At 39.1% G+C, this 125759-nt stretch overlaps 3 protein-coding genes and 1 long non-coding RNA gene across 6 annotated transcripts; 2 read left to right on the top strand and 2 right to left on the bottom strand.

The window, feature by feature from the left end:
• Positions 1-14803: 14803 nt before the first annotated feature.
• CTNNAL1 (catenin alpha like 1) lies at positions 14804-74314 on the top strand. The gene is made up of 19 exons (XM_027740755.2): positions 14804-15018; positions 35918-36107; positions 41532-41719; positions 46540-46659; positions 48856-48945; positions 49269-49439; positions 50427-50627; positions 52521-52607; positions 56052-56210; positions 57748-57840; positions 58189-58339; positions 64304-64341; positions 67559-67609; positions 67701-67855; positions 68576-68624; positions 69434-69490; positions 69626-69745; positions 72556-72639; positions 72750-74314. Exons 1-19 carry the CDS (start codon positions 14893-14895, stop codon positions 72909-72911), a joined length of 2292 nt encoding a protein of 763 aa, XP_027596556.1. The 5' UTR covers positions 14804-14892; the 3' UTR covers positions 72912-74314.
• ABITRAM (actin binding transcription modulator) lies at positions 73971-77859 on the bottom strand. The gene is made up of 6 exons (XM_027740768.2): positions 77789-77859; positions 77658-77709; positions 75281-75410; positions 74473-74549; positions 74332-74401; positions 73971-74264 (listed from the first exon to the last, which is right to left on the bottom strand). Exons 1-6 carry the CDS (start codon positions 77850-77852, stop codon positions 74136-74138), a joined length of 522 nt encoding a protein of 173 aa, XP_027596569.1. The 5' UTR covers positions 77853-77859; the 3' UTR covers positions 73971-74135.
• A 250-nt stretch (positions 77860-78109) lies between these two features.
• SLC39A6 (solute carrier family 39 member 6) lies at positions 78110-99041 on the bottom strand. Its single transcript, XM_027740822.2, has 10 exons — positions 98990-99041; positions 96829-97646; positions 95463-95643; positions 95119-95288; positions 93890-94102; positions 92616-92685; positions 90927-91304; positions 85938-86018; positions 83308-83498; positions 78110-82553 (listed from the first exon to the last, which is right to left on the bottom strand). The coding sequence occupies exons 2-10, from the start codon at positions 97615-97617 to the stop codon at positions 82401-82403; spliced, it is 2226 nt and encodes a 741-aa protein (XP_027596623.2). The 5' UTR covers positions 97618-97646; positions 98990-99041; the 3' UTR covers positions 78110-82400.
• An 80-nt stretch (positions 99042-99121) lies between these two features.
• Positions 99122-108735, top strand: LOC113998279. 3 transcript variants are annotated; one of them, XR_005565894.1, is made up of 3 exons: positions 99122-99851; positions 100412-100513; positions 103107-108735. It is a non-coding gene; the product is annotated as an uncharacterized LOC113998279 (long non-coding RNA). The 3 variants fall into 3 exon arrangements; XR_003544407.2 differs by having other exon boundaries at positions 99124-100513; positions 103107-103495; positions 104834-108735; XR_003544406.2 differs by having other exon boundaries at positions 99123-100513.
• The last annotated feature ends 17024 nt before the right edge of the window (positions 108736-125759 follow it).

The following is a 125759-nucleotide window of genomic DNA, read 5'->3' as shown; positions in this document are numbered from 1 at the left end:
CTGCTAGCTTCACTTAAGCAGTATATTATAATATCTTAAGAGATTTGCATAAGTAGTGGAGCGTACTGTAGAGAAGCTTAGAAACGCTTTCTGGTAGGAATGGAGTAGAAGCAAATAAATGGTCTGCAAGGAATATACAGCCAAATTGATTCTGGGTAGAGTGGATGGTGAGATGACACCAGATAAAAATACAATCTACCAATGACTCAGCTTCTACTTGAGCAGCTTCCTAACTATCCAGAATGCTATCGGTCCAAAAACCACGAGCTATCACATATGTATTAGCAAAAACACATAGTGAGTCTCAAGGTTAGAGCAGAGGACAGAAGAACCCAGGCATCTGTTTCTGGCTTAGCTACAGATTTGCTGTGGAAGTCCAACTAAATGTAACTCTTTATGTTCCCTTAACTCAGTTTGCAAACTAGAGAAAGAAAAAATATCTAGTTATGTTGTAAAATAAGTCTTGTCTTTAAGGAGTTAAAGGAGAAGCTAATATGTCAAAGTTGGTCCTAAATCACTAACTCTTTTTGCTGTAGCTACTAGTAAATTCCTCCTAGTAAGAAATGCCAAAACGAATTTAAAGTTCAGTCTCTCCTGGAAGTCTCTTGCTTTTGAGAAGGAGGGGAAAGGAAAGGCACCAGCCACATAAAGGCGTTCACTGTAGAACTGCAAATGAGCCTGCACAGTGTTTTATCCTTCACCAGTCCTCTTTGTCTCCTTCTCTTCTGACTGCATTCTTGGAACATCTTGTACATGAATTTATAAGACTATTTGTTTTATTGCCACATTTTTAACTGCACAGACCACATTGCAGCCTGAGAAATACATTTGAAAGGAATGGCAAACTGTGTTATTTCTGGTTAACAGTTCTAGCTAAAACAAAAAACTATGTGTTTTGCTCACATTAGATTTTAAAAAAATATACTTTGGCAGAATCAGGACATGAAAGGTAACTGAAAAGTTGAACTGTGTAAACACTGAAATGCTATCAGGCAAAGTTTAACTAGAAAAATGGGATGCAGTATCAACTATAAGTACTCATGAGCTTTACATATTAAAAATGTACAAAAAACACTTTGCTTTTCTGATATAAGCAGTTTTTGTAACTTGATAATTACAAGCTAACATAGTGTACCTGTTGATAAACAGAATTAAAATAATTCAGAAATAATTAGAACGTGATTAATGTTTTCATTAAAACCAAGCTGGAAGTCGTTAAGTTGTGACTGCAAGAGAGTGCATGTGGGAATTTACCCTGGGTGTAAATAGCCTTTTGCAGGTAAGATCCCTTCAGGTCTCTCAGTTCAGAAGGCAGCAGCACTGCTCATCTGCTAAAAGTGATGGATGTTCTGTTTACCTGATTACCAGAGCAAGGGCAGGGGATGGAAGTGCCACAGACACTGGTCCTCCAGCAATCTTTTTGCACCAGCTAGTATTTCAGATAGAATGGGTAAATTTCATTTCATGGAAAAAGTGACAGATGTCAGCAAGCTAATCTAACTACAGAGATTTCACCAGCAGGCTTTTGGTTACTGTGGAGTGCATTATTGGATAACAGGATCCACAAACTATATGGTAAATAATAAAGAAATTATCAAAATGTTATCATTAAATGATGACAAAATAGAGTCTGCTTGTTTCAATCATTCAAATTCCCTTGAGATAAATGACATAGAAAATGATTACAGAGAAAATATAGAAAATAATTACAGGGAAGTAATACAGGTTAGACACATTAGTTGATGAAAGAAAACAAGTTAAGAGGTTTTTAGAAATACATTTAGGAAAAATGAATAGGGAAGGCAAGCTTAGACGCTGCAGGCTTATACTTTACGATGTAAAGACATATTTCTTTAACAACATCATTCCAATCCCTAACCAGAAAAGTCTGTAGGATTGTCATTTTTTTCATGAGAGGATATGAAATCTGTTGAAAATATTATGGAATATATTTTTCCCATAAATATTTAAATTCATTTGATGAATCAATTTTATGCATTATTTTCTACACTCATTCATTTGAATGGTACCATCTGTGATATGTTTCAGTCTCACTGTGAGATATTTGTTGAAAATAATTCTGAATTTACTTTGGAAAATTTTCACTGTAGTAATCTGATAAAAGCTCTATATTCAACCAAGGAAAAGAAATTACTAGGGAATCTATAACCACTGATGTTAGCCTAATTTTTGGCTTTCAAATAACAAAGAATATAAGAAATTAAAGAAAATGTTCTGTAGTATTTTCCAGTAAAGCCTACACTGAAAAAAACCGAAAGAAATTATATTCATTGCATAAAGCTGTTAAAAATCATATGATAGGCTGCCAGAAAACAAGACTAATGCTCTTTATAGTCTTCACTGAGACATCACAGCTGTCTGGGCCATATTAGTGATGCACAATTAGAGGCTGCTGCAAAAAGACCCTTCCAGTTTTATGTAATTGCTCATCCAGGTTTTCCTTACTTTGACTCATATATAGCTCCTGAGCCTTTCAGATGCAAAGGCATTTTCAGGAACTACCAGCTTTGTGACTTAGTATTAGATATTGTAGCTTAATCCAGTAGCCCTTTATTTTGTTGAACTAAGATGTGTTACATACCTATGAACATTAAGTTTCATATTCCTAGAGTATCTGAGAACTTAGTTTGTTATAGGAGTCCAGATTCCTGTTCAAATCTCAGATTTAGTGATCCACAGCTTTCTCCAAATATTTAGGTATTAGTTCAGAAATGGTGATAGCTGAAGGTTCCTTGCACTGTTATAGTAGAGCAACAGGTTCCGTTTATATTCGACTTACAGCTTAGCAAAATGTGTTAGAGAAATTGTTCTAAAAAGAAAGCTGTGTCTAATAAGCCTGCATAGCCTGCCTGCCTTGCTTGTCCTCTGTGCTTTAGTGCTGTGGAACAGAGGAGGCTCAGCTATCTCTATTTGCCAAAAGGCTTAGATTTTAAATGTGCCTCTGAAAACACTGAACACTTCCATGAAATAATATTAAATTTGGCTGAAGTATGCCTTCTCAGATTGAATGGCTATGATTAACTGGTTAGTGTTTAACAGCTGCGTGGTTGAAAAAGTATGAATTGAAATGTCCATGTTGGATCATACTGGTCGTTTTTATATGCAAGCCTATAGGAACCTAAACTGCATGACTTAGCACAAAGAGAGGCAGCTATTAACAATAAGAGTTTGACCTCAGACAAAAGAATTGAAAGGAGTGGGCTAAACTTAGCCTTTTTATCCTTGTTTATAGTTCCTGGCATTGTCTTCTACCAAGGCTGAACTTAATAAAGTCTTACTTTCCAACCTAAAAAACTCTTCTAAATTACCCTTTAATTAACAGTTTCAAACTTTTGTCTATCATCCACTGGAAAGGGATAAAAGTGTACACAGCAACATGTCTCAACTAGAAATCATTGAAACACCTACTCTGCTAAACTATGCATATCCTATTATTTTTTTTAGAGTAGTATGAGGTCCTGTGGGACAATAATACCATTTGTTACTTTTTCTAACCTAGAGTGCTCTCAAAGGCTGGGATCTATAGAAAGTAAAAGCCAGAGTATTGAATATGCCAATTCTCCCAGCAGCCTCACATAAATAATCCAGAGAAGAAAACACTAATTATGGTTGGATCAGCTTTCAATACATTCTTAGGATCAAAAAAAAATCTCTTCAAAAAAAAATCCCCAGAAAACCTGTAACCAATTCTTCTGAAGCAAAATAGCCAAGGGAGGAGAAGAAGAAGATAGTGCTGCCTTATTGGGAGCAAATCTACTTCCACTCTCTTGGAGATTGCCATTGACCTTCGACTAGAGGAGTCTGGATCTCTGAAAAGCAGAGGCATAACTAATAATATGCTTCATTAGAAGGTGAGTTCATCATTAGAAGGTGAATTCAACTACTGGGGTATTTGATGATGAGCACTGTTCAGGGTGACATAAACAGAGAGCAGGGAAGGGTTTCCTCTCTCTCCTCTTCCCCTCCCCGCTCTCCCACTTCCAATTTGCATCCATTCCATTAGACAGGAAATAAATGTAAAAAGAGCTGAATAAATAGTGATAGAATAAATAGTGATAAAATGTCTCTCACTATCAACTCTAGAAGGACAGGACAGAGTCATGATGACTATAAATATTGTAAGGTTCAATAGATGCATGTTCCCTGTGCCTAATTCCTTCTAGCAATTTTTCCACATTAGCCTGCCAAAAATTGAGACCATCCATAGTGCTGAACAGAGGACAAGGAAGAAAAGTTATCAGGTGGTAGCACGCAAGAATACAGCCACCCCTCATGAACAGAACTTGGGCTATAGTAAGTGGGGATTCACAGAAGTGCCCTTTATTGACCTGTGCCCAACCCAGTGAACTCAGGAGATGACAGCTGACTTCCACAGGAACAGTTTCAGGTCAATATCTGAAGGGTTTTGACTCTTCCAAAGAATTTCCTTCAGTGGAATCCTAATGGGAGAAGTATAAGGTACCAAACCAGTTTGTTGGGTTTTATTCTTCCTGGCTAGAGGATTGCAAACAAGTACTACAGAATCAACTATAAGCACGTCTGCTGTATTCAAATGAGGAATATGACAAACTAGTGATTCTAATCTTATGAATGTTTTGCTCCAGAAAAATTGCTGAAAAAAATATCCTAAGGGATTACAAACTCAGGATGTAAATGAAGAGAATGTTAACTGGAAAGGAGTAGTGATAAGAGATATAAAAGTAACAGTCTAATTCAAACTGCATGGCTATAGTACAATTTCATCACGCACATTAAGTCTATTGGGATCAGCCTATATACACAAAATCCCCATCTGAAGACAGATCCCCATCTGAACTTTCTCTGAAACTCATATTTAATATGTGACTTCTTTTTAAGGAACTTTTAAGAGGAAGAACTAAATAATGCATGATTTAGGAGTCAAAAGTATTAATTCACAGTTTCCATTATGAAGGTTTGGGGCGGAAATGTCTTAAAGCATCCTCAGATATCGAAAAGAACATTAGGAGGGAAGAAAGAAACGTAAGTTTAAATCCTTAAGTAGACATAAGTGGACCCTTTGTTTGGGATGAATGGTAAACCTGCAGGAACATTGCTAAACATGATATGAGCTGCTCTAGATCACACTTTTTAGTCCTATTTTGAAATAAAAAGAACAGTAAATCGTAAGTACATTAGTAAAATGTTAAGACTGGAAATTTCCTATTAAATATATTTTTTTTTCCTAAATTTAGGTAAGAATTAATTGTGGGGAACACAGCAGTTCCTGTTTTGTATCTGGATGAAGACAAAGCCTGACTGAGACTTCTTAAAAGAAAGACACTACCTTGAAATACCCATAGCTAAACACACAAATGGGAAGTGGGAATTTAGTTTAAAGACTGTGATCTGAAGCTGACTGAGTAGGGATTTTAATCAGGTTATGTATGCTACACATGTCACCTGGACACCAGGTTTCACTAATCTACGTGGATTTTCACTTTCTGACTTGTTTCTGCTGTACCTACTTTTTAAAAAATGTGATTTTTAATCATCTATCTTTCAAAGTCAAGGAGAAGCTCTGCTAGAGCTAAAAGAATATTACCATTTGTTGTATCCCCTCGACACCTTGATCATAACTCTTGAGAAGGACAGAGAGGTAGATAAAATACAGTTGTTCCACGGTTTCTGCTGAAAGGGCTGAGATTCCCTACTCAATGCATATCAGTATTTGAGCATGACAGGCAGAGTGCAGAGCAATTCCATCAGGATGTAATTATTGATTACATATTACTCTGTGATATTTTAAGTTTCAAAAAATACACTGTTTTAAATAGAGTGATATTTTTCTAATTATGTTGCCTGGTAAGATACATAGTGTTGTAAGAAATCAAAATGGGTACAGATATAGGTATAGACACTAAATGAAGTCCCGAGAATCCTGAAGCAACTTGCAGGCTAAATAGCTGACATGAATCCTGGAACTCTGAAAACACAAATTGTCTCCTATTGATTGGTTTGTTTTCTCTCCAGAGAAGCAGAACTTTTGCCATCCTTTATGGCAGAATCAAAGAAACATTTGATTAGGAAACTATTTTCTCCTTATACAAAGTAGACAATTAGATTTCGTATTCTGATTGCTAGAATAGACCAACTGTGAAATGAGAAAGCTTGGACTTTTAAGTGCCTTCCACCTGTGATCTGCAAATTTATTCCTATTAGAGGAACATACACAGTGTCCCAAGCACACCTGAACATGCAGTCCTCATCTGGCACCACACCAATGTACATCAGTGGAAGAATTGCCAGGTCAGGACTACTGTTAGTAAGTACAGCAAAAAAACATTCTGTCAATGTGCTCCTTAACCCCAACAACTCATTTTGCTTTCAAAACTTTTGCCTGTTAGGGCCTATCTACATTATGACGTTTTCCAAAAATGTCTGATATTGCAATCTGTACTGGTAATTCAGTACAAATATCACGTTCTAAGAAATGCTTTTAGTACTTTGAACATGACTGAAAAAGAGAGGGTTCTAAATTTTCAGTTATTTACGTTATGCTTTCTGGAACTTTTAATATTTAGTATAAACTCACTGAATGTGCTTATTTCAAAAGTGCTTGTGCTCCCTTGGCAATAGCTTGCCGCTTCCCCTTCCATTTCAGCTGCACTTACAATTTTCTGCTCTAATTCTGATACTTCAGCATGTACTTTCCTGCTGCCAGAAACAGAATTGAATCCTACCAGCTGCCTGTAAGAGGTTAGCAACAACACACCGTCTATTTTTTAACATTAGAAGTATTTTGTTGTAATGTATATTAGTAACGTCTTTGTTAGGCTTAAGTTAGTTTGTTAACCGAGAAGCGTGTTTTAAAAAGAACATATACTGAAACAAAGTGGGTTTTAGTACCCTGTTAATAAGTAATTTTAAGTAATACCATGAACATAAGTTTAGAAGCTCTTTTTTTTCTTTAAACAGATCCAGGTTAATTTAACAATGTCACATGGGTAAAATTCCTTAACAAGTGTACGTGGTTCGGAGGTCTGGAAGGTATGAAAGACGCAGTGTCTTTAAGTATCCCCCATTTTTTTCCTTTAAGGAGGTGAAAAGAAAACCATGAGGAAAACAGAGCAACTGGGATAACTGATACCCAGTAAAGTGTATTCTTAGACATTGTAAAGACTTATGCATGTGAATCATCTAAGTAGAACCCATGTGCATTAGCATCTGTGTAATTTTTCCCTACTATCTCATTAGCAGCACAAAATGCAGACCAATGGGACTTTGATAGCCAGCCAGCTCATGCATGTTGCAATTACCCTTCCTCTCATATAATTACCATACTTTCCGCACATATCTGTGCAAACTAACAGAGTATCTGTGGTTTTAAATCATTAATATCTATAAACAATATCTCTAAAAATAACACACACTTTTCAAGGAACGTGGTATTTATTGCATGACTAAATTAGCAAATGCACATTTGAAAAGAAAATAGCTTCTAATCTAAGTATTCATTTGCTGATGAATTAAAATCACTAAGTTATTCAGCACAATTCAAAATGAAAAAGCTGACATATCATTTATTGCAAAGGCCACAGCTATAAAAGGAACGTCATTGTTTCCCTTTTTGCTGGTCTCACACATTCTTTTTGATCTTGATTATTTGTCACCCTGTTAGGGACTTCTTATGGTAATGAAATCCTTTTGTCGGTGATGTAACCAGAGCCTTTTGCTGCATTTTCCCTTCCTACATAAGTTACAATTGCAGTTATAAACACTGTGGAGATTTCTTCTGAATCACACAATTGCAGATTGTTCGAAGGAAACACACGTTCTTGGCTGTTGCTAGGTGGCAAATGCTCTTAAAGATTTTGCAGGCTAGAGATTTCTTCAAACCTTTAATCCTCCATATTTATTTTAAACCCATAGGAACAGTTAAAAAGCCCCAGAAAATACCACTCAGTGCTAGGATGATAGCAGGTTTGAAAGAGGTAAAAGATTTGGCATCAAAAGCTTATTCCCAATCCTAACTACAGGTCAGTTTAAGACTTTCATGAGGGATGATTATCGTGTACCTGCTTATTTCAAGGCTGCTTATGACTTCTAAAACTAGTGTGCTAGCTCCTGTTTAGAACAAGGTCCTAGATGTAATGAATGAGCCTCAGACATAGTTCTTTGAAAAATATATATGCATGAAAGAAAAACTTCATGGACTGCAAGACAAAAATCCCAAATTTTTACTTAGCATCTAGGAACTGATCATCTAGGTGATTTTGCCTGAAATGTTACAGCAGCACTGAGTTTTGAAGAGTATAGTAATGCATTGATAAATCTATAGAGTGTTAGTCTGAAAAGGGTCCTGTACTCTCCTATTCCTAGGGTATGATTTTATAAAACTGCACATGAATTCCTACCTACAGTTTAAGTTGAAACTGTATTTTTCAGATGTCGTTTTGAAATAAGGCCAAGTTCACAGCTGAAGCTAAACTGATGAGACTTTTTACCTCCAAAAGTTGTCACACCAATGTGGGTGTTAGACTCCAGTCCATGTATCAGTAATATGTATTAAAGGACAGCACAAGGAAATTCTAAATAAAGGAAAAAAATACCAGGCTTGACTACAGAGCAGCCTCAGGTTCTCCCGCAATACGTTATACCTGTCCAACAATCACAAGTCCCTGTCTGTCACAGAAGCAAAGAATTATTTAAGTTCGATAAGACCTCTAAGATCATTGAGTCCCACTTGTCCCACACAAGACTTGGTGAAGGTAATTCCTGCAGCTGGAGAACACCAAAACCTCTGACTAGCACAGTACTTGCTTCCTGTTACATGTTTCCCTTGCAGCTGGGCCCTTATTCTCCTATCACTTGCTGTGCTCTCCTTCAGCCTGTCCTATTCTCATTTATTCCTACTCCTTACATTTGACCCCTATTCTAGGCTCTCAAAAAAACCAGTCCCACTCAATGTATGTAGAGGTGTCAGAAAATTTACTTGGTAGTCAACAAATAAATCCTTCAAAACATATAAAAATAAGTTTTCACAAATTTATTCTTCAGGTAAATTTAGAAATACTGTTACAGAAAGTACAGAAGGCATTTCTTTGACTGTCCCATCTCATTTACATACATGTCATTAAATTTCACCTTTGTGGCCAGCCTAGATCTCAGCAAAACAATGATAAGAATTATGCAGCTTTGATAAATGCCTTTTTTGCCCTAACCTCACTTCTTCTGTTTTATTTTCTTTTAATTCAGGATAACAAAATTTCTTCTGAAAAAAATAAAAGAACAACACATTCTAAGACAAACACCTGCTGGAGAAAACACCAAAGTTTTGAAACTTAGCATATGTATATACAGCCAAAAACATGGGTCTTCCAATGGACAGTCTTGTGCGACTCCAGCAGCATCCATTATATATTATCCAGTATACATCTTTCCTTGCCAAAAACTCTCATCATTAAAAAAGCAAAGCCTTACAGGATTGCAACTTGTTCCCTTGCTCTTCCCTACCTCAGACACACATCTACTACAACTGTAGATGGTTTGGGTAGGAAACATCAGTGAAAAGGTAGGATATTTTCTTCAGACCCTGACTTTAATGATCTTTAATTTTGATAGGTTGACTCGAGCTTCTGTGTTCTTTGCATTCAGTATGTCACAGGAAACATATGTTTTATGGCTCGATGTATTCTCAAAAACTGCTACTCATTACAGAAGTCTCTTGATGGTGCTGGGACTGATGAAGTGTACTGAGTCCTTAAGTTTCTTGGAGAACTAGCATGGGTAACTCAATTCATAAGTGGTCTCTAAAAGAGGCAGTCAAGCCATGATGGGCTATCAGTATCTGACCATCCAAACAAGGTTTCTCATTTTCCACAGTAATAGGGAATAGAAGTGGTTTAGAGGTGTACCACATTTGGTAGCATGGCCAAACAGCTGTTACTTGCTGAAGATTTTAACAGCTACCACTTCATAAACAAAAAGGGAGCCATTGCTTGAATCACTCTCTGGCTGCATGGGCACACAGGCATTCTGGATAAACAGTCAGAATAAAAACAGACACTAGTAGGACTTGTAGTCCTTCAGATATGTCTATACATTACTTTTATATCCCCTCTTCTTCATAGTTTCTGTAATAATTACTGTAATCCCACTGTGAAACTAGTAAATTCATAAAAATGGCAAAAAAATATAGTCAGTGTACAGTCACATAAAATGCTCTCCATGTAAAAAAAAGTAATGTAGTCTTTGTAAAGTATTTTACTATATGGCATGAAGTAAACATAAAAGATTGATTGGCTTTATAAAGAAGTGTAATGTATTTTGGAGTTAATAACTACTAATAATCAGGATTAGACATTTCACGCAACGCTTGCCTACCATCTTTTGACTTTTGCCAAAAGCCTAAAATTTTTAGCCGTCTTTAAAATTACTAATTTCACAAGTTGCCTGCAAAACATCCCCACTGAAACAAAAAGAAGTATGACTTTGTCAAGTTTTAGAGGAAACTAGAAGTAATCAAGGGAAAAGCTTAAAGTGGATTTGTAAATTTCATCTGGAAAGATGATTGATGCACTTTCCCCTCCCACACTGCTATAACTTTAATCTTACCTGGAGGAAAGAGAAAGAAAGCAATCTGACACTTAGCTCACTCAGCTCTGCTTTCCAGACTGCAGCTTGGAGATAAGGAAGCAATGGAGGCACCGCTTCCTCTCACCCTTGGATATCTGGGATGCTCTCTATGGGAGGATAAAGAGCAATTACTCCTTGGAATTCAACCTCAAAGTTTTATTAATGTAGCTAATTCCTATGTCTTATCTCATTCATTATTAACATGTGTGGAAAAGTGCTCATTATCAACATTTACTGAAAAGCCCTCTGATCCCATCAGCTGGCCTTTATCAGTATTTCCTTGTTCTCCCTGCAGTTTGCGCTTCCTAGACCAACTGCTCCTTGTGGACAGAAACTGTTAGGCTCCTCTTCAAAGTTCACAAGTTCAATCCTGTCTTGACTGGCTAAATGGCATCTGCTTTCCTGTATAGGCCTCAACAGCACATACAGAACAACTATAAAACCTGTTTCCTAAGGAAGGTTTCTTCATGTGAAAAAGGTTTCTGTTCTCACCACTGACCTTATTCTGGTCAAAATGACCGGATTAGCAAAAGCATAATATAAACTGTTAAAGCATGACCCATCTTGTTTTGCTTTAAACAGATCAGGTAGCACACACGTCTTAGCTAGAAGGTAAGAGCAGGTGCCAGCTACTCCATCAAACTGAGGCTGACAGCCTTTTCAAACAAGCCATGGCACAGGTAGTATAAGATTCGCTCAGTACACCCATTAGTACATTTCATATAATTCCCATCAAAGCTAAGAGGCGAGCATCCATGGTCAGAGGCCTAGCTACACATAAAGGTTCAAAACAACCATCCTTCTCAGGAGCACTGTCATTGTCAGGGTGTGGGGGTCATCACTTTAGTCTGAGAACTTTGGCAGAGCACCGTTCTGGGTAGTAATGTTATCTCCTATAAAAGGTGCTTCAGATAGGAACAATAAAGATGAAGAGCTAGATGAGGGGAAAATGGTTTACTTTGTGTGTGAGAACCTGCCACCAGTCACAGAACCCAAGCTTGTGGGGGATCGTAGGCAGAGCAACAGGTGTCACCCCCTTGAGTGAAGTTTGGAAATACAAGGAGGGACAATATAACACCTTGATAATGCTATGAGGATACGAATCCCTTCCTTCTCCTTGAGCGCTGGCAAATCATGAAGTTAGAAATATAGTCCATTAGGCATTACTCTTGTCCTCTATCTTAATACTTCAAATGCTTTTCAGATTCGAAGCAGAGTTAAACAATGCTAACTCAAGTGGTACCTCGAGACTGCCATGGCCAGTGGGTGGTCCTCACATCGTACAGGCATGAGGGATGTTCTTTCTGGGGTGATGGGCTATTGCTTTCCTGAATCCATCACATGGGCTGAAGATGATTGTATGCAAAATAGTCTAGTGCTGTGCATTGCAGTGTGCTCCCTCAGAGGTATGTGTTGGCATGCCAAAGGTGTGGTTGCAATCTATCACTCTGCCTCATTCAAATTGTCTTAACATAATTAAAAAGCACAATTAAGCTCCAGGCTATGATGTTTGAAGATCTCCTCAAGGTGTCTTCAAAGACATTAGTCTGCAGTATGCTAGAGCTTTTCAATCGTGTTATATTAAAAACATCACAACATGCATTCTGTTTGCCTAGCACAGGATTTCAGAAGCAGAGCATGTGGTTTCCATGTTTAAACTGGAAGCATGTTAGGAAGAGAAGTGGGAGAACTAGACAGTGTTGTCTCTAGTACCACCCACTAATGCTGCTTCTCTCATGAAAACAAAATGGAAGCAGCAAAAGAGCGTGGTAGATTGGGACCAAGACTTCTGTCTGCAGAAAGGTATTGCAAAGTTCCTACTGTTTGTCCAATAAGTGTAGGAAATTATTTTTAAACTATTTTTGCCAGTATCTTTTATAGTAAACTTGTCTTCTTTTTCAAAGAGAAGCTACAATCTTTAAAATTAATCATTAACCTCTGCTACTAACTCGGTTTTCAATCAGAAAACATCATCCCTGGGACGTCTGATCTGTTATTGTGTTGAAGATGATAGGCAGCTGTCTTTGAAATTAAGTGACACAAACTGTCAAATTATAAACCACGTGTGCATCCAAGTGTGCATGTGCTTCTAGTTAATTTCTGATGTGAATTGTAGATTTGTATCTGTAGATGTTGATGACATAGTTAATCTGTATTACAGCAATATTCATAAAATAGTCAATGAGTGGGAAAAACAGGGGGAAGAGGGCAAAGGAATGCACTTCTGTCTGGTATTACTGACACTTTGTCTGGTGGATGCTTCACCTCATATGATCCAGAAGTCTCCAGTACCAGTTCACAGTCCTGCGGAGGCTGCAACCACACCTGCCCTCAGTACTCTACTAAAAGGTAAAAGAAAACAACAATTGTTGGCAAGGCTTAGAATCTGGGTATTGAGAGGAAAAACAAATTACCTGAAAAAGAATGAAAGATGTTGCATGAAAATGAAAAGTTTAGGAGAAAAAAAAAAAAAGAAATCTCAACTGTGCTTTAAACCCCTTTGGTCAAGCAAGGCTAGCATTAATTTCAAGTCTACATCATCATTCAGATGTTTTTGTGCCATGGTAGGTTTAAGCCTTCAGTTCTCTCCTGTAACACTTGATGTTATATAAGATGTCATTTTAGAAAATATGAGACCATGTTGGAAATCAATTTCCTGAAGAGCTAGGAATAGGGTCATATTGTTATCTAGGGTTATACTTGCAGCTCAGGCAATTTTCTTTTTTAATAAATATGGATAACTCCATAGGACTCCAAACGACAACAAATATTGTCCTTTATCTTATGTCTGTGTTTCAAAATTGTGGAAAAGATGCTTTGTGCAAAATGGGTCAGAAATCTTTCTGAAGACACAAAATGATACAAAGTCCTTGATCGAAGACATAAAAAAGCCAAAGACACCGCTACAGAGTTGTATTGTGCGAGAGCTTGAGCAGTCAAATACAAGTTCTCAGTTCTGACCAGGAAACTAAGTAGCTAAGTTAAAGTGATTTACTGTCCCAGACCCTACACAGGGCTTGCTCTCTCATACACAGCACTGCATCGAGTGACCCGAGTGTTGGGCTGGATCTGCTTCACACCTCGGTGGTTTGGATCACAGCCAGAAGAGCTCCATTCCCTTTCCACAATTTTGTGCAGACAAGCCTGTAGAAGAGCCAGCCATACCAAATACATACAGCCAAATTAGACCTGAAAGCATCCAGGTCCTGCTACTTTTCAAATACAGGGTACTAAGTAACGTAAAGTGAGTTTAGCCCATGCCAAACCAGAACAACAACAAAAATCCCCCAACTCGCAACACAAACCAAACCATTTTTATTCCTTTGAATTACTTTTGCCGCCTTCTTGCTAGATCGATCATAGGTGCTCTGCTTTAGCACCAGGGCTGGGCAAAGCCGGATGCCCACGACAGCTATTCTCTGAGAGCAGTCCGTGTGCCAGGTATGGAATACAAATCACTCAAAGCCAGGAGAAGCCTTTTGCCCCCTCGCCCTAAAGGCTGCTAAGAAAAGCTGATGGCGTTTAGTTCGAGACACCCATCAGGGCCCCTTCCCCCATGCTATAAAGTACGCGAACCGTGACTGCAGCCCTCCTCAGAAAGAGAGCGGCTCCCCGGCTGCCTCTCCCTGGCCCCCACACCGGCGCCCCTCACTTCCCGACCGGGACCACCCTTCCCGGGGTTCGCGCCAGCCGGAGCCGCTGCAGCCCCGCTGCTGCCCCGGTGACCGGATCGGACTCCTGCCTCCTTGGGGCCATCAGAGCCCCTCAGCCACTGCCTGGTCCGCTTTCCCCACTCGGGCACAGATCCTCTGCCTGCACCCGCCAGCCTGCCTCGGGCGAGATCGGCGGGGAAACCCCCGCTGGCAGCCGTGGTGGCGGGACGACTCCCAGCTTCCCCTCCTCCGCCGGCTGCGGGGTGGGGCGGGGGGCTACGGGCGCGGGAAAGGAGGGGCACGAGAGTAGGCGGCAAACACCGGGATCCGGCTCCGCGGAGGGGGGGAAGCGCAGAAGCGCGAGCTGCCTCTTTAAATCCATCCCGTCCCGGGGGGCGGGGAAGGGGCCGCCAAGGGCGGGGAAGGGGGGGCTGGTTGGTTGAGCGCGCGCGCGCGGCTTCGCCCGGCGCCCCGGCGTTCGGGCAGGGAACGGGAGAGGGGGCGGTGGCGGCCGCGGGGGCGGAGCGGCGCGGAGGGAAGCGGAGCGGAGCGCCGGGAGAAGGGTCGGCCGTGCGGGAGCGTGCGTGGCGGCGGCGGGGGGTCCCGGCCCGGCTCCCCCGCTATGGCCACGTCCCCGTGCAGCAGCAGCGGCGTCTCCTCGTCGTCCTCGTCGGGACTGGGCGCGGACGCGGGGCTGGAGATCCGCACGCGCTCCGTGGAGCAGACGCTGGTGCCGCTGGTGTCGCAGGTAGGAATGCTGCCGCGAGACACCTGCACCCCCCATCCCCCGCCCCGCAGCCCTCGAGAGGCGGGCGGCAGCGCTGGCTCCCGCCGGGAGGCTCTGACCGCCTCCCGCCGCCCGCTCGGGACGGGGCTCGGCCGCCGCCGCCGAAGTTTGCGCGCTCGAGTTGCGGCGCTCCGGAGCTCCCTCTGTCCGGCCGCGCGGGCGGGGGTGGCTGCCCCGAGCCGCTCCCCCTTCCTCCCCCCCTCCCTTCTTCCCGTCCCGGGGTCCCGCCGGCCGGCGGCGGCTGGCCGAGCGGGGGCCGTGAGGGTGATGCCGCTCGCTCGTCCGTCCCCAGACAGACTCCGAAGTTCCCCGCAAGGTCGCGGGGAGCGTTGCGTAACGCCGGGCGCTGCGGTGCCGCCGGCGGGGCGAGCCCCGGGATGCCGCGATGGGTGGCGGGCGGAGGGACTGCCCCGCCGCTCGGGTGCTCCCGGCTTCCCGAGCCTCCCTCCTGGCGGCTGTCCGCGTGGGAGCGCGCTCCTTTCCTCGGAGCTTGGCGCTGGCGAGAGCGCTCGTCTTCCAGGGGCTTTGGCGGAGCTTTGTGTTTTCGCGGTCTGGCTTGAGCGTTGCATGGATTGGAGCTCTAACCGCGTCGCAGGGTAGTGTCCGATTTTATGAAGTTCAGTAATACGCAGACTGTGTCTGGGTGACCTTTTAACGTCTCCCTCACAGTGCTAAATGACCTTAAAATAAAATAAAAATCGATCTGCTAAGTAATTGTGTGCCTGCCACTTCGGCGTTGGTAGGGTTTTTGTTGGGTTTTTTAGTTACAAAGTCGGTGTTTGGCAATATTTAGTTACAAAATTGGCGTTTGACATACCCCATAAAATTTTCTTCCTTGAAAAATAATCTATGAAAGCAGCACAGTGTTTACTGTATGGAGTTTTTGTGCTTTGGGCACTGATCATTAAAGTTAGCTAGTAAAAACCTATCTGTACAAAATCTTTAGGCAGTATGTAACAGATATACAAAAATAACTAGTCCTGGTGAGGTCGAGTTGTGTTTATACCATCATAACCGATCTGGAAACAAATGTGATAAGCCTTGTTTTGCATTTGTACAGCTGGGCTGCTGGAAGGGTTTGTGATTGGTGATTGTGTTTCTGTACTTATCATGGTAACGTGTATTTATTTTTCTGTTTGGAGAAATCAGTCAGTTCTGCAAAGCCCGAACCACTTGTTCCAAGGCAAAGTAAAGTTAAATAAATTTCCTAGTCCTGAAACAACTGAGGTAAAATATGGAGACCTCTTTTAGGAAGCTTAAGAGCAATCAGAAACACATGCAATTGCAAAAGCTGAATGTAGTTGCAAATGTTAAATTCTTACTTTTAACAGATTTAAATGAGGATGTGCACGTTCTTATTTCTCTGGAATACTCTTTAATAACAATGTTTTTACTTCTCTGTGGGTTTGTTGGACATGTAATATGTCATGTGTAATTTTTCATTGACCACAAAACCTGTGACAGCATCTTCCAGAAGGAATAAGCAGCTTTCACTTCCTCTATATGCAGGGTAAGGTGTCTGAGCATTTGTGAACACTCAAAGCTTACTCTTTTGCTGCTAAAGGATTCCAGACAAGCTTGTTCCCTTGAAGCGTGAGCACTGAGCTCTGTTCAGATCCAGGCTGAAGTTGCTGATGGTGTCAGCAGTAGCTCTCTACACTTGACTCCTAAAATGCCCCACTTACTGTAGTGGCTAATCAGTTCTGTCTGTACTGTTTCATTTAGGTTGTTCAGTAGAGATCTCACTGGCTGGCTTTGTTTGGGAATTTATGCAGAATGGTGTTTATACAGTACTTGGTCTCAGAATTTGTTTTTAGATTCTGCATAAGCTGTGTATGGCAGTAACCTTCAGGACTTTGTTTTTTTGCTTGTGGAAATACACTTGCAAAGGGCTTTTTTCTTGCTGTGAAGTCAACTTTACAGTTTACCATTTTGTTAAAAGCTGAGAAGTGTGATACTTGTATACTACTGAAAAAAAACAGTCAGAACCCTGCTACTGCTTTTCACTACTTTAAGCAAAGAGGAAACAAAAGGTGCTCTGTCTGACAAACTCACTTTCAATCTTTCATGAGGAGCTAAATCTTTTCTTTAAGGAAAAAAAGGCTGCATTGATTGTTATTAAATTCATGTGCTGTACGGTACATCGTCCTGATTTTAATGTTGCAAACATGTGTTTGACTGCTTGTTCTTAGTCAGCAAACGTGAGGGTTGTTTTGTTTGATTTTTTTTTTTTTTCTTCTTATAGACTATGTTGTAACAGAGTATATTTGCTACCAGCAGTGGTATAAGATTCCTATTTTTTCACTGGGAGAAATTACCCTTGGAGTCTATTCAGACCCTGATGCAGCCTATTTCTAGAAGTGCCACAAATGACAAAAGAAGATGATAGATTTAAGCTGCAGTATTAAGCATATGTGCTAATACTTCTTCACTGTATACATGGCTGTACTGTGAAAAGAATCATTGTACACTATTTTGCAAAGCATGTGGCATGCAGTTCAGAAAATGGGGCTTCTGGGGTCAAACACCACTATTTTCTTTAAAATAAGTAGAATTTTCTTCTTCCGGATAGGTGTCTTTAGTTCAGTGTTCCATGCATAAATAGTATGGCATTCTTCAAAAATCTAGACATTTCCTTCACTGCTGCTACCCATTTCCAGTCTAATTATTTTGGATTTTATTTTTTTTAATGGAAAGTTTTTGGCAACACGAGTCAGGAAGGGTGTTTGAAGTGGTCAGTGCTGACTCATTTAATAACAAGTCATTTAAGCAGTTGAGGAAAGGCAAAGGTGGGGGAAAAGCACTTTCCAGGATGTGGTTCCACCAGTGACTTCCGCAGCTGCCATTAAGTACCTGGGTGCTGGTCTAGCAGCAGTTGGGTATTTTCACAGGTATAGGAATTTGTCTGTCTAGATCTGTTCTAAGGAAGCCTTCTGAGAAACTGCAGAATAGGATCTTGTCAACCTTTACAATGAGGTGCTTGGGGAAAGGAGGGAAGCTTTGAGCTCTTGTCTGTCTGGAGAAGAGAAGGCTCTGGACAGACTTGTAGCAGCCTTTCAGTACCTAAAAGGGACCTACAAGAAAGCTAGAGAGAGACTTATTACAAAGGCATGAAGTGATAGGACATAGGGGAATGGCTTTAAGCTGAAAGAAGATATGTTTAGATTAGATATTGGGAAGAAATTCTTCTCTATGAGGGTGGTGGGACAGTGAAACAGGTTGCCCAGAGAAGCTGTGGATGCCCCATCCCTGGAAGTGTCCAAGGCCAGATTGGGTGGGGCTCTGAGCACCCTGGTCTAGTGGAAAGTGTCCCTGCCCTTGGCAGGGTCTGAGTGGAACTAGATGATTTTTAAGATTGCTTCTGTCCCGAATCATTCTATGCTTCTGTATTCCCAAAGGAGGACAGTTTTCACAGTTGAAGGTGAACTATCCTCCAGCATCCAGAGGGCAGACCTCTGTGATTACAACTAGTTGCTCAACCTTCAGAAATCCCTTTTTGTCATAGGCACTTTGGAGAATGATTGTGTGCCTGTATATTACTGAACATGTTTTTCCAATTTTCTTGGTATAGGATATACTGTCAGAGGTTTTGGAATTGACTTGATCTATATAGTCAAAAATAAAAGTTTTTAAGCTTTTCTTTATTTTAACTGCAAAAAGCCCATGATACCAAAGCTTCTGAATTTTGTTGTTTTCAGTCATAGATTCTACATAAGTTAACAGTGGTACATGCCTTGAGTTGGATAAAACAAACCTGTTCTTTGGTGTTGTTTCCTTGCTTTCTCTGAAGCTAGCTAAAATAATTCCTATTTCAGTAAATGTTATATACCATTACATAATATTCTGTCAGTATTCTGTTTTTCAATAAGTTTCTGGAGTTAATTATTAGAGCCCAAAGAAGAACCAACAGCTGATGTTTTTCTACTGTTGTAAAAAGCTCACTGACGCAGTTTTCAGACTGAAGATATGACTGTAGAATAGCCATTGTACATCAAGCTAGAGGTCTGTATATAATCTGTGACCTTTTCTCTGTTTTTTTCTGATCAATTATCAGGGACTGATATGGGGGACAGTACTGTTTAACATCTTTTTTAATGGTCTGAATGTTGGGGTGATGGGCCAGCATGTTCAACAGTTATGTGAACTCCTCCACAGTGAGTTGGAGAGTGTCTGATACTGTAGAGAACAGGGCCGCTAGACAGAGGGACAAGCTGGAAAGATGATCTGACAGGAAGTTTGCTTATCTCTCCTCCCTCTTTATGATTATATGTAATAATCCATGTTGCAGTGCACGTTTCTATGTAAGTCCATTGGTCATCTCCCTCTGTTAAAGTGTGCAGTCATTTATTTTCTCTTATCCTTCATCTTCTCATCATACTGTCTCTTAATAAGTAAAATACTCATACAAAAGGGCTTCTATTTCTTCCATAGACTTGCTTAGTGTCCTTTGAAATAGTATGCACTTTATTTCCTAGTTTTCTTTCAGCAGAGTGCCTTCTTATCCATGTGATCTGTGATGTCTACAGAGAAATCTGGTTGTTTTGTGAGGCAGCAATTCCTTTAACAAACACTATGTTGAGTCTTTGTCAATATGTCATAATTATGCAGGTCTCTGCTACTTCTTCCTAACTTTTTGTACTGATTTTCCATGTACAAGCGTTGGGCAACCTTCATACCTCAACTGTCGATCTAGTTTTAGGCAGGAGATTGCATGAGGAAGTTGATATAATTCGTTGTATCTTTTAGCCCCTTGAAATCTTAGTGAATAACATCTAATGTTGTCAAGTTGTTCCAGTTCATTTTATCTAACACTTTTATAGCCTGTTCTGCAGTCACTTTGATTACACAGATTCTCTGAGTACATCACATAGGTACATTCTGGAGTAGGGATCACTTTGCTTTCTTTTGTAGTTTAGCACAATTATGAAGAGCTGCTTTGCTCTCTTCTTATTTTCTTTCAAAGGAATAGAACAAAACTGTGGTAAGGAAGTAACTGAGTACATCAGGGTTATAACGTCTGAAGAAATGGACTGTAATAGCTGGTACTTCCTCAGCAAATTTGCTGACGACACAAAGCTGGGAGGAGTGGCTGATACCCCAGAGGGCTGTGCAGCCCTTCAGAAGGACCTCGACAGGACGGAGAGATGGGCAAAGAGGAACCTTCTGAAATTCAGCAAAGGCAAATGCAGGGTCCTGTACCTGGGGGGAAATAACCTCGTACAGGCTGGGGGCTGACCTGCAGGAAAGCAGCTCTGCGGAGGAGGATCTGGGGGTCCTGGTGGACAACAAGCTGTCCATGAGCCAGCAGTGTGCCCTAGGGGCCAAGAAGGCCAGTGGCACTTCAGTCCTGGGGTGGACTAGGAAGAGCATTGCCAGCAGGTTGAAGGAGGTGATCCTGCCCCTCCTACTCAGCCCTAGTGAGGCCACATCTGGAGTGCTGTGTCCAGTTCTGGGCTCCTCAGGACAAGAGAGACATGGGACTCCTGGAGCAGGTGCAGTGGAGGGCAATAAAGATGATTATGGGACTGAAGTATCCCTCCTACAAGGACAGGCTGAGGGAACTGGGCCTGTTCAGCCTTGAGAAGAGATTGCTGAGAGGGGACCTCATCAATGTATATAAGTATGTGAGAGGAGGGTGCCAAGAGAACAGAACCAGGCTCTTATCAATGGTGCCAAGCAACAGGAAAAAAGGCAACAAGCAGAAACTGATGCACAGGAAGTTCCACCTGAATATGAGGAGTAACTTCTTTATTCTGTGGGTAGAACAGGTTGCCCAGAGAGGTTGTGGAGTCCTCTACACTGGAAATATTCAAGGACTGACAACCCAATTCCGTGCAGTGTGATCTAGGATGACCCTGCTTTAGCAGGGTGGTTGGACCAGATGACCCACTGTTGTCCCTCTCAGCCTGACCCTTCTGTGATTCTGAGGTGACGGGAAACTACTAGGTTGCTCATGTTGTAACCCAGTTGCAGCAGAACTCTGAACAGCAACTCACACTGAGATTTTCAGTATACCTGTAGACGTGGACCTTAGTATGCTTCCTTGCTGAAGAATATTTCCTCTGGATGTATTCAAGGAGCTTCACCAGGCTTATTTTGTTTGGGTTGTATATATGTGGCGCTCTTCTAAATCATCATGGCTAGGCTTTGCAAATGAAGATTTGTGAAGGACTCTACCGACATTTGCTACAAGCGCGCTGGTGGCTAAAGAGGCCAATGCGAGATAGACAAGTCCAGTTGCAAAAGGCACAGCAGAAGGACTCCTTGGATGGTATCAGCAGGACACGATTCTTTCTTCATTGTCTTTTCTCCTCGAGAGTGATCCTGCGTGCGTTCTCAAAAGAAGCAGCAGCGTTAAAGATGATGTGTCTCCAGGCCTTCCGATTGGAAACGAGAGTAGACCAGTTATGATGATCAGTATGGCCAAGGCTGAGGTGTTGTTTCAGGGAGTCCTTGTATCTTCTCTTTGGGGCTCCTCTCATGTGGCAGCCAGTGGCAAGTTCACCATAAAGCACAATCTTAGGGAGGTGGTAGTCCTCTGTCCTGGAGACGTGTCCTGCCCAATGCAGCTGAGTTCTCAGCAACATGGCCTCAATACTTGTGACTGCTGCTTGTTCTAGAACAGACGTATTAGTCACATAATCTGACCAGTGGATGTTTAGGATTGTACGGAGGCAGCGTTGATGGAAGCGTTCTAAGAGTTGCAGGTGGTGGCGGTAGATGACCCATGATTCGGATCCATATAAAAGAGTAGACAGCACAATGGCTTTGTAAACACTGATCTTTGTACTTTTCTTCAAGTGTTTATTTTGCCAAACTCTTTTATGGAGTCTTCCGAAAGCTCTATATGCCTTTGCTAACCTGTTGTCTATCTCTCCATCGATCTTACTGTCCGAGGAGATGATGCTACCTAGGTAATTAAACTACTGGACTGATTTGAGCTCTGATTTGTCAGTGGTGATATGGGGATGATGGAAGACTTCCTGAGGTGCAGGTTGATAGAAGACTTCTGTCTTCTTTAAGCTGACTTCCAACCCAAAAAGCTCAGCAACCTCAGCAAAGCAGGATGTTAAACGCTGCAGAGCTACTTCTGTGTGGGCGATGAGGGCGTCATCGTCAGCATAAAGCAGCTCCCAGACAAGATGACTTAAGGTCTTAGTGTGGGCCTTCAGTCGCCTTAGGTTAAATAGGCTTCCATTGGTACAGTATCGAAAGTCATCATGGCTAGGCTTCGCGAACGAAGATTTGGGAAGTATCGAAAGTAGATACCATCTTTTCATCAAGGTCTGCCGTGGCCCTTTTCTAAGCAGAAGCATCTTCTAAATAGAAGCATCTCATACACTCTGGGCAACATTCATAAAACTAAGAAATATGCATAGTTTCCTCCCTTCCTGAACTTCAGCTTTCAGTCCAAGCTCAGATCCATTTCAACTTATTTGCATTTCCCATGCAGCAGATGCACTGACAGATTTGTTCTAGCAAGTCCCTTGGCTGCCTTGTTTCACTGGGAATTTTTTTGGTACTTCTAGGTCTTTCCCTTTCATATGTCTAAGGTGCTAAAGGGTTTTTACATTGCTGGCTGTTGCTGCTCCAGTATGGTGCCAGGGCTTGTGCTTGCCCCTTATGGCTCTTTTTGGTGGATGGGAAAATCCTTTTTTGGAAAAAGTCAGGTGATCCATATTTGTCTTAAACTCATTGCTTTTCTCAGTGCATCTGAGGGAAAAATAAATCTGAGCACACTCCTTTTAAAATGCTTCTTGGGACCTAGTGTTTGCTTTTTGTTACTTAAAAAAACCTGGTAAGTTGCAAGCTTTGAGAAGTTACCCCCTTTTCCAGAATTTTCTCCCTTGCGAGTTAATTTGGTACTCCCTTTAGACTTGAAACTTGGCACTACTGTTGAGTAATAAAATTATGAATTGTGGTGTAGAAGCTTGCGTTACAAAGTGACGCAAACCTCCTGCTAAACTCTTCTTAGTTTACATCTGTACTGCGGGGAAACTGCTGTGAATGCAGAGTCCTACGTTCTGAGTGCCGTGAGTCTGGAAGCATATGGTATGCTGCCTGGGAACAGAGTTGCACCTCGTTACTTTCAATTAGTCACTAACTCACTGCCCCTTTCCCCGTGGTTCCATAGGTATTGTGGGTTAAGTTGTGATTTCTGTTTTGTGTTAAGCATCTTCCACTCCATACAAGTTCTTTTTCTGGCAGCAGCTCAGCTGTTACTCAGCCTACAGCCTACACTTGGTGCTCTGTGCCCCTAAAGGAGTCTAATTTTTCTGCATAAATCGAAGAGAAAGAATTAATCTTAGGAGATTGTCATCTGGATATCAAAAGGGTGATTATTTCAGTAAAAGTATCAATTGTATTTCTTGGCTGATGTGATCACAGTTTTCCTTTTACTGAGATTACTTTTTAATTGACAGCTTTTAGTCATTGGAGCTAGGTCGTTATGAAAAGTGAAAGAGAAATAGAGGGTCATTTGCAATACTGTGGAGGCCAGGAGTACCATAGAATAGACTAAAGAGGTAAATTAAAATATTGTTACAATTTTGTTACAATAATAATTATTGATATTACTATCACTAATGATATTTTGCTTTACAAAGAAAATTGCACTTGAACATTTTACCACATGAGCAACAGCACTATCATGAAACAGCTGTAGTTTCAGGCTTCTTTTTCCATGAACCCTTGGATACTGAAATTGGCTTTAAGCTTGGCTACTGCTTTATAATGTTCTATACCTTAGTCTTTGATGTGATAAATGAGTCAGACTGGTGTTTCAAGTAGCTGAAGGAAGATGCTTTTTACTGACATAACTGAAAATCTTTTTCAATGGAATTTTATCTTTCATATTTTTGAGATCTGATTAATGACTTTTCTACAGATTAAACAAATTTTTGTAGTTCTCCATTAGAATGACTATTAAATCAAAACTGCCTCTCTGTGATCCTGCACAAGAAGAATTAGAGCAGCTTTCTTGCTGTTCAGCATTGTTAACAGATGGTTTTAGATAGATTAGGTAGGGAAATCCCCAAAGGATGATTTATGAATTAATGATTGCAAACAACTCTGATTATAGTTCAGTAAAACTGCTGTGTGGTACTATGAGCCTATAGCTTTCTGCATGGATTTATTTTACGTTTCTTAATTCATTGACAAAGTATAACCCTTGCTAGCTAGAACCTTAAGTTCTATTTTTTACTCATTGAGTTATATTACATTCCATTAATAACCTTGTTTAAAGCTAATGATGTCAATGTGTAGTGATATAGATTCTAGTGCCAACTTATTACTAATTAATCTACTTTAGATACTGAATCGGATTTTTTTTTTGGCTTTATGCATAAAATGAATTCTCAAATGGTAAGATAACTCCTAAACATCAGTTACAGCAGTAATGTAAGGGCAAATCCTAAAGTTCTTTCAGATGTATATGGAAAAATAAAAAAATTATGCTGTTGCTTTTGTTTTAGAGAAACATGTTTGTATTAAGCAGAATAAGTGTAACCATTTAGAACCACGCAAATCCTGTATTTTCAAATAGCAGTAGAGCAAAATTGTTCTGTAGCAACATAATCTTGTAAACATGGGGTTTGTGATGGTATTTTTGTTTGTTTGTTTATTCACAGGTGTGAAAATGGTTTAGAAGTAGAAGGGTAATGCTGTCCAATGTTGCAAGTGCTTAACATGTAGGAGTTAGACTGGTGTATGGAGTGCTTCCTTTTAGTTATCAAAGATTTTGCATTGTATCTCTGTGTTACATTTAAGTGTTCTTAAGTTTTCCAGCTGAATGAGTTTTTGTTGTCCTTGAGCTCTTCAACGAAGCAATCAAAAGAACATAAAGGCACTTTAACGTAAATAATAGTTCCTGGATTATATGAACGTTTTGTTTTGCACTCCTGTAGGTGGATAGCAGTTGGATTTGCATAGCCTTTTCCATAGCAGGCTGTAGTTCTTTATTAATCTCTAGAGCAAGTATGTGCTTTTCAAAATGGAATACCAGGTGTTGCTCTGAATGGAAGTGGTATGCCAAAATGCTGCTAAGGAAGCCTTCTCTGAAAAAGGCTGTAGGAACCCTCCTGGCTGGCAACATTCAGTGCAAGATGGATTGAATGGCTGGTATTCATGCCAGGGAAGCTGCCTGTTTATGGAACTAAGAGCAACTTTTGCTGCATATTCAGGAGCCGATCCTCTTTTGAAAAGAAAGAATTCTCAATTGCTGGTATTAATGTGTTGTCCCTGCTACATTCTTTATTACAATGTCTGAATTTTTAGTTCCCCAACAATGTCTTTTTTTGGAAAGAGCAACTCAGAGCATTGTTTGCACAAGTAGTAGACAGTTAGGTACATTAACAAAGGCAAGTTAGGGAGAAAAGCCACAATTAACATTTGCCAGTCTCTAGTTTTGAGGTTACCTGATCGTGTAAGTAAATTGAGTTATTTCTCAGACTGGCATCTCTCTGGTGCTGAAAACATGTCTGCATTTGTTTTGACCACATTTGAAAGCACACTTTAAACAATGAACTTTCCTCTGAGTTGGGTTTTCTTAGACTTGATCAAGCACAGGAATTCTACATGTGGAATGAAAAAGGGTAATAGCTTTGTTTATGAAATCTACCCTTTTAGGTAAGAAGTTAGTGAACTGGAGGGCAACAGGAGGGGAGGAAAAGGTACTGCCTTGTGCGCCTCAAAACCCAATTATTTGGTCATTTAGCTTATGTTCACGTTTTCTAGTGACCTAGTGGTGCATTTCAGCAAACTTCAAGACAGCAGATGAGTTAGCCAATTTTACTTCTGCGTGCATTTTATGATAGATAAACACATATTTTCTCATGTTCCATGTACTTGTTGATGGGTGTATCATATAATCAGAAGAGGCTAAATTGGACTTCCAATTTGAAAAACTGTTTTTACCAACTCGTGTCAAGTTGCCCAAAGGTGCAAATTTTGGTACAAATTTCAGTCTGTGAAATTCCGTACATCTGTATAAAAAGAGAAGAAAGCTTGATCTTGAATTATCTGAAAATTAAGATCTTTATCGTGGTCACTAATTTCTGGAGACATCCCCCCTCTTTGTAGGGGAAGATAGGGCAGTAGTTCTCTGACTTGCAAGGCACGTGGCAATAAGAGTAAACAAGGTAGCTTTGATCAGTGGTCAAGCCTCACTGAACATTTTCCAGTAATCATTTTCTTCTCTTCCATATGTGGAAAAAAGAGGGGAGGATAGCAGCAGTCCACATCAGTTTTTGTGTACTTTTCTGCTTCACCTCTGCAGATCAGTGGGGATCCCTGATTTTAAGGAGCCTGTGAAAAGTGAACATTTAGAAGAAAGCACATTTCTCCTCTTCAATAGCGTTACTTCAGTAACATTGCTAAATTAATTCAGTCTTCCACATAATATCTAAGAATCCATAGGCTGAAAGAATAGTGAGAGCTGTGTTCATTCCTTTTTTTTGTTCTTGTTTTTTATTTCTCCAAAGTTCCTTTTCAAAAAAAACTTGCAAAAAGAAAGAATTGGAAATAATTTAATCCCACTGAAGAAAAAGAATTCCTGAAGTTTCCAGTTTTCATTGCTTTGACAAAAGAACACCCCAAAAAACCCAAAGCAAACCAAAACCCAACCCGAACAAAACAAACAAATAAACAAACAAAACCCCAGACCAACAAGAAAAATCCCACAAAAAAAACCAAACCAAAGAGATCACGCAAATCCCCAAACCCAAAATAACCGTCACTCAAGGAAATAAATTGCTGTCATCAAAATACTACACCTCATCTGAACAAGTTCATCTGTATCACATTTTGGATAATCATTTTCTCAGTGGTGCAGTTTGGATCTTGAAATTTAAAAGGCCCTTGGTTTTCTAGGAATGCAGTCAGCACAAAGAAAGGGTATTCACTACTATAGTACAGTCTTGCTGTGAGTTGAATCCTTTCTTTTGATCTCTTAAAAATTCCAAGAATGTCTAACAAGTACATAGTGATGGTACTAATAGTCTGAGGCGTGTATTTCAATTTGACGTTGTGTACTCTTGTCACTCCTGATGAACTTTACAAAGAGTGGGTTTTGAAGGAGATGAAGAGGACTGTTTTCACGCTTTCCAGATAATATTTCCATTTGTTGAAGCTATTGTGCTTGTGAGAAGTACATAATTAAATGGTGTTTTAAAATTAAATGTACAATTTGCAGTTAACCAAAAATTCTGGTTACAGCTGCACTATGGCTAGTGTCGCATTTGCTTGTTTCATTCTCACAATTGTCTCTAGAGAAGTAGGTAAGTTGTACTATCAGATATAAAATACTAGGTCAGGGATACCAGATACCAGATCTGATTTGGTAGGGCTGCTCTTGAGTTGCTTGACAGCTTCTACTTGTCACTGCAGGTCCTAGATTGTTCCCTCACCCTTTCAGAGGTGGCTTACCAGCTTGTTAGACACAACATGTGAAAGTTAGCCTGAGGCTCCACTAAGTGTGTCAGCATTTGCCCACAGATAAGTGAACCAGCTTACAGGTTGTTGAAGTTGTTTATTTAATTTGCTTCCCTGAAGGTTTTTGTGAAAGATGTGTATAAAACCAATGAGAAGGTACTTCTAAAGAGCCTTCGGGTAAAGGTGCAACTACAATAGTCTCAATGCAACAATAACAGTACTCAGCAGTCCTGGACATGGAGCATATTTGTACTGCCCTTCTAGACATCAGTGCATAGGCAGTATGAGGAAAACACATTAGCTGGATCACACCACTTGTTGGGAGCTGCTTTTTTACACAAGGGTTGACTCAGGGTCCTGAATGATGTGTTGAGGACTTTGTGACTTGTGCAAGAAGAGTTTGGTTGACCCTTTGAATAATGATGCATTCAGTTGTCCATAAAGCAGTGGCAGCTGTCTCAAATAATGTTTTCAGGATGAATACAATATGGGTTCTTACAGTTAACCAGTGCATTAGTAATTAATGCAGTTGAATTCTATTTTGTTTAGTCTTTTCCAACCTTCAAAAACTTTCAAAATTGAGTTTCTACAAAGTTTATTTTTGCAATTTTTCTACATAATGAAATATGAGTAGAGAGATAAGGCTTTCCAATTCTAAAAACTCAAACATTAGCCAAACTTCTAAAACATATTTTATTGCTTGAAATAATGGAAATCTTAAGCATTTTCTACTATGCCTGGACAGGCATCTAATCTTAACAGACTTCTGATTTCTAGGACAAGTAAGCAGGTAGTTCTTGTTCACTTCTTGAGATCCCTGAGGCTCATCTTGTGATGAGAAGTCTGTGTGACAGTTCTGCTTGTAGCCCTTATGGACAGGATGTCAAATGCCAGCTGCTGCTTCTCTGCTCTCTCTCACGCATGGCTGTATTCTGTAGCAGGTGTGGGTGTTGGAACAACATGTGCTGCTCTCTGGCTAATGAGTCTGAAGACCTGATTGTCCGTAAGTAGTACGCAAAGCTAATGACAGACAGTACTTAAAATTTAATAGTAGGAGTTCAAACTCAAGATGAACTAATGAAAGTGCAGACTGCATGGGAAAGGCCTTTTTGACCAAGATTTTTCTATGTCCTATCAAATGCAACCAAATTTACTGTACAACACTCTTCTATTGTAGAAGCTACCTGAAAAGAGGTCGTAGCAAGGAGAGCGTCAGTCTCTTCTCCTGGGCAAGTAGTGACAGGACAAGAGGACATTGTCCTAAACTGTGCCAGGAGAGGTTAGGTTGGACATTAGGAATAGTTTCTTCACAGAAAGAGTGATTAGATGCTGGAATGGGCTGCCCAGGGAGGTGGTGGGATCACCATCCCTAGAGGTGTTTAAGTAAAGACTGGACATGGCGGTGTTCAGTCATAGGTTGGAGTCAATGATCTCAGATGTCTTTTTCAATCTAATCGATTCTGTGATTCTTCCGACATATGTAGTGCTATTGCATTTTCTTAGCAAAGGCTTTCCATTCTCAGTATTACATTTTTTTTTCAGAAAGGAATTTTCTACCATTATGAAGTTAATAGAAGATAGAAAGCAGAGAATACACAAAATTAAATAGGAGCTGTTACTCTGAGGCTGTTAATCCTTATTGCATAGAGATAGTGTCTTGATTTTCTTTCTAGCAGGAAAGCTGATTAATATGAGTGTATGGGGTTTTTGTGACAAGGTTCTGATGACAGGGGATGCTACAGGGATGGCTTCTCCAAGGAGCTGCCAGAACCTTCCTCTACGACTGACGGAGAAAATGCCAGCTGGCTCCAGGATGGACCTGCCACTGACCAAGGCCCAGCCCATCAGCAATGGTAGTATTGTGTCTGTGATGACATACTTAAGAAGGGGAAAAAATGTTGTACAGAAGTTGTTGCGGCCAGATAAGGGAGGAGCGAGAATATGTGAGTCAAACAGCTCCGCAGACACCAAGCTCAGCAAAGAAGTCAGGGGGAATAGGTGGTCGAGGTGTTGGAGCAGAGATTCCCCTGCAGCCCGTGGTGAAGACCATGGTGAGGCAGCTGTGCCCCTGCAGCCCGTGGAGGACCTCACGCTGGAGCAGGTGGATGTCCAAGGGAGGATATGGAGAAAGGAGCAGGTTCAATGGCATGACACCACCGAGTACCTATGCTGGAGCAGTCTGTTCCTGAAGGACTGCACCAGTGAGAGGGATCCATGCTGGAACAGTTTGTGAAGAACTGTAGCCTTCTGTGTAGGGAAGGACTCATGTTGGAGAAGTTCATGGAGGACTGTCTCCTGTGGGAGAGACCCCACACTGGAGCAGGGGAAGGAGACCTCTTTTTGAGGAGGAAGCAGCAACAGAAACAACTTTGATGAACTGACCACAACCTGCATTCCCCATCTCCTTGCACTGCTGGGGGAGAGTGGATAGAGAACTGGGAATGAAGTTAAGCCTGGGAAGGAGGGAGGGGTGGGGGGAAGGTGTTGTTAATATTTGTTTTACTTCTCATTATCCTGTTCTGATTTGATTGGTAATAAATTCAATTAATATCCCCAAGTGGAGGCTGTTTTTTGCCCATGAGGGTAACTGGTGAGCGATCTCTTCCTGTCCTTGCCTCAGCCTACAAGCCTTTTGTTTTATTTTCTCTCCCCTGTGCAGCTGAGGAGGGGAGTGATAAAGTGGCTTTGGTGGACACCTGGCAGTCACGCAAGGTCAACTCACCACATAAGAGGTAGTAACAAATACTACTCTTTAGAGTCTAAATCATCCTGTGTACAATGCAGGTACTTCCCTAGGGAGGGAGATGGACAGGGTAACTTCCAATGCAACTTCTTAGTTTAACTCTTATGTTTGTAACAGTGACTGTGAAATAGCTACATTTCCTCTGGTTTTATTTATAGATCTCTATAAATACTTCCTGAAACCCAGTCTCTTAAGTATCACTTAATTCTGTCATGCAAGACTTAATTACACTGACAATAAATAGACATTAGAATATTTTTAGCTAAGCGTACTGCCATGATGTTTCCTGTGCATGAAGCATATAACAACTTCAGTGTCAGTATCTAAAGGCCCTCAAAGAGATCTGAAAACAGCTCCTCAAAAACTGCCACAACTGAGCTGGTTTCCTTAACTATGAAATATATTGTGATACATTATGACTGTATGTGTTAGTTTTGGTAAAGTACTTGGGAAAAGGCCATTATTTTTCTGTGGCTTCTCGTGAAAAGTGACAAAAGATTGTAACTACCAGTTTCTTGAGACTGCGCACTCCTTAAACTGATTGTCTGAAATCTCAGATAAGCGTTCCATGGCAGCGGCGTAAGAGCTCACATTAAACAGAGGCTGAGTACCATCGAAAGGACTGTTTCCTTTCTAAGACCTGATCAGTAAATCCTTAAGTAAACAGCATGTAACATATTACTCTTGTTCAAAGAGACTTGCAGGTAATCTTTTCAGTGGTTAGCTCCTGTCCAAATACCACAGATGTTGGTCACTGGGTAATACATGATCAGAATACAACAGATTAAATATTTGGGAGGTGCTAAGCTTTAAAGGAGGGCTTAGATAATGTTCTGGGACTTGAAGTGGTTTCCTTAACTGAAAAAAAAATGAAAGAAACACGGCAATAACAGTTCTGGTCTGGTTGCAGCTGGATGGGCTGCTGGGGAAAAGCAATTCCTGGTAATCTGAAATATCTTGAATACTGCAGTATTTTACTAGTTCAGTTTTTTATAGGTTCTTAGGGTTTCTTTGGAGAAAGATGATTGTTGGGGACAAAGTTCCTTGTTAGGTTTCTTGTGGGTCTTTGCTTTTCTCCATTTAACCTGTCTAATTTATCCTTGTTTTAAATGTTTAAAAGCCAGGAGCAAAAACGTTGTCTATTCTTTATTGTAGAACCCTAGATTATTTGCCTTTTAATGCTCATTGCTGTGTTTGTGTCCTGAGGCAAGTAGTATTGTGTGCCTCTTCCCAACAGCCCTTCAGTTTCACTGCCTAGGGATTTTTTTTTTTACCATGGTCTGAACTGCTAAATAATCTTTGTGCTGCTTATTAGCATCTCAGGTTCCTTCAGTTTGTCACTTAACATGCTAGTGAAATTCCTCTCCTTGCTCAGTTAAGATCTTGTTTGTTAGCTTTTTAACTGATTGATAATTACCTGCTTGATTAAGTCTTGAAAAGAATCTGAAACTGCTATTGCCTCTGCTTTTCCAAAACTTTATTTGAAATGGAGGACATAGCTAGAAATACACCTGTCACTCTTAACACTTCATGATAGAAAGAGTAAGATATTTCTCAGAATTACACATTCTCCTTGTTTGCATAGCAATGTTTTCTGCAGGTGGCAGGTTATGAGAAGCCCATCTGTGTCTGAACAGCTTTACTTGTGCCTTTGACGTTCTTAAGCATTTTACATTTGGTTTATGTCTAACTCATGTTTCTAGAACCAAGACCAGCCCTTTTTGCTTTAGCTGATCTATATTTTATATCTTTCTCTATCTCTTTCTTTCATCATGACCTACCTACTCCTATTTCAGGGCTGTTTGTTATTTTTTTATAGCACACATCCTATGTAAATCTAATATCAGTACAGGTTGCATTTGCTACATAATGTTGATGACATCTGAAAAAGGTGTTACTTGAAGCTGTTTGTTATGTTTCAAGCTTCTTGACAAACCTCTGTTTTAGTTTTTTCGCAATGGTTGTTTTTAACTGGCAATCCATAGTTTTTGACTTTTCTGAAAAAAAAAAAAGATAGTTACTATAGTGGCCCTAAGTTAGCCAGTCTGAGAAGAAATTATATTATCCATCTAAAAATTCATTATTCCAGGAGGTATTTGCAAAGCCTCTGCTGCTGTGTACAACTATAGGCATCCAAGCTGGGTTTAATTTGCATATACAAGCTACTCCAGTGAGTGTCTAAAGTAGGTCATAGAATCACAGAATAATTTGGGTTAAAAGGGACCTTTCAAGACTATCTAGTTCCACGCCCCCAGCCATGGGTGGGAATACCTTCCACTAGATTGCGTTGCTCAAAGCCTCATCAAAGCCCCAGGTTGTTCAAAGCACCTAGCCTTGAACTCTTACGATGGTGGGGTGTCCACAAGTCAGGGAATCTGTTTCAGTGCCTCACAACTTTTCTGGTAAAAAATTTCCTCTTCAAGTCCAATCTAAAACCACCCTCTTTTAATTTAAAACCATTGACCTTTCTACTGTCACTACAGGCCTTGGTAAAAAGTCTTTCTTCATCTTTATTCTAAGCCTCCTTTATATATTGAAAGGCCACTATAAGATCTCCCTGGACCCTTCTCCAGGCTGAATGACCCCAGCTTACTCAGCCTGTCTTCATAGGAGAGGTGTTCCATCCCCCTCATCATCTTCCTTGCCCTCCCCTGGACTTGCTTCAGCAGGTCCAGCTCCTTCTTATGTTGGGGGTCTCAGAGCTGGATGCAGCACTCCAGGTGAGGTCTCACCAGAGTGAAGGAGAGGGGGAGCATCACCTCCCTTGAGCTGCAGGCCACACATTTTTTGATGCAGCCCAGAATGCAGTTGGCTCTTGGGCTGCGAGCAGATGTTGTCAGCTCACATCCAGTTTTTCAAGCACCAGTACCCCAAGTCATTTTCTGCTGGGCTGTTCTCAATCCATTCATCTTCCAGCCTGCATTGATACTGGGGATTGTCCCGGGCCCAGTGCAGGACCATACATTTGGTCTTGCTGAACTTTGAGATTGACATGACACTGGTGAGGGAGCTGTCAAAACAGCTCCTGATTCTTGCTTAACCTATGGGAAGATGGGGGGAGGGGGGGGGAGGGGGGATGGGTTTGGGTTTTTTTCTGCAAAACTTATGATGCCCTCTGAAGAGAGTGCTAAAGAAAGGATAGAAATGTAAAAGGCACTCATGTTTTTGAAAGTGTTTTGTAGGATTTTAATAAAGCCTTTTAAGCTGTGACATCTTCATGATTTTTATTATTTGCATACCTCTACAGTAACATAGGAATTAAAATAAATGCCCTTGGTGATTTTTAAGAGACAGTGGTATTCCTTTCACTCTTCAGTGTGATTTGCATACGCATTTTTTTTCAGGGTCATGCAGAACATATTTAAACTTTTACTGGTGTGAAATGCTGTGGGAGGTAAACTTGCAACCAGTATGTAAACTTGCAGTTTGTCTTAGGCCAGTGTTATTTTATATACACTTATGAGAAGTCATTAACTGTATGAATGTAATATTAACCCAGTGTTGGGTTGCTGTTTGCTTAAAAAGCAGTTGAGGAAAGAAAGTTGTGACCTTCTATCAAATTGGTCTTCCTCAACGTTTGGACTAATGCTCTCAGTAGGCTTGCTGGCCGTGCCTAATCAAGAATCCACCAGCTGGGATTGTTAGATTTTTGGGTATTTGTTAATTTGGTATACCTGAAGCATCTACAATGCAAGAATTCAGGAGAGCTGCATAGTGCAGCTGGTTACACCATCAATTTCATATTGATCTGAATTCCCACTGAAGTGGTGGTAATTGTGTGTTTTGAGGAATGTCATTCCTCCTCTAAAATGAATCTGAATTATTTGCTCAGTAAATAATAGTAAAAGTAATAAGACTGTTTTCATCATAAGAAGATGTTTGCACTGGAAGGGCATCTGGGGTTCATAGGCTTTGGGGTTGAAGCTTGGTGACTTCTTACAGGGGAACTCTTACACAGGCAGATTTGTTGTATGAATTATAGTAAGTGGCCTTCCTTTAGACCTTGTGGCTTATGTACAAGTTGGAAAAATAGAGCATATATAAGAATATATAAGAAGGCAGTGGACAGACTAAGCATTTCTGTACTGATGTTTTGTACCAGGACAAAATGTCTTCCATTCTCATAGCAGTTCTTCCTTAGGACAGCACTGTTCTTCCCCCCCCCCCCCCCCTCCTTCAGTGTGCAAAGAACTCTATGAAGTATTGACATTTTCCATTGCAAAGAGTTTAATACTGGACACTTGGCTAAACGAACTCCTGGCATTCAAAACTAGCCTCAGAAAGGTATTGAAAACCACCATTTTTTTTCCCCCAGAAAGGCAACTCAGTAACATCTGAAGGGTAAGCGCTGGGCATTGATCACATCATGAAGCAGAACAGTTCCTACATTGCTTCCTACTATGTCCTTGGACCTCATGTGAGCATTACAGGTACAGCTTGTACGCTCTTGTCCAACCATAGGCTTGACTAGTAGGAGAATGTATGAGTGAATGATGGTTTATATTTTTTTGAGGAATGGCAAAGACACTTGTGATTAAGCTGATATAGCTGAGGTGTTCAGACAGTTAAGTAATTCATGTATTTCTGAGATTCTCTCAGCAGAGACATCCTTGAGCGCCTGGGAATGTGGCTTACAGTAGAGTTCTGTGGGCATTTTAAAATCACACTGCTGCTGAAAGGAGCACTTCTGCCCGTCTTTCTCCAGTCTATACCTTTTACCTTTTGCCACTAGAAGTATTTGTAGAGCTATGCACTGAACTGGACTGGAAACCTGATTATGGGAAAAACTAAATTAACAAGCATCACCTTCTCCACAACTCAGGTTTAACTCACATCAGATAAATTAATTGCAACCATGACAGTGGGAGGCAAAGACAGGCAGGACTATCCTTGTTGGGCCTTTATGGTGATTTAGGATGTTTGAAACTACAGCATTTAACTTCAGTCCTGCTTCTCATAAGAAAACAGTTGTCATACCAAAAACGTAAAGCTCACGTTTGTAATGTAGTTTATAGTTACTTATTTCTGAGTGGCAGGATTGCATACTGTTCTCACATTTACTTAATGCCTTGGTTGAGAATCTGTTTCTGCATTCATGCCTTTCTCCTCGGTGAGGGGAAAGGATCTCTTTGTTTGTTTCCTTAAGTTTGGTGTTTTGGACAAATCTTCAGTCTCCTGCAGCCAGTGAACAGCTGATCTCTGGTCTGTGTGATCCAAGAGGGAATGTATAGCATGATGTAGTGGACAGAAAAGCTAAGACAGGAGTTCAGAATAGGAATGTCCTTGCAAATTGTTTTACTGATAACTTGCATCTAAATGGCAACCTTTTTCTAAATTCTAGAAGCATGTGCAATTGAGTTTAAGTTACGAGTATACAGTGGATACTTTAATGGGGGAAGGGCTGTGTCTGTAGTGTGAAAGGCTGTTCAGATGCGAGGGAGCTTATTTTAATACTGCAAACGGGAGGGAAAAAAGTAAAAATTCTTCTGTTCATTTGAATTAAACTGAGATCACAGCAGATGAGCAACCTTTTTTTTTTATTCTCTGAGAAGTTAAATGATACCTTATGACTCAACACTAAATGTTATTACTGAAGTATGGTAAAAACCTATTACGGAGTTCAGTTCAAAACTTGCCTTTAATGCTGAAGTTAAAATGTTCTAATAAATAACTTCTTGTTTGCAGATAACTACTCTTATTAATCATAAGGATAAACCAAAGCGTTCAGACAAGACTCTGCAAGCAATTCAGCGAGTGGGCCAAGCAGTTAACCTGGCAGTTGGAAGATTTGTTACAGTGGGTGAAGCCATAGCCAACGAAAACCATGAATTGAAAGAGGAAATGAGTGTTGCTTGCATTGAGGCAAGGAGAGCAGGTATGTAGTTACTCATGAAATTGTACTTGTGCCATTTTTGGCACACTATTTTTAGTGTCAGGAATAACGTAAGAACTTTACTATTTGATTGCTTAACCATCTTCAGCTGGTTCATTCAAGGCCTGATCTGTTACCTGATTTTTTCACTTACTTAAATTACAGTCATCTTATGAACAGAGAATGGAATTGTATGTTGGCTCTGATTTTTATAGGATCATTTACCACAAGGAATTATCTGACTGCTCTTTGTTTTATGATGTTATTAAAGACAAAGAACAGAGTGTTGAGAATACAACTTTATTGCTACCAAGCTAAAACAGTGGAGTATCTAAAATTGGGTGTTATGCTATTGAGGTCACTGCATTCTAAATCTGAATGTCTGAATGAAGGTCAGTGTCAACCCATATTTCATCAGGATTCAGTAAGATGACTCACATCAGTCATCTGATGACTCCTCTCAGTAGAATGAAAATCATATTGTGTTTGCCTTTTTGCTGGATTCAAGTTTTGTTGCAAAGTTGCTGTGTGTGTGAATTGAATGTGAAGTATGGATAACTGAGTTGCCTGCTGTCACCCTCCTCCTCACAGAAGCCTCTGTCTAGGCAAATAGGGGATAACATAAGAGAATGTCAGTGTCATGCTAGAAACTACTATCCTAGATATTAAGTACTATTCCTTGCATGATATTTCAGTGGCTCTCAGTAAATGCATATCCTTAGATCTACAGTGCAGCCTTCAAGATGACTTCTAGTAGAATGTTCCTTTTGTTGTAAGTGGGGTGAGGTTTTGGTTTTTCTTTCAAATACCTTTGGATCATAGGAAATTCTGTTTGAAGCTTTCCCAGTTTGAGCAGGTGGATGTAGCTACAAGTGTGATAGACTTCCTGCTTGCTGTGGCTTCAGGGAGACAATCTTGAGCTTCTGGATGTGGAGGCAAATAAATGACCCTTCAATGCTAATGTCTCTGACTCCAGAAAGGAGCACTACTCTACTCCAAGACAGGAGTTACTGTCCTTAAAACCATTCTGTTAAGTTAAATAGTGGACTTGTGGGTGGGTGTTTGGTTTTTATCTTTTAAATAACCTCAGAATTCTGAAAAACCTGTCTTTTGCTGTCCTAACTGGTGTATTTCTTGCTGATTCACTGTACTGGCCTCAAACTTTGGGGATGCAGGTCATACTATTATTTGTGATTAAAAGAAAAAAAAAGCTTGGAAGTTAGGCATGGTACTGTAAGAAATCCTCTGAAAATCCCTGAACAATGAATCACAATGTCTAGAAACATGCTGGTGATGGATGATTGTTCTTGTGATTTGAAGGACTATTCTGGATAAACTTTAGACTGAAAATTCCTAGTCGCTCCAGTAAATTTGGCTGCGAACAGAAATGTCCTAATTTAAAAACATTCCAGTTGTTATGTGAAGCATGTGTTTTCTCTTCAGAGATCCAAGTAAAATGCTGACAAGCCAAAATTGCCAAAGTTCACATTCATAATCTCAGCTGCTAGAAGAGCAGTGAAGTCTGAATTTGTTTCTTGACTTGCCATTTATGCTGTGGCCAAGTGTTTTTTCTTCCTATCAGTGTATCCAGGAGGATCTCAGAATCTAAAAATAGTCTGCAGTATTTTACCTCAGCAAAAGGCTATAGTTTTTTACACGGTAAGTTTTATTTCCTGTTGTGCAGTAATGTGCCTCAGTCTAGGGGAGTGAAGATATGGATTGTTTACATTTCTCTCAAGCCTCACATTTACCTTGGCATGGGCCAGTTTTTCTCTGTGAGCTATGCATTTTAGAGCTAACTGAAGACTTAAATGGGAAATTCAATATAGCAAACACGTTTTCTTCTGTTTGGTTTTTTTTTTTTGATGGTTTTTTTTTGTGCCAGTATTATCTCTGTGGGCTGCTCAGTGTTTCCAAGCAAATAAAAAAAAATTTCCTGGACAATTATAGCCAAGAATATTGACATGTATAAAAGAGTCCTATGTTCTGGAGGCATAGGTAGCAGAAAGCCCTTGCTGTTTAGGGCAGAGTGTGTTGTAAGCTTTTCATTATTCTTTATAGCTGTTAAATTAGATTGTGCCTCGGAAATAAAAGGGACATTTTGTTAGGCATAGAAGATAGATTTCAACACTAAAGGATTTAGAACATTAAGCATCTCAGTTGCTAAGAAAAGTAGGGAGTCTTTAAATCAATTGCATATCCTGCAGAGGCTTTGAAGGATGACAGATGTTGTATCTGCCTGTTGTGAAGGGTATAATCAGTGATCTGAAGTGTTTCAGACTTGTTATGACTATTTCCTTGTAATAAACCTTGTAATTTGATTGACTCAAAATAGAATCATAAAACACTGCAGAGGGTCATGTAGCAGATTTTGCCTAACATTAGTCTTGCACTGTGTCAGTGTTAACAATGACAGTATAGCAGTGGAACGTAACTCAAAAGAAGCGCATTTTAGATGCCCATCTGTGATTTTTATCTTTTTTTTTTTTTTCCCTCTAAAACTAGGAAAGACTGTTAATTTAAAAGAGAAAGCACATGTCAGGAATAAGTTAGTGTCATAACATTTCCGGTATTCTCTGCCAGTTGACTACATTGCCCTAGAGGAAGACATGGAGTAAAATGAAAGCAATAAATAGCTCTCTATTTTTGCCTTGTCTTTTAGTACAGAGAGGACTAAATTAAGAAGACTGAAAAATGACAATTTAAGATGAATAAATTGAATCACGGAATAACTGAGGTTGTAAGGGACATTTTAGCTTCAAGAATGGAGATCTATCCTCCACAGTATCAGACACTGCCCCATTTTGGTATTGTTCACACGCTTGTTGAACATGCTAGCCCATCATCCTGGGAACAGTTTTGATGTCTCATATCAGTCCCAGAGAGGTACCATTGAAAATTGACTGCCCATTGGACTTTGTACCAGTTGTCACCATCCCTAAACCCAACAGTTAGGTTCATTCTCTACCCACCATTTTGTATCTTATGATGAAGTTATAAGGACATTATGGGAGATCATGTCAGAGGCCTTGCTGAAGTTGAGATGCACAGCATTCATAGCTTTCCTTTTTTAAAATTGGTGCCATCTCATCATAGAAGGCATTCGGATCAATAAGGGACTATTCACCCTTGCAGGTCTGTGCTGTCTCTTCCTGATTGCCTTTTTCTGCTTCATGTGGTAATGGCTTCCAGTATTATTTTAGTAATAATCCTGGAGGCTGATGTGAGGCTGACTAGCCCATAATTGCCTGAATTTTTCTTGTTACCCTTCTTGCATGTGGATGTGGCAGTTGTCTTTCTGTCATTGGAAATCTCTCACAATTGTCACAATCTTTCAGTCACAATAGGAGAATTACAGGGACAGTGAACTGCTTCTTTAACGTGCTCAGGTGTGTTTTATGGACTTGTTTATACCCAGATGTCTTCCCTAACTCAGTCTCTTTACCGTAACAGATTTTGCTCCTCATGGCTTACTCCCAAGGTTTAATTCATGTTCCTGTAGTTGCAATCTACAGGCAGAGGAGGAAGCCTTTGTTCTATTATCAGAAGTCTCGAATTTCTGGGGCTGTGTGGAGCTTTTGACAGGCAGATGTTGCAGGTCTTTCACGTTCTCTAAGTTTTTGTATGAGTAAATGCTTCACCTATGACTTGATTCATCTTCAAGAAGATGAATCCCACAGCATAAGAAACAGGATAATAATGTTGTGCATCCTTTCTTGGTTACCAAAAGAACTTTGCGTCTATTTTAATTGTTCTCTGTATGTTTCTACACCATTTTGTGTTGTCTCATATATTTTGAGGTCAAAGGAAGAGATTGGGATTAATTAGCTGACAAAGGTGAGAAAGCAGACATTGGCATGAACCAAAATGAATTGGACTGTGGAGAAGGCAATGGCCAGTGTGTTTTGCTGTTAAATGGTCTCATTACCTGACTGGAGATTCATCCTACAGATTCACTGTTAGTGCATCTGGTTGCCCTTGCTGTTAGAATAGTAGCTCTACTTTTATGATTCTTCTTGCTTATTTTTAGGCCCTTCAGCTGGGGAACTCACCATCTCAGACTGTACTCTGTTTATCATATTTGCATGCTTACACTAGAGTGACCCTCTGATTATTCGGAGCATGCCTTTTATGACCTGGCCTGGTCCTGGCAAAAGTCCTGGAAGTTCCTTGCCATAATGGAATACCTATTTAGGCAACTTAAGAAGCCAAAGGATTACAATTACCAGAGGAGAGAAATCTATACATGAACGCTAATGCAGTCTGAAGCCCTATGGTTTGAAGGACTGTCAGGTCTTGTCATGTAGTGTTTGTGTGTGATATTTGTGGAGTACCAGAATAATGAAAACCCTCCGGTTTTTCATATGGGAGCAGTGGCTTTATCAGGCTTTTGGAGTATTTTGTCTGCTTAGGTGAATTACCTGAGGTTTTAAAGATGAGTCTTAGGGAACTTGATCAAATCTTCTAGATTTTATATTCAAGGATGATCTATAGGTCAGTTGTAGGTTGATCATCTTGTCTTACATGCTAACTAAAAGCATGTCTCAGAGCTTGCCTGAGTTCAGTCTCCCAGCAGTCTTTCTGTGATAATGGAATAGGAAACTGCCCTGTCTTTTCTCTATTGCACTATTATCTAGTGTACTCCAGAAGATTTAATTGGATAGGATCTGTGATTTTCCTCAAATAAGCGGATCCACTGGCTGCACTGGATGCAGAATTTTTGACTGCATAAGAAATAAAAGTGGTCAGTTAAGCCTATTTAACTACTATCTATTTAACTAAATGCAAATTGAAAAAGAAGATAATGATGAACTGAAAATCAGTGCTTTATTGCCTTTTTTTTGTCTCCTCTGTCTGTCAGCATACTGTTAAGTGTCTCCCCTTAGAATAAAAAGTGCAGTAGTCTCACTATAATGCTTCAGTCTTATAAAGTTACTGGAATCTCTTTTATTATTCGTGCCTGAAGACTTCTAAAGGAATAGGAAATCTATAAATTACAGGAATGCTAACTGTAATTTGGAAAGTGGAGAGGAATTTGTAGTTCTTCCTTGCTGCATCCCACTGTTTCAGTGGGTTGATGCTGCAAGTGTGGACACTGATTTGACTTTTGCTGCTAAAAACATATCTCTCATTAATGTTTTCTTCCTCCACACTACTCAACTCCACCCCTCACTCAAATATCTGTAGACTGTAAGAAAATTGGTGTATGTTACAGATGGAAGAATAAGGTAGTACTGAGTAGTAGTCTAAATTTAAATATGGAGAGGGTGCCACCAACAGTCAATAAAAGGAAGTGAAGTGAAATAAAAAAGAGTTGTGGGTAGCTCTGAAGTTGTTTCATCCCTCAAAGGTAAAAGTTAAGAATGCTTAATGGCCCAGTATCTGTTTTCTGAGTATGAAAAGTTAACTTACTTTTTTTTCTTCTAGGTGAAACAATTGCACAGCTTACAGATGTGGCAAGCTTGGATCATCCAGAATCTGATAGCCACATAACAATCTTTACAGACAAAACGGGTGTGGTAAAAGCTGCAAGATTGTTACTTTCTTCTGTCACAAAGGTGCTGGTGTTAGCAGACAGAATTGTTATAAAGCAAATTATAACTTCCAGAAACAAGGTATTTGTAGCTCCTTTCCTATTTTGTTTAACTGATACCTGCAGTCAGTGCAAAAGAGTGGTGGTAAATGAAGTGGTATTTTCATTATATCTCTAGGGGAAGTCTAAAATAAAAAGGTAAAAATTAATGTCTTGCACATGTTTATCCACAAGGTATCTGAAAGGAGGTCGCTGTAAGTCAGTAGTATTAAAATAACAATTTTCAATGACTCTGCATTTTATGTGACCCATATTTATTGCTCTATTGACTTAGTATGCTGTAGAAGATGCTGTATTACTGCTTATATAACTTCAGCTTTACTTCTACATAAAAGTGTGTGTCTGTAAAATGGTCAATAAAAGCTTCTCCTTGCTAATGACAGGATGTTTGTACTGTCAGGATCAAGACAAAGAGAGCATTATGGATGTGTCTAAGCAAAAAGCTGTGAGGAATGCATATGAAATTCTGTGCTAGAGATGTGAGGCTTACAGATTAAAAGGTTTTTACGCAGTTTAACTTAGGTCTTGAAACTTAGCATGAATCTACTTAGTTGGTTTAAATAATGTATGAAGGCCCATTTAACCTCAAATATAATCCATTTCGTGCAGTGCAGACTTCACTGTCTTGCCTGTAGGATATTCTTCCATTTCTTTTTCTCCACAATGTGCTAAAACAAAAATAGAAAACGCTCATGTTTGAAAAATGAGAACCTCATAAGGCCTGGGGTTTTCCATTAATTTGGAATTCATAATCCAGAGCAGTGCCCCTCTTTCCTCTTTTGACTCCTCATGATGTCGCTATACTTCTGTCCCAATTTGCTTTGCAGATGTGCTGGACTCTATTTTGCAGCTCCTAGGTCCAAGACACTTAGTTGAGTCCAGGATTCAAAACCAACAAAAATAACCTGCTCCTGATTTGCTGTCTTTGTGCTGTTTTCATCTCCCAGTGGTTGGTTAAGGTGGCGGCATTTTCATCAGTATCAGTTTGATGAAGTTACTTGCAGCTTTGGTCTTTTCTTGCCCTGGAGACCAGAATGGTGTATTTAATACCTTTTGCTGCTTTTCTGCTGTTGTCTACAGCCTACAATGCAATAATCCTAATTAATATACCTTTCCAAAAGTGGCTGGTGGTAACACAGATTTAGGCTACAGAGCAACTGTGCAAGTGTATGTATCATGAAAGGATAAGGAAGAATATATCATTTCAGCAGCAAGCATGGTTTCTGATAATTTTAAATATATATGAAAATATTGTCGTATGTACACTGAAATGAATATAGTAAGTATAGGTGCAGCATTTAATTTTGAAGGTATTTCAAGCAAAGTCTCATAGTCCAGAGTAAGCATATCTGACTCTGACTGCCATAGTCGTAGAATCATAAACTATCCTGAATTGGAAGGGACTCACAAGGATCATGCATAAGGATCATGGAAGCCCAACTCCTGACCCTGCACAGGACAACCCCAAGAACCACACCATGTGCCTGCGTGCTTTGTCAAAACACTTCTTGAACTCAAGAGAGCCTTGGTGTTGTGACCACTTCCTTGGGGAGCCTGTCCCAGTGCCCAGCCACCCTCTGGATGAAAAACCTTTTCCTAATATCCAACCTAAAGCTCCCCTGACCATAGCTTGATGTCGTTCTCTTGGGTCCTGTCATTGGTCACCAGACAGAATAGATCAGTGCCTGCTCTTCCACTTTCCCTCAAGAGGAAGCTGTAGACTGCAGTGAGGTTTCCCCTCAATCTCCTCTTCTCCAGGCAGAACAGACCAAGTGACCTGAGTCTCTCTTCATATGGCTTCCACTCAAGGCCTTTCACCCTCTTCGGTGCCTTCCTTTGGACACTCTTTAAGAGCTTAATATCTTTTTTGTTTTGTCATTCCCAAAACTGCACACAATATTCAAAGTGAAGCCACACCAGTGCAGAGCAGAGTGGGACAGTCACCCTCCTCAACCAGCTGGTGATGCTTTGCCTGATGCCCTCAGGACACAGCTAGTGTTTGTGAGCTTTTGAGTTTTAGTGCATTCTCATTTTCTATGCATAGTGCACATGTATTTGAGAAAGTTGGCTTCTTTTTATGGTACCAGTAGAGCAATTCACATCTCTATTTAATTAAACAATTGATGGTGTCTTTTAGAGGCCTGATATTTATATATGCCCTGATTTTTATAGAGTACATTCCTGAAAATTGTGTCAGACACTATGATGGATAGCAAAGCAGTTCTTCCTGTAAGAAATTTTGTGGTAGAGGGGTGGTATGGGCAGAGACTTAAGAAGTGAACACAAATACTCAGAGACAGTGTAGTATAATATGGCATAAAGGATGGAAAGATAGGATCATCAGTACTGCCAACAGGAACAGACTCTGGCTTCTTGAAGTGGGTCACTGTTACAGAAGATCTCAACTCCATTTTTATCTTAGAGACTGAATACCCAATGTTAAACTTTTATTGCCTTTTTTTTTTTCTGCAGCACTTTCTGAACACCTTTTATTTTTATTGTCATCATCATCTTCCTCATATAAATCAAGAGTCAACCAAGGGCAAAGGATAGAAAAACAGCTTAGTGGTTGGACATCCAACTACACAGAATGATGAAGTGATTGAGATCTTCTGGAGTGATGATCAGCTCCAGAACCCAACTTCTGTTTGATGATCCCAATGATCTTGTTCCTGCTTCTGCATCCTCTGCACCATATATACTGTCCTTGTGTTCTTAGGTTGTGTGCATTTGTTCTGTCCCTGCCTACATCTTTCCGCCTTATAAAATTAGTTTCATTGTCCATCAGACTTAGTCATTACATCAGTGAGCTTAAGGTCTTGCTCCACTTGCTGTCACCAGTCAGGTTAGGAGTGCCAGAACAATGAGCAGAGAAGTGACAGGTAGTGGGGGAGCTGCTGCACTGTGCTGATTGGATCAAAATATGGATGTGCCCTGAAGTGCTGTCAGCCTACGACCTCTGTCTGAAAGGCAACATTCATACTGCAGCCGTAGCTGTGCAATACCAGATGCTAATTTAGATATTAGTAAGAACTTAAAGCCTTATTTTGTTACATACTTTTAATCTTGTATTTAAAAATGTACATTTTCATTACTATCTGCGTGTTCCATGTTGAAGAACTTTTAAAATGAAAAATTATGAAGACATCACAGGTATTTTGCATTGTAGCAGCTTCTTGAGTAACCTTTAGACAAATTTAGAGCTGTCTCTACAGTTTCTTGGAATGTCAGCTCTGCCTGGTATGTCTAGAATTATTAGATGTAATGGAAATGCATGTGCTTTCACTGAAATTTTTATTTGACGAGGTTTGTCATGAGAGAAACACTTGCTCTAGGGTAACTGTAACAGGGTTGTTTGCAACCAGGACCATACTCATGAAATACTATACTTGCTTAAAACAAGAACAGTAGATCATAATTAATCTTTTGTCCATTTTTAGTAGAGGAAGTTGGACTTCAACTTGTATGTTTTCTCTTTTCTCCACGCTTTCTTTTCTACATCCTCACTCTCCCAATCCTGTGGTTCTCTCCTTCCACTCTCATACTGCTATTTTCACATCTTTGTGCACCTTCCTTCCAAGTTCTCTATATTCCATCCTTACTCGTACATCAACACGTGAATCAGGAAAGTCCTTATTCTACAGTCTTTGTGGAACTGGCTGCATAACATAATATACTCAGACAGATACTGCAGTCTAATATTGCACGATAAAGCAGTCAGTTCCACAGTAGTCACAGGATGTAGTGGAACATTTGCTTTACGTAGTTTATAGCTGAGACTGAGCAGCTGCTCTACCACAAAGGAACGGGTGTTTCTAGGAGAGTTCGCCAAAGGTGCAGAGAGGGGGTAGCTTGTCATAATCCAGAATATAGACTGCTTTTTTTAGTTCGGGCATAGGAAAGGAAGAATAACTTGAAGTTTCTCCCTTTAAATTTCAGTTTGTTGAATTTTTATGTGGTATCTTGTCTCCAGTGTGAAAAACAATAAAGAACTGCCTTGACTCTTTTCACTTCTGAAGACTTTTAATGGATTTGAAAGGTCACTTTGAGATTAGCAAGTGTATGTCTAACCTGAAAAAACCCTGATGTTAATCTCTGTTTTAAACCATATTGTAGTGACTTCACAGGATAGCTTCAGTAATCAGTAATTTATAAGCTATATGATAATTTTTGCTGAATGTTTTTAAAAAATGCTGATTTTACATGCTTTAATGTATTGTGAGTAAGAGCTTGATACAACTTGGATATATTTAGTTCTTTGTTTTATATACAACTAATAAAAATCTCCAAAGTTAGAGAAAGTTGCTACAGCTAGTATAAAACTACGTATTAACTAATTTCTAACTTTTTTGTTTACTTTTATTGAATTCTGTTGCCTTTTTTTTTAGTGCACAGAGCCATTGAAACACCTGTCTTGGCAACTGTGGTTTTAGACTTTGAAAGTTATGCATCTGCAATTGAACTTTGAAATTGAGAGTTACAACACGGATATAATGTGCATATTAATTTCAGACACTTGTTACTGTCATATTAAATTTAAAAACACATTTTTCCTAAATCTGGAAGCTGAATCCTGTAATACTGTCAGTCTTGATACTGGGAGAAATGAGGACAGTGTTTTCTGAGGGCTGACAACAGGTTTACTCATTTTGAATGAAGCATGATTATTAATTTACACTTGATTTCCATCCGTTGAGTTATTAATACTTAAATAGTAACAAAATATATGCATTTTAAACTACACTATTTAGAAGTTCCTGTAAATAGTAGTATTCCTAGGTTAATAATAACATTTTCTGTTTAGCATCTTGATGATCTGCAGTATTTTCCCTTATCTTGCAGGTTCTTGCAACAATGGAACAACTAGAAAAAGTCAGTAGTTTCCAGGAGTTTGTACAAATATTCAGCCAGTTTGGAAATGAAATGGTAGAGTTTGCCCATTTAACTGGAGATCGTCAAAATGTAAGTATTAATAAAAGGTTGTGAGGGATGTTGCACGGTGTAATTTTCATCTTATTATCTGAAAGATTTGAGTTCCTCTGGCATGATTAATGAAACGAAAAACAATTGCTGGTGCCCTGTCTCTGGAACCTAACCTGTCCTTGCTCCACCCAAAGTACATCTTTTGATTTTAAAGCTCAACCTGAGAAATATCACTGCATTATTTGATCTGCATATCTTCCAGATACCTGGTTGCATGTTATTTGTGGTGTCCTTTGGTTTCAATCACTGTCTTTTGACTCTTTTTTGTCTCTTTACATTGGTAGAGAATTTTTCTGTTGTTACTTGACAGAAATATTTGATGTGTGCACACAGTGAAGGGACTTGAAAGCAGAGTAATTATTTTAGAAAACTCCAAACATGAAATCCTTAGATTCTAATAAAGCATCTGCTTGGTGGCTTGTTAGGGTTTGTTTTTCATTATTATTATTGAATATTTTTCTAGGTTTAGGTCAAAACCTTCTTATGTTAGGGCAATGATTTTTTTAGTTCTCACATGCAGCTACTCTATCAAAACCTTTCATTCATGCAGGAAGCTTTTTTCCCTGCAACTTCCATATAAATAAAGGGTTTGCTATGAGGCTTAAGACTTCTGCTGTGAGCTCAGATTGCTTTCCCTTGGCAATCCAATCCCCTATTCGGAATTGAACCAGGGTTTGGTATAGATATACAGAGTCCCTAATATCCAGCAAATTTCAGAATTCAGTTTGTATGAACAATTGGCCAGCCTCATGTGTTTCCTTTTACTGTTGATGTGTGCTGAGTCTGCTAAGTACATGTGCAGTCTCGAAGAACCATTTCTCGGAAAGCTGCATATAATTAAAGGAAATGAACTCTCTCCTTGGAAATTAACTCTGTTTTTCCCTGAAGTATTGATAGCAGTTGTGCCTTTAAAAGGGAAAGATGCATTACTAGTAAGTGATACTATTTTCAACTGTTTTGGGTTTTCAGTGTTAACTCCTCTTCTGCTTTCCCCTCCTTTCCTACTTGACTCTTTTGGAAAGACTGTTTTATTACCACTTTTTAAATTATGTCTGCTTTCTTGATATACTCAGTTTACAATGTGTAGGCTGATATGTGACATTGCTAGTCCTATTGTGAGGAAATATCCCTCAAAGTACTTTTAAGTATGCTGGAAACTCCTGAGTGCCATCAGAATTATCGGAGTGTAATGTCAGAATTTCAGAAATTAACTGTTTTGTTGTTTGATTGGTTTTTGGTTTTTGTTTGGGTTTTTTTAATGTGGTGATTTTGATCTTAAAAGATTTTCTGTAGTTGCTAAATACGAATTTTATAAAAATGTCAAAACAGATTGCTGCAGTGATTTATCTGTGTGCCTTTTTTTTAATGTAGGCACATTAATGTAAACTGTTCCCTTTTCAGCCAGTCCCATTCAGTTGGCTCAGATAGCACTCAGCTATCTTTGTGAGCAGTGAGAAGATTGTACTTGTAGCTTTCAAAGTTCTTCCTATTGCTAGACATCCTTATATGCTGAGGGATTCATGTCTTGCCCTCTTCCCCTACATCCCAGTGTGGAGTCTAAACTCTTCCGTTTTGATGAACTTTGCTGGGGGGTTAGTTCAGTTTTGCAGGTATATCCATCTCCCTGGACAGTTCTTGATAAGTTTATGTACTCAATGCAGAGCAATACAGAAGAATTGCTTTTTTAGCCTGTCAGGACTTTCTTTATTACTGGTATGTAGCAAATACAACACTCAAGTAGAAAAAAGATTTAGTTTGTATTTCCTTCACTGCAGTACGATGAAAAGCAGATGTTCTCTGCCTCTGCCTTACCCTTTTTCCCATTTCAGAAAATATTTTCAGTCAGGTATTCTTTTCCCATCCTTTTTCTGTTTTATGAATAATGCTATATGATAAAGATAGCAAAATTAGCAACAGTTTACATAACATGCTCTGAGATCTTCCTTCTTTGAAATCTGAATTGAATAGAGCCAAGAATAAATGCATAAATTAAAATCTCTCTGAAAAGCAAGTTCTAGATCATGAGTTAGGCTGAAAATAGCAATTGTCAGACATTGGGAAGCCTTCTCACAGCCCATTCATCTGCTACAAAGTTTCCTTTTTCCAATCTCACAAGCAGTTAGTATTTTAGATACTGTGTATTATTCAGGTCATTTTCTTTCATTTGATGTTTAGGATTTGAAGGATGAGAAGAAAAAGGCTAGAATGGCAGCATCTAGGGCTGTTCTTGAGAAGTGCACCATGATGCTCCTGACTGCTTCAAAGGTGAGTGAGTATGTGCACTCTTACACAACTTGGCTAAATCACGGAGGATGACATCTGGCAGATTAGCCAACTCTCCTCTCTCAGCCCCAGTTTAAACTTCATGCTAAAGAAGGGTGTAAGAGTAAAGAACGGGGAAAGAAAACCTTTATATTCTCAGTAGTGGTGTGAATTCTACTTAACAGCAGTTTAATAGAAAGAATTCATAATATTCTAACACATTCCTTAGACTTGCCTTAATAGGAAGCTTTCATTTCAATATGCATGTGTATTTCAGTACTGCATGTGTACTCTTTCATAATAGTTACTTTACTTTCTTTAAAAAGACTTGTCTGCGGCATCCAGACTGTGAATCTGCTCGTGTTAACAAAGATGGAGTGTTTCATCGGATGAGACTAGCTTTGGAACAGGTAATAGAAATTGTAACTGACTCGCAACCAAATGGAGAAAATGAAATGGCCCCCATCAGCATATATTCTGGCATCAAAGAATTCAAGGTAAGAGTAGAAATTATAAAGTACCTTGTAACTAGGATTTTAGGGAAAAAAAAGTAGTTTTAAATGTAAAATGGTGGAGCTGCATCTCTTCAGCAGTGTTAACTTAAATAACTGTCCCAAAATGTTAGAGAATCTGACAAGAAGGGACTATAATTTCAGTCATTGCCAAAATACACCTCATGACACTTGCCATCTCCTTTTGAATCAGTATGCATTCAGAACTCTAATGTTTTGTTGAGGTGATGCCTTGACATTGAATAAACTGAAGTATCAGGATCTGATCAGACCTTCATTAAAATAGTTGTTGTTCAAGAATTCTTACTTAGTAAAACTGCAGACAAAAATATTCATACAAACATTTAGAAGAGCAAGCTGTCATTCAAAGGAAATGTTCTGAATTGAAATTTATCTTGTAGCTCAGGGGTTTTTTTTCCTCATAAAGGCGTTTTTAAATTTCATACTCTGTTAAGAACAGTTAATGAACACCATGTCTTACTGCTTTTGAGCCTGTCACTTTGATTTAATTTATTTACTTATCTATTTCCCCCTTTAGAATTCAATTGAAATTTTTGCAGTGTGCCTCAAAGTATTCAATTTGCTACATATGAAGTTTTAAAAAACTACTCAAAATAGATGACATGGATGTGCAAAGATCAAAGAAAATTGGAATGCACATTTAATTTCTGAAACTTACTAAACTTAGAAACTTTTTATTGACAGCAGTAGAACAGTGATTTATTTGCTGTTACTCTTGGTAAGTGGCCAGTAATTTGCTGATGGCATTATCACTTTAAAGAAATCATCCCAAACCTCAAACTGGAGGTCTGGGCACAAGCAGATTGTTGGATTACTTTGAAAATAAGTGAATAACTAAAGAAAGCATTGAGGAGAAAAATAAAATGTAAAATGATGCCTCTGCTTTCTGCATTTGCATGGCAACTGTATAATCACATAAATTCTCAAGGAATTTATATGCTTCTTTTTCAGAATAAGGTGGAGGGTCTTCGTGAGAATCTTTATTTTCTCTCAAAAGAGAACCTTTCAACAATGCTGGAAGTTATCCTGGAACATACAGAAGACTTCACAGACTCTGCCTATACCAGTCATGAGCACAGAGAACACATTTTGGAGCTGTCTAAACAGGCTAAAATGGAACTAGAGCAGCTGGTTTCAGTGTGGATGCAAGCTGTAAGAGCTTTTTAGCAAAGTAAATCTTTTCACCTCTACTTTGGAAAGAAATTTTTGATGCAGTCTTTCTTCTGTTCTGGGAAGAGAGAACTGAGTGTATTCCTCACAGTGAGAGCTGATCAAGGAAGCCACAGTTTGTTCTGTGCCTTCTGCAACTTCGATATGTTCTGTCCTCCCCTTGCCCCAGTGTCATTGCTTCATTGATTCTTTGATGGCTAAATTAGGCTACTGGTGGCAGTAGACTAATTTTAATGAAGCTGTAATTGGAAACAAGGCAGCGAACTAAAGATCATTGTGCAGTCTTAAAACAGTTAGGTATTCTGTTGGAGTAGTTCAGAGATTTCAGTTGTCTCGATCCCATAGCAGTGACCACAGTTTTATTTCCTGTTTTTAACAGAATATTGAAAACAGTTAAACTATTGGAAAGGGAAACACTCTAAAAAATTGACTTGATTTTTTTTTTATTCTTGTGGAGAGAGGAAGAGACACTAAGACTTACAAGCTATTTTTGTTTGTCCTTTTTTACATGATTTAAATGATGGAGTTTTTCTTTTTAGAGAAGAACCATGTTAAGCCTCTCTCTTGTCATTTGTCTTACTTATTCCTTGAAAATGATAGAAGATACATGCAAAAGAGAGAGGAAAAGCAGAGATGGAAAATGCAGTTTCTGGTTTTGATGTTGATTTGCTTTCAGTCTTGCTTCTGGGAAACATATCACAAAATCTTACCAACATTATGAAATATGGCAGATGTGTACTAGTATAGGATACTTACTTAATTGAGTGTATTACTTATGAGAAAGCATTTTTGTTCCTTTTTATCTCTTTGAATCAGATACTGCAGTCAGGTGTTCTTAACACAGTAGTGCAGGTTGAAGGGCATATAAATCTTACTGATATAACAGAATATTGTTATGACAAACGACACAGATAGAATATTAGTTGCATAGACACCTTTAACTATAGAAACTAAACCTGTGTTTAGCTTGGTGTTGGTTCTTAGCCCTGGTAGGCAGCTGTGTAAACACTGCTCAGCAATAACTAACACATCCCCATGTTGTCAGCACTGTTTTTATCACAAATCCAAAGCAGCACCATGCCAGATTTATGAAGAAAATCAATTTTCTCCCAGCCAAAACTAGGACACTTGGGTATTTCTAAGCTCTATTACTGGTGGAAAATGATCACCTCTAAATAATTTACATGCTATATTTCAAGTGATAGAAATGAGAGCCTTGTACCAGATTATGCATATATATGATCCATGAAGATACTTGGGCATGCACATGTGTGTTTATGGTTTAAGTATTTTTATTGATAAATAACCCAGCCTAGCTGTGACTAAAGACACAGTAGCAGATAAAATAGCATCAGCTCACTGAAATGGCTATTTAGTTTCAGCTCAATAGCTTCATTGGAGGGTGAATATTTTCTCAAGGACTCCTGAGAGTCTCTTTTTATAATTCAATATAGAACATTTGGTATAACATTTTAGGTATCACTTCATTTTAAAAGGGTGTTTATATTTAAAAAAAAAAAAAAAGCCTTAAACTCTTGTTTTACTCTAGGCTGGTTAGACAGAAGATTTTAGGAACTTGGCAAGCTTAAGGAAATCCTTTTCCTGAAGAAAAGCTCAGTGAGACTTAGAAATAAATTGCTGTTGAATGGAAGTAGTCAATTAGATTGAACCACTATTATTTTTAGTTTTAATTTTGTGATGAATGTTTCTATAAAAGAATTTTAGGATATACACAGGATGTGCAAAGGAGTACATTTCATCTGGAAGGAAAAGGCCATCTTCTAAAGCTCCTTGAACTAATGACACATGACACGAAGGTGGGTTTTGCTGGGGTTTTTGTCTAATGTCTTGTTCGTTGCTTTCTTTGGCTTGTAGCAAAACCAGAAGACAAAGGATCTCATGGAAGACTTGGAAGTAGCCATTCTAAAAACATGCCAGTGCATGAATGAACTTAAAAGAGAGGTAAGTGTAGCTTAGGCAAGATAGAGTTTGGATTTTTTACTTGTTATATGTGAAGTTGTAAAATGGTATCCTGCACCCAAAAAGGCTAATATCTATTTATAGAAAAGAGTAGCTACATCAGAATTACATCAGGGAGCTATTATCTTCTCTGTCCTTACTGATTAGAAATCCGTTGGATACATGGGCTCATTGCTAACTGACAAAAAAGAAGCGTTTGGAAGTAAGTACTATGCATATAATCATTGCTTTAAATGTAAAGGCAAAGTTTCCTTGGGGATTTGTGTGTCACCGTTTTAAATACTTTTTCTTTTAGTGTGCACCTAAATCAATAAATTAAATTTGCAGTTTGTTTGTACTTAAACTGTTCTATTGATTTCTATAGCAGAAATGTGTTATGTCAGTGCCTTATGGGGTTTTTTCTCTACTGTTGGCAGCTGCGTATGTGACTGTTGCAAATCATGTTTCTTTTCCTAAATGCAAACATGCTGGGGGGCAGCTTACATATACACATAGAATAGCTGCCTTGGTACTTGGGATGGACTGCATTTGCTGATCAGGGTCTTCCCCCTTTCTGGTAAGGAATAGCATTGCTGCCTTATCTGTTACACAGATTTGAGTCAAATACAGAATTACTGGTTTCTGGCAGCTTCCTGAATATTTGCAGATCATTCAGATATCTTTTCAACTGCTTCAAATTACTGTTCTTTTAAACAGATGGAGAAATGAAGAGTAAGAACAGTGAGGGTTTCAACACAGAGCAGTGCGAAGATCTTAGGGAAGCATGGTGAACTTATTAGGCTGAGCTGTCAGCTGCTGTAACTGGAAAACCTCAACTGCTCAAAAAATCATGCTCCTTTTTTTTTAATATAGATGAAATGAGAAATTTTGTCTTCTGGATTACAGTTCCTGCAGCTGTCCTGAAGATTTAAACAGTGCTTTGAATCCATTTCAGTTTCAGTAAAGTGCTTTGCACTTCTGCTGTTAGGCAGCATGTTGGGCTCCCAGAAAGTGGAGGGTACATAATTTGTGCTCTTTGATTAACAGTTTGTAATGTGGTCACCATTATGTAGGAAGTCAGTCACAGAGCTTTTCCAAAGTGGCATTCAGCTGCTTTAACTGTAAGATTATCATTTTTGAGTAACATCATTCCTGGGTGCTGAATGGGGTAAAAGGGATGATTCCCAGTCAAATTAGTATGCAGCTGTGTAATTTCATAGATCGTAAAGCCACAGGTGGCTGGAATATGGTATGTGGAAGAAATCATTAATATCTTGTATTTTCTTGCAGCTCTGTAAATGTAAATGTTAACACATCATCCTGCCCACAGGTTTATATTTATGAAAATGTCATGCAGCAAAGACTACACATGTACCACGCTTAAGTTAAAGAACTTTGTCAGGTGACAAAAATAGAAAATTATCTTCTGTAAACCAGCTAACAAAGGTGGCATAAAATACAAAATGGTAGGTTACCTCTGCCCTGTGATGTAGCTCTGTATTAAAAGCAATGCAGGTGAAAACATAGCATGCTGTTTTAGGAATTGTGGAGCAAATTGAGTGGGTGTGGATTTCTAAACCCACAAATCCTAAGTCCTCTGTTATTTGCTTTGTTGACTTATAGAGTCGAAAAGCTTGCTTTAGTAAGAGCCATTTTAAAATGCACAGGATTGATGCTGTGCTTAGAAGTAAGTTTAGAGTATTATGTCACTTTTGTTGTTCTCTCTGTAGTGATTGAATTGATCCCAAAGTAGCCATGCTTCTTTACATGGCTGAGGAGGACTGTCCTGTCAGTCTGACTTGGGGTGCTGCAGTGTATCAGTCAGCAACCAGGATCTCACTGGTAAAATGAAAGTATGACTCTAATTAAAAAGCTTTTGAGAGCCTGAGTGGCTAAGAACACAGACAGCCTTGTTAAAAGTAGTTCTTTCCCGTCTCTGTCTCTTTATGGAAGAAACGAAAGTTACATTCATTCCTTGAGATGATTTTCCTGCTAATGATCAGAGACAGCATTAACTAGAAGTATATTTCTATCTTAGATCATGATGAAAAGAATCTCTAATGAAAAGGTAATCTCTGTGTAGCCTATATATAAATGAGAATTGCCAGTTCCCACTTCAACATTACAAGCCTTTCACATATCCTTTCTTCAGAGCTGACTTCGTTTCTGAGATTAGTGGTTTGTGCTAATTTTTAATGCCATGCAGGCAACGTTATATAAATAGTTTATAGCAGGTTGTCACAGCTGTTTTCTTTCCTCTCTAAAAACAGTTGCAGCAGGTTTTGAGGCAGTAATTCAGCTGTCTTTTGTGAAATTAAAAAACAAATGCAGAGAAGGTTAATTCTGGGTACACTGTACTGCCAAGGGAAAGGGGTAAAAATAAATGGAGTCTAATGAAATAAAAAACCCAGCATATCATTACAGTAAACATTCCCTTCTCTACAGCATCAGTTTCAAGCTCATTGCATTCGTAAGAGGTTGAAAAATACTTTCCTTGATCAGCCAAGTTGTTCTATATTCAGCGTAGTCTAGCAAAGTGAGTGCAATATTACAAGACTCATAATAGTCTTATGAGCATAAGAGTACTCTTCTCTTTCTAAAGAGGTTGCTGTTTTGGTTTTACCTCTGTTCTTAAGGGCACAGGTAAACCTCCTGACTGGTTACTAGAACTAACAGTAGCTGTCATTGATAGCTGTTGTCAAGCAGAGTCCTTCACAGCACAATTTCAGCACATCTGTGAGTCTGAAAGTGTGTCTGGATTTAGGGATGTGTTTAAAGGAGAACCTTCTCCTTTCTTCTTGGTAGTGTGAGTGTTTGAGACTTCTCCAAGACCCATCTCCTTGTAGAAAAGGTGGTTTTTACTTTCCTAAGGCTGTGTCACAAGCTATATAACTGTCAAGCTTTTCTTTGCACCACTGATAATTCTAATTTCTAATGTATTATAAATTCATATGTTGTGTGGCTTCAGTCTGATTCACATAGTTTAATGTGTGTTCTTTATGAAAAGTACAGTGGACATTGTTCCTTGCTTATGCTGAACTTGGTGACCCACAGATTCATGCACCTGGTTTTTCCCTATCTGTAACATAATCAGAAAGCAACAGTGTGGTAACTTCATGTCCTCATTTTACCCAGCTGCTGTTTTGTTTCCCTCCATATTTGATTGTGGGGTTGTTGGTTTTGGTTATTTTTGTTGTTGTTGTTTTTGGGGGGGTTTTATTGTTTTGCAGTGATTTGTTGTTTTTTTTTTAGTGCTGTGCATTTTACCTTTGTACTTTGAATAGTAATAGAAGAAATAAAACCCAAGATAATAAACAAGCTGTATATGAGCTTTCATAGCAGTAAAATTTTGCTTCTTGGAAAAATCAGTATGTCTTTTGTTTGACTTCGTACTGAATTAAATTTTTTTCCTTCCATGGTTTATCTCTCCTTTTAATGCTACTCAAGGTCCACAGTGCAGCAACATCTTTGGCAGCAGATCTTCTAAAATACCATACAGATCATATGGTTCTCAAAGCATTAAAAATCACAGGAGTAGAAGGAAATCTTGAAGCTGTAGCAGAATATACTTGCAAGCTATCAGAGCAGAAAGAACAACTTGTTGAGGTGAGTTCACATTGTGTAAGACTTAGAAAATGAGTGGTTGGATTTGCATCAATCTGTTCTTTAAGAAGGCTTTGGTCTGTGTTGGTGGTTTTTTTTTTTTTATTTTGTTTTCCTGGTATGTTGTTGAATTTTGTATTGTTCTTGGTAGGGTCTGAACCAGAGGTGTCACTGTGGCATACAGGTGTTGTAGAAAGCATATAGAGTTGTACCCAATTCTCCTCCTGGATCTAGACTCAATCTGTATGTATATGTTGAGTCTAAAATATTAACAAAAAAATGGGTTTCTAGATCTAAGAAGAGATGATAACCCTTTTCTTTCAAGCAGGAGGCATCTAGCAATAGCTGAATCCAAATATACAATAATGCTGGAAATTATATGGTGAAGTTTCTTAATTCAGTGAATTTGACCATTTTGAAGGTCTTGTGTCAGTCAAGAAAACCACTGAAAATCTTTCTCCTTCATGAAAAGCAGTTTGTATGTTCCATGGACTGATGCATTTATGGTTTTGTATGGTAGTATTCACACGTATGAATAAAGAGGACTTCTGAGTACTGAGACATCGTGGTTTATAGGAGTGGCTGTGGAGAGGATGTCTGCCACCTGTACCTTGTTGCTGTGAGCTAAGGTACCTGTACAAGTAGGAGACATACAAAGATAGATCACTTTGATCTGAAATATGGGTCATGAAAGCCAGCAGCTGTACTTGCATGGTATCTAATAGTAATTTCTAAAAAAATACAGTATACAGGGCTTGAGGAAGTATAAATAAGCAAAAGCAATACCATTGAACTTCCAGGACTAGCAGATCAATACTGTGAATTTTTGATTTCAGTTTTAATGTTCCCTTTATCTGTGACTATTTAGCATTCCACTGAGACACTGATTTTTTTTTTTCAGTCATAACCATGAGGTTTAGTGTTTGCATGTGAGCATTTCTGATGGACAGTGCAGTAGGTTTCATAAGTGATATCTCTGTCTTAGAAAATCCTTTTGATCTGAAAAATTCCATGTTCCTTCTTGAGCAAAAGTTCACTCTTAGTCTTAATGAAGAAGAAAAAAAAAAAAAGTATGTTAGCTTACTGTGAAAGGAAACAGTATTACTTCCCTAAACTAATTTGATGCTGATTTGCTCAAATATAATTCAATCCCCTGGATGATGAAAGCCTACATTTTCCACATCATTGCTAATTGCTGAATAAGCCTGCTCTGGTGACATTATTTAGGCTACAGTATTTCCAAGTTCTATACATGTGTGATTGCTTTCAGTTTTATCCTGTCATAAATATGTAAAATTGGTTTTGTTTCATTTTAATTTATTTATTAAGAATTGTGCTTCTCTTGGTGGTTTTCTACACCTTCCAAGTCAGAATTTTTATTGTAAATGCTCCATGAGAAACACCCAGCTGTGTGGTTCCCTGTAAGTTTCTGGACTGTCAGAAGTTTTTGTTTGTGTGGGTTTTTGCATGTACACCTTTTCTCACTACTAATGAAGGCATATTTTTTACCATTCTTTTCATATTTAAAAAAAAAATTTAGATGTGTCGCTTATTGAGGCATGTTTCTGGAACTGAGCCCCTTGAGATTACTTGCATACATGCAGAAGACACCTTTCAGGTCACTGGCCCACAGGTATGTTTAGCTTTCAAATTGACCACTTCTACTAAACATAATACATCAATAAAAATTACTTGTGTGAATTTTTTTGAAATATAATGTTGAACTGTTCAAAGCAGTTCTAAGAAGGAATTACACTTTAATGCTGGGTAGCAGCTAAAAGAACACACAAGGAAAATCACCAAGCCTGCAAATGTCAGATGACTACACTACAAAGACATAATAGTAGCAGTTTAATTTTGTGTTTTGCCTGTGGAGGCATTTGTGAATTCATGTGGAACACTATGTTTCTAACCCTAACCCTAACCCTAACCCTTGCAACCCTTAGGACTTGCAACAGCAAATGCTTTGTTCTCTGTCCAGATAATTTCTGCTGCAGAAACGCTGGCATTACACCCATCTAGCAAGATTGCAAAAGAAAACCTTGAGGTGTTCTGCGAGGCATGGGAGTCTCAACTGAGTGACATGTCTTTATTATTGAGAGAAATTAATGATGTGTTTGAAGGAAGACGAGGTAAGAATGCTGTATGGAAATAGAAAAATGTAGTTTTCAAAACACATAATCTAAGAATTTTAAGTGTAATTTAGGAAATACTGTTTTCTTAAGAGAAGAGTGCAAGAAACAGTTCCACATCCTGTGGGATCTAGGTTATATTGGTTTTGTATAGATATTGAATCAGGCTACTTACTGGATTTTCTCAAATAAAAGCAGCCAAAAATTTAAAGGTCTAGTTTTGTGTATGATTAGGTATGTTTAACTTTCTGCACTGTAGTTAGTTCTAGCAAAATCAGATGGAACTGTTGAAAGGACACAAGTGCATTAGACACAGCTCTTTGCCACCAGTGTCCAGATATTAGGTGTGTAGGGCTTTCATCCCACCTTTTGGTTTGTCTAAGACATATCAGCTCATGAGAGTCAAGATACAACTTAAATTGTGTGACATGTTTAATTAATTTCCTGTATTTTAGCACAATACATATATCCATATATATTGTATACTGTCAGCTTGCCTTGTATTCACTTCATAAAGTAGTGAATGTAGTTATTTGATTTTTAAACTGCTCTCCTTCCTCCTGGATGGAATCTCTGACGACTCTGCACAATCTTGGGATATTTGCTCTGGTTGGTAAGTTTATTGGTATTTGTACAACATGTAGAAGAAAATCTTGGAATCTTAAGGAGAAAATTCTGTGTTTACTTTTAGCACAGGGTACTTTACCTTTAAAATGGAAGGCGTTTTGGTTTTCATTTTTGTCCAACATAATTTTTTCCAGATTATGTCTTTAGTGTAGTCTGTCATACTTCTTGCAGCTATGTGTTTGTTTCAGTCTTAAAGGTATAATTGCATACAGGTAGAATGTAATATATAATAATACTGAATGTCTTGTATTTTTAAGAGAATTGCTCAGGTTTTAAAATTTAGAGTTAGTTAAATACAGGGACTTAATTTTTTGTATCTAAGATACAGAAAAAGTAAATCCTTATTCAGGTTAGATGACACTTTATCAGTGATACAATACTTCATCTTGCTATTAACGTGAGACCTATTAACATGAGACCTTTTTCCATTTTTGGAGCTTATTTTGTCAGTTTAACTTTCTGTACTTGATTTTTTGTGTAAGCAGTTCTTTTCTGCCGGCATTGTGAGCACAGTAGCAACCAGCCACAGGGTGTAATATTTTAAATTGTTGCTGCTGGTTGCTAAATGAGTGTGTGCCTGAGCCTCAAGACTTGTAGAAGGGAAACATATGTTGAAATTCTAGGTGGGTTTACAATACTTGTGTGTAGCACAGGTTATTGGGAATTTGAGACTTTTGAGAAATACATGATTGTTATCCTACTTGTTCTTCCACCTTGGTCTGGAATGCCACATAAATATGTGTAGCACTCAGAGATTCTCTTTATGGGCCTTTTAACATTCAGCAGGTTTTGGTTTGTTTTGGGAGCCAGGGACATACTCACTTTCTTTAAACATAACATTTTATAAAATGAAACTTAAATAATGGTATTGCTCTATTATTAATGTGTTAGGATAAATTTGGAATTTCTAGGGCTGATAATGCAGTATCTGATTTTTTCATACAGTGGTCTAGCAGGGTTGAATGGTAACCTTTTTATGTATTTATATCTATCTGTGCGTGTGTGCATACATATATATCTTGCTATATTTAAAAATAATAGGATGAGAATCATGCAGCCACAGCAAAGCATATACTTGGCTCTCCAAACAAATTGTTCTTGATGTGAGGTGCCCAGCTTCCTCTGTAGTTAGTAACTTTCTCTTGGGGCTGCTGATGGCAGATAACACATTTCCCATAAATGGCACTTTCCACTTTCTTTAAAGCATCACTTCACAAGGGCAACCCAATGTCATTGCTTGAAGGAGAGAAAAGAAAATGGATAGGTGTTGGAGGCTATCTCATGCGTAGACCTAGGTGAAGACTACCTTCTCCTGTTTGGCATAGCCAGATGAGTCTGTTTTTATTAGCATCTCTCATTTCCTTAGTCTTTCAGCATAAAGTGTTCTGATACCACCACTGGTAAGATACTAAGCGTAGCTTATGTTCTCTATACGGCCTCAGGTACATTAGGCCTTGCATTGCCAAAACAATGCTTAAGAGATCATGTCTCCATTTTCCTTGTCTTTTGGACCAGCCTAGTAGGGACCTTCTCTCTGAATCTGACTTGTTTCATATTAGCCATCAGTTATCTCCTTAGAAGTAATTTGGTCTCCTATATCCACCCATCTTTTACAAAGTTTTCCTTTGTATTGTGAGCTAATCTGGTTTTGTTTGCTTGTTTTCTCTTGTTGGACTTCAGATTGACCCTTGTCAGTAAAAAAAAAAGTGGGGAGGAACCCCCTTCTCCCCTAGTAGTCCCACCTTTTTGCTACCGGAAAATACCCTAAAGTTACCTTGACACTTTGGACATCTCCTAGAAAATACAACTGGTGACCCAGTAAATAAATGACACTAAAATATTTGTTTGCTAAGAGAGTATAAGAGTGACATTCACAAAACTTTTGCCTCTGAACACAGTGAAGTTTCACTATTTCATAAGACTTTATTCTTCTCGTAATTCATGATACTTGTCTTAATGTTGAGGTTGCTAAAAGTGTCTTTATTTTACAGACTAAAATATATCAAGTGCTTTATTCCTAGTAAAATTGTGATTGTGTGTAACAAAATATGGAATTACAGTAAGAGGTATATATTTTTTTTCTCCTCAGCTTAAAAACCTGTATTTTTGTACTACCAACTGAAATGTTTGGCTTTGTTAGAGAGTTCAGAATACAGCTTGAGATGCAAAAATTGAATGGTGACTAAATGTGCTGGACACAAAAAATAAAATAAGCATTTTTCGGATTATACTAGATTCACATTGTTTATACTAATTTCTTTATTTTTACAAGCAATTGCATAGCTCCTTATCCAGTTTTTTTTCATAACAGCAAATGAGGTATTTCTCATACTAAGGTTCAAAACTCACTTGGATAGAGGGCTGTATTTAGCTTGAAAGTGAAGCAGTATTTTACTCAATTTTAATATAATCACACCAGATCATGCCTGAATTTAAATGGGCTTGTTTTAGGGAGCAGGGCGCACAGGCATGTTGGGGAGGTTGGTGAGACACCACAGCCCAGTAACACTCATCTGTATTTTGAAAATATTTCTGTGCTGTGCAGAACTGTATGGGGAGGTAGAGTTGTCCCTCTTTTACTCAGTCCTAAACCACTTCTTAATCCAGCGGTGAGGCCCATTCTCCTCAATGTCAATGTATCTGGTCTGGGCTGAGGAGAGTGACAGGCTCCTCAGGAGGGAGGCTCCTGCCACCTGGGAGGTTTGGTTCTGCCCAGGCAGGATCATTTTGTTTCTTTAGCTTTGATACGTAACTCTGAAACTCCTGTACTTTGAGATGGATCACTTGACAGAAGTACCTCTCATCGATCCAAGCTGTTGGATGTCAGCCAGTCTCTTTTTTTTCTAACATTTTGGTTTCAACATGCTGGATAAGAATATAAATAATTCTCTGATTGCTCCCTTATAACTTGGTCGGAAGTGAGAGAATGGTTGATGAAGATAATTTACTTTTCTGCTCTCCTCTTTTGTTGTGCCCACTTGATTTGCGAGGAGTTAAATGACCATGACAATTTGGGAGGGCCGTAGTTGATGAATAGGCAATACAGATCAGAATTTCAGAATGAAGAAATTTGAATTCTAGAAGAGTGAAGCAGGCATGCTGCCATCCTCTCAGAGAAGAAATGACATGAAAAGCAGGATTTGGAAGTTGAAATAGATGCACTTTGGAGGGAAAGACATGATTGGAACTAATAGAAAGCATAACATTGGAAGACGAAGAAATAAAAATAAATTATAAGTTAAAAAAAATTAAAAAAGGAAAAACATGTTAGAGAAAATGCATTAGGAAAGCAAAGGCAGACTCAAATAAATAAAAAGATCATAATGTGGCGAAAAGCCTCATATTATTATAGCAAGATCTGACACACAGACTAGGGAAATTAAATACCTGAAAAATTATGTATATGTATTCTGTTAATGAAATGAAAGTTCTGTGATTATACTGATGTAATTAAGTATTTTCTGATTAAGTAGAATTATCTCTGCCTTTAGTTGATCTGCTCTTTTGAAAGTTCCTGTGTCCAGTGGGTCCAGTGAGATGTGGTTTTTGTTTGCATGGTTTTTTGGTTTTTAGGGTTTTTTAAAAATTGTCCCAAGATATAAATAGTAAGATCCTTCTTCTTTCTGAATATAATCAACTAAATGAATATGAGCAACTAAACCTTGCAAAGCCAAATAATGGGAATTACTTCAAGAGCAAGGGCAAGGTTTTTTCTTATTTCTGTTTGCTACATATTTCCATTTGGTTTCTGTAATTCTGAATGTTGACCTTTTGTGTGTGAGAAGTGTGTCTTCTCAGTATGCATTTGTATTCCATTTATTATGTCAAATCTTTTTGTGTTTGAACTTATTTTTTTTAACAAGGCACAAGTTTTGACATAGCTCCAAAGGAGATCTTTTATGCTGCAGCATTTTAAAATTACAAGTTAGCTTTTGTTCTTGGTATGTCTTACATGCTTTCTTACATGCCCTTTAGCTGATGTTTTGATACATGGGATATTGTAAATCACTTCTCATAATTTGTGTCAGTCTTTAGGGAGAAATCTTGCTTGGATACATGTTTGGGCAATTAATATCTGAATAACTCTGCATTCTGAAAAAAAATAGTTAGGCAGCTTGTTCCCTGATAGCTCATTCATCTTTTGCAAAACTGGGTAGGGGAAGAGGTGATATTAGAAAGTAAAGTTACATTTTTCATATTTATCAGGAGGGTGGAGAGACACTAGTCAACGTCCTAAAAGTTGGTTTTTAGGAGTCAGTTGCCTAGACATGGAGCTCACAATCTTTCTGTGGTGTCAGGAGATAAAGGGCATGCTTTCAAAAAATCATGAATGCACAAAGGAACTGTCTTCTGAGGACTCAGAATGGAATTTCTCTAGAAGCTGATACAAGATGAGGAAGTAGCGACTGTAGGAGGGTTTGTTGCTTGTCCTTTGTTGAGACGCATCATCTCTGTGTAAACCTGGTAGTGACATCCATTGTAGTACCCTTGGGGTTTTTTGAGTAAAATCTTATTTCTTACTAGCTTTTAAGGTTGTTATTTATTTTAATTTCGTTTAGCTGTTTTTCCTCTCCTGAATCTATTGCAATAAATGTAAGTCTTCATAGATCATTACGGCTTCTGGTAGCTGAAGCTCTAATCCTAGGCTTTTAGCCCAGGCTCTGTTTCTTCTTTTTAATAAAATCTTCTTACGAACTTTTAGGTAACATGTAAAAGGATTTTTTTTCCTGTTTGTTTTGCTCAGATTTGGAATATTTGAGACTCCCAGTGATACAAGAAACAATTGAATAAGTGTGTAAAATGCTGTAGAACTTTTTTTCTTTATAAAATACAATGCATGTGGGATACATATAGTACAGTACAACATGAGGGTTTTATTGGCATTTTTTAGAAAAACCTGCCTAGATATTTCTTACCAGTGGCAGTGTCTACTCCAAATTTTAGACCATACAACCCATGCCAAGACAAGCCTTACATGGAGCTACATGTTCTATACTTTGCAACAAAACGAGTGCATGTAAATAGTGAGTCATTGGAGTTGCTTTACTCCCTATGGAATTCAAGCAAGGGGACTAGAAATATTACTGAGGGAAACTGTTCAGAGAAGCTTTCTTAACTGCCAGTTGCTGGGAGCTAAAATCTGAACAGTACAGAGCTCTTGGCCTGTCTCTCTGAAAGCATGAGACAGAAGATCTGCAATATTCAGAGAGGAGAAATTACAGGTAAGTAATTTTCTTTTGTAGTACTGCAATTTAAGGATGGATGAAGTAAGGCATTTGATCCCATTGATTAAAATGTGCATACAAATTTTGGTATAAACCTGTGTGTTCTTCATAGGAGAGAAGCGTGTCTACCTGTCACTGCCCAGACCAGGGGTAAGTTGCTGTTGGGTTTGTTGTATTTACTTTATATCTGCTTTTATCTGTTTGAATTTTCTGTATCACAACTTGATGGGGACAGCACTGTCTTGGTAACAAGTCCTGAATGGATGGATGGATGGATGGATGGTTGACAGTAAAATACCAAACTTTGTCAATTTATTAAATGAATAATAAACAGACTGAAGACTAAGGTAACTAGTTATGTAATGTGCTTTAATCACTTTGATTGTACATGAACTTTAATTCCTGTTTATTAATATGACATTTCTTATCACATACCTCTACTGTCATACTATATAATTTAAAGATGCATTGTTGCTATTAAAACAGTAAGAATATGCTTCAACATACTGAAATTTAAAAAAAAAAAAAAATTACCAAGACTTAACATTGTAGCCCAAATTGACCTATTTGGAACCAATGGACGTTTGAACCTGTTGTAGGCTCTTCAGGTAATGGGTTCTTTTTTCCTTCTGTGATCTTAAGTGTGCTTAATGTAGAGAAAAAAGTTACACCAAATATCCAGTTTTAGGTGTGAGATATTGAATATCCTTAGCTGATTATAATTGATATTACATTCTTTCTGAGAGCATCTGTATGTTAGGAAACCTTCTAAACCTTGTTAGTATCATGTCATCAGTCATTTCATTCACTTGCTACGAACTGAATCTTTTCATGGGTAGGAAAAAAGGAAAGAATGATCTCAGAAAGTACAGTAAGCTCTAGCTTGTTTCTTTCTCTCCATGCTTTCTTTCCTTAACCCGTAGTGTTCAGGAATTTGGGTGTGAAATGATCCCCTGTCTCCATGTCTTCTGTTGTGTAATTCTATGACTTCAAACACAATACTACTTCTGACCCTTAAGAAGAAGAGAAAAGCTCATACGTTATCAACCCAATCTGCAGATTTAAATAGAATATAATGTTTGGCTGCATGAGCATGGGTGAATTCCACGGTTAGGGAACTAAATATTGAAACTGCAAACAGACTGGTTCAGTGACTTTTGATAGGGTTTTTGTCCTTCACTGTCTAGAAGCTACATAGCTCCTAGACTTCAGCCAAAATTTAAAGAGAAATTTGAAGTCAGATTTCCACCTGTTGATTCATATGCCTTTTAAAATACTCTGGATAAAAAATTTGTGCCCAGGATTTAAACAGTTCTGCGTTGTTATTCTCTGAAAGGTTGCTGCCTTCTTTTGAGTTTTGTAAGATACTTACCATTGAGGGGGAGTTAAAGTAAATGCACAGTTTGAAAGTAGACAGGAGATGTAGATTACTTCCATAAGACACTAGAGTCTCTTCACAGAGTAACTTCTTTGCCTAACTGATGCATTAAGCTTTGGAACTGCCTCTCTTCCCAGTGCTGTTACGCTCAGTAGTGCCTCTTCTCTCCCTACTGTCAGCACAGAGGTCTTCTGTGCCTGGCTAACACCCACGCTGTCCCTGCACAGAGGCCATGTTGTTCCTGTCGATCTAATTAGATTACATATTTTGTTACATCTGTTTAATTGCAACTGTGCTGTTTGCTGGTAACGAGTGGCATCCCAGATCATGCCATAGCTGAGGACCAGAGCAGCAGTGCTGATTCATGCGTGTGCTTGCTGCATGGGTATATTTTTTTCTCTATAGTATTAAGTGTTAAATCATGTTTTAAAAGCAGAATAACTTGTCTGCTTTTTTAACAGTTGTAGTATTCAAATAATGCAAGTGAACACTGGAGTGGAGAAAACTACAAAAACATTACAAGATTTCTTTAGTTATTTGTGGATAGAAAAGCTTAACCTGTGCTAGAGGGCTGGTTTTCTTGAGTACCCTTCATTCTTGCACCTTAAATATTTGTGATACCTTCTAGCACAAAATTTGTGTTTACATGCAAATTTAGTTTGGTTTTGTCTTCCTTTCTTCTTTTAAGATGCCTTAAAACCAGCATTTCTTAAACTGCATCTCTAATATGCAATATAGTTAAATTTAAATCACAATTGAGAGTATCAGTTATTACCCTTTGTGCTAAATCTTTGAGATCAGCATTTCTAATACATAGGCAGAATTACAGTTCCAAATCGGGGGAGACATTCATAAGATTCAGAATATTTAAACATTTCAAGATGGAAAAAAAGAAATGGCATGAAAGCTAAACTGAGCACCAAATTGCAGTAGGAAATTCAGTAGTAGTATTTTACTTTTGCTCAGACGCCTAAAGTGAGAGATGCAGATGGTGGTGCCAGGGGGCTTAATTTCTGATGCTGTTCATAATGAACAGGGTTGGGGTTTTTTTCCCCCTCAGGCATTACTGAGCTTAATTTGCCCAAGTACTCCCACTAATGAATACAGCAGCTTTTTTCAGATTCTCAGACAAGGGTCTCAGTCCTGCTCTCCTCCTCAGAGATCATCCATCCTCTTCCTGTGTCTTACACCTCTCCAAGTTATGACACCAACTTTGTACTTGCTATTCCTCTGCAATCCAGTGCAGTTTCTGAACATGGACTGTGGATCTCACATCTGTTAGTATTTGCTGTCTTTGCACAGTGACAGCACCAGCACACAATGTTAAAGCCAGGAACTGCAAATTAATTTGAAACAAATGAGGTATTCCTGCATAAGTGTGTCATGCAGTTGGCAAGCACTGCACTAATTATTGTTTAATCTGAGCCAGTATTTGGCTTGCAGACAGACTGGTATTTTCAATAGTTCATGACTTAAATAAAAGAAGGAAAAATCAAAGTGTCACTATTTGTTACCAGCTATTTCAACAAAGGGACACAGAATAATGAGCTACACTAGTATTTACATGGGTTGGAGCCTACATCAGCTGACTACTAGCCAAATCAACTTCCCTGTTACATAGTGTCATCTTTGATGATGGAAAAATCAGTGCAGGAGCACTTGATTGAGACTGTTTAGTCACAAGTATTATTGAAGATTTAGAGGGTAAGGGGAAGAGATTGTACTGCATTAGGAAGTGGAGTCCAAGAACTGTGGAAGAGGTCTTTTCCTTGAAATTTCAGGGCATTTGCAGGGCACAGATGCTGTTTGCACATTCCAATTTCAGGAGGACAGACAGAAAAGGTTCTCAGTTTCTACTGAGAATTTTGTGTAAAGCACTAGAACTCTCCTGCAAAGTCTTCCTCTGAGTACAGAGCTACCTCTTATGATTTGTTAGTAAAATGATTACCAATTCCTTTTATTTAAAAATATTATTTTTGTTTGAAACAGAAGCATAATGCAAATCTGAAAGCATTAAAGCCAGTCAAACTAGATACTGAGGTAAGATGCCATCATTTTCGTAAAAAAACTCCTTTATTATTTTTATCTTGTCTGAAGAATGCGTTTTCAAGTACCATAAATGTGGTTACAGGAACAGGCAAAAATTGCAAAACTTGGATTAGAATTGCATCTGCTCACGTCTGATGTGGATTCTGAGACAGAGAAATGGGAAGATCAGGAGAATGAGATTGTGCAACATGGACAAGGCATGTCAAGTATGGCCTACTCCATGTATTTATTTACCAGGTAATTACATTGTATGCAGCAAATTTCGGTGGGAAGAAGAGCATTAACAGTGTTTATAAGAAAGAAGATAGTTTCATTTTCGGAGTATAATAATTGGGACCCATTCAGAAGGGAACTTGGTTTTATCCTTAAGCTTTATAAATTTTTGTAAATTTCTAAGCTTTTTAGTAATAAAATTAGGGGGGGTTAAAGGGCTGCAGCACATCTATTTAAATATCTCTTGGGGACAGAAAACATTTTAAGAAGTATGTTCATAAATACTTTGAAAATCAAGGGAATTAAAGCACAGGTATATAATCTTTGCTGTACTGAAAAGAGTTGTTTTGAAACTTACCCTTGTAATGTTAGCTTTCTTACTTGAAGATTTTAGGTTTGTTTTTATTTGCAAGAGTTGAGATTTTTTTCTTCTAAGCTACTAGTTCAATAATACTCAGTATGCCAGAGACATGGATTTCTGTTCTTGTTCAGCTTAAGAGAACTGAGCCATTGCTAATTCCCCAATAGTGCTCTAGCTACTGAGGTGTCGGTATAATATTTTGAAATGCAGTTCCTGTAATAAGTTACTGTTGTGTCTAGTATCTTCTAAAAGACTGATATTTTACAGTTCAGTGGTGTGCACTGTTAAATATTCAGTGGTGAGACTATAACTTACGGAAGTAATAGGCAAAATAATCTGCAGTCTATACATGGCATATCTTCTGCTTTCTTTATTTCCCACAGAGGAGAAGGACTTCTGAAAACTACTCAAGATTTATTTCATCAAGCAGAGGTAATATGTTATAAACAAAACAGGAGGTAAGCACTCTTGAGTGAAGGCCAAATTGGAACTTAAGTCTCTGATTCCTTACACATAAGTACAGTGTACCATGAATTGACTGGCAGCTGTAGATTTTAAGCAGCCTAACTCTGGTACATACCTTCTGAAAGCAAACTTTTCAGTGTTCCAGTAGTAGCTTGAGACATCATTCATTATACCAATAGGTGTTACATTCCAGATAGGAGGAAGAATAGCAAATTATGGCATTATATGGCAAATATCAGTGGACTTCAATACATTAGTAGTAGCTCAGTCCCTTATAATGTTAACTATATAGTGCTGCTCGATCCTAGTCTGAGCAGCAGTATTTTCTTGGGAAAGAAAGAGGGTGTAAAAAATTGCATAATACAAACAGAAGGAAGGCACCAAATGAAGGAATGTGTGGATTCCTTGTGTCCAGCCTTCATGCTTGTGTGTAACAGGAGACTGGTTACCTTTGATAGGACAAGATACAAACACAGCAGGTGTTATCTACCCACAAAAAATTTGTGAGCTGCCACAGTGCAAAAAATAATTGGAAATCAGGGGGGGTTTATATGTAAAGGAAAAGCCTTTAAGCTTTGCTTATCTGGGAGGATGGCAGTTTGTAATGTAGCTTTTTATTTCAGAAGTCACTGCAAACTGCTGACTTGTGAATTATAAATATATACAACAATTACAAGTATTTCCTGCTACCTTTTTACTTTATAGCACACTATTAAAACAACGAGGAAAAACTTCCATTGTGGTTCATTTTCTTTCATGCTTTCTCCTCCTTTCAGATTTTTGCCACAGAGGGCACAAAGCTTGCTTCAGCTCTTCATGCTTTTTCTGATCAGGTGATGTATGACCTCTAAAAGAACCATTCAGCTTGTGACACCAGTGCTTAAAAGCTGGCTGTGCTGTCTCCTCTGTTAACTTAATGTCGGAATCTTTAACACGGAGTTGTTTTGTCTTCCTGAACCATGTTTCAGGTACACGAGGATGACAAGCCTTTGCTTCTGCTGGAGGCTGAAAAACTCATCTCTGTGTGCAGGCAGCTCCAGATAACAGCTAAAGCTTCTGCTCAGGGAAAAAGTGCTACGTTTACAAAGGTAAGATAAAAATTATATATATTCCTGAAAGCAATGCCTAACTTGTTTAGGAATGCAGTAATTTACTAATTTATGCTCTATGGGTTTCCCTTTCCCCATCCACGACGCGGGGGAGCCCAGCTCTAGTTCCTTCTCCGTCTGAAGAACCATTTCCGACGTCTTGTGGGACGGGGAAGGGGGACTCCAGCGACAGGGTTTTTCAGGCCCCGAGCCTGGAGGGGAGAGGTGCCCTCCCCTCCCCCCAGCACCCACGTGGCTCCATGGCAGGCACAGAGACAGCACACCGGGCGTGGAGAGGAGGCAAGAGAGGGTTTATTGTTGGGAAGGGGTTTATAAGGCTTTTAGGAGGGTCAAAGGGGAACCAATCACAAGTTCAGGGTCACACAAAAGAAACCATCAGGTAAAGGGTCAACAGCCAATAGGAAAGGGTTAAACAAAGGACCAATGGGACGCCTCGGGACACCTTTCCCAGGACACGGGAAGCATGGGAAATAACAGTTGCTGTGGGGGGTGTTGGGAAGAAGAAACACGTGTTTGCAAAGGGACCACAAAGAGCCATTTTAAAACATGTTTAAACAAGTTTCTCATCAGATTCACTGCCACAATGCTCCTGTTAAAATATGGAACAGTTCATGACAGCTGAACTTCTTGACTGGCTTCTGGATTGACAGAGGATCATAAAAATTAATAAGTACAAAATTTTGTGCTTTTGAGCAAGCATTTTTCTGCTATGCAGTATGTCACTGTTGCTGTTCCCTGTGTAGGAGAGGAACGAAAGTATTATTTTGCACTTAACATGTTTTGAGCAGCTGATGTGCAAAATAAAGAGGAAAAACCATAAGAACTGCTGTCCTTGCTGAAAATGTTTTGTCTGTTGGGACACCCCTCACTGATAACTAGTCCCAGCCATTTGCTGCACTGCCTTGTCTCAGGAAAGGATTCTCTCCAGCATGGGTGCTGTTGTCTTCTGGCCTTTTATTTTTTTTTTCTTTATGTTTTCCCTACTACCAGAGAAGGGTTTCACTGAAGTTTATCCTGACCTGATCCACTCATTCATGCTGGGAGTTTGTTTGATAGGAGGCAAAATACAGTACACTGGCACCCAGCATACATGGAAGCCTGTCATTGGATGACTTGGATACTGGATGGTATTACTCTACAGGCTTATATGAACTTTTTTTTAGGGATCATAGGATATGAAGTTTTGTGTAACTGGCCCAGTGGCCACAGACATATAATTGATATTAATGTTTTAAGGAACAGTTTCCCTAGTCTGAGCTTTTACTGACTTATTGAGTCTAAGAATCAGTAAAATAAGTAATAGGATATTTTTTCCTTCCTATTGCTTAAAGTACTGAAATTACTGTTACTGAAAGAGTTTACAGAAATGTTTGCCAAGACAATGATTTTCCTGGACTGCACTTAAAAAAAATTAAAAGGTGGGAAGGTGTCCATAGGCTTCCACTACTTTATATTCTTTTTGCTGCTGAGATCTTTTTTCAGATAACTTCTATCAACATGCCCCTGACTTTACCCACTAGATAAAGAGAAGTACTGGGATTTCATCATGCTGCAAATGAGAATTTTCAGCAGAATAATAAGAGATGGAGTAATACTGTATGTAATTACACCGCAATCCACTAGATTGCAGTAATAATACTGTAATCCACTCGAATTTCATCCAGAGAAATAGGAACTGTAATTAAGCATACCTCACTGTGGACTTCAGTATTTCCACCACTGTAATAATTATTGTTGTTCTGTTGTTACTAATGCTTAACATAAATGTAAATATATAAATGTAAATTCCAACCCCCGACTCTATTTCTGAAATACATGCTTGCTTCTCAGTAGGTAGGTAGTGTACCCTAGACTACCCAGAATTTTTTCTGATAATATTCATATTTGCTATAAATAAATACCTATACAGCTGCCATGAAAGTTTCAGCATTGTTAATTACCACAAGAAGTAGATCTGCAAAACTCAGTGGGGAATGGAGGTCAGGTTTCTTGAAGAACTGAAGTATCCCTGAGCAGCAGTATGATCAGTGTGAGCAATATGACTTCTGTGCACCTGAATGTTTGTTTCCAACTGGCTGTGGGAAAGGTGTTTCAATTTTACAGCAAGGTCTAAAACTAGATAGAGCATGCAAGCCACTCAGAACCAAACTGAGCACCTTGGGGCTACCTCTTGGTTTGTTTTACACTCTCTAAACTGAATGGGAACTCCAATCTGTTTATACAGTGATGTATCACTACAAAGCAGTACTAGGCTCTCAAATTAGTGTTTGTAAAGGGCCCAAATTTATAATCTGTGCTGAGTGTCAGACTTGAGGCATGAACTCAAATGCTCTAAGCTTTAAGGCAACTCTTAGTGTAACTCACATCAAAGTAAGGCTTTCATGATGCATGGCTTTCTAAAGCATGCTGACAGGACATAAAACAGAAGGGAAAATCATGAAGAATTGTGATGATTCATACTTAGATGACAAGAGCTCCTTTCCAAGAAACTCCTATTACTGTTTTAATATTGTTGTATTGTTAGTAGAGAATTACACATTCTCTTGGGGTGTGTGTCACTCCCTTCTGCATCATAGCTCAAGTCTTAGCTAAACAGAAAAGATGCTCATTTTACATGTACTATATGGAGAATTTTATAAAAATGTAGGTAAAACCATTTGATTACATGAGATTTCAGAAGGAGAAATATTACTTATTCCAGCTCAGAGCAGATTACCATCTCATGTAGAAAACAACTGCCTAACACAAGTAATGAGTGGTCTTGCTCTACTGTTAATTGTCTTGTTTAGGTTGATGCATGCATTCTGAAAACAAGGAATGTGATGACTCTATTATGCCAACTTCTTCCACTTTGCTTCAAATTACTGAGAAAGGTCAGTATTTGGTTCATCTGCACTATTTTAAATAGGCTTTGGGTTTTGTTTCGTTGGGGTTGGTTGATTGATTGTTTTTAAGAAATATTCTTTTTTTTATATATACACAGAATAAAGCAGGAAATGGTTGCCTTAAACCTGCTCCACCATGGAAAGAAGACAGAATACGAACTGGTACAAATGCACATACTCCAGAAAGGAGAGCGGAGACATTTGGCATCAAGTCTTTAGAAAATCATGTAACAAACATGACGTTTTTAGAGAGCAAGTAATTATAGCACTGAGAAATGCAGGAACTCCCATTTGAAAATAACACTTCCTGAATTTTCAATATTGCTTTCATTTGTGGAAAGTCAAGCCAGGTTAATTTGAAATGAAACTGTTGGCCTTTGTCACATCTAATAGATGTCCCATTACTTAGCTATTACAACACCAACTTGTTAAATCTTCTGTATTTTTATAATGTGAATGCCTTTCCTATGCTCACTGATACCGATTTTGTAATTAATGCTTATGAATGTCTTAATGGATGTTTCAGCCCAAAGATGCTGCTAATAGACATTTTATGTAAAGATGCCTGTGCTGCATATGCTATATGTAACACTACTGTTGAAGTCTGTAAACTCATCTCCAGCCTATATCAGTCTATATATTTGATAAAGCAGAATCAGGAATGTAGTCTGAAAAGCTGTGGCCTGAAGCACTGAAATGTTATCTTAGTTACAAGTTAAACCTGCAATGAAGTAGTTTTAGGAAAAAAACCCTCTTTCAGTAGCTGCACCCCTGAATTTTAATCTTGATGACATGACTGATCTTTACGAAAGGGTATTCTAAGTGACTAATAGTCTTGACTCAAATCCTTTTTCTTTTACCCTCTCTATTTGTAGATGGTAGTTGTTGCTTCCTTTTTTATTAAAATTTACTGAGAATTTGAGTTGCATGTTGAACCACTGAAGTATTATGCAGATTTGACATTATACCATTTAAAATTTAAGAAAATAGATACTGATTGTTACAGAATTCTGTACAAAGGGCATTATTTGACTTCAGGATGCCATGAAAATACAACCTGGTGCGAAATGTTTATTTTCAAGTTTATCTGCTCTTTGTACCTACGCTTCTGTTACATTTTTATTTTCAGTTCACCTTGGTCAAACTCCATATTGTTTTTGTTTAGCTGAATTTGATGATAGCTAATTCATATGATTTTTCTGTATGTTTTAGGCTTGCATTAAGCAAAACTGATTGTGGAACATAAATACTCCAACATGTCATTCTGAGCTTATTTAAGAACTTGCAGTGTTAGAACTCAGAGAAAAAGAGTACGGAAATTTTAATATACAAACTATTTGAACTGGTTTATTCTTGTACGAATCAAGCAGTTTAGTTCCACTTTTAAAAACTGGCACTAGGCCTTTCAATACTACAAAACTCACAGTGTACAATAAAAGTAGCTTGTTTAGTATCAAGTACAGATGATAAGTGTAGAATTGATTTCATGAAGAAGAATTACGGCGTTTCAACAAAACTTCCTCGTACTCCTTCTGCGTCAGAAGTCCTTGAGTTATGCTCTTGCTTTCTTCAAATTTGGGTAGAACCACTGCAATGTAACCCTCAGTTGATGGCTGTAAAGCAAGACTGAAGTAAGCAGTGAAATAAAAGTTATAAATAAAAAGCAAGAAAGTGTCTTACCTTTTCTTGCAGAAGAGTGGGGTTACTAAGAATGTTTTCATTCACTTCTATCAGCCGCCCTCGTATACAACTGCAAAAGTGTTTAGATTCAGTAGATGTGCATGGTATGTCAAGGTAAGAAGAAAAAGGGAAAAACCTTACCTGTAAATGGTGTATTCCTCTCCATCTGATGAAGATATCCTGCACAGAGGGGCAAGTTCTGTTAAAAACTGAGCTCCCTGCATTTGGAAAATAAATAAATATATATGTAGTTTAATGACACAGGGCTTTTAAAAGTATTACCATCAGCAACATAAGTTTGCAAGCTTCTCAGAAAGCAAGGATGGTTAATAGTTACAGGTCATTGCAAGTTACAGAGCTGTGCTTCCCTACAGCAGGGAAGATGCCAACTTAGTTACGTGCACAAATCAAACAGAAGCTTGTTAAGGGCTTCCAGATTGAGTCATAATTAAGTTTCTTGCAGAATAGCAGACCTGTAGTTTGATCAGATTAAAATCAGGGAAGAAACAGCACAGCTGATTTCAGTATAAGCAGGTTAAACTACACATTCAAAAACCCACCATGAAACACACTAAACTGGTCCATTTGCTATCTAGACTAGCTTGAGAAAAACAGCAGTCTCCAAATCCTTGGCATTTTCCTGGAAATAAATTTGTGTCTTTTAAGGGATGCTTATGTCCCTCTGTATACTATAAAAAAAAAAAAATTACTAAAAGTGAGTGGGTTTGAGCAACACTGGAAACCACCAGTGCTGTAGGAGCACTGCAAGACCTGGGCTGGGACAGCCAGACAGGCACTTCTTGAGGAAGTCTAAATTCTTTAGCTGTAGAGGGGCTGGTTTAAAATACAATACAAAAGTAACCTCCTAGGTTTCTATCCTAGAAAGGACAGAAAGTTTTAGGCAGTATGAGAGATTAAAATGAAAACTAACGAAAGAAAAAAGCCATACCCTTTTTGACTTCCCAGAGACCTTATTCTGAAGTCTGCTACAGTTGGCACTGATTTGGTAATTAATGCTTTTAATTGTTTTCCCACTTTGAAGAAGAGGATGGGCTTCTGCCAAGGTGATGACACAGATTCTGAAGAAAAAAAAATAAAAGTATTATGCTATAGTTTTGAGAAGCCATGCTTTTGTGCTGTAAGCAAGCTCCACAACCTTCTCTGCCTATCTTACTTGATGCCTGCTGTGCCACCCCAAATGAAAACTGCACTCTGACCTAAAACTCCCATAAAAGGTGCTTCATTTTGAGATATTAGACAGGATCATCAAAAGCACTACACTTTTTACTTAAACAGAACCACTGCTTTTAAATAAGGCAGAGCTGTTCTGTCGATGTACCCTGTGGGAACATACTTTGTTCACTTGACAGCTAATAGCTGAAGTAGATACTCACTTAAACAAGTATGAGCACAGTACATTTTTGTCACAAAATGTAATGCAAGGCAATGTTTCTCAGAACAGCTAAAGGCCATTTGTAGTGAATAGTTAGAGAAGATAAATCCTTCAGTGATCTGGGCTTTAGTTAACCTGCTGCTTGCATTTCATCTTTTTCTAAAGGAGGGTTATTTCTTGCCATGAAACTGGACAGTTTGAGACAAGCCAAGCTAAAGAGACAGCCTGTCTTCATCCCTGGTAGAGAACCATGCATAACACACAAGCATGGAGAGCCCAGAACTTGCCAGTAAATGAACAGAGATGAAGCTTTTCTGTTCAAGAGGAGCATAAAACCTGCAGTAAGGACCAGAATTAACAGAACAGTGACTGCAGAGGAAACCAGGGCACAGAACCGGATCTTTCCCTGTGGATGCTGCATCCATCTCCACACACTCCTAGAGAGTTCTGGCTGTGCAGCTCCCACAAGAGGGAGCTGGATCCTGGTGAATGCATTCAGCATGCCCCAGCAGCAAAGCTACCTCCTCTTCACTCCAGCCTCTTTCTAAGGGGGAGATGGCAAATCTGGAGCTGAGACCTTGCAAAACAAAAAAAAAATCCCCCCAGAATTTTATACTGCCTAGAAAAAGCAAACTGAGCTACAGCCCCACGCATAATAAGGGTAAAATACTTCACAGAGCATTTGGCTAAGCTTCTGTGTAAGCCAATATTTCACAATTCAGAGTAGCAAAACAGTCTTCATTGACATTTGAACAAATTTTAATTTCCTTTTCCCCCACATCAATAGGATTTAAAGTACTGTTTATATCAGACAACTGAGACTAGTAACTACATATTTAGTATTTAGTACATATGCAAGGGTGGCCTCTCTTGCCGTTGCTGTCATGCCTTTTATTCGCAGGCACTCTAATTTGTTTTGAAAGAATGAGAAAGAACTGCAGAAAACAGCCACAGAGAAGCTCCAGCTCCAAAAGGCTGCAGCAAGGCAATGGTTCTGCCCTGTGCCAAGCACGCTCTTCCTGTTATTCTGAATTCTTAACAGGAGCAAGCAACCCACTGGGAACACAAATGTGGCCTCACCTTCCCTCAACACGAGCCATTGGCACTGCCAGTTTTTGTGTAGATAGTAGTTAGGTTTTATTCTTCCCTCTGGGACCAAACACCCCAGAAACACTCCGAATGCCCCAACAGGCCGCTGCTGAGGGAGGTAAAGTATGAGACTCCAAATAAGGTACAGGTTGATTTATTCAAAATAAATGGATATCCAGCTACAGCCAAGCAGAAGCAATGCATGACATTTTCCTATCTTGCCTTCACCATCCATAGTACACAAATCACAGAATCACAGAATATGCTGAGTTGGAAGGGACCCACAAGGATCATGGAGACCAACTCCTGGCCCTGCACAGGACCACCCCTAGGAGTCACACCATGTACCTGAGAGTATCATCCAAATGCTTCTTGAACTCTGTCAGGCTTGGTGCTGTGACCACTTCCCTGGGGAGCCTGTTCCAGTGCCCAACCACACTCTAGGTACAGAACCTTTTCTCTAAGAGCTTAATATCTTTCTTATATTGTGCCCAAAACTGCACACAATATTCAAGGTGAGGCCGCACCAGTGCCGAGCCAGACAATCCCCCCACTCGACCGGCTGCTTTGCCTGATGCCCCCCAGGACATGATTGGCCCTCCTGGCTGCCAGGGCACTGCTAACTCAGATTCGACTTGGCATCGACCAGGACCCCCAGGTCCCTTTCCGTGGCACTGCTTTCCAGCATCTCATTCCCCAGTCTGTACGTACATCCGGGGTTGCCCCATCCCAGGTGCAGAATCCGGCACTTCCCCTTGCTGAATGGAAAGCAAGGCCAGAGTCTTCCCGGGGGTCAGAACGCGGCGGGCAGAGGACAGACCCCAAGCCCCCCCGCCCCACTCGCCTGTTGGAGTGCTGCAGCACGCAGAAGTCCTCGCACGGCCGCCCCTTCACGTCTGCAACAAGGGCACAAACACCAGTCACTGCCCCGTCGCCGCCCAGGCCCCGGTCCCGGGTCCCCCCGCCCGGCGGTACCTGGTTTGTACCAGCGCGTAAAGTACCGCTCCGCTCCCCCCGGACCCGCCGCCGGCGCCTCCATCCCGCCCATCCTGGCCCGCCCAGCCGGCGCGCCGCGATGACGGAGAGAGGGGCGGCCCCAACCCGGCCCCCTCCTTCTCCCCGGCAGGGAAACTCCAAGGAAATGCAATTTTACTTTTTTTTTTTCCCCCTTTTCTTCCACCCCCCCCCCCCCCCCACACCCACACCCAGCCCACCCCCCGGCCCGAGAAGGTAAACGAAAGATGTAGCATCTTTCGCCACATCTACGTCAGTGAGAAAAACGCTCAAAACCCAGCATTTGGTTCAGTGGTTTATTTTCTCTAGCACACAGCAATACGGTAACAGCAACAGTCATGATATATACACGCCAAAAAAGGTACCTTAAGTAAACAGCACATTTCATTAAAACATCGTTTTGTTTCTTGCTTTTGGCACACAAACACAATGAGCCACATTTTCCACAGAAATTTTAGTTGTGCTGGTGTCTCAGTTCAGGCAGCAGGAGAGCCTCGATGAATTCCATTTTAGCCTCTCAGTTCCATTTAAGCCTTCGCTGTGTTTTAGATAAACATAAATACACACCTGCCATCACATATAGCCACAAAGGAGCAGAGAAACCGTACCGGCACCTGAACCCCACAGGCCAGGCAGGTGAGAACTTCCACTCCTTTGTTTTGACTTTCGCTGCACATAGTAACTACACGACACCTTTTCTGTACAAATACAGGCCAAAATTATTAGAAGAACATGTTACCAAAATCCCAAACAGCTGATTCCAGCATTGTTTGCCTATTCCATTTACTCGCATCTAGCGCAGGCACTAAAGGCAGCTGTAACAGCATATAAGATTAAGGTCTGTACCATAATTAAGCTATAGACAGATACATAAAACAGATACTTCCATTTATCAGTTAGAATAGGCAGGCACATTACAAACTGCTGCAGAAAAATATATGCATAAAAGGGCTGCTTAGAGGCTCTGCCCCATCGGTTGGCCAAACCACGAATATTTTCAACATGAGTACATTGCAACAGATGCAGATTCTATTTTATAAGGCTGACAACAAAACAACAAATAAACAAACCAACCCAAAACAAACAAACACACAAACAAACAACCTTTTGTCATCTTGCTGGTACAAACCTACAGCAAGTTTCAGTCTATAGTCTTCTCAATTACTAGTTTGGACAGCTGTCTGTCATGGACATCTCTCCATCAATCATTAAAGAGGTGCAATATGCTTGTTTTTTAGGTTAGAGACATTTCTACCCACATGCTCTAAAGGCCATTCATTTTTCATATTGTTACATTAGCAATGCGTTTTGATATGCAGATATTTTAATGTCAGTTGGGCATATCAAAAACCAGCCAAGAACCCACTGGAAACACTGTCTGAAATGTGTAGATTTATCTCCATCATTTAGTCACTGATCTTAAAGTCTCTTGAGCAACACTGGGCCACGTGTCCGCTTCCTGTGTCATATCCAGTACGTGGACAACAGAAGTCCAGCTGAACTGGCAGCTATTATGGTTGTAGGCTAGTAAAAAATTCAAAGCAAATTGAGTTCATCCAAGTCTGAAATCCCTCAGGACCACAGAGGTGGAGCATGCCCAATTTCTGTAGCAGCTGAGAGTGCAGGGCAGAAGGTGAAAGCTGCATGGGCTGAAGTGCATGGTATTTATGGTGGTTTACTACACCTTGGGTAAACACGGTGCCCAAGCCTTACAAAGCCTGCTAGGACACAGTGAGGCTGCATCCCAGAAACTGCATCATGCAGAACAGTCACAATGAGAGGTCTGGAGGAAAGGAAGGGACAAGTCTTGCTGACTTTTTTTCCTCAGGAATACGTGTTGCCCATGAGGAGCAGTACCAGAGCACAAACTGAGGCACATCAGCACTGATGGTGACCAGCACTATTACCCTAGCAAAGGCAAGACTTGTTTAGACAGGTCAGGGTGAAATCAGATCACCCCAAAGAATCATACATTCGGCTCCAATAAAGAGATATCAGGAACACCTCCAGGGGAAAAGCAGCTATATTTTGAGAGATCTGGAATGAGGTGGGACTGCCAAGATTGGAGGTCAGTATAGGAAAAGGCATGAAAAAATTCCATTTGACAGTTTTAGTGTGTGTATGTGTGTCAGCATGGGTGTCAGCATGGTTGTTTGGATCTGTTTTTCTAAAAGGGAGGTGGTGATAGCAAAAATGAAACAGCTTTTGATGAGCCAAAGATTATGGTATTCAAGCACTAGAGGTGGAAAGGGAAAGATGAAGATCAGCAGGTGGGTTTAATGCAGAGTTTAGCTACTCTGAAGTTAAATGAACATAGAAGAAAGTGCGGAATTATCATCAGAGTTAAGACTGAAAAAAACAGGTTACCTTCTCTTCTGAGAGTTCAAATAAGCTATCAGTTTAAGTGCATGGAAGATGCAGAAGCAATGAGTAGATATATATCCATTTTTCATCATACTTATAAATACTACTAATTCAAGCTTGGGAACACTAGAATATGACTACTATAAGAAAGGAGTAAAGACAGCACAGGATGGGTGATCAAGGAGATGCTATAAAAACATAGCAGAAGGCTGTTGTACCATGGCACAACTCCTCTGTTCAGAGGTGTGCTTCTAACAAAAGTCCAGAGGCTTAATCCAAATGCAATAGCGTAGAACAGAAGACATATGGAATGTAAACTGCTTGATGATGGGAGATAATGCACCTACATTTTGTCAGTGTTCTTACTACAGATGAAAGTCCAGCAGCAGAGTAGCTTCTAGTGATGAAAAGTTAGGTTAGGAGGAGGAAAATGAGTGCTTCCAAAAGGGAATTCTGTTCTTCTCTCCAAACAAATGCTCACCAAGCAGAGACACACAGGTTCCTACATGTGCAGATATAGGGGAGGTGGTAAGACCTCATCACAGCTTAGTGCTGCTTTCAGGATGCATTAGCAGCGCTGAAGGAAGTATGCCTTTCTCAATCCCCTGGCTTCAAAGGAGGCACTGAACAGCATTTCATCACTGTGGGCAGAAGATTAAACCTCAATCTTTTTAACCTCAGAAAAGACTGAAGGAGGAGAAGAAGCTAATATTCCATTGGCTGCAAAAACTCCTGTGATACCCATTTCTCAACTAATAAAAAACTCTCGAACCACTCAATTGAAAACATCTATTTTTGAGGTGATAGAATAGGTTTTGGCTTCCACTGTATGACAGACCAACAGACTGTTTCAACCCATCAGGTATCATTGAACACTTCCGTGGTGTCCAAGCTTCTTATTCAGCTCGTGATTTGAAGCAGTGGATCAGAAATAAATTCTAATTGTTATATTTCTGGGATTTTTAAAGCTAGCTAGTAAGATACTGTAATTCTGTTAGTTAGTAATCAAACAAAAGTTGTCTAACATTCACCTTCCCTGCAAATGCAGAATTTATTTATTTTGCTATTGTTTTTTTCAGCCTTCTTCCTTCAGTTACATTCAGGGTCATGAAAAATATTAAGTTCAAACCACATAGTTAAGTCTACGCTTATTATTCTTAACATGCTGCTTCCCTAGATATGCTGTCAAAGAAATTTTGGTATTTTGTATTTTTCAGCCTTAGTTCTTGCAAAGAATATAACTGCTTTGCAAGCACAAGTTTGTGTGCAATCATACTGAACTAGAAGTAGGCAGCTCTCCCACTCAGCTCATTTTCCCAAAGTAAACCAACACTTTACTTCAGGAAGCTGTTATAGTAAATGACTTTTATCTCAGCCTGTACCACTCCTCCCTTTGATATAAAACAGGTTTAATACACCTTTGTCATTTCAGGCAATATAAGTGGGATATAGCACCGGTTTTAAAGCCTTTTTAATGAAATTCACATATTTTAGAGCCATACTTTTACAATTTCATAGCTGTACTTTTGTTGCTGATTTGACAAATCAGTGAAAAGCAACTGGTATCAGAAGGGATGAAACAAGTAAAACATTTGATGCAAACACTTAGAACATTATTTCATATTAATTTGTGTGGAATAGAAACCAACTGGAATAAGACACAGGGAATCCACAAGCTGTTGAGAGCACCACCACTGCAAATCCGTATACACCAGGTGGATGAAGAGATGAATGTCTACCAATATAAACACATGCTAACCATTACATCTTTTTCTCATTTTACACTGTTCACTGTGATTTGTATCCACTGATTTTGATTGTGCTAAAATAAAAACCACTGTTGTTTTGCCTCTCTAAACCAACCAAACCGTTGAAGTAAAAAAACATTACATATAATTACATACAGTAAATAAGTTTAGTAAAAAAACCAACCTAACCCCAAAGATAATACCGATTTGGCACTTTAACCGTGTTTTACTAAGTACCACTTTCCACAGTACCATAAGCAATGCTAAATCCCAAGTAAAAAAAAACAAAACTTTACAGTGTTCATTTCTATCTGGGGAGAAGGGAGGAAGGGGCTTAACAACAAAGCACATCAATAAAAATATCTAGTCTATATCAAGTGTACCTCTCCAATAAGGAGTTTAATAGAAAAAAACCCTACTAGTTATAATTTAACACCAAACTGTCTTTCTGGCAGCCAGGATTACAGGTTTATCCTGAATACAATCTTATGTTCAAACACTGAGATAAGCAGCATTATCCCAAAACCCAAGAGAATCCCAGCATTCTGTAACAGGAAGTATCCCCACCGGCTACATCCATGATCACTGGCATCATTGTGGAGCATTTCAGGTACCTAAACAAACATGAAAATGTTAAATGCCTTCAAAACAAACAATTACTTCAAACCCAGTTCTTCAACCGTGAGGCACAAGGTGGAGGAGTCTTACTCCTCTAGTTCTTGTCGACTGCATTAATATTGCTCCTTGAATTAGGTGCTACTCAACATGGACAACACTGAGAGGCTACTTTCATAATTACAGACGGAGAGAACCAGTAATGTTCTAATTATTGTTTTCATGATAATTATGCTGATGTCTTAAGTCAAGCATTGACTTGGGATACGATTATTTAATAAGTGATTTGACTGAGCCAAGAGTTTTATTCTTAAAATGACAGTTGAGCTTTCACAAATATCCACTTTGTACAAACATACTTCTGGAGGTACAATATACATTTTTAAAAAATATCTGTCTTCATGCCAAGAAGCAGTAATGATTTCATGGAAAAGTTGGAGCAAATTTGGTGGTGCTGATAGTGTGCAACTTGCAGTCTTACTGGCTACACTGGCCACTGTCAGCAGAAAATTCTTTACCTCTGCTGTTAACTGCTGCTGTTTAACAGCTAAGGGGAAAACAGAGCCTGTTCCTACAGTAATCTGAATAAAGGCACTTTCACATTAACATTTAACTGAGCACTTACACTCATTAGCACCTCCAAGCACAGAGAAAGTTAATTGAGGGAGAAAAGATGGAAGAATTTGAGATGAAAAAATTAGCATTAATTCTTAAACTGTGTTATATAAAATTCAAGTAAGTCTAGCCACTTACCATATCCACAAGAGCCACATACATGAACAAGCCAGCAGTAAGTGCAAATATCCACATTGAGACATTGTCTGCATAATGACCAATAAGGATCCCAGTCGCCATCCCAAGATAGGCCAGCATAGCAGACAGAGCGTTATAAAGCACAGCTTGCTTGACAGTCATACCGGCTTTCAGAAGTACAGCAAAATCTCCTACAACAGGGGAAGGAAAAAAAACACCCAAAGTTTTCACTCTCAGGTAACTATTGTAGTATTTTCTTACTTACAGTTCTCTTACTTACAAGATTACTAAGCTCTGTCTATGCTGTTATTTGTCTTACTCTTTTTCCTTCATAAAATTAGAAATCACTGGGGGACAGAAAATTAAAGGATGCACATGAAGCACAGCAAACAAACACAGCAGCAAACACTGTAAGTTTATAACCTTAAAGTCTTAGGAGTTTTGGAAGAAGCAACTTTGCACTGAATCACAGAATAACCTGAGTTAGAAGGGACCCACAAGGATCATGGAAGTCCAACTCCTGGCCATGCACAGAACAGCCTCAAGAAGCACACCATGTGCCTGAGAGCATTGTCCAAACACTTCTTGAACTCTGTCAGGCTTGGTGCTGTGACAACTTCCCTGGGGTGCCTGTTCCAGTACCTAATAACCCTCTAGGTGAAGAACCTTTTCCTAATATCCAACATAAACCTCCCCTAATAGAACTTCAGGCCACTCCCTCAGGTCCTCTCACTGGTCACCGGAGAAGAGATCACTGCCCCTCCTCTTCCCCTCACGAGGAAGCTGTAAGCAGCTATGAGGTCTCCCCTCAATCTCCTCCAGGCTGAACAGACCAAGTCACCTCAGCTGCTCCTTGTATGGCTTCCCTTCAAGGCCCTTCACCATCTTCATAGCCCTGCTTTGGATGTTCTTTAAGAGCTTTATATCTTAGTGTAGTTTGCATTTAAACCACCACTGTAAAATGTTGCAGTACTTGATATACATGAGCATTCTAAAGAAGTCCCTAAAATAAAATATTCCCACTCAACTGCATAAAGCAATGGTGATTATTCCATTTATTATCCTGTAACTGCTCTTTGTTCTTTAAGTCTTTTCATAAATTTTAAAATCATTTCTTTGTTAATTTCTGCAAATGATCCTTAGTGTCTTAATTTTACTTGAAGAAATGATAGGCCCCCAGCCAGAAACAGATTTCCTGTAATGCAGAACAGATTTTTTTCTAAACCAGAGTAACAGAAGCTTATATAAGTTATCTCCAGTTAAAGTAAACAAACAAACAAAAGTGATCTTCAAAGCTGAGTTCAGTAATTTGTTACAACAGCTTTTCCTACAAGACATTGCTGATAAGATGAACTGGTATATTATAAACATTGTTTAGCATTAACAACAATGATCCAATTTTAATCTCAGCTAACTTCAGCTAGTCCCATTTGTTTTGATATTCCTATGCCACTTCATGTCCTCTGCTAAAGAAGGTATTTCTTATCAAATTTTCTGTGCTGATTAAAGAAGTATGATTTAAACTTTAAAAGATTTTTCTTATTTCCAAGCCCAACAGAACAGCTGAATCTAAAATTATCAGATTCATAACATGAATTTACTTTGTATATCTGAACTAACAACTTTTAATACATGTAATTAATACAAGATTCCATGATTAATATGAACAAGACTCAACTCCTCCCAAGTCATAAAATCAGGTATGTTTTCCCCAGAATAACTATTTCTGTATAACATTACTGCACAAATATATCAAGCTGTTTAATATAGCATTTGATGTTTACACATACTGGTTTACGAGCTCCTTTAAACGAAACTGAATGTTCTACTCTCTAGGGAATTAAACCTTAAAGTGCAAGCAAACTTTTCTTTCTCCATTCTATACACCCAGTATGACTGTGACTACGATGGCTAAGAAATAAACACCAGTTACACATTCAAAATGATTTGACAATTGGGAAGATCAGTTTCATCTCGGGTTAAACTAAGCAGATCTGTCCTGTTCCCACAAGCTGCCCCACAAAAGGGCCAAATACTGAACTTATATTGTAAAACACAAAAATAATGTCTCATGGGACTGCACATGAATTTAAATCACTTGAGCTTGAAAGACAAATTATTTCTAGGAAACATTTCTAAGTAGTTTCAAGTTTAATTTAGAGCTACGGCAGTTCTTTGCAAGACTTAATGAAAAAGCAGCAAATGTTATGCAGAAAGTAGTTTGACTAATCATGACCTTCTTTTAACAGCACAAGCACAAGAATAAAATTAAAGAGAGATGTGAGAAAGGCAAATTCTGTCATGCATCCTTCTGCAATTCACAACTTATGTTATATACAAGGAGAGTAAAAACTACAACTAAACTAGACAGAACAAGCTGTAAGTAACTGCAAGAGGCAGAGTTTTAAACAAAGTAGCAGAAATATTTAATTTTTAAAAGTAAGATGATTTCAATTAACAAATGTTTAGAAACATCTTTAAGTAAATTAAAAGTATTCTTGAATAGACAACCTGGCACAGATGAAGTTTGCTGATCAAATTTTACAGAGACACAGAATAAAATCACTTATTCTCCTATATGCACCTTTAAGAACATATACATGCAGTATATGGAAATACAGGGGTCTTACCTAGCTCATGAGGTAATTCATGGCAAAACACAGCCACAGAAGTGCTTAAACCACTAGATAACCCTTCAGTAAAGGCTGCTCCTATGAAGAGACAGGGAAAAAAAAGGTGTGAACAAAACATTACTGCATATTTAGACATCAAGTGCAGAAGCATCGCTGCACATGCTTATGTCATATTAGGACATATTAATTTCACTCAAGTTATTCTTCTGTTTGTGGAAGTATTTAAACTTTAACTGAAGCGTTGTTTACAATTCGTAGGTTTCAAAATTCTCCTTCAGAATCTTCCAGGTAAAGTAAACCACATTTCACTATCTTATTCCTGAACTAATACCTTTCCACAACATAACCCTTCCCAAAAAATGCAATAAATACTTTTTTTTTTTTAAGATACAAAGGGAAGGAGTTCAACTACATCTGAGAGTCAGCACTTGAAAAAGGAAAGTCAATTCAACAGTAAGAGATGCTGTGTAAGTCACATGAAATCAACAGTCAAAGACTGAATTCTAGGCAGCTTGAATATAAGCAAACTACTACACTTTAAGTGGAGGAAAGAAAAAAAACACAAAACCCCCTTAAATTAGTCCAACAGTCTCCATCTTCCTGGTTTTCTCTGTTTCTCCTTTTGCTTGCCATTTTTCTTATTTGGCAGCAGTTGAGGAGGACACAGCACACTGCAGAGCTGCAGAGCTGAACCACAGCTCACACACAGCATGGGAGGTCCCCAGCTGCATGGAGAGCCTCCCCCAGGGTGCAGAACCACATCCAGCTTCCTCTTCAGCTGCTACCAGCAGCCTGCCAGCAAACAAGGTGCTGCCAATAAGCAATTAAAGAGCCACAAGGCCATGACACAGTAGCTGGCACACAAGAGACCCAGGAGTACCGCTCACAAACCACCTAATCAAGCAAAGGTGGTGGCTAAGGCTACCTGTGAACACAGGACATCACCATTCACAGAAGATTTTTCAGCTGTGAAGGTAACAGTACTGGGCACACAATCCAGGATGGCCCTTAATTGTCTTGCTAATGCTTTCCTCAATACAAATGAGAGAAAAGCCAGCCAGGATTAGCCTTCTAATTGATGCTACTGCACCAAACCAAGGAAAAAAGGATGGCAAATACAGCAAAAAAATGACATCTTGAGAGCATGAGGTAACTGAGTTAAGGATACAGAAGGAGACTGGGAAAGGAGGAAGCAAAATTAAGACTCTAGACTTTAGCAAAGCAGACTCTGAATTCTTTAAGGAATTGCAGTGCAGAATACCCTGTGGGAATCAGTCAAAAGGGAAATAGTGCCCAGAAGAGGTGGCTAGTGCAAGAACACTCACAGAAGACATGCCCAGCTAAGCAGTGTGTCTTAATGAATTAAGACTCAAAAGAGAAGCACACAACAAATAGAACAAAGACTGGCAACAAGGAAGTTAAAAGCAGTGGAACAAAAAGGAGGAAGACCGAAGCCCAGCTGGAGCTAAAACTAACAAGACACCAAGGATAACAAGAAACAGTTCTACAAGAATGCTAGCTGAGAAACAACATTCTGGAAAAACTGACAGATCAGGAAGGGAAACAAGCAGTAGACATAAAAAGAGCAAAGCATCAGCACAGACTTCCTCTCAGTCCTCATTGGCAAAGCCAGATCCCAACACCATCCCAAAGGCACAGCAAACCACACAAGCAACAGTTGAGCGATATGTAGAAAAAACTGGAAACACTCATACACATGCCAGGATGGGACTCACACTCAAAGGCGCTGACAGAGTTGACTAGTGTGACTACAAAGCTGCAGTCTTGGAGTCTCCACAAGTCTGGGGAGAACCACGGCTATGGAAGGCCCTGATGGAACTCTGAGAAAAGGATAACATTATTCCCATCTTTAAAAAAGGCAAAGAACAGGTCTTAGGGAACAGTCAGCACCATCTGAGTTCCTGGAAAGATCATGTTGAATATCCTCTTCAAATCCCTCTCCAGATACTTCATCCAGCTTGAGGAAGTAACTGACTATAGAGACAGTGACAGCAGTAAATGTAACAGAACTTGACTTTAGTAGAATTTCTGACACTATCTCTTACAGCCAGTCTCATCTGGGCAAAGAGGAAACGTGAGCTTGCACGCTGGCTCCAATGCTGAGCTAAGAGGGCCGGATGGCTGGCTAGTGAGAAGTAGAGCTCACCAGGACAAAAACTGCAACTAATTTTCTTCAGTGGCTTCACTAATGATCTGGATGAAACAGACGGCACCAAGAGCAAATTTGCAGATGACACTAAGCTGGGGGCAATGGAGAGAAAGTAAGTTCTGAGGTGACACATCAGGCATTGGAGCTTTAGACAAGACCACAGTAAACTTAATTCTTACAAAGTTCAAGAAGGAAAAGTAAGAAGTAACCAAAGTACAAGTTTATATAAAAATATCTGTTTTTGCTTTTTTGCTAAAAAAAAGCCTTGAAACGTCAACAAACTGAAGATGACGTTAACAAATCTGGCACTATCCCTTATCAATAAGTTGATTTAGTAGCATCATTGGTATCTTAAAATACACTTTAAAGACATCACTTCTTTCAAAAGCTGAAGGAAAAAATTTATACGCAAGACTAGTGTAAAAATAGGGTTCTGCATTTTACTTATTTAGTTGCAGTTACACAGAAAAGTCCAAATCACAGATGATGATTTTGTACAAACGAGTCAGATGCAACTGTTCCATGCTCTAATAAAAAAATAAGCACTTCTAAAACTTGTTCCTACACAGTTAGCAGAACAGATCTGAGGAAAGAAGTAACTGATGGAAATCATGAATAACAATTCACAGAGTGAATGAACTTAAATGAAGGGTTATGGTGGCTAAAGCTATCTTTACAGAAGCATTCACATCTTTTAAATACAGGTAAGACTACACAAGTAGCATTTTCACGACACCATCAAACTGATGTTTTCCCATAATACTTTTAAGCACAAACGGAACTGAAGGAAACCCATATTTCCATTAGCCTGAACAAGCTACACAGCAGGACTTCTAAAAGCTATTGCTCTCCCATTCAATAAGCCTTTATTAACCTTTCTCATACTTTTCCCTTCGTAACTATAAAGTCATAGCTCCTTCTCAAATCTCCCTAATGCCAGGAGGTTAATTGATTCTGTGTGTCATTTGTATGCAAATCTTCTTTCTACCACATTTTCACTACTGATCTGCTCAGAAATTTACATTTCATGCTTCAACTTTCATCAAAAATGAGATTAAATAAGAAAGTCTCTTTTCACATTATACTTGGAATTGACTGAATCTGAACAACTGCAAATATTGCTGTGAAAAAATAGTTATTATTGGGTTTTCTCCTCAAACAAGAATGAACTTGTCCTACAATAAAATTTACAGAAACACTGATACTGCTGAACTGCCCCCAGTATCCTAAACAAGCTGGAAATGAATCCAATACCTGTAAAGATTAGTCTTAAATACAAAAGTCAAGATCAGAAAAGATTAGCATAAGAACTGAAGATTACTGATTTGACTTCACTTTCTGTAACTTACTTTAACCTTTTAAATTCAAAATACCAGTAGTCTAGCTCTCCTAGAAAAAATGACAATCCCCAAACCTGACCTCCCAGACAGAAGTCCAAAACAAAATATTCAACCTATTATTTTTGTGATAAAGAAATATTTTCACTGAAGCATTCGCAAAAAAGACTGAGCAACTACAACATGTTAAGGGAAGAATAGGGACATGAACAAAACAGGAACAAAAAGATACATGTTTTGTTTACAGATAAAATAACTGTTTATACAATTTTAAATTTGAAAAAAAATGGACTATTAAGCTCAACTTTAGGAACAAGATTCTGAGTAGATTATGACCGACCGATGTTTAAGAAAATAAAATTTTTTTAAAACCTTTTCCAAAAAGAGAGACTGAGGGCAGTACACTGAGCATCTGAAGAAAACTACTTCTGGAATCATAGAATCATTTAGGTTGCAAAAGACCTAAGATCAAGTCCAACTGTTAATGCTACAATTGATATAGGTATTCTTAATCCAAAAATCTGCATAAAGGCAACATACAGTGACTTCATTGGTATCCTCTCCATGAATCATGTTTCTGACAGGTAATGGCTAACTACTGTCCTACTCACACACTCCTAGGATACAAAAAGCAGCACAGATCTTCTCTGGAAGGTTAGTACAAGCACTAGGAAGAACCGCAATGCTGCTCTTTAGGGGATGGTAAGATCTGAAAATCTGGATGTGACATGATTGCTATGCAAAAGTGTAAAAGCACTCTGAAGAACGCAATGATTTGGACCAAATTAATTTTACAGCAAAAATGAATGCATGCCTACCTCCCACAGCACAGCAATCACACATATATATTGCCTAATCCATTTGGGTAAACTTTAGGCTAAAGCAGATTGAAACCAGGGCCCCATCTCCCTACTCACCAGTGCTCTAGGGGAACTTACACATGACATGTAACCAGGGCCCAGAAGACAGATATGCCAAGTATAGAACCCGACCTTGCTGCATAAGAAGTGAAGATGGAAGAGAAGTAAAGAAGCCAATGACACTAGTGGATTGACTAAAGTAAAAAAACAAGTCACTTTGGATGTGACGAAAAATACAAGCTTGTCGTAAAAATAATTAGGATTAAAAAAACTGTGGAACATCTGCAGGTTTCGAAATAAAAAGTCAGTCCTAAATACTGTTTTATAAGACTAGCTTTAGTTTTGAAAAATGTTAGCTTTAACTTTGCTAGAAGTAGAAAATATAGCAAAGTTTATGGATTTCCTAAAGAAACGCAGCTGTAAGCACATAATTTCTGTTTCATTTCTAACTGACCTCCATGTTGCTAAACTGGAGATTTTTCTTATTCAGAGATGCTATTGGATAGTAGTTTAGGCTTCACAGATTAATGAGCTACATTCCTAATAGAGATAAGTGACAGCAAGAAGACTTCACTGCCTTCACATATAACAAAGCTGCAGAGTCCAAGTTAACACTTACCAATTGCTAGCCCATCACTAAAGTTGTGTAGTCCGTCTCCCATAATCACCATCCATGCCAGAGTTGCTATCCCCGCATCCTTCAGTTCTTCACGTGAGTAGCGCTGACTGTGACTGTGGGGATGATGGTTCTGGTGATGATGGTGATGCAGAATATGATGGTAGTCATGGTGATGGTGACTAAGATGATCTGTCTGTCCTAGGGTATCATGTAAGTGAGAATGGCATTTGTTTCTACAGCCCCTGGACACATATTCATTGTCAACCTCCTCCTGATGAGAATGAGCTATCATCACTTCCTCCTCCTCTTGTACAGTTGGCTGTTGAGACATGAAGGCTGATGGATCTTGAGAGTCTGTCCCTAGATAGCCCTCAGGCCCTGTTACAAAAACCCAGAGTATAAATGTTATATATTTTTAGAAACACCTAGGAAGAAACAAACAAACAAGTTGAACATGTGATGTGGTAAAGAACAAACCAGTTAGTCTAGAAGATGAGGCTGATAAGGCAGGTTCTTGCACAAGAAATTTTATTTTTAAGGGTTTCCACAACTTATTTTCTTTAATCAGTTTTCAGAGATAATTCCCAATAGTTCAAAATAAGAAAAACTTTTAGTTTCTGTCCCCAACTGCTGAAATAGCCCTTACATTATGGCCACAAATGCTTCCTAAAAGGTAAAAAAGCTTTTAATCTAAGACCCAGTGCAATTTAAACACAACAGCATAAGGCTCCAAGTCCCAGTTTCACAGCATGAAGGCTGTTAGTTCAATTGCTTCAGAAGGACCAAGTATCTGAAAAGCATGTGCCATTTATTCATCTTAGGGCTGAAGAATAAGGACACAGAAGAGGATTACGTTGCAGATAATTTTGGAAACTCCTGTATTTCATATAAATATATGCACTTTGGTTTTACGCCTGAAAAATAAACACATAGAAATAAAGCCATCAACACAGACCATGAGAGATCCTCGTACAGACATCAAGGCACACTAAGGTTAGTTATTTTTACTAACTCCTAAAACTTGCAAAATTCTTCCCCTGCAATTAAATGAATAAATTTACGGGGGTTTTTCTACCTTAGTGACAACTTTTTCATTAGTTATAAAATTATTCTGAAAAACTGAGCGTCTCCTTTAGCTACAAGAACTAACAAGTATCTAGTGAGGTGTGGTTTGGATTAAAGCGTGACCTTGGGGACATATGATCATTCGCACTCCGAATACTTCAAGTAATATCTAGAATTTTAGATTATCACCCTTATAAATAATCAAACTAACAAAATCCAGACTTAAAATACACAGAAATCTAAATAATGAATCACACATATAACATCTAACAGTCTAAAGAGAAGTGCAGAAGCCAGCAGGTAAAGCTGTATTTGCAACAGCCATGGCCAGAAGAGCTTCACAGGATGACTTCAACTTCTGCTGCTAAATCCATAATTAAAAGGCTTAAGGTTTCAAAACTGTGAGTTCTCCACTTCCAACCTATTGATCCTTTTTAAAGGAAAGCAGCAAATAGAGCTAGTCCTCTATATATCAAAGCACAGGCAGGTTTGCTTTTGGAAAGAATTCAAACAGGCAGTTATCCAACCTACAGTAAGAAGCAGATCTATGAGCTGCCATCAGTCAGGTGTTTTTTAAACAGCTCTGCCACAAAATAACAACTGTGCAATATTAATGAGACTTACGATCATCTGCATCTAACTTTTCTTCATTCGCTGAAAACTTCTTACTTTCTCCATCATCTTCATTTTTTTTCTTAGTCCAAAAGAAAATACTGCAGTTACAAATATTGTACTTATTTTTCAGGATACACATAAGCAAAATTATATTCACAACATTTATGCAGCTTGCATAGAAAGAGGACAACATGGAGGCCGTATAAAGAGTGGAGAAGAGGAATATTAGAAACCCAGTTAAGTATAACACAAAAAGGATTCCTCAGGCTCCACAGGAGAGGAGAAAAAAAAACAAAAGAACCACACAAACTAACAACAAACCCACACACATAAATACACCACATTTTTGCACAAGGAATAAGCAAAGGGGTTAGCTGAGAAGCAAAACACATCAAACACTGAGTAGAAGTTATTCCACTCATTCTTTTCTATTGTAAGGTCAGTATAATGGGGTTTTTTATAATGTACAGAAGGAAAACCAAGTAAAATCTCTAATCCTTGCTCACTAATGTCTGTATCACAACAATTTAGACTCAGTATCTAGAAGAGTGTAATTAGTCTAACAGGAGATTCATTCCTGTGGCTCAGAGAAGGACACAGAAAATACTTGCTTTCCTTGAAACTCTTCATTTTCTTTCCTGTCAAATAAACTTAACTAGAGATAGGGAAAGCTCACAGTTAGTTTAGCTTCAGTATAAACCACACCAACACAACCTCCCATGATCAAAGTAAAGCTTAAGATTGTTGGAACCAGATGACCTTCAAGGTCCCTTCCAACTCAAAACATTCTATGATTCTATTATATCACCAGCTTTTCCTGTATCTTTTTTTACTGAGTCAGCTTTTACATCATTCATTATTCCTGGCTACACTAGTCTGTAAAGAACGAGTAATTGGCAAGTTACCAACATTTATGACCTGCCAAAATTCAGTCAGAAGGAAGTCAATAATGAACAGTGACTTCTTAAATCACTCTGTTAAAACAAAGGGTGCATTTGGATGTTTGCACATTTGCTTATTAAACAATTCACTGTGATATCAAGCCTGTACTACATTGTCTGGTTATGGAAATAGCTAAAAGCCCTTAATAATGGGACCACACAAAAAGGTTATCACGCAGTTTAAAAGTATATGTATCACCAATATAAATGAAATTCTAACACTAATCAAGTCAGCTATCGCTATTAAATCAAAAACATATAATACTTGCAAAAGGGTTTTAATAAGTGTTTCCAGAAATGAGCATGCAATACAATAGAGCTTCAAAGTAGTAGTTTCCCTACCTTTTTCTTCTTGTCTTTAAACTGCTTTATTAAAGTGATCAAATGCTCCACTAGAAACATGAAGTACAAGCCTCCAAGTGCTGTAAGTCCTTTCCATGTAGAATCCAGGTAAGCACTCTCCTCTGTACTTTGAAATGCAGGATGTTTGTGCATAGAGCCTTTGTTTTGTTCAGTTAGAGGCTTTTCATGGTGATGGTGATGGTTTCCATGAGACTAAAAGGAGAACCAAAGGTGGAAAGTTGTTACATTCAAGAGAACCGTAACAAAAGAAACGTAGAAAGTATTTTTTCCATATTATTTTCCTCATGTCTGAAGGCCAGACTTGACAAGTTTCACAGGGTAAATGCTCTGCATACAGACTCAAACAATTACAAAGAAATCCATTGGCTGGAAATTTGTTGATGGGAAGAAACATTGTAAGGACTGAGAATAGGCCTGGTATTTACCCATTCACTGAAGCTACATTCTTATACTTTTCTGAAAGCTGGAACAAGTTACTTTTGGGAGAGGAAGCAGCAAAATGTCTGTCTGAGAGCTTCAAGAAGGGAATTTGATTGCTAAATTTCTACCTATTTCATTGTCCATATTACATAAAAACAACTCCAAAAACAACTATCAAGTTGTTTGATATGGTCATGATCGTGGCCTATTTTAATCCTTTTCATTTTATCTATACCTATGTTCTGGAGAAGTTTTCTAAACCCATCAATTGATAGAGAGTTGTTTTCTCCATAATATTTTCCCTGGACTTCAGAAATGCTTGATTCTGATAAAAAAATTACTATAGATAAGCTATCACCATAAGTGGCTTATAACAGAAAACAGTTGATTATCTATTCCACATTTGAAGTGTTCAGTGAGCAATTTCCACTATCTGTAAAGTCCATTAAACTGGAAAAAGAACAGGCAGCATTGCCATAAACAACTAAGAACATTTATGCAAAATTCTTCCATACAAGGAACAATAAGTGACTTGGCAGCATATATATGACTAAAAACAGGAAATAGAGAGAGGGATAACGCTGTGAAGTTCTTGCACTGTAAGGACAGAAATGAGTAACACAAACAGTTTCAAACGGAAAACCATTCCATCACATAATCTATCTTACAAGGCTGAAAAGTGACTCACCAAACTGGTATTAATTAAAAGGGATTAAAATTATCATTAAGTATTACAGACAGGAGTCAAGTTCTCCGAGATGAGAAATGAAACAGTAATTAATACTTACATGTGGAAGGAGGTGTAAGAAGGCATCTCCACTCAAGGTCCCCACAGCCAGTGCCACAAGAAAACTTAGAAGAAATTTGAAAAATACACGATTCATCAGCGGCACCAATATAACACCCAATAAGGAAAGAAAACTGATGACGGAGATGGATATAAAGCCACCAATCCAGGCTGGTAAAAAAAAAAAAAAAAATAAAGCAGTAACAACAGTAAGTAACAGCTGTACATGATTTTATTTGCTTAACATTTCTGTTATCAAACACTTCTGATCACAGGTAAGTCACAAAGATTCATAACCAACTGAAATATATTTCCATTAAGCTTTGATGTTAAAAAACAACCTACCTATCTGCAGAGAGTAACTTTTGGGAGGAGTTTCAGCTTTTTCACTAGTTGCATGGACTATGCAGTACTTGCCATCGATCTGATTAATAAGAGCTGGACAGAGGTAACTAAATTCTGTAGCAGACAGCAATACTTGAGTGCCTATTCCATGTGACTGCATCAGTTTTGAAGCATTTGAGCACTGCGAAAATAAGACATATGTTAAAGATTAACCAGAACCAAAATACCATGACATACCTTAAAAGGACTGCACATCCCATCTTAATTGAAATGCAGTGGTACCATATAAAAACAGCTGTATCAACACAACTCAAAAACTGGTAACAGACCAATTTAAGTGAAAAATGTCCCTCCACCCCTTTCCTCTCCCAGAAAGCTCATTTGGGAGTCCTGGTAAATAATTATCACTCATTCTCAGCACAAGTGGGTCAGATGCTTTTTGCTGTATAAATAGAAAAGGCCTAATACCTTTCATTCTGTTTTAAAGGCCACACAAGGAAGCTATAACAAGGTCAAAAACCTTTTTATAGAAGTGACTACTATGGAAAGTCTTACACAGAGCATGTTCTGCATACACTTCCTCTAGTAAAGAGCTCCCCATTGGATGACCTACATGTAGTCTCACCAAGTTTAAAGAACAGTAGTACTTCTGCTTTGACTGTGCAGAACACAGCAACAACTTGTGAATTCAGTACCTATAGTCACACATTACACAACATCCAGTCTGAATTACCTGGCGTGGCTGCAAATGTTAAGACCCCAATTGCCTTTTAAAGGCTTTAACAGAAAAGGACTTGACTGTGTAAGAAAACTGCCTACAACACAATTATTGACTTTACTGGCCCTACTTTTTACTATTTTAAAGTACCAGGGAACTTTTTGACACAATATTTTTTACAGTTGGTTTCTATACATAGTCTTGAAGACGGGGAGGGGGTTGAAGGAAAATGGTTCTATGCTATCACAGCTGTGATAGCTCTGATAAGAATGACAGTATTTTAACTAGATTTTTTTACTTTCATCATATTATTAGGAAAACAAGACAGAGACTGACTTTAAGGCAGAATTGCAAGTTTTAAATTTTAAATGTTTTTCATTTGTAGTAATATTTTAAATTATTATATAAATAGTAAATATATTAAACAAAGTATACGTTTATACTTAATTTTCCTCTGAGCTTGTGAACATGACACAACATTCTTTCAAAATGTTAAGTTTCAAGGAAAGTTGTTTGCATGTGTTTTGCCATGGGTACGGTTACACCACAAAGCTTGCACCCAGCTGAACGACAAGCATCTGACAAATAAGCCATGACAACATTCCCAGCGGATCCGGATTCCTGAGAATACAACAGAATCGGACTCACCTCTTGAGTGCTTTGTTTTTTCAGTTTAGAATACAGGTAACTTCCTCCTTCCGACTCCTTCGGGGAAGCACGAGATTCATTTGCCTTGCTGACAGCAAGCCAGCTCGCATTGCGGCCGCCCGTGACATTGACGGCATTGGGGCCGGTCAGCCCTGAGCGAGCAACTGTCTTGACTTCCCCAGGCTGCACATTCTGCACCTCGGAGTGGCCACCTGCAGAAGCAGTGATGACAGACGCCATTATTTCATTAACGGTGTTCTTGCTGCGTACAAAGTTCTGCTGGTGTTCCACATTCTCCGCTTTATGAGGTTCCTTCACGTGGCTGTTCCTGTGGTCTTTGTTAGCATCAGATTCATGGTTTGGACAAGCAGTCTTCTCGGAGCTTTTACTCAACGAAACATGATTATGGTGAAAGTGATGATCGTGGTCATGGTCATGGTCATGATCATGATGATCATGATCGTGGTGATCATGGTCATGATCATGGCGATCATGGTCATGATCGTGGCCTATTTTAATCCTTTTCATTTTATCTATACCTATGTTCTGGAGAAGTTTTCTAAACCCATCAATTGATAGAGAGTTGTTTTCTCCATAACGATGAAAAAGTTCTTGAAGGTGAAACTTCTGTATTAGTCCTGCCAAGTCAGTATTAATGCCCACTGTCTTTTCTGGAAAAGCTCTCTCTGATGTATGCACAACAGTAACGGTCTCCACTCCATGATGATAACTTTCACACAGCAGTATGGAAAAGGATACAAGGAAAATAACCGATACTGTACTCTCCATTGCAGTTCCTTTTTAGCAGTGCAAACAATCTAAAAAAAGAGGAAAATTTTAACAGTTTGCATAGAACCGATCACATCTTCCTCTGTAATGCTAGTTCATAATTTGCTTAAACAAACAAAAAAACCCACAACAAAATCAAACCCTTCTCAAAGCATCAATGCAGCGAGAGACATTTAAACTTCTTATGCATTCAGCACTTTTCCCAGATGTGTGGCCTCAGGCAACAAGAGATGAAGCTGCATACCGCAGTGAAGTCACTGGCCATAAACACCTCCCCAGGTGCAAGCTTACCTGTGTTTAGCTCCACCTGAATCACTGCTAATACTGGCTAAACAGTGAGAGCCCTCAAGGGTGCACCAACTCAGTTCTAGGTTAGGGTTTTCTCATGCTTAAAAGAAGCCCTATAATTTCTCTCTTAGGAATGAATAAGTAGTATAAACTATATGCTCCTGCTTAAAAATCGAAATTCCCAACCTTTAATCACTGGATTTCCTGGAGGTTTTGGCAAACCAGCTGGGTGAGTGCTTCCACCACTCCACAAAAATGCATTTGTTATGCTGCCATGTTCTATCTGTGTTTTAACATTATGGCCACACGGCTTCTTTCACTAGGCAGGCAGACCATTGCTGTGGACCAGATGCTCACAAGCATTTATGTGTTTCATTCCATAAATATAAATACTCCAGCAAGGCTGCAAATGAACTGCTGTGGAGGCTGCGTGCAGGGCTACACCCGAGGGCTGCCTCCCTTTTCCAGGGAGACACAGAGAACATAACCTAAAGCCGAGAACCTCAGTTTCCTAAAAGATTAGTCAGCCTTAAAAACCCCACACCGCCGGCAGAAAGGGACGGTGAGGTGACCTCATCAATGTCTATGAGTATCTGAAGGAGGAGTGCCAAGAGGATGGATCCAGGCTCTTCTCCGTGGCGCCAACCAACAGGACAAAAGAGAATGGGCAGAAACTGATGCACAAGGAGTACCACCGGAACATGACGAGAAGCTTATTTACTGTGCGGGTGACCGCGCACTGGAACAAGTTGCCCGGAGAGGTTGTGGAGTCTCCCTCACTGGAGACACTCAGGAACCATCTGGACACCATCCTGTGCCATGTGCGCAAGGACGGCCCTGCTTGAGCCGGGAGGCTGGACCAGATACTCCACTGTTGTTCCTCCCGACCTGACCCGCTCTGTGGTTCCGTGACCCGCAGGAGCCGCGCCCGCGCTCACGGTCCCCGCTGCCAACGCCGCGGCGGCCCCGGACACCGGCACTGCCCTGAGCGCCGCGCTGGGGCAGGCCCGGCCCCGGGCCGGCTCCGGGCCGTGAGAGGGCAGCAGCCGCGGGAAGGGGAGGAGAAAAAGAAGACAGAGGTTACCTGGCCCGCCGCCGGGACGGGCTGAGCCCTGCCGCCGCTGCCCGCCCGCGCCGGCCGCGCCGCGCCCCTTCCCTTTCCCTTCCTTTTCCGGGTACGGCGGCCGCCACGCGCCGCTCGGGAGCTTCTCCAACGGCGGAGAGGGGCGGGAGTCACGTGGGGGTGGCGGAGCTGTGGCTTCCACACCGGCTGGAGCCGCCCCGAGGGTCTCACCGCCCCCCTCCCCCCCGTCCGAGTGCTGCCGGTGCCCTGTGGGAGCTGCTCCAGGGCTCTGTACGGGGCTACAGGGCCAGCCCAGGAGGAACCGTGCGGGCTGGGGGAGGGCAGAGCGGGCGAGAGAGCCCAGGAGGAACCGTGCGGGCTGGGGGAGGGCAAGGCGGGAGAGAGTCAGCAGCGCGGAGGAGGTGGCCCAGGAGGAAGACTGAGTCCCGAGAGGGTCTTTATTTACGAAAGCACTGAAATTTGGGTTTGGTGGTGTTTGGAAGATGGCGGTTCCGTGCGAGGTGTGAAGTGCTCCCCAAAGAGTTGAGAGTCAGAGAGGTTCCTCCCAGAAAATACGAGTTGTTCTGGGCTGGAATCGGCGGTTTGGATGATGGTGCTGGGTGTGGTAGCATCCCTTGGAGGGATGCTTGGAAAGGGCTTTGTACGAGGACTCCTAGTCTCAAAGAGTACGTGTGCAGGCAAGCAAGGGCTGGAAGTGGGCTGACTGGTTGTAAACAAGGGGTGCGGGTAAATGGCAGGCGATGTCGGGTTTTGTTGGCATCCACGAGGCCATGGCGGTGAACACTCTTTGGTCGAACTGCCATTGTAACTAACGATCTGGCAGAAGAAAACTGTGCTCTGCTCACGAGTCGAGAAAGACACTGTAAGAAAGGAATGAGGTCACCTCGGAGAAAGGCTTGAAACTTGCTAAAAACATGTTGCTTTCTTCTGAACAGGCATACTCAGTTTTTCAAACGTTGCTTTGCTGTACCGCTTTTCTTACCTCGTCATGAGCCCTTCACCACTGTGTATTCCTGGCATAGGCTCTCTTACATTTCCTCTTTACTCCTCTACCATTTCCAGAGTTTTACATTCTACCATCATATGATTAATATTGCTAGTAAAGTGGGTGCAGTTGTGCTTACCCATCCCATCTGGCTCTGGAATTTGGCTTCTCTTGTGTGATCACTTGCCAAGATTTTTCAGCTTGCTAGAGTGTGAAAGCAACACTGAATCCTGCTGCAGGATCTGGCTTTACCAATGACTCCTAAATGTTATACCAGTGACTTAAACTTAACATCCAAACCATTCTCGGCCATCTTTCTCCTTCTGCTGTCTGCATTCTTGACCTTGCTCACCAGTCAGGAGATGACAGATCTATCTTTTTTATGCCTAATACCTCCAACTCTGACTGAATTAAACCTCTTTGTTTTGTGAGTTCAGCTGACTGAAGGACAGAAGGGAAATATGCGTTGTGAACAACTCCAGAAACAGAGAGCAACATGTCAGAAGGTTATGGATTTGTTCTGTGCGGTCACTTTTGAGGTATTGAAAAAAACTCTGTGTCCCTCAACCTTACTCTTTTTTTCTTTTCCCCTGGGGAAAGAGAGGGAGGCTATAAAATGCAGGAGTGGGTGGCGTTTTTTGTTTAATGCTAATTCATTTACCATGAATACTACTTACTAGATGCCTTAGTAATATTTCAGTAACACAACATTTATGTCTACGATGCTATTGTTAATCATTTGATTGGGGTAAATTATTTTTTTTTAATTTTTTCAAATTACAGCTGCTAAATGATGGAGCCTGTTTTTCTAACCTCTTGAATGCATCCACTGTCTCTGTTTCGTTGTGTAAAATCTGCAGTTTCCTCTAACATCTTGTCAAGGTCATGTACAGACCTAAGTGCTAGAGCTTAGGTCACAGAACTGGTCTTCAGTGCTAAAATGCTCTCTATTTTTTTTGTTGTTGTTGTTTAATTTGAGTAGCTAACACACATCAGGTAGGCGAAAAGAACCCATGCTGGTAAAAACAATTCACCGAAAAAACTTATTTGCAGTAAAACTTGATGTCAGGTCAGTTTTACGGTACCTGAATTATCTCAGTAAGTTTATCTCATGGTAAAATTAAAGCCCTTCAGTCTATTTTTGCCCTTTCTGTTAACCATGTCTTAGTTCAGCCATGAGCTCTGGAGTAGCTGTGATCAGATAAAACAAAGGTCTTGGTGACCCTTGTGGATGGTTTAATGAATGTGTAAAAATCTCTTAACCTGTGGACAAATGGGAAACATTACTTAGAGAGTCAGTGGAGAGCAAACCAGGAAGCAGTTTGATAGCTGTCTTAATTCATCATGGGACTTCATCTTAATGACAGTGTGTAGCTCCAGGCCTCTGTTCCTGAAAGAGTATGTTTGGAATTGAAAAGACCATCTTTGTTGGGATTTTTGGTTATTTTTTTTCCTGTTCAGAAGAGCTTTTCAGGAGGTGACAGCCTTTTCAGCATGGAAAAGAGATGGATGAGGAGGAATAGGATGGAAGTGGAAAAGTTTATGAAATATTACCACCTGCTTAACTGCTCTGACTGGTGTTGCCCAAAAATTTTTTGATTGCTTTGCTGAGTATGTGTCAATGCAAATGCTTTAAAACGTAGTGGTGTGGAACCAGTAAGGAGCGAGCCGGCTGTTCGTGCAGTTCTAGTCTCTTTGCATGACTTTATCACAGCTGTGTTGTATGAGCTCAGCATTACACACTGAGCAGAGGTGATGATAAAGAAGTGAGCAGGGAAGTGGCCCTGAGCATGGTGCTGAGGGCCACTCTTCTGTGTTCCTTCTAAGCTTCTATCCGTAGAATTTTCTTGAGATTTGGAAGGTTTTATATTTCCTTGCCTTTTAACTTTTAATTGAGTACAGCTATGTGATTAGAAATATTAAATGTATGAATGAAAACTCTGAAAGTTAAAAACCAAAAGTTTGTTTTAAACTGCAGAGCTGTTACCATGCAATTCCTGGACCAGTGTAGCCTCATGCAAAACTCCCTTATTTTTCTTTAAAATCTCCAGTAATCCTTTTATTCTATTAACAGCATTCCACAATTGTAAAGAAATCCCCAAATCAGCAATTCCTTCTGTTATTCTTCCAAAAAGTTCCTCTCCCCAATGCCATACCGAACAACTAATTAGCAATTGCATATTTGATGTTATTATATTCTAATTCCTAAAGATATATTTTAATGTAGCAATGTCCTTAGTTTGTGTGTGTGTTCTGTGATGGTTTTTAAAATACTTAAAATTCTGTCTGGAGAAAAATAGTATTACTGGCTATGTCTGCTGAATGGCTGCAGATTTTTAGTAGCCTACAAGGTGAGCTCTGGGGGTTTGGGGGTTTTTTAATTAGCACATGAACAGAGCAATTGTTTCTTAAGTAACAAAATATATATAAATATATGTCTTTCAATAGAGATGCTAACAAGCAGTACCTAAGCCCTTACCTAAGAATCTCCAGGACTTTCTTCTGTACTCCTGTCTCTCTTCAGTGGCTCATTCTCATGTCAACAAATTCTTTTCCAAAGACCTCTCTGAAATAGAGAGGTTTTAACAGAAGAAATAGTTATTTGGAAGCTGCACAGGAGGAGCATTAGATCCTTTTGTGCTGTGCTTAGCTGCACAGACATCCAGGGAAGCACTAACTGCCAGGATGGGGCTTCAACTTGTATCTTATATTTTCTTACAAATCGTGGCTATAGTCACAACATTTCAATTTAGATGTGCTTGCAAATAATTTCTACAGAATGAGCCCTAAAATGATTAAAAGGGTAAAGAACAGAAATAAAATATGAAAGTTGTGCTGTCTTTCCCTACACAGCATCTTTTGCCTTTAGCTTCATCTATCAGTTATTGATGCCATTGGGAAAACTCCCTAGGGATTTGTGCATGCTATCACAGGCACTTACAAACCAAAAGCTTTGCAGTTTGGGTCTGTTGGGGTTCTTGTGTTCAGTAATTTTGATTGTATTTTGTGTTCATCAATGCTTATGATGTATCTAGAATATCTGTATTGAAAATAATTTGTAAATTTTTCAGCTGGGCTTGATAATGTAACAATAATACAGAAAATTGGTTTATTTCCGCATGATGTGACCAGAGGCTGATTGCCATGAGCACAGAGGAGCGATGACAGGAGGTGAAACTCCAGTGACGAAATCACCGGGAAAACATCAGGGAAGAACACGCTGATCTGGATCTGGGACTGTAAAAGGAGGAGGATGTGCCTCAGGACCAAGTGTGAAACTCACCACACAAGTTAATGGAAGAGGCTCTCTGGGTTACTACAGATACCACATCATCCTGAGAGGGACATTGTCCTTGCATCCCATAATGACTTCAGAAATCCTTGGGATTGTGCAAGACTTATTATAAAACATTAAGGAGAAGGACCAAGGTAGGGAAAAGGAGGATCAAGGTGTTTTGAGGAGGGACAAATGTGAGAAGATAAGGAAGAGGTAGCAATAAGGGCCAGTTGTAAGGCCGCTGGTAAGTACCTGATCAGAGCTGCTTTTCCAGCATTGTTGCTGAACTTCATTTGCAACTGTTTTCATGGATGAGAGTCTGTCTGTCAGTGGATGGACAGCTAAGTACCAGTGAACGGAGAGGGGACCAGTGGTCACAGGGGCCCATGCTTCTGTGATACCAGCAGCTGCAAAGACTGGAGTGTCTGTAGGGCTGAGTGCCAGCAACTGGACAGATGCCCAGTCATAGATATCCGTTTGTCTGGAGTGGCAGCAGCTGGAAAGACTGGAGTACATGTGTCTTGTGAGGATCTGTACATCACTGTGTGTAATTACTAAAGAGCATGAAGCTGGGCTAGCAGGCTAGTAAGATAAGCTTGGGAGCCAAGTACTGGAGATACCAGAGAACCCTGGGTGTGGTCTATGGGAGGGACTAGGAGCTCCAGGCCAGCTGTGGGAAGGACCCATGGGGTCAGGGGACCAGCTGTAAGAGAGCCTGTTAGCACGTACCTCTGTACATGAGGCGACTGTCAGATCAGGGGATTCAGGGACTGGGTATAGATTGAGTAAGACCAGTTACCAGAGAGAGTCAGAGGGTGTGTGTCACATGCTCCCGGGGGTTTGGGACCCAGCAACCCATGTGGACGTGCAGGCCTTAGGGGCTTTTATGTCCAGGTGCCAGACACTGGAGACACCAGAAGATCCAGCAGTCAGTTACTGGACAGATGGAGTGTCTATGAACAGCCACTGGAGTATTGTATGGAGTGTGTGTTCCTTGCTCGCAGGCCTTCATCCTAATCAGCCAGACAGGGGAACAGTATTGTGGATGTTGGTGCTGTTGGTGGTTGTGCCAGGGCTATGTTTTTTGTCTGTGTATCTGTGTGGATGGCTGCGTGTGCATGTGTGTACTCTACACTTCCACCTATTGAGAAAACATGCTCAGCCCCACTATTGGCATCCTGGCCTCTACTGGGCAACAAGCTTTGGTAACCTCTAATAACTATTGTTGTTTGGGTATTGTAGTGGTATTGGGTCTAGACAGAGAAAGGCTGAGTTTTCAGGAAGGAAAAGAGTGTAAGCAACAGCAAAGTATACTAGAAAAGAATATGGAGAAAATGAGGAGAGAGGGGAGGGAAGAAAGAAGCACTCTAGAGAGACCTATTTAGAATTTTAGAACAATGCACTTTGTTATATAGCAAGGCTATATATATATACATACAACATACACAATACAATCATATGCAATAGTTTTATACGTTCTTGTGGATGCTATTGAATGAAAGATGCTGAAGGAGGAGAAAAACAGCATTTATTCATGCATGGCATGCTTTTAAGTACTATAAGTTATTATTTATCTTCACAGGAGACTTTACAACATAATTACAAGGTATCCCAGGATGGAAATTCTGTTCCTTTGTGCCACTGGAATATAATAGTCAAAGTGTCTGAGTACAGTTTATCATCTGGAGCTTAGAGCTTTTATTCTAAAAGTTGTCAAAGCTGCATCATAGAACATGCATGTTTTATGTATGTCTAAAACACAGGGGTAGCAATTCTTTCATCAGCAAGTTTCTGCTTAATTAGAAAAAGTTATATTTAAAAAACACAGAAGCAATAGCTTCCTCATTTGTTTGTTCCTTTTTTCCATGTTTGATTGCATAAATAGAAGCCTGAATCTCAAGTGCCCTGACTCAATCAGCAGAGGCAGGCTGCAAATCTTACTGGGATAGCACTGGGCTTTTTGACACTCATTGCCTTCACTTCTGTACTTGAGCCAACAATGCAACATTCACTTACGACAAGAAAATTCATGGTGAAGAATGATGTTCACGGTAGCAGCATATTCTCTGCAATTTTAGGTACAGTGTCTTGTAAAAGGAATGTTGCACCAGGATGACCTCTGCTGCAGCTCTTTTATTTGGGCTGAACGTGGGACTGGATTGATGGCCGGCCACCTTTCCCTTTGACACAGCCTGCTCCTTTTTTGCACCCTGATTTGCTTTGTCCTAACAGAAGAATGATGCCACTTTGGTTTGTGTATTTGGAAAATGGATTGTAATAATGGAAGCCATAGCTGTTTAATGAACTGTTGGAATAAAGTTTTGGAATTCAGATTGCTTTGGAAAACTAGGACTGTTAAAAGCTGGATTCAAAAAGCACCTATGAGCACAGCAGTTTTAGCTGTATTTTAGATTCTCTGCTGGATACAGAAGATAATTGGAAGGCATGCATTTGGGGAGTTGTCTTTCTAAACACGAGTTTAAAATCAAAGTTTTCAAAGCCAAATGTCTTTGAAATTACTGAAGCTAATGAATACTTAGCATCTCAGAATACAAGCCTGCTTGTTTACATTCTTCAGTCTGGATCTAGCATTCCCATGCTATTTTAAAAGCCTGTCTTTAATGAATAATGTAAGTTTAAATTCTGATCAGTAAAGCTTTAGTGGCTGCCATTAAGGTAATATTTGAAGTAAACCTGTTCTGACACAAAGCCTGGATCACAGATGGAGACATTAACTGGAAAATCTATACCTTAAAAGTATTGCTGTATTTCTGTTTGGCACTTTCTGGAAAGAAATAGCAGCGTGTGTGTTGGGTAGGTCTTGGGACATGCCACAGTTGCTTGTTTACATTCTGCAGAATAGATTGTGTGTTGTAGTAACTGTACATAAGTAGACAAACTCTAAAACTGCATGTAGCACTTTTAACACTTTAGATAAGCTACACCTCTGGAACTACTTAGCACATGCAGGTTTCTAAGATATCAAGCAGCCAAGCTCTAACGTTCAGAATTTCTTGTAACATTTCTGTAAGTAGGAGACCTGTTGTTTGTCTCAAAACTTGCCTGTTTTGACAAACTGTTACTCTAATGTCCTCACTTGTGTTAAATTATTGCTGCTTTCAGGTGTGCTTGTTTCAAAACTGTGATACCAAAGTAACCTCATACAGGGGACAGATGCCACAGTAATATTTAGGATTATTGTCATTATGTTTTCTTCTGCCTGGTATTAAATTTGGATGGTATAATATCTCTTGTGAAATAGAACACTAGTAGATAACTTGAAAACCAGGCACTGCCAGTTTTTTTTTTTCCTATCGAACTAATTTCCTTTGAACCTGAAGCAGCATCCATCAGATCTTGTCAGCAGCACAACGAGGCAGGACTGTATATTGTCAGTGGAATACCAATTAGCCTTTAATTTTACCACACGTCCAATCAAAAGAGCTATTGCTTTCACATGATGGCAGAAGGTCATTAAAACAAATGATCTTGCTGCCAGACAATGACAACAAAACCACAGCTCAGTAAGTAGTGTATCTGTTATTGAGCACTGACAGCACACTCAGTGCTGTGCTGCACTCATTTTTTCATTCTGAGTTGTTGCTGGTGATCTGATGGCCTGAGAGCTATAGCTAAAACATTGTCTCCTAACCTAACCTGTTAAGATACAATATTATTTGCTCAGACACACGAGTACACAGTTACTTTTGATGTCATAGCTGTCAAATTCTGTAGCTCTTCCTTTGCTTTCAGCTGTGCTTGCAGTTTTAATTTTTAGTAGTCTTCTCCAGAAGAAATAGCAGCCTGTCCTTTAGTACCCTGAGTGGTGGTTCTTCAACCCTGGCGAAGTAAGTGCTGATGCATTACTTAAGATGTTACAGTTTGTCTGGGTTCAGTCATCAGGATTCTCTGAAGTGTTTCACTTCATATTCTGCTGTGAACCATGGCTGGTTCAATGCTCTCTTCTGTTTGGGACATGAAAGAATTTCCAGATTCTAACTTTCTCATATTTCTTATCCTACTCAGTTTTAAACTTTCTTCTTGTAAGACAGTTGCCTGTTTTCCATCCTTCATCTTGAGAGCAAACTACTCCACAAAATTCCAAAGTAATGCAGTTACTACTGTATAATTGAAAGGTGCTATTCACAGATCTCAGTCAATCACACAAAGCGTTAACATGTGTTAATGTTTTTACATTCAAAAATGACATTCAAAAAACTCTATGTACTGGTAATAGATACTAATTCCCTTACCATTTATGCTTTTAAGATATCTGTGCAAAAGTAAAATAGAGAAACAAAATTGGAAATAGAGTATGAGTGACAACAAAAGAAAATCCTACTCTATATGTAAGAATTTCAGTTCAAGTCTGCAATTTTTTTCTGTGCTGAGTTTTTCCACTGATTTTGCTCAACAATACCATCAACACTGAGAACTCCTGCAGAGATGCTGCACTGGTAGCAATCAGGAAAAAATATTTTTATACTTGTTGCACAATAATCTAGACACCCAGTTTGTGATTTTTTTTTTCTGACTAACAGCTTCTTAAAAAGGAAAAATTTGCACTGATGGCAAATGGTCCTGTGAGAGGCCCTTGACCTGTCTGTAAATCAGGTTGCAAGTGAGCATCCAGAAAATGAGTATTGTGTAATCATTAACCCAATGACCACATCTCTTCCCCCCCTCCTCCACAACTGAGGAAAGCTTATTTTTTTCAGTGTCACCAGAATGTTCTTAACGGTGAAGAAAAAAAGTGATGTAGCTGTTACCCAAGTCAGTTATAGTCTCCAAGCCTCCTGATAGTAAGCAGATCTCTTCATAAGTGGTGTCCTGAGAAAGTATGATGCCTCCTGTCTGCTTCATTCACCAAATGCAGAGATCAGATATTTGGATTAGAGAACTACAGATACATGAAAACCATTGCCTGTACTGTCTGTGGCAACCAGTCCTGGGTGGGTGTCCTGACTTGATGGAATGGGAATGTATGCTAATTGAGTGCAGCACAGCTCTAGTAAGTCTGATTTTTCACTGAGGTGTATTCTAAAAGCTTTAGCTGAAGCCATTGGCACAATGCCCAAGAATTACCCTGGACTGACTTTTACAAGGTGGTGAAAGGATGGAGCAAAAGTGAGACCTGAAGTGTGAGAAATCCTGTCTTCCAAGGAGAATGTTTTAACTAACAGTGTAGTTGTGGGAAACAAAGAAAAATATTTTTCCATTACCTAGTTTCTCACACTGCCACCTCAAATGTGATGGATCAGAAAAGCCTTCAAGTATTCTTTGTGCTCTGTCTCATAAGCAGTTATGGCTTAAATCCTAAAGAGAGGAATGGAGACATATAAGAATTTACATTAAATATGTGTATTTGGTATAAAAAACTTAATATCTACCTGTTGTGAATTCATGCCTCCATATTGAACTTTGTTTTCTTATGGTTATTTTAAACCCCTAAAGTACTGCTTATTAAATGTCTTTAGAAATTAATATCACTGTTCATGTCTTTAAAATACATTTCTAGTGCTTTCACTTCAAAAAAAATTTGATTCACATACACTTTAGTATTTCAGAAATGAGCATGGAAAAGAGAAGGCCAAAGATCACTAATCATAATTATTAAAAAACAGTAACCCAAATGCTGAAAGCAAGCCTGAGTGACTGAAAGTCTCCACTCTTTTAAGATTAAAATAATAAAATTTGCCTTCTGATCTTAGTGATTCAGCAATCTCTGCCTTCAGAGATTTTTTGGCAAACATAAGCCCAGAAAATCAAAACAGACTTTTTCAAATATCTCAAAATGTTGAATGCCAGATATTTCTGGACCATATTTCACACTTAATCATGTATTTCTGGACTCACAATAAAACCTCCACACTTGCTAGCACTTCAGTCAGCAGCCAGAGAAGGCTCCTGTAGAAAGATACAAAATGCAAAAGGATCTAATAATGCTTTTAGAGCAATGTTTGCTCCATTATTTTCTACAGATGCTTCCTTCATTGACTTGTCCTGGGACCTGCATGTGCTGGTCTTCCTTTCTACCTACTTCATGCTCCTTGTACAAAAATGGTGTGATTTTTGGGGTTGTCCCATTGAAGGCCAAGAGCTGGACTTCAATGATCCTTGTGGATTCCTTCCAATTTAGGATATTCCATGGTTCTATATTTCTTCATCTGAGTCTTTCTAATGAAGTTTTACATAGCTGTAAACAAAATATTCCTTGCACAGGCAACTGCCCTTTTTAGGAGACGAGAAGGAAAGATGAAGCTTTAGATACTTGAAAACAAGTTGAAAACAAGTACCAAAATACTGCATTGCACTTGCAGCTGCCTCTTTGGGTGTTGGAATCAGCTGCTGGAACTGATGGAGAGGGCTTTAAACTAGAATTGATGAGGGAAGGGGCTACCGACACCATTGGGTTGGCATGGCATCACCTGAGTGTGGTAAGTGCTCATGGAAATATTTGCATTTGGTGGATTGAGTCTCCTTTATCAAAGGACATCCTTAGGATAACGGAGAGGTCCAGCAACATAAAATGTAATGCTGAAGAAAAGTCACATTGGTGATGGTTAATTAGTTTGTGGGCAGCTTTGCAAAGCATGGCTACAGTGTTGTACAGATGGCAGGTACAAACAAGCTCTCTACTTTCTGATTAAACAGCCCATGAGGCTGTTCTAGCCCAAAAGCCAGAGAACCCGTTAGCAAGACATCAAGTCAGAACTTGTCTCTCCAGTGTTCTTGAAGAGCTTATTAGGTCAGATTTGGTGCCAGATACTAATGCAGTCACATGTATGTCAGCAAAACAGGGGCAGGGTTATACAAAGATTAAAAAGAAACTTCTTTATGGACAGTCCATTAAATTTACTATAAAGTATCCGTAGTAGGTTTGTGAGCTGAAGCAATTTGAAGTCAAATATGTAAGTAAGCTGATATATATACATAACATACATACATACATATGTACATACATATACATATATATATATATATATATATATAAAATGTGTTGCTTGGGATGGTTTGGTTATGTATGAGTCAAGTTGACAGTATTCTCTTGACTGTGGATAAAAACTTCCTGTGAGCAGCAAGGGGTTAACCACTGAGTCATTATTACTGGAAATGTGTTCCAGCACCAAAATAATGGAGGCCCTAGTGTTTGATTTTGTGCTTCCTGGCAGAAAAAAATTCATCTTGTGCCTTAGTCAAGAATCAAACTAAGGGGTAGGGAAAGGTGATGGTAATAATGTCACAGAACTTGTCAAAAACTTGTTGCTTGCTGAGTATTCAGAGAGATGGATCAGACCATTTATTTAGCATAAAATAAAGAAGCGGATAATCTGAGATAAACCTAACTTCTGAAGTCTGATAGTATTCCCAGGCCCTACGCAACTTCGTTCTGCAGGCTTTTGATCAAGTCTTTTGTAAATGGGCATATGTTTCCTTAACTTTTTCTCCATGGTAAACACTCAGTTACCTGAGGTGTTTGGTTGCCTACTCGCATAACAGCAGGTTCTGGGCATTAGTCTTTCTTACATTTACTAAAATAAAGTAATATACGACAGTGTTACCAAATGGAAGAGGGAGAAAACTCTGTTGCCAATAGCATAATGGCAATCAAATTGAATTTTAGAATATAGTATTATTTATGGAATACCTTAGCTTTCCAAATTCCACTGTAAATAACATTGTTACTAATTAAGTCATACAGTAAGATGTTAATTTTCACTTTTATATGATGATAATTTTGTTCCTGAATGCATACACTACAAGTCCATTTAGGATAGATATTGTTCATTTGAAGCTGAGGCACAATGTTGGGACGGATTCTCAATAATTATTGTTCTATATATATGTGCTATTCATTCTAATTATGGACAGCTGAAAATGCAGCTGCAAAATCATAATTTTCAGTAAACTGTCAGTACTCATTACTGGCAAGGTCTTTTAATTTTTAGAATACAGTATTTTAAGCTCTCTATATTCCTTGTGTCTCTGCGCAGATGTTTTGAACATTATTTTCAAAAACTAAATTTTACAGACTCTGGACACAATATTTTTATGTTTAGGGTCTTTTTGTGGAAAAATAATAATTTTTGAATTAAGTAGATGCTTATAGGAATCTGTATACAAACATTTTAACAAGGCAAAAGCTTATAATTAGGAACTGATAAGCAGAGACTTTAAACAACTCTACCATCTTCCTTGAAAATAGATTAATAGCAAGCAAAAGTCACTAGGTTTGAAAGCTTTAAAAATGGTAAAAGGGTAATGAATTCTTCAGACTTGAAGGTTTGTCTCTGAACAATGGGGAAAAAAGACATATTATGTACTGAAGAGAAAAAAAAATGCTGCTGCCAATCTTTAATATTTTGGATACTGTAATCTTGCAGAAGCTTTAGTAGCTCTCCATTGCCAACATCTAAAATTCCATTTTCTTTTTCTTACAAATAAATCTGCTAAAAGGAGTTTATCTGTGGTGCCTTTAACCACATTTGCAGTAATTATTTTGACTGAAAGTTTCTTCTCTGCAATCATAGAAAAAACATGGCTAACAACTTTTTCTCCTAGAAACATCATTCCCTTTGCTACTGTTACAACTGTGTCATTTATGATGTTGCTATGTAGAAACTCTGATGGTTTTAACACTTCATACTCTAAAAGGGACAAAGCAACATCCTTTTCCTTTCAATCTTTTTTGCTCCCAAGAGAGTTTTACTGTCATACAGTGTGTGTTGATCCAAATCTGCAATTCTCAGTTCTGTGGGCATTTTCTATCTGCATATTTTTATATAAATTGCAGGTTTTGTGTTTTATAAATGGCATGGTTTACTGTTTCCTTTGAAACATAGCCTGTCTTCTCAAAGCTCTTTTCTCAAGCCTAAAATCCACCGATTTAAATGAGCAATTGTTTATATTTTCCTCAATTTTATATAATTAAAAATAGGGTTAGGAGCCACAAGAAGAATGGTCTTCATTAATAAAGGTCATTTCAAACTGTAAAATTCACAAGATCAATTACACAGTGCATATAAGGCTACACCTGTGTTCAGTTCTGGTCCCCACAATTCAAGATGCATGTGGACTGACAGGAGAGAGTCTAAAAGACCATGAAGATGATCAAGGGGCTGGAGAACCTGACCTGTGAGGAAACACTGGAGTTAGTCACTCCCTGGAGACGACAGGGCTCAGAGGGATCTCATCACAGTACTCCAGTACTTAAAGGGTGGCTACAAAGAGAATATCCTTTTTTTTAGAAAAAGAAAAATTCTGACCTGTCAGAATTTGGTGCCTTATCAAACTAAATGTAAGCATAGCATTTTCAGTCTTCAATATAAATAGCTTTTTAGAACCATATATTAAAAATTTGCAATATTTTTATTTGAAAAGTAATTGCTTGACATAATTATTTCCTTACTGTATAGGCATTGTGATAGAATGAGTAGCAGCCTCTAGTGCAGTTTGTCTACTGCTTTCTGTAATAAAATAAAATGGTTATAACTTTTAACAGCTCCAATTCCATTATGATTAGCTGCATATTTTGAAAGCTTGGCAGGAAAGAGTCTTTGGGCTAGAAAGGTGCTTTTTACTGCCATTATAAAAATTCCTATAGCATTGGCAGAATTTCAAATTGTCAGCAGCCATAATTTTTTTCTATGTTCTGTATATTGTATGGATCAGAGTTTTTCACTTCCTGCCAAAACCCTTGACATCTGAGAGCACTTTGTGCATATCACAGAGGTATCCTAAATCGTAATTTCATGCAGAATTCAAAGTCTGAATGGATTGTGAACCACATGAATCTTTTCCTGTTTAGAAAGTCTGTGAGGAAGAGGAACTGATCAAGTAATGAATTGATTCTGTACCTTAATTTTTTGTCTTCAGAATGATCTGTACACTTTGCTCTGCCTATTAATAAAAATGCCTCTTGCTTCACAAAGAATATGCACAAGCTTGAGGAAGAAGACATCTAGGACAGGCACACCAGCTACCTGTGAAGTTACACAAGGAAAGCACTACATAAAGTTTCTTTGTCGTTTAACCCAGTAAAATAAGACTGGCCAAGTATAAACAACCCTTTAAAAAAGGAGAAAAAACAAAGCCAATCTGGCATGGCTTGGAAACCTCTTTGTGGATATAATAACTAATCATTGTGGGACTCCATCAGAATATCTAATGATTTAATCTCCCATCTTAAACTAATGACATCAGAAACCTCTTCAGATCTCCAAGTTTATATTCCACTCGTATTTATTTTTCTTACCAAAAGGCCACGTTTGCTGATAGGAAAAAATTAAAAAAAAAAAAAATTAGGAGAGAGATAGCAGGCTATTATGAATCAATCTGACATTTAGACAAATCTGAGTTACGCCAGTCAGTGCATGCATCACAGCCAAAAATTTCTAGCTGATAGCATTACACAGTTTTGGACAATAAACTTGCAATAACTTGAATATTGAGTGGATTTCCTGAGTGGTAGGATTTGATTTTTCATAATCATCATAATAGTGTCAAAAAACTGTAGAGATGTCATCGCAGCAGGGGCTCATTGCATGTACTGATGTATTTAACGTGTAGGATTACTGTAAAGTAACTGAAGCTGGCTGGCAAGAAGTCGGTGAGGGAGCTCTGCAGAGTAACTGATGTGAGTACAGCAGCCCAGGCTTGTAACTAGGGTTAAAAACACTTGCAGGCAGATCCCACTGCCCGTTTCTGGCAGGACCACTGCCAGTTTAGTGGTAAGTGCAAGGTGCAGCATTCTTCAGAAAAACACTTCTGTACTTAATAAATCCTCTGAAATTCGTTGTGCTGCTTTACATAAGATGACAAGATGCATGCAGTTTTCCTTTATATATATTTGTATTTTAAATCAATGATTCCTACAAAAGTTACAAAGGAAGTGTTAGCATTTGGACTGACTGCAAGGCAATCAAATGTCTGGCTGCTAGTTACCAGTCCAGTAGCTCTGAAGTACTATAGTACAGAAACAAATATCATAAATGTAGTAAATGTAATTCTGGGAGACAGGACTGCTAAAACAGTGACTTAGATAATTTAAAATATAAGATGAATTTGTTCAGCATTTTGAGTCCCAGAAGCAGCAAGTACATTACAGAACAGCAAAAGATCACAAGAGTTATGTGAAATGTAAGCAGATAAAAAAGCCGTTTGTCATTATATTGGTAATGATATTAGAATGCTTAGAACATTGTTCATATCTAAATTAACAATTTTCAAACTGAAGCAATTTTAAACTAGCCTAAACCCTTACTTAAGCAGATACATTGTGTCACAAAAGCTGCACAAGTTTTTAGAAGTTAATGAACTAAAACCAGTTTATAACCAGTTATAAAAATTCTTAACTCTTGGCCAAATACTCCTCATTTGAGGAATCCTTTCTTGCTCCTATCAATTAAATTTATTATTTACAAAGACATTTCCAAAAATCTGTAGCTTGTCTTCTACACTGGTGCTTTTTTATCTGATACATTAAACACATTTTTCTTCTCTGAGGTCACTAAATAATTTTCAACTTTATTTAACTGAAGTTTATAATTCTCATTTAGAACTCTGGCCTACAGGGTTGATTATGGATCAGTTGCCAGTTACTTTTAGACATAGAGAGATTGAGAGAGGTGCAGTTAGTTATTTTTCGAAGGGTTCAAGCAAGCACACAATTTATAGAGTCCAATGGGACTAAAGCACATAACACAGTGAGGTGCATTTGAAAGTCCAGATATGTCCTTCTCTACTTCTTTAGGGTGAGAATTTCAAAAACATTGATGTGCTGAATGGAAATGTCAACTGACATCTCTTTGCCTTGACTATGTGGGAGATGGTATTGGTCTCCAGACAGCTTGTGACAAAATAATGCTTCTCCAGAAACTCAGTGCTGCTTCTCATAGAAGAGCAAGTTGTATGCTTGTCCATTCTTAACTTCTGTGATCTTTTCTGTAATTAACAGATGCTGGTAACAGCTATATTATTTAAAACAAACAAACAAACAAACAAAAAACTAGAAAAATTCAGAATTTCCATGAACATTTTTAGAGACTGATTCTTCACTGTAGTGGGTTGACTGTGGGTGGATGCCAGGTGCCCACCAAAGCTGCTCTTTCACTTCCCTTCTCAGCTGGACAGGGGACACAAAATATAATAAAGGTTCATGAGTTGAGATAAGGACTGGGAGAGATCACTCACAGATTATTGTCACAGGCAAAACAGACTGAGTTTAGGCATATCAATTCCATTTATTAACAACATAATCAAAGCAGGATAATGAGAAGTAAAATAAGTCTTAAAAACACCTTCCCTCCATCCCTCCCTTCTTCTCAGGCTCTACCTTTCCCCCTCAGCAGTGCAGGGAGACAGGAAACAGGGCTTACGGTCAGTTCATCACAAGTTGTTTCTGCTGCTGCTCAGGGAGAGGAGTCTTTTCCCTTCTCTTTGAGGGGTCCCTCCCACGGGAGACAGTTTTCCACAAAATTGTGCAGCAGGAGTCCATTCCACAGGCAATAGTTTTTCATGAACTGCTCCAACATGAGTCACTCTTCCACAAAGTGACCCTCCATGGGTTGCAGGGGTACAGCCTGTCTCACCATGGTCTTCATCATGATCTGCTGAAGCACCAGCTGGCACCTGGAGCACCTCCTCCCCCTCCCGAACTCACTTCGGTGTCTGCAGTTGTCCCTCTCACATATTCTCACTCTGCTCTTCTCTAGACGCAGTCACAGAGCCACAGAATATTCAGAGTTGGAAGGGACCCATAAGGATCAAAATTACTTCTGCACAACAACTTTTTTCTCTTCTTAAATATGTTATGACAGAGCTGTTACTATCATTCCTGATGGGCTTGGCCTTGGCCAGCAGTGAGTCCATCTTGGAGCCAGCTGGCATTACCTCTGCCATACATGGGGGAAGCTTCTGGCAGCTTCTCACAGAAACCACCTCTGTAGCCCCCCCACTACCAAAACCCGGCCACACAAACCCAATATATTCACCCATTTGATCTTCTCAAAGACTTATGAAAGATATTCTAATAATTAAGTTTATTTTCCAGATATTTTGCTTAAATAGCCATCAATTTCTCTTTGCCAGTAGTGTATCAGCACAGCCTTTGTAGCAGTTTTGATAACTAAGATACAGCTAGACAAATAGAAACTTATTCATCTTTTGATTTATGGGGTTTGCAGGCTGTATGTATTTGTATTTTTAAAATATGCTTTTTAAAATTAATTCATATAGGGAAATGAGGAAGCGATATTGTCCTTCAGTATCTACAGACGTCATTTTCTCCACATTAGTCAAGGTTTAATTATAGTAGTGAAGATTTTTCTTCCTACACATAAGATAGTACACATTTTATTAGATCTTATTATTTGGAAATGTCTCTTGATATTCAGCATTTATCATAATTTAACTAACTTTATCTCATCCACTAAATTAAAAATCCAGTTGACTTTTTCCTAATTTTGTTGTTGATTCAGTTTTCAGAGCTTGATGCATTAAAGATCATTCATCTCTTATTTTTCTCTTTAATGTAAAAGTTAAGTAGACATTTGATTGACTACCTCTGTTTAGCTTTGACTGAAACTAAAAAAATAAGAGACCAAGGAGCCCTTACAGCGTTGAAGTCTGAACTTCCCAGATAACAGAAAAGGATAAGTTATTTCTCTCTGAAATCTAAGGATTAGTTGCTTCAGTGAACTGTTTTCAAAAGCTAGTTTCTGAAATGTAACTCAAGGAGAAGTATAAATTATTCTCCCTTTTGACATTCTCAAAAGGTTACGTTGGAAAAGAAACTGCGCCTGAGGTTCTGGTAAATGGCGGGGAAAGACACAGACTGAAATAGGAATGTTGGTTTTAGTCAGTACAAGTTTTAGGTTTTGTGGGGCTTTCCATAAGAAAACGCTAACTATTCAGAAACATGTCGATTTGATTAAACCTGGATTGTGAAGGAGGAAAGATTAAGTAATCATTTAGCATTTGTACAGTGACAGTGGAGACAGGACATAATCATACAGCAATTGTACATGAAGTAATTTTAAGAAAAAAGAATAATTCATTTCAGTGTTACATGGGCAAAACCTGTACAAGTAGAATAAAGTCTGAGCAGGTGACACAGATCTTACAGCCTACATTCTGCATAGTTCTCAGTGCTTATGAATGTTTACATACCTGACTCTAGTTTAACACCAGCCACTCCCTGCTTTCATAGAAAATAAGTCTTCTAAATATAAATTCAAAGCATAAGTACTCTTGTGAGTCTGATTCTGCACTTCCCTCTATATTCAAATATCTGTAAAATCAACATTGTCTGACTCGGTTTGATTTCGTCTCAATAAGACACAATGATTACAAGTTTCTGTTGTGGAATGGTGATAATCGGTTGAAGGAATTTCTCAAAGATTAAAGACTAGAAGGGATATCTTCAAATAACCTTACTAGTAAATTGGAATATAGTTTGGGGAGAACAGAGAAAATGTAGAAGTAAGAGATTTTAAGCAGTGCAGGAAAAGGACTGCTTGGGCTATCGCAATAGAATACTGAGAAGATGTATTCAGAAAAGTCAAATAAAAACTGATGTTAATTCAGTAATTCTTTCTTGCATGTGAGTAATTTTCTACATTTCTTGCTTGAATTCAGCATTGCCACTGATGGTTTGTTCAAGCACTTTTTTTTGGCTGAATTTTGCTCAACAATATTGTTCATAGAAGCCAGAAAGAGTGCCTGAGAGTATAAGCCATTCACAAATAAACAGAAACTAAATTATTTTTTCTGTTGGTGTTAAAAATAAAGTCCTCTTGATTGTTTTCAGTGGTAGTTCTGCTTTTGTTTTTAAATATGTCATGGGGGTTTTGTGCCTTATGTGTTGAATCTCAGGTGATATCTATCTGATATTTAAAACAAGGAAAATAATCTTAAATTGCATTTATGATTCTAGAATTTCTTTTATTCTTCACCACTACCAGAAAAAAAATGTTTATTTATTTACTATGACTGCAGTATTGCCTGTATTATATATACTCAGCTGATACTTAATTTCTTATTTTTTCTTTTCATCATATCTGTGTATAAGTCAGCAGTGTTAAGTTTACAGTCAAGTTTTATTTTAGTGCTCCCATGTTTTATAAGATGCTGGTTCATTTGGTAAGGTACCTCATCTGTATACATGCTGTATTGTTTTTAATGCAATCAAATTGCAGATCTGTTGCTCTAAGTTTCAGTTGTATTGGATTCACTGTAGCCTAAACTATCCACCCTAATTATTTAGAGACCCTGTGGTGGTTTGAAACTCCCAAGAATCTAAGTTCAAGCCCTCCTCCCACAGTTTGCCCCTGTGAGAGGGTTTGGTGATGGTATGGACTTGATGTCTTTTTCACCTCATGTGGAGAGTTTTCAGACAAAACACAACCATTCGTTATTGGGGGAAGGGGAAAATATTTACAAAGGTTTATTTACACACACATATATATATTTACATTTAATTAAATTCCTCTTTTCCTTCAATAAAAGTCTAAGAAGAAAAGAGAAAAGTCTTTCTGTCGCTCCTCAGGCCACAGTTCCTTCATTTCAGTTTTTTGGGGTACTGGTTAGTGTCCTTCATTTTCCTGAGGCAGCAGATTTAAGTATGGCAGTCAGGATTTTTGTTCTTACTTTGTGGAAATTCCAACCCCGAGCCCGAGCCTTCAGGGGATTTCCTTGTAGATCTTCACTCCTCTTGGGTTAGAACATTGAAGGCAGCTTTCAGTTCAGTCTTACCAAAGCTCTTCTGCTCTGTCTCAGCTCGCCAGCATGATAGAAGCAGCAGCAGAGGGCACGGCCACCTCCTCCGCATTCCGTCCTGGCTCAGCTCTCAGGACAACTCTGGGTTTTTCAGCTCCTTTCTCTCTCTCTCTCTCTCTCTCTCTCAGAGATTGGATTCTTGGGAGTTTAAAACAACCACAGACCCTTTATGGATATTTATGACCTTGATTATTATAGACATGGGCAGAATTATAAGTATAGAAAAATCATGTAGAATATATAAGATAATAACAGGAAATATGTATCACTCAAATTACACAAAACTTGAAAATGGAAAAGATCAACTTTGAATGTTTGGAAAGTTAATCCTTAAATTTTTCCTTTGGTGTAGGTTGGAATGCACCCAGTAGAAGTTTTTCCACTATTTATTGATGAGAACTATTGTACTATCTGAAAGTTCATAAATCCCATCTACGTTTCATTTTTCATCCTATTATCATAGGACAGTGATGTGGGTTGTCAATTAGAAACATTCAAAGCTGACAAAGAATTGGCTTAAGAAATTTTAAACAAAAATGCATCACCAAACCTTGAGTTATTCTAAACCATTATAGCCCTGGGGTTGCCTGGATATGTACTGCAGCATTTCTAAAGACATTTTTGGCAGCAGGAAAATTGCAGATTACCTTCTGGGCTCCTCCCTGATGTCTCAAAGAAATTATAGGGAGAAAGATCAATTCTTCTGAGGGTGTATGCTAGGCATCCATAAGGTAGCATTATTCAGTAGTACTCTGAAGAAGCAAGTAACAAGCAGTCTACTCCACATGAGCTGTGTGTCCAACAATACTTGAAATCCCACTGTTACCACAGACTGGCTATATGCCCCAGTTATGCATTCACCAGCGTCAGTAAGTTATGTTGTTTAAAAATAACTGAGATGATTTCTGCACCCAGAAATATGGGGAAAATGGATGCCACTACTTTAGGTGGGGTTCGTAAGAACTCCCTGCCTTAACATGAGACTGAGGCTCCACCAAAACACAGAAAGTCATAGCTACCTACAAGCCTCTTTGGAGGCCTCTCCTCTATTCTATGGAGGCTCTTTCCTGCATAATCCATGTTTTTGGTTTTAACGAGGTGGTCAGTAGGAAAAATGTCATCAGAGTTTACTCTTGATGAGCAAGATCTCTTGCTGCAGCTTCCAAAATTGCTTATCACAGAGACTCCTCAGAAATGGAATCAGAAACTTGAAGGGAATCCCAACTGCATGAAAAAATAGCTGTCTCCATTTCTGAATCTCTGTCAAAGCCTATCATTTCATTAAATACAAATTTGTATTAGTTGCAAGTTTTTTTCAAGTGTATCCAGAGAAACTGAAGGAAAGTTTCTTTACCTCAATAAATGTCTCTGTAATAGTACTTTTCCCTTTGCATACATAAAGAAAGAATGGAGCTCTTTCAGCTTCTTTTGCTTTTGACAAACTCTGGTAGGAACCACTCATTTGCATCAGTCCTCTCAAAAACATATGCATCAGGAGCTTCTCATTCTCAGTCAAAGCCAGAGTGTGTTCCACCAGTTAGCCTGTTTTCCCTTAATATTAGCTGATTTCATCTAGGGAACCCAAGGCAAGCTTACTCCACAGTGTCTGCTTGAGAAAGTTGTAGTATTTGTTTCTTTACTCCTTTGCTTTTGCAACTCAGTATTTGTGTCCAAACTTTGCACTCAGAATGCACATATACTGACGCTCAAAAGAGCCAGTTGAACATTGTACATTTAAAGGAAACTTAAATTTTCACTGGAGTTGCATTTCCAACTTTGATTATTGGGTTGCTGTTCTTTTGCCTCTGGTGGCTATTCTAAAATTTCTCCTCTGAGAGGATGTAATGGGTTAGAGCCTGCTACAGATATTTGAGTTTCCTCTGCAGGGTAGGTCAAAATAAATTTTAGGATCCCTTGTTTCTTACATTTTGCGCTATTTTTGAAAGTGAAATAGTTGCATCATAATGTCATGACTTTGCTGATGGACTTTTTATCTTTTTTCTGTACACAGGGATCTCTAGCCCACAGATTAAGTGGAACCATGACCTATATATGTAGGTATAACCAAATAAATGTATCTGCCTAAGCTGACAGATAGTCTGAAACAGCTGCTTTGAGAGGTGAATTGCATCATTCATGACAAGGATCAAAAGCCACTTCTCTAACATCTCCCTTTAAGAGACAGCTGTGCATGTGACCATTTAAACCTAAACACCAAGGAACTAAAGCAAAGAGTCTTTCCTGTTGCAGCCAAGGGGAGAAGAAACAGCTCATTTTCTTTAGAAGTGTAAATAGGAATGCTTTCACATCTTCTTTTCTGGGCAGGAAAGAGGTGTCCTCTGTCAATGTCAAAATCTTTCCTGTGAGTGACATACCAGCTATTTTCATTTTGAGAAATTTGATCATCTACATTTATGCCACATTTCTTAAGATAAATGAAAGTCCAGTTTCTCTAACAGTCAGCCAAAATCACATTGAAATTCCATACATCATTTTCTATTCTAATGTCTCTAAGATTCAGTAGAACGTGTTTAATTTACAAGCGTTACAATTTTTAGAATTGTTAAACTTTGAGCTCAGTTTTCATAATAATATATGAGGATTTTAAGCAGATAAATATTAATACTGATGGGATTAATTCCCTAAGAGCAAGGAAAAAAACCTTCAAGATCTTTCAGAAAATACCTTCTTGCCTTCATAATGCAATTAAATTGTAGTTAAAATTGCATTATACATTGTTAATTAAAGGGAAAACCCATCACTAACATTACCAATTAGCGTTTAAATAATATTAATTTGAAGAAAATACTTGCACTTCAATTTCCTTTAGCTAAACATTACAAACATGATTCTTTCAGGACAGAAAGGAGAGCTGTAGGCACAATCCTCTTCACATGCTGTGATCAGGGTAGGAACCGCTGAGTCACACTCATGGGATATGTTTCTGTCTCTGTTATTAAAAAGGAGCGATGTCCTGAATTCTTTTCACAGTAGCCAAATTTGTTCAAGATTTCTTTAAATTTTGGGGGGTTATTCAAATTTTTGAGGGCTAGAATTTAAACTCTTTGAGGCAGGTATTGCACTCTGCTTAGCGTTTGTACCACAACTACTGTGCCTTGAATTCAGCCAGAATACAAACAGCCTTTGAAACTTGCCCCAGACAAGTAGGCTCAAGTTGAGAGACACATATCATCTTCTACAGGACACCCTGAAAAAGTTCCTTTCGGAAGTTCTCCTTTTTTCTGTATGCATTTGCAAGGATCAACCCAGTGAAAACACCTGCAGCAGCCTCTACAAGGATACCAGCCAGAAGTAGGTGTGTTTTTCTGTCACTTAAAGTTCTGTACTGCTACTGGCCATGGGAATCATCTTCAATATACAGTAGTATTAGCTATGTCTTTAGTGGATTTATGAAACAGCTATTGCCTTGTTTCTGGATCTCATATAGCTTTGTTCTTGGCTTTGTGACTTGCTTAGTGCCATAGGAGTCTAGCTATTTCCTGACTGTAATTAAGTCTGTAATGGAGCTAGGGTGGAGACTAACCCATTAATTTAATGGAACGTTAAGATGAAAACATTGCAAGCCATAGAAGCTGATCAGGGATCAGCAAAGAAAGGCTGGGCTGCATTTACAGCGCTAAGTTGTTTTCATTAGAAATTTCTATTCAAACCAAAATTTTTCATGGAAATTTATAAGATTTGGAGAAATTTTGGTAAGGAAGATTATAAAGCTGTTACATGGAATTTCTGACCTGATGGATAAAAGTTCAGGTGCTCCTCTTCCCTGAGTCAGCCTGGTTATTTTTGTTTCTGCAATTTTTTATCCATATCTGGGTTCAGACCCTGAACTGACAAATTCCACCAGTACTAGTGAGACAGAGGAGGCAACAGCTTATACTGATGTGCTTGCACAGAAAGAAAGAGTGAAATTTCCTGGGGAACCAGACATGAACTAGTACCTCTGTAGCAAACTGATACAGTCTGGTGTGTTGGACTTCTCGCTCAGGCCAGCAGGGCACAGGTGAGCCTTTAGGCTAGAAAGCATGGGCTGTATGCCCTCCCAAATCCTCATATTTGAAATCATGAATGTCTGTCTTATCTATCTATTTCACCTTACTGATATTTACCAGGATTCTTTCCGTTTTCAGAGACTTTTAGCACTTACATCTAGCTGGCAACACAAGGCACGTGTCCCACAGAAGGGGAGGCTGGTGCCCAGGGAGCAGGACCAAACATGCAGCCCAGCACCTGGAAACCCCCAGGCTCAGCTGGTGGCCCCAGGTGTCTTGTGGCAAAGGCAGCGGCCAGCTGTGAGCAAGGTGGGAGTCAGCAGGGCAAGGAAAATTGCTTCTTCCCTCTCCTCAGCCATTTGTGACACCATGACTGAGGGGCTGGCTCCACCCTTTGGGATCCCCACCACAAGACACTAGCCCAGCTGATGGGGCTCCAAGAAGAGTGGAGAAGGGATTTTAGTACCCCTGGAATTGCAGTACCCCGGGGGTTGGTCTTGGGGGCTGTGCCACTGATCATCTGGAAGAGGCAATGGAGTGCTTGATCCTCTAGTTTGCAGATTACACCAAACAGGGGGGACTGAAGCTAAAGTTCAGGTTCCCTTTGGTGACTCAGGCAATACCACAGTGCCCAGAGGCCTCCGAGGCTGCTGTTGGGACTGGCCTCCAACACTGCAGGGACACTCTCAAGCGTCATTGCAAGACTGTGGGGCAGTAGGAGAGGGTTAGTGGTGCAGGGGCAGTTTCTGAGGCCTGGAAAAATGACCAGTGACCCCCACCTTCCAGATGGGCAAAGTAGAGGGATGCAAAGTGTATCTCCACCAGCTGTACTTCACAGTTGACTCAGCTGTTATCAGGAGGATGGATTAAATGACCTTGTGAGGTTCCTTCCAATCTGAATTATTCTATTATCAAATAGCAATCCAATAGACCAGAAGTGTTTTCATAGTATGTCTGGTTGGAAGTCTTGTTTGGAGCTAATAATTCCTATGCAATTCGATACTGTATCCATTTGCTGGTTTTTGACCCCAATTGAGTTTCACTAGTATGATTTATAAAGCAAAAATATGACCCTGTCATTAGATACAGAGAATAAGAAGTGGGGTAAAGAGTTTTAGGGGAAAGATGCTTAATTCAGCATCAGTTTCATTTTGAATTTAGAAGTTTGTCAGATAAAGATGTGAAACTTGGGAGAAGACAAAACTATTGCTAAAGAAGAAAAATCTGTGAGAGCATAATTTTCCAAGAAAGGAAACCTGTGGATGAGAATACTGTATCACAAGCCAGAAAATAAGATGTTGAAAACAGTCATCACTGAAGCTGCACAAATGAAAAAGTGCATGACAGAGGAACTTGAGTTTTCCTAGGTTTATCTTCTATTCCCTTGGACAAATGCAGCAGCAGGACCTTTGCTTGTTATGTTTAGTTTCTCTTTGTTTAAGTGTAAATTAGTCTAGATTAGATTGAGGAATATAGGTTGCCTTGGAGGTCACAGGCTGTGGCATCACTTGGCTTAACTGGGTGGTGGGTGATGTTAAAGCATTGGTTGGAGTTATTGGAGTTTAATCTAAGAATTTGTTCTTGAAATTGTAGAGTCCTGACTAGCCACTACAGTATGAGGAGAATTGACCCAGATCAAGCAAATTATTAAGGAATATATCTTTCTGGAAGATACAATTTGCACCATAAATTGCTTAAAAATGCTAGGTCCTTAAAAAATAAAAAAGGACTCCTAGTTTTTAACTTTTCATTTGTAAAGCAAGGGTAATTTTCCAGAAATAATATATCTTGATAGCCAAGGAAACTAGAAAAATGAAACTTCTGCATATATACTGGATTGAAAGTCTGTGCTGAGGAATAATGTTCTGCAAAAGGGAAAAAAAGAAAGTGCCTAGGAAGCAAATGCATACATTTAGCATAATGTGGTCTACATGTAATCTATATCCTACTCACTTCTTCTCTGAGATTACAGACCTGAAATGTATATTCATAAGCTTTCAGACAGTGCCTAGTACAATGAGGTTACAAAGGTACTTGGTTTCTCTGAGTATTACTGCAATGTAAATTTTCAATTCTACTGAGATAATGATGTGAAAGGACCATTGGATTGAAAAGTCAAATATCAAAAAATCAGAAAAATACTGAACTTGTGCTTTTAAGCCTCCATGTACCAGTTTAACCCTGCAGAGCAAGAAGAGTATGCAGCTTCCTGAGTCCTAGTTTACCATGACCTATAAGGGAAAGTCAGGAGGTCTCATGGCAGAGCCTGTTGAACACTTCAAAGGAGTAGCTGTGCTTTGTGATGGTGAGCACACAGAGACCAGCAATGGGCGTGCCCTTTGTCTAGGGCTTTAAGTGTATGTTGCAATTTAACTGTATGATGCTTGTGTTGGGCTTTCAGCATGTTGCTGTCTCATGCTTCTAAATCAAAATGGCATGTAACGCCAAATATATCAAATAAGCAAACTCCACGTTAAAGGATGTTAAACCTTCGTTGTGTGAAATATATAAAAGAATTTAGTGAGAGACTGTTGGACTCTGAGACCATGAGAGGTCTGGAAATAGTTCAAATGAGGCAATTTCATGCATTATTTATAAATGCATTGTAGCATCTTGATAGCAGAATCTGCCTAGTAATAATACAGTTCTGAGGTATGATGTTGGGGTTTTTTTCATTGCAATGTGTAACACTGTTCTAGAGCACTACATTTTTCAGTAAGT

The sequence above is a fragment of the Pipra filicauda genome, unplaced genomic scaffold (assembly GCF_003945595.2).
Source record: "Pipra filicauda isolate LSUMZ 115617 unplaced genomic scaffold, ASM394559v2 scaffold56_size3634133_pilon, whole genome shotgun sequence".
NCBI lineage: Eukaryota > Metazoa > Chordata > Aves > Passeriformes > Pipridae > Pipra > Pipra filicauda.
This window is presented reverse-complemented; position numbering and strand designations above follow the sequence as displayed.

Bases quoted from the DNA above. Each gene is read 5' to 3' on its own strand.
- SLC39A6 (XM_027740822.2), bottom strand. From the start codon at position 97,617: ATGGAGAGTACAGTATCGGTTATTTTCCTTGTATCCTTTTCCATACTG. The intron at 95,644-96,828 runs GTGAGTCCGATT...TTATTTTCGCAG, and splicing joins AAAAACAAAGCACTCAAGAG to TGCTCAAATGCTTCAAAACT. The intron at 95,289-95,462 runs GTAGGTTGTTTT...TTTTTTTACCAG, and splicing joins AAGTTACTCTCTGCAGATAG to CCTGGATTGGTGGCTTTATA.
- CTNNAL1 (XM_027740755.2), top strand. From the start codon at position 14,893: ATGGCCACGTCCCCGTGCAGCAGCAGCGGCGTCTCCTCGTCGTCCTCG. The intron at 68,625-69,433 runs GTAATATGTTAT...TCCTCCTTTCAG, and splicing joins ATTTATTTCATCAAGCAGAG to ATTTTTGCCACAGAGGGCAC. The intron at 69,491-69,625 runs GTGATGTATGAC...ACCATGTTTCAG, and splicing joins TTCATGCTTTTTCTGATCAG to GTACACGAGGATGACAAGCC.
- ABITRAM (XM_027740768.2), bottom strand. From the start codon at position 77,852: ATGGAGGCGCCGGCGGCGGGTCCGGGGGGAGCGGAGCGGTACTTTACG. The intron at 77,710-77,788 runs GTACCGCCGGGC...CCCTTGTTGCAG, and splicing joins TACGCGCTGGTACAAACCAG to ACGTGAAGGGGCGGCCGTGC. The intron at 74,265-74,331 runs GTAAGACACTTT...CTTGCTTTACAG, and splicing joins CCACTCTTCTGCAAGAAAAG to CCATCAACTGAGGGTTACAT.